The sequence below is a fragment of the Adiantum capillus-veneris genome, chromosome 8 (assembly GCF_014529385.1).
Source record: "Adiantum capillus-veneris isolate H3 chromosome 8, ASM1452938v2, whole genome shotgun sequence".
In the NCBI taxonomy this organism is placed as follows: domain Eukaryota; kingdom Viridiplantae; phylum Streptophyta; class Polypodiopsida; order Polypodiales; family Pteridaceae; genus Adiantum; species Adiantum capillus-veneris.
Window position 1 is genome coordinate 116,079,573 of NC_140938.1, and position 144,179 is coordinate 116,223,751.

The 144,179-nt window shown below is 43.8% G+C and overlaps 1 protein-coding gene across 4 annotated transcripts; it reads left to right on the forward strand.

Moving 5' to 3' along the window:
* The first annotated feature begins 47,186 nt into the window (after positions 1–47,186).
* On the forward strand, positions 47,187–117,985 carry LOC147452816 (transcription factor bHLH155-like). Of its 4 annotated transcripts, none has more exons than XM_086518409.1 (11): positions 47,189–47,530; positions 48,071–48,850; positions 48,925–49,116; positions 49,207–49,321; positions 79,293–79,334; positions 79,422–79,478; positions 113,664–115,484; positions 115,612–115,713; positions 116,793–116,900; positions 116,982–117,107; positions 117,192–117,985. In XM_086518409.1, exons 2-11 carry the CDS (start codon positions 48,750–48,752, stop codon positions 117,348–117,350), a joined length of 2,823 nt encoding a protein of 940 aa, XP_086374535.1. In that variant the 5' UTR covers positions 47,189–47,530; positions 48,071–48,749; the 3' UTR covers positions 117,351–117,985. The 4 variants fall into 4 exon arrangements, with proteins under 4 accessions (XP_086374537.1, XP_086374535.1, XP_086374536.1 ...); XM_086518410.1 differs by lacking the exon at positions 47,189–47,530 and adding an exon at positions 47,572–47,651; XM_086518411.1 differs by lacking the exons at positions 116,982–117,107; positions 117,192–117,985 and having other exon boundaries at positions 47,187–47,530; positions 115,617–115,713.
* Positions 117,986–144,179: the final 26,194 nt, after the last annotated feature.

Consider the following 144,179-nt stretch of genomic DNA (forward strand, 5'->3'; position numbering starts at 1 on the left):
TGTGTTGAACGAGGTTTAGCATTGGCATGATCATAGATTACCAATCGATCCTAAGATTCTAAAACAAAATTTCTTTTGTGTGGTATCTTGTGACAATAGGATGAGGTGCAATGATACACTAAGAGAGGACACCCTAGGTACCACCATAGCCAACATAATTGAGAAACATCCCCAAGCCTTCTTCTTAGAGACTCATAGGCTAGAAACTAGCAAATCATCACTCAATCATCCTTTAGATAGGGCCCATTCTATATATAGCCCCCTCATACCACCTCCCTTAATGTGGTGTCTCCCATAGGACCCATGTCCTAGCTAAGTGTGTATATCGATAACAAATATGGTAATTTTTACATTCAATAACTCCACCTAAACTTTAATTACCACAAGACATAAATCAATTATAGCATTCTTATCACAAGCACACAAATGATGTCAGATGATTAGCATGAAATATGCTAACAAGCATGTGCACACCTCTACTTGTCTCCACACACACATATACAAGGAACTAAATTTACCATAAATGCATAAGAAATCAAGCAAGCATGCTTACACCTTCACATGCAACATGCACACCTCAAGGTATAGAAAAGGACATGCCACCTGCCAATGATGAGTCTTAGAAAACCCCCTATTTATGACCACTATAAGGTAATTAAGACCCCTCTTCTTACATTTATGATTTGTATGGTTCTTTGGAAACACACTCTGAATTAAATCTATTGTGTAGAAAAATTCTCTTTTGTGTTTTAAACATTAGTTTATGTCAATATACCTTCATAGGTTTCTCCTTGTTCCTAAGCCTCAAATAACCCTAACACCATAATAGAGAACAAAAATACTCATTAGGTAGTCCTCGATGGCAGCATGTGAGTAGAGATAAACTTGAGGTGATTCATATGAAAAGACTCTAGGTTTTGTAATATCAAATACTTTCTTTAAGTGATATCAAATAACAATTACAAAAAACATGATAGCAATGTTAGCCTTTGATGTATTCATCAAAATCTCTATGCATATATACCGATGGTGATGTATATTATTGATAAATGTCATGGAGAGAAGACATGTTCCTCTCCTTTTAATAAATCTCTATCTCTTCTCTTTTCCCTTTTGCCCTCCCCTTTCGAGGAGGGAGACTTATATTTCCCCCACTTATAAGTCTAGGAAATGATTGGGGGCCTACCCCTAGCTTATACACTTATCTACTAAGGATCCATCAACTATTATGTAAGTTATACCATACGTGGTTGCTACTCCATTGAACTCATTGACTACGTTTGCAGTTTCCAACACCAATAGTCATTTACCTTTTCTCCATGAGCATAAAACCCTAGGTATCTAAGTGAATGGTAGGTGATGTGAAAGAGGAGATATCATTTTGTAAGAAAACCTAGAATAGAGAAGAAGGAGGAGGAGGCTATGGAGGTGGAGGCTTGGAGCCACATGTACTCTCTTCACAGACTACTTAAGCATGCAATTAAGTTGAGTCCTATTGCTTCTCTCTTTTCTTTTTCTTCAAGTTGTCTAATAATTTATTGATTTGTGTGTATAAGAACTAATCACCCTCCTCTAATTGCTTGATTTCCTATTTTGTGGTTGGTTATGGTGTTGTGTGCATGATTAGATTAGTGTGTAGATTAGGATTTATGCATACATTTCTCTAATTGTAACCCCACAAGCTTGGGTGAGCTCGTGTTTAGGATGTGCTTACAAGCATTAGTAGGGAATGCAACAAAGAGCAATACCTAATTAGTATAAGGTTTAGGGTGTTTGTGACACTAATCCCTTCCATTAGTTCTCTCTTCTTTCTAATCTAGATGGACTCTCATTATTTTCCCACTCTTTTCTTACTCAGTACTCTCACACACTCACCCATGTGTGACCCTAGCCAGGTTGCTACTATCCACGGATTGATAATTTTGTCGATTTGTTGGAGCTATGCTACAAGGGAGCCAACATTTGGCATCGTTGTTGTCGGGGACAACAACCTAAGCTAGAAGAGAATTGTTGAGAAGATTGAGTGTTTAGGTGTAAAAAACCCCTTCTTTTTCACTAATTGTCACTAATTACAAGTTCTATGCTAAAGATGTTTCTATGCCTAATGAGAGGCTTGGACATCACTCATTTGAAAAAAAATTGCAAAAAATTCATGTGGATTTGAGTGATACATGTGTGTAGCCATCATTGGAGTTAGAAAACAATGCAATTGAGAGTGCACTTACCCACTCATTCTTTTATTTATGTGCTAGTTTTAATTTGACCATGACTATTACCAACCCCCTAGAGTAGAGGTCAAACCCGAGGATTCAAGGATCAGCTTTCCTAGAGTGACTCCTACCACAACATTTGAGACACCCCAAGATGAGGTAGAGCCTACCTTAGAGGATGTTCACAGGAGTAGCAACACGTATTAGTGACCTAGGACATAACAAGTCTATAGCTCATCACAGAGAGCTTATTATAGGCCGACTAGACACATTTACATACCTTGCATGATTACACACAGACTGGACACTTTTACATACCTTGCATGATTACACCAGCTTATAAAACGCATGCTCAATATATCATAGTGGCCATAGTTATTTGATCAAAAGGATAGAAACCAAAGCGACGCAATAGAATGATGTCAAAGCAACAACACAGTTCTTGTATGAGAACATCTTCACTCAATATGGGCTTCCGATTGAGACAGTGATTGATCAAGGGACTCATTTCATAAACGATATGATTGATTATCCATTGCAAGAATTAATTGTTGGAATTAGGGTTGCAAGAAAACACACACAGCTTGGAGAAGACAAAGGAAGCTCTCAAGGCACACAACACAGAGTGTATTACTTAGTGTGCAATTGAAAGATATACATCCATAGAATGAATGGGTGTATATACAATGAAAGGGGAAAAAAACCTCCTAGTGAGGGAAAAAATGCCTCGGTGATCCTAAGTGTGTTCACACACATCACTACCACACGTATATGGTAACAAATACCCCCTAGAGTGATGCAGTGAACGAGAGCTGGCACATGAGTAAAGGGAGTGTTATGCTCTGAGGACATGATCATTCCACAAAGGGGAGTAAGCCCAAAGATTTGTGAAAATCTTTGAACTTCTCACGAGACAATGCCTTTGTGAAAATATCTGCAAGGTTGTCTTGTGTTGGCACAAACGCCAAGCTGATCCCTCCTATTGAGAGCCTCTCCCTGACATAGTGGTAATGTACCTCAACGTGCTTTGTGAAAGCATGAAAAAATGGGTTCCTTGTAACTGCCAATGCGCTCTGACACCATGGATTGCCAACATCCATTGTGTCAGATAGAGATCCTAGAATGACCAGCAATTTTTGGAAGGGTCTCTTTGAAAATCTAGGTACAAGGTTGAATTTCTCTTCGACCTATCACCCACAAACGAATGGCCAAAGTAAGATATCCAACCTTACAATTCTCTATCTACTAAAGACGTATGTTACAAAATTAGATCAATGCTCATAATGGGAGAAGTATCTACCACTTGTAGAGTATGCGTACAATAACACTGTCCATACTACTACAGGAAAGGCACCTTTTCAGATCATTGAGGGAAGACCTAAAAGTCCCTTGCTACTTAAGGTACATGGAAAGATCTTCACTGCCGATGACTATAGTCGAGACCTACAAGGATCTTTCCAAAAGATTAAGGAGGCTATATCCATCTCTCAACAAAGGCAAAAAGCTACTACTAATAAGTAGAGAAGGGCCTTACATTCAAAGAAAATGATTGGGTCTTACTCAAGTTTCCCAAGGCTTGATAAACTACGGGCAAAAAACCTACAAGATATCAAAAGTATTATGCTAAATTAGCAAAAAGATACTATGGTCCCTTTCAAATCTTGAAGCCAATCAATGAGATGGTGTAGAACCTCAAGTTTCCCAACCATTGGCTCATACACAATAGGCTTTGCATGTGAGCCTACTTAAGCTTTACAAAGAAGAGCCACCAAGAGAACCAATTATTGAAGACCCCATAGAGATCGAAGATCAAGAAGAGGTGCTACAACCCGAAGCAATTATTTGACATGAGGACAAGGTGCTAAAACATGGTAAGATTATCCAACGATATCTTATTAAGTTCAAAAATTATTCTTTTCAAGATGCTACATGGATGCAAGGAACATGGCTTAATGATAATATGAACCTTGTCAATGCTTACAATGCTACACTAGAGTAAGCAAATGTAAATGCTTTTTAAATGAACAATGTTTTTGTCTTATAAGATTGGTTCTCTTTTTATTGTACACAAATTTAAGTAGTATGCATGCTTAGAATCATGTTTGTGTTGACAAAGTATCTCAAACACCAAGTAGAATTTGTCACTCTACTTTGGAACTATGATATGGACTGAAGAGCACACATGGTTGCGGAAGCTAAGTATCCCAAGCACCAAATGGATTAGTCATCCATTCTGGAATGATGTCCTAGGGTAAAAAGGGATCCTCTACCCACTAAGAAACATGGACTAATGAATAAGACTTTATCTTCTCTACCTCATAGTCGAGGACGACTATGGTTTCAAGGGAGAGGTAATGTTATAAAATCTAATAACTAGCTTTACCCAAATGATTTCTCATGTTAAACTGCTCATTTAATATGGGAAGGTAACAGGGGAACAAGAGCTGGAAGATAGATATGTGTTGTTAGACCTAACTCAGCACAGGGCCAAAAGGAGATGGTCACATCTCGATAGAGGCTCAAAAGGAGATGGTCTACTAAAGAACAATGTGCTAATAATGGAGCTTAAAAGACCTTAGGGTTAGCTTCATCAAATACCTCCAAAGGTTGGTGTTAAAAGTCCTTAGACCTTAAGCAAGCTAGGCATGTGCTCAAGGTGTTCAAGTCAAAGATGAGCCCTAAAGGTAGGGGCATGAGAGAGAACATTCACACACACACACACACACACACACACACACACACACACACACACACACACTCAAGAAAAGCCCAAAAGGCATTAAGGCCACATGTCAGGTCCCTAGCAATATTGCCCTCATAATATGCTTGAATCCTATTGGATGCCCTATAGGAAGGTCCAATGAGAATTTAGATTCAATTAAATAATTAAAATTTTTCTCTTAAAAGGGGAAAAGGAGGACATTTGTCCAAATGCTACAATTAATAATTAAAGTCTTTCTCTTAAAAGGGAAAAAGGAGGACATTTGTCCAAATGCTACAATTAAGAAATTAAAGTCTTTCTCTTAAGGACGACATTTGTCCCAATTGCACAATTAAGAAATTAAAGTCTTTCTCTTAAAGGGGGAAAGGAGGACATTTGTTCAAATGATACAATTAAAGTAACTAAGGTATTTCTCTTTAAGGGGAAAAGGAGGGTGTCATGCCAAAGTAAAGAGGGTCCCTATGTTTAGCAGACCAATGGCATATATAGGGCATGTCTGGTGGAGATTAGCATGTTCTAGTCCCCTCTGCCTTATACAGGTATTAGAGCTCAAGGAAGGAGGCGCCATGGAGGAGGGGAAGGGCGTCTCTCTTTCTTTCCTCTAAGAGGCATGGCCTCTCAAGGGGGTCTCTCTCTCTTTCTCTCGCTCATCGATGTTCCATGGCAGCATGGCGTGCATGATTGTCTCAAAGGGCAGCAAGGCATGCATGATCTCCCTCTTTCTCCGCATAGTTAAACATGGAGGAGGAGGCATGGCCACAGGAAACGACTCCTGTTTATATTAGGCAGTGGAGAAGAGCAACGGAAACAACCACTTACAGCGAGGAAGAGATGGAGTTCGACCTGCATCATAGCTGATGAGGGTAGGCTAGATGGGATCGAAGGGCCAAGGGAGGAAATTCTCATTTCTAGCATGTCGCCCGGGAAGCACCACATACTACGCTCTCTCTTCTCTCTCGCACGCTTGTCATCGATGGCCTCTGTTGCTGTAGGAGCCATGAAGAAAGTTTCTTTTTTCTCAAGTTTGGGCGCCCAAGGGGTAGCCCTAAGGCCATCCCAAGAGCACCCTCCCGTCAAGATTAAGGTCCTCTTATGGCGATGCTCACCCGAAGGCTTCAAGCAAGGCCACATGCAACTCGCATGCATGGCATGCAGCCAACAAGGTATCCCTTCGGAGTTTGTAGGCAGCAAGGGCTTGCAACCAAGGACCCACAAGCGAGGTCAATTGTTTTGAAGGCGAGGGCACTGCATGCAAGGCATGCATGGCTGCACAGTGCATCAAAGGAGGCTATGCAAGTCATGACATGCAGGTAGTGGGGTACAAAAGATCAGCGTTGAGCTTCAATGCAAAAAGATTTTGTAACTCAAGGCTCGATGAACCTTGATAATCCCAAGTTCAACACATGATTGGAAAAGCACGGATTCGAGTACACCATATTCCAACTGATCTTGAAGTTTTCTACGAGAACGGAAACAAGGTAACCTCTTTAAGTTTTGTTTTTTATCAATTGATTACCCTCGTTGGTGATGCAGTGCAGCAAGGTTGCATAGCAGTAATGGCCAGTCAAAGTGTGCCTAGTATTGCAAGGAGCAAGGCTCCGTACAAGGGTGCTGATGAGCAAGGCTTGTGTAGTCCAATGTTGTGTTACTGCTTTCACAATATTTGTAGTTTTTGCCTACAACTCTATGAAAAAGCAAGGGTTTTTAGGACTAATGCTCTAGGGATGCAAGACCATTCAAAAGAATGTCTCGCTTGTTGGATTGCCAACAACCTGGATAATGGAAAGCAAATATGAGCTCAAGTCTGGCAAGGCCTATGATCTGTAAACTCAAGGTACTCGGCATTTTATAAGATGTTTCAAATGAAGTTTATTTAAAATATGGCATGACCATGTTTACCCCAACAAGATGAAGGTATCGTACATGCCATCAACTTAGCAACAATCCATTTATGAAAATTTATAGTCTACCACTTTGCCAAAGGCCCACCGAGCTTATATATTTCTATACAAGCCATTCCCTTCATCCTCTCTTCTTGCACAATGCCATAATTCACACAAATGCTTTTGCTCATCTAGGAAATTCTTATGCACATAGTGAGTAGTGTGAATTTGCAAGCATTGCTCCTAGTGAAACAAACATGAGCGCTATCTACCCTCCATAAAATTGTTGGGCCCATTGTTAAATATCGTGTGGATTGCTCTTCAATTTGCTTCTGCATCATCGGCCATGAATCCTCTAAAATCAGCTGAACGGTGTTCATTATCAAGCAACACGGCATTCTTCATTTCCCAAAACATGATCTATGCATACATGTATTCTCTTTTCAACTCACATATAGCAATGGTTTGCATTTCTTAAATTCTTCATAAGTACAAGGTTGGTCAATAGCTTAGATGAATGAAAAATGATTCATAGATTACTTAGAAAATACTTACACAAGATTGTACACATGTGCTGCCATTGTTCTCCAGCCCACAACCCTACATACATGGTCAAAGAAAATACAGCTTCTTCTCAAGTCTTCATTCCCATCTTGTTGCATTCCATTGACTACCTCAACACCTGACCCGGGACCGCTAGTTGATATTTTGAACACGTGACATCTTGTGTTTGGATCTGTGCACTACCCTAGAAACACCATGGAAATACATGTACCCATATGTATTCTTAAACCTAATCAATTAAGACTCCACTTCAACTCCAATCCTTGTAGCCATGGCATGGCTTCTTTCATCATGTGCTTAAATCCAAAAATGCAGCTACTATATTACTGTCAAGTTGTATGAATGTTGCCTCTCCTCTTACGAGAATTAAAAGATTACCTTTGTGTATGAATCAATGGTCTCATATCTTCCAAGATCAAGAGCAGTTCATTGCTATTTAATTGTTCTCCGTTTTCACAAACAATTGCTCCCACTAACATTTGTTTTGCAAGTTTAGTTGTGAATGCCTAGAGCCAGCCCCAGCCCCGTATTTATTTTGAAGACCACTGGGAAACAAGCTCTCTTTGTCCATCATTGGGTTGCAGATCGCAAAACACCTTTGGCAATTGGGTGACAGTGACTTTCAAGATGAATGAACAAATGGATCTAGTTGTTCTCAACAATGAGTAAGTAATAAAAAATGCAAGGGAATTCCCAAAGTAGAACTAGATTTTTCCTACAATTAAAGCACTTTAGAGTTTTGTTTATCGAGCTTAACACACCCATGGATGCAATTGACGTCATCAAATTTTTCGTCCATGATGTTTCATTTGGGTGTTTGTTTATTGCTTTGATGAGGCATGTATCGTTGTTGCAAATGAAGTGTCCACCACATTTACTTTGCTTGATGAATATTTCATTCTTGACTGTACAAGTTTCACCCAGCAATGGCCATCGTACATTTTCTCCATTCCAACCATTTTTGAAACACCATGTGGAACGGGATTTAACTTGTAGATGCAATAACCATTATATTCTTGCGGAACTTTAACCACCTTTTACCTAACTGAGAATCTTGAAATCATTCTGCCTAACTTGGGGTATTGGTGGCTGTGGAGCACTATGTGCTCCGGAGTACTCTGTATTTTTTGGCCCTTCTGTGAGTTTTCATAAAGTAATCTTTGTTTTCTTCTTTGATCCAAACCTCTTCCACATAAGTTTTGCATATCGAGATCGAATCTTGTGCTTTTTTTGGTTAAAAACACTAGCAAAACTATTTTTTTCTTCAAATAGCTCTACCATTTCTACGTTTGGAGTTGTGGAGATAGAATTCCCCACAATGCTAGTTGACCCCTTATTTAACACCAAGAGGAATCTCATAGATGGGGATGAGTCCAATATGAATTGGAAGTTGTCCCCAAATGGCACACCATCTTTCACTTGGGTTTGTATGTCTCCGTCATGGGTAGACATTTTGCTATTAATTGCAACCCCAAGAATCTCTACGGTTGACCATGACAAACCTTGCTAGACAATCAAGGAATATTGGCTCAACAATAATTGTATCAGAAAACAAACTAACCTTGCAGGTGTCTCTAGGAATGATGGCTAGTTGAAATTTGCTAACTATAAAGGTGTATTCATAGCTAACTACAGAACTCATATCTTCCATCCCATATACATCCATCTCCCTCTACATGCATACTCTCTCTCTCTCTCTCTCTCTCTCTCTCTCTCTCTCTCTCTCTCTCTCTCTCTCTCTCTCTCTCTCTCTCTCTCTCTCTCTCTCTCTGTGTGTGTGTGCAACACTCTTGTTCTCCCTCTTGCTCTCCCTATAATTATTTCTTTTTCTCTATCCTTCCCTCTCTCTTTTTATCGCTTTCTATGCTCCATCTTTCCCCAAAATTTCCAAAATTCTCTCTCTCTCTCTCTCTCTCTCTCTCTCTCTCTCTCTCTCTCTCTCTGTGTGTGTGTGTGTGTGTGTGTGTGTGTGTGTCTTTTTACCCATCTCTCTCTTTCTTTGCATCCCTATCATCCTTTCCTTAAATCTCTCTCTCTCTCTCTCTCTCTCTCTCTCTCTCTCTCTCTCTCTCTCTATATATATATATATATATATATATATATATATCTTCATCTTCTTTGTCTCTCTCTCTATCTCCCTATCTTATTCCCTCTCTCTCTCTCTCTCTCTCTCTCTCTCTCTCTCTCTCTCTCTCTCTCTCAAGCAAGGGTGAGAGAGGGAGAGATAGAGAGAAAGAGGTAGAGAGGTAAGGAGAGAGAAAAAGAGGGAGAGGGGGAAGGAGAGAGAGAAAAATAGAGAGGAAGAGATATACAGATAGAGAAAGAGATGGAAGAAGACAAAGAGGGAGAAAGATAGATAGAGAGAGAATTAAGTTTTACCTCTCTCTCTCTCTCTCTCTCTCTCTCTCTCTCTCTCTCTCTCTCTCTCTCTCCTTACCTCTCTACCAGACTACCGCAACTACCGGACTATAATGATTGGGTCTCTTATGGCAAAGTTGTTTGGGTGCATAATGGAGATGAAATTGAGTGATTGGACTGAAGAGAATGCAAGCGTGCAAAGGGACAAGCGGGTTTTCGTCGATGCCATAGCACCATTGATCATCTTGTCACTCTTCGTGTTCTCATGGAGGAAAGTCGGTTGAAAGGCAAGCGATGGTATTGTTGTTTTGTGGACTTTAAGAAAGCCTTTGATATGATTCCACGTAGCAATTTGTCGAGAAGGATGGAAGAACTCCAAGTGCCAAGTGAGTTTATGCTTGCGGTTTCTCGAATCTATGAGAAGGTGATTTGTCAATTGCGCATGGGAAGAGAAATTTCAGAAATTTTTATGAGCACTATTGGGGTTAAACAAGGATGTCCATTGTCACCAACTCTCTTTGGTCTATGCATCGATCAATTGCAACAAATGATACTTGACTTTATGCAAGAAGAAGGCATTGAAGAGGTCACTATTTGCAATGCGGTAATCATGCTTTTGTTGTATGCGAATGATGTAGTGCTTCTAGCACACACTTTAGAAGATGCACAAAAGCTTATGGTTGTCCTTGAGAACTTTTGCTTGCATAGTGGGCTGATTGTAAATGAATCCAAAACAAAGGTTATGCTTGTGAAAACCAACCATAAGGAGAAGCCATGCATTGTGTACAACAACGAGACACTTGAAGTTGTTGAGAGCTTTAAGTACCTTGGCCTTGAGGTTCCATCCAATCACAAGTGGCATCAATGTGCTATGCGTCGTTTGGAAGCGGGAAAGAGAGCATATTATGCATTTGAGAACATGTGTAATGCGGGAAACATCAAGTGTTGGGTTCTCAAGAAGTATCTTTTTGATGCATTGGTGACACCGGTTCTTCTTTATGGAGTTGAAGTGTGGGGCGGGAGCATCTCAAAGTCTACTTGGAAAGAGTTTGAGAATGTCCAAAAGCGTTTCCTTACAAACTTTCTCCAAGTTAAGACACAAACACCATATATGCTCCTACTTCTTGAGTCGGGATCTCTTCCAATTGAGGTTATGAGCATGGAAAGGGTTGTGGAGTACATGATAAAGATGTGTCAAAACCCCTCACATCGACTTCCTACAATTGCATGGGAAGCAAGCAAAAAAGTTCAAAGATGCATAAAAGCAAGATCTTGAGCACGGGATGGATGCAAGACATAAAGAAGTGGTTTGGGAGATGGGATGCATTACACTTGCTACATGATGCTTCAATTGACTCTCAAGTGAATGAAGCTTTTCTACAACGCCAATGTATTACGGCTTGGGAGAAATCCGGTGGGTCACGCTTCATACATTACACCACCTATATTGCCCCCAACTACAAAACCATGTTCTTCGCTGAGAGAGGAAACCGTACTCACACTTACATGCTTGAGCCTATTCCCTTGTCCGCGATACGCACTATCGCAGCAATTCGGCTTAGCTCCCATTTCCTTCGATGCGAGATAGGGCGTTGGGGCAATGGAGAAGAGTCAAATCGATTGTGCACATTATGCTCACTGCAAGTTTGAGAGTCTGAGTACCACACACTACTAGAGTGCTCAGCTTTTGATCACATCCGAACTTGCTTCTCTCACATTTTCAGCCATAACTTAGACCTACACACTTTCCTCCTCCAGCCAAAGTGTGGGCTCTCCATTGCGACTCTCATCACTACAATTTTGGAGCATCGAGAGTCACTCATCAGCCATACACATACTACATCACATGTAAATTTGGTCCCATAGGTCATATTTGACCTCCGAGGACGATAATAAAATCTATCTATCTATCTATCTATCTCTCTCTCTCTCATGCAAGGGTGGGAGAGGGAGAGATAGAGAGAGAAAGAGGTAGAGATGTAAGGAGAGAGAAAAAGAGGGAGAGAGAGAAAAATAGAGAGGAAGAGATATAGAGATAGAGAGAGAGAGATGGAAGAAGACAAAGAGGGAGAAAGATAGATAGAGAGAGAATTAAGTTTTACCTCTCTCTCTCTCTCTCTCCCCCCCTCTATCTTTCTCTCTCTCTATCTCTTACCCTCTCTCTCCTTCAATGTCTCCCTCTCTATTTCTCCCATTGAGTTCACTAGGCCAAATTTAAAACTTGTTTTGTGATCTGTCTCTCTCTCCCTCTCTCTCCTTCCACCTCTCTCTCTCTCTCTCTCTCTCTCTCTATATATATATTGTTAGGAAATATGACGTAGCTAAATAGATATTTGAGTAGATTACTTAATGGAGAGAGATAGATTTCACACACAAGAGATTATAGAGTAGAGAGAGAGAGAGAGTACACACGATATATGTGGTTCACCCAATGTGGGCTACGTCCACGGGAAAGCAGCCACTCAATGGCTTTAGTACTTCAAAACAAGGAGTAGTTTACAAAGGGATTATACCCTTAATAGAGCTCCCGTCTTGCTTCACTCTCACCACCTCACACCCACCTTGTTGCATCAACTTCACACACCATGAAATGTGTGTAGAAATGGCCTCCTTTTATAGGCCAAAAGGGCTGCCCTCTCTCTTGAGAGGCACCCATGTGTAGCCGCCCTTGTGTAGATAAGTCCAAATCGGGCCCTCCAATCCGCCATGTGTGGCCGCCCTTGAGAAGACAAGTCCGCTTTTGAATTCGGCCACCGGCCATTGACTTTTGACCACTGGCACCGACCAACCGACCGGTGGTTTACGACCACTTTCCGACCATCGTCCTGCCATAATATTCCGACGAAAAGAAATATTCCGACAAAAAATTTTGGTTTCCGGCGAGTTATTTTTCTTCACGCACGATGTGTTCTCCTCATAATGGGGACCTTACAAATGTGCGTTTTTACCACAAAAAATTACAAGGGGTAAATCAGTCTCCATACTTAACATACATATATATATCTCTGTATCTCCCTCTCTTAATTTGTTCTCTCTCTCTCTCTCTCTCTCTCTCAACATTTTTGAAGTGACTAGGTTCGAGGAAGTTGACTCTCATCTGTTATTTTACACACAATGTCTTCTCGCACTCGTAGCGGTTTTCAATAAGGTCCACAACCATTGTAGAAAATGATCCAAAATCTCCTAAGTATGGAGATAGCAGCACAAGCACTCAACCAATGACATCAAAAATCCCTTGGGAGGTCACCTAATAAAAATGTAACCTATCACGTGAGTTCAACAGAAGGGTATTTAAAGTTCTTGAAACTTACAGAAATATATATACAGAAGGGCATTATTTTTTCAAATTTGAAAAAAACTTACATATTTTAAAAGAGAAGGCTACATTGTATTCTTAACAAAATTCACAGATAAGGGGTTTTCCAAACATGCCTTGAACGCACGTGATATGGTAGTTTTACACATAGTGAACCCCCCGAGCAAAAATCACGATTATGGCATATTTGGTATCATTGCAAGAGATCGTAAACAACCAAGGTAATTACTTACGAGCACTTGCAATGGAAAATGGCACGCTCAGGGTTCTTGTTGTTGAGAATGAGAATCTCACGAGGACGCTTGAGATGCAAACAACATGTTTGATGCACTTGCAAGAGGAAGTCAAGGAATGTAAGCGCTTTTTTGTGGGCTTGATTGCTTTGAAAAAGCGCGTGAGAAAATGGGAGTATGACCATATAGTGAAAGAGGAGAAGTTTGACCATGAGCCGAAGTGTATGTGACATAAAAAATGTATGCACAAACAAGACTTAGGCTAATGTATGTGGTAAGAATGTGGTTTCTAATTCCTCTCTCATGCAAGCTATGTCCCAAATAAAGAATGTTGAGAATGTGGATGCAGAGGAGTTGAAGGAACACGTGTGCCGTTCCAAGAACATTGTTATTCATGGAATTCTCAAAGAGAAGTTAGAGACACCTCCTTCTCTTTCCATTGTTATCGAATATTTCTTCAAAACCCACTTTGACATGTCATTAGTTATGGTCTAAAGAGTACATAGAGTGGATAAAGCAAGGAGCTCCTCAGTGAGTAGGGATATCAAGTGAGCTTTTAGATCAAGCTTTAGAGGGAGGTTTTTATGGAGAATGGACCAGTTGGTAAAATTATTGAGAAAGCTCTCTCCATCAAGGATTCCCTAATCTTTTGCAAAAAGCTCGCTCCATCAAATGAGTTCTAGCCACTCATCATCGACTCCATGTCACTCCTCTTTCCCAAATTCTCCTCTCTCTCTCTCTCTCTCTCTCTCCAAAAAACGCAGCCGTTTTTTGACCTAGTAGACAACAGTTCACTCTTTTGACCATAATTTCTTCATCTGAACTCCGATTTGGGTGATCTATAGCCTCAATCAGAGAGCACAAAGCCCTCTACACATTAATGTAAAGACAATAAATTTCAGAGTTATGAAAAGTGTTTCTGTAACAACATTTCCAAAGTGAACAGGTTCAAGAAAATTGACTCTCATCTCTTATTTTACATACAATGTCTTCCGGCACTCGCAAGGGTTCTTCTTCTTCAACAAGTTCCACAACCATTGTGGAAAATGATCCAAAATCTCCTAAGTGTGGAGATAGCAACACAACCACCCAACCAACAACATCAAAAACCATGATCATGGCATACTTGGTATCATTGCAAGAGACCGTAAACAAACAAGGCAAAGACTTACGAGCACTTGCAATGGAGAATGACACACTAAGGGTACTTGTGTTTGAGAATGAGAATCTCAAGAGGACACTTGAGATGCAAACAACACATTTCATGCAACTTGAAGAGGAAGTCAAGGAATGTAAACGCTCTCTAGTGGACTTGAATGCTTTGAAGGAGCGGATGAGCAAAGTAGAGCATGACCCTGTATTGAAAGAGGAGAAATTTGACACCATGAGCTGGGATTATGCGACATTAAAAATGTATGCACAAACAAGTCTTGGGCTGATGTATGTGGTAGCAATGTGGTTTCTAATTCCTCACTCATGCAAGATATGGTTCAAACAAAGAATGTTGAGAATGTGGATGTGGAGGGGTTGAAGAAACGGCAGCAATGTTCCAAGAATATTGTTATTCGTGGAACTCCTGAAGAGAAGCTAGAGACACCTCCTTATCTTGCCATTGTTATCAAAGATTCCTTCAAAACCAACTTTGGCATGTCCGGAGTTATGGTCTATTGAGCACATAGAGTAGGGAAGCAAGGAGCTCCTCGCTCGAGAAAACGGCCAATTGTATGCACCATGCCGGATGAGACCAAGAAAAAGATTATCCTTGATAATAGTTGGATCTATTTAAGGGATACAAAATGTTTTGTATGTGAAGATCACACTATTAAGCAACAAAATATGCGTCGCAAGGCATATGAGAAAAAGAATAAGAAAAACAAGGAGATCTCTCATGAAGAAAATGTGCCCAAGAAGGAGGCAAGTCCCTTGAGAAAATAGGGACGCATGACCTATGAGACCGAGTTACAATTGAACATATGCTTTTGGAATTGTAATGGATACCCATGGAATGCGGGGGTTGGCATTGCTAAACTAACAAGCAAAGCCGATGTTGTACTTCTTGTTGAAACTTGCGAGCATGATACACAAAGGATTAATGTCTTGGAGAATTATAATGTACATTCATTGCTATGGTCAAAGAATCTTAAGCAACGAAGAGGACAAGGAGGGGTAGCATGTATGGTTAAGAAAGGATTGGAAGATTTTGTATCAATTGTGAAAGATGACAAGTGCAAATGTTCTGTATGGCTAAAAATTATAACACCAAAAAGAGCACCCATTTTTGTAGCTGGTTGCTACATTCCTCATCATGACTCCCCCTTTTATGCTTGTATGGATAGAGATCATCCATTTTTTTATTTAAAAGAGGACATTGCTTATTTCAAAGGTGAAGGTGATGTTATTGTATTTGGAGATATGAATGCTCGCACAAAAACATTGCAACATGATACTCAACAATTTGATATGCCATACATTTCAAGGGATTTGGAGGAATTTCACTTGTATGATCGTTCTTCAATGGATGAGAAAGAGCCGGATCACTATGGAAAGTTACTTTACACATGTGTAATAGTACGGGTATGCTCATTGCCAATGGTGTATCTTTGTGAAGTGGAACCAATGGATTTACATGTAGGAGACATAATGGAGATAGTGTGATTGACTATATGTTACTCTCCGCAGCCATCATGTATTGTATAAGGAGTTTTATGTTTGGCCAATGGACCCCGGAATCCGACCATCCCAGCTTATGTATTGACCTTTCATGTGGAGAAGCAACTAAGCACGATAATCTCAGTCAAAGGAAAGAGAAATTATCACTATGTATAGATTTCAAACGAGCACCAATGTACATTGAGATGGATGAGCAAAAATTATGGATGAAGAAGCTTCAATATGATGCACCATTGAAAACTAAATGGGAAGCTTTCAATAAAGTTATTTGTTCTTGTGCCGAAAAATGCTTTGCTATAAAGCATCTCCATGGTATCAACAAAGATAGATCACGCAAAAGGTGGTTTGATAAAGAATGTCAAGATGCTCGAAAGTCCTTGATAAAGCTTGATGCAACTATGGACAAAGACAACTATCAAAGTCATTTGCATACATACAAGGCATTGATTCAAAAGAAGAGAAGAAGATGGGAAGTAAAGCAATAACTTTTTCAAGTCCAAGAAAAGGCACATACATGTGGAAGATTTTGGAGAAACTTGAGGGGCAAGTGGGTTCAGAATTTTGGTAACTTGAGTCTTGTGGATATGTACACACATTGTAGGCAATTATATGAGCAAGCGAATGCTGAAAAAATACCATTTTATGGTTCACTCCCATGTATGCCCTCTTTTTTTACTATTGACGATGTATGCGGTGGGCTTGAAAAGTTGGCCACTCACAAAGCGGGAGATCTTTAAGGTATCAAGCCGGAGATTATCAAATGGACGGGAGATTTTACCCATGAGTTGATGTGTGATATGTTCAACCTTGCACTTAGACATGGTATGCCTTATGATTGGAGTACTAATTGGGTTAAGCCTTTGTATAAAGGAGGGGTTGTAACTTAATGTAAACAACTACCAGACTATAATGATTAGGTCTCTTATGGCAAAGTTGTTTGGGTGCATAATGGAGATGAAATTGAGTGGTTGGGCTAAAGATAATGACAAGCGTGCAAAGGGACAAGTGGGTTTTTGGTGATGCTATAGCACCATTGATCATCTTGTCACTCTTCGTGTTCTCATGGAGGAAAGTCGATTGAAAGGCAAGCAATTGTGTTGTTGTTTTGTAGACCTTAAGAAAGCCTTTGATATGATTCCACATAACAATTTGTGGAGAAGGATGGAAGAACTCCAAGTACCAAGTGAGTTTATGCTTGCAGTTTCTCGAATTTATGAGAAGGTGATTTGTCAATTGCGCATGGAAAGAGAATTTCAGAAATTCTTGTAAGCACTATTGGGGTTAAACAAGGATGTCCGTTGTCACCAACTCTCTTTGGTCTATGCATCGATCAATTGGAACAAATGGTACTTGACTTTATGCAAGAAGAAGGCATTGAAGAGGTCACTATTTGCAATGTGGTAATCATGCTTTTGTTGTATGCGGATGATGTAGTGCTTCTAGCACACACTTTAGAAGATGCACAAAAGCTTATGGTTGTCCTTGAGAACTTTTGTTTGCATAGTGGGCTGATTGTGAACGAATCCAAAACAAAGGTTATGCTTGTGAAAACCAACCACAAGGAGAAGCCATACATTGTGTAGAACAAGGAGACACTTGAAGTTGTTGAGAGCTTTAAGTACCTTGGCCTTGAGGTTCGGTCCAATCACAAGTGGCATCAATGTGCTATGCATCGTTTGGAAGCGGGAAAGAGAGCATATTATGCATTTGAGAACATGTGAAATGCGGGAAACATCAAGTGTTGGGTCTCAAGAAGTATCTTTTTGATGCATTGGTGACACCGGTTCTTCTTTATGGAGTTGAAGTGTGGGGCGGGAGCATCTCAAAGTCTACTTGGAAAGAGTTTGAGAATGTCCAAAAGCGTTTTCTTACAAACTTTCTCCAAGTGAAGACACAAACACCATACATGCTCCTACTCCTTGAGCCAGGATGTCTTCCAATTGAAGTTATGGGCATGGAAAGGGTTGTAGAGTACATGATAAAGACGCGTCAAAACCCCTCACATCGAATTCCTACAATTGCATGGGAAGCAAGCAAAAAAGTTCAAGATCTTGAGCACGGGATGGATGCAAGACATAAAGAAGTGGTTTGGGAGATGGGATGCATTACACTTGCTACATGATGCTTCAATTGACTCCCCCAAGTGAATGAAGCTTTTCTACAATGCCAATGTATTACGGCTTGGAAGAAATCCGGTGGGTCACGCTTCATACATTACACCACCCATATTGCCCTAAACTACAAAACCATGTTCTTTGCTGAAAGAGGAAACCGTACTCACACTTACATGCTTGAACCTATCCCCTTGTCTACGATACGCACTATCGCACCTTAGCTCCCATTTCCTTAGATGCGAGACAGGGCATTGGGGCAATGGAGAAAAGTCAAATTGACTGTGCACATTATGCTCACTGCAAGTTTGAGAGTCTGAGTACCACACACTACTAGAGTGCTCAGCTTTTGATCACATCCAAACTTGCTTCTCTCACATTTTCATCCATAACTTAGACCTACACACTTTCCTCTCGCAGCCAAAGTGTGGGCTCTCCATTGCGACTCTCATCACCACAATTTTGGAGCATCGAGTCACTCATCAGCCATACACATACTACATCACATATAACTTTGGTCCCATTGGTCATATTTGACCTCAGAGGACGATAATAAAATATATCTATCTCTCTCTCTCTCTCTCTCTCTCTCTCTCTCTCTCTCTCTCTCTCTCTCTCTCTCTCTCTCTCTCTCTTCGTAGGGGAATCAAGAGAGATTTTGGAGGGAGCTTTTTTAAGAAAACACACCTCCAGGTAAATCTTTTAAAAAAGCTTTCTCTTTTTGTTCTTTGAGTTGGATTTCTTAATATTAGAAAAAAATCTCCCTCCCCCATTTGTTGTGGTTGATGATGCAGATCAGTTCTCTATAAGTGTGCCACCATATTACGTGACACCACTATAGACTTGTGCTTGGGTGGTCATAAATTAGCCAATTATTAAAGACCTTGGGGGTTGTGGGAGAGACGTGCACAGCAAGTCAATAGAGAAAAACACAATTGAATTGTCATGTTGCTCAAATAGAGAGACAAGAGAACCTCTTTGACTGCAAGTTTATTGAGAAGACATTCACATTCACTTAAACACCAAAACAGACAAGTCCAACCCACCTCCACCATTCATCTCACAATGCAGGGTCAACAATTGCCAATGCATATCTTGTCATTTTTTTAGATTGTGCGTCTGCCTCAAAGAATGGTTTTTTGTATTGAACTTGAAACTTCAAAAGCACTGTATTTTTCTCTGCCACAATTTTCTTGAAGGCAAGCGTATATTTTTCATGCAGACATGACACTAATGATCAAACAAATCAATGATCCTAACATTTTATGTCAATCAACAATCAAACAGTCCAAAAACTCATACTGGATGAAGAAACTGAGACATCAGCGTGGTGGGCACACTGTACCACGACTTCTTTCCCACCCCTTTTGTCTCTGTCTGCCTGCATCCAATTGTACACCACACATGGCAATTCCTTCATAATTACTTCCTTCAAAGAAAGACCCATTGCCCATATCATGATTGTGTATGATGTGGATACGTATCTTGTCTCATTCAACCTGCAACAACTTGAAGCAATGTAACTCAAAAGACGAACTTACACTAATTCTAGCCAATTGCACACTCGAATATGTAAGAGAGATCTTACTTGTTTATACACATTACTATGCTCAACATAGCGGCCTCATTTGATACATCTACGTTCACTAGTTCCACTCGAACTCATGGATGTAGATCGGAATTCTTTTTGTAAGCAACACCTAACATCGAAAGAGAGGTCACACATTCATTGCATTTTAGAACATGCTAGCAAATCAACATCATTTAAGATGTAGCTTACTATACTTTAGAACTCCGATCGAAGCGGTGAGCCTATGGTTGCCATCCCAGATGTACAACATTTTCTTGCACATGTTGCTCCAACTAGTGCCTTGGATTTCAGCCTTGAACTCCTCGTTTATTGTTGGATCCCATGTCTTCTTGATGTCATTGTCCACTTTGATGGCAGGATGTCCCAGTGTGTTGAGAGAGCATATAAAGCTTTCTTTAGGCTCATAATACCCCTCCAAAAGAAAGTATTGGCAAATGGTTGCAACCGCTTTGTGTCCCAGCTTACTTGCCTTGCTTTCTCTAGCTTTACCAAACGGCAAAAAGGAACCCAAGGTAGTGGAGATTCATGCTCTACCTGCGGTGACCAAATTATCTCAAATATCATAACAGAATCCATAAACTCAAATGCTCTAACTCACCTTTAAATTTTCTAGATGCTTTGATAACATGTCTTGGCCTACAGTCACGTCCACGTTAATGGGGAATTCTCCCCTAGCATTTGCTCACGCAGTCATATAAGCCTCCATTTCTCTATCTTCGATTTCTTGTTGGAAATATATTTCTCCTACACAAATCTAGATGAAGCTCCTTCATGCACTTTTGCTTTTCCTTTTGCAATTTTTTGGATTTTTCGGATGTCGCAGGAGTAGATGGCAATGCACCACCTGGTATGCTTTTTGATAGAGTCACATTAGTAGATGTAGACATTTCTTCTTGTTATTTCCTTGAAGTTTTGGTGACATGGTAATAAAATTACAACACAATATTGATCAGTAATCAAGCAAACATTTGGATTTTTTTTGAAAGTTTATATCCATACACAAAAAACTACATTGTTTCTATAGAGAGGAACATAAAAATCACCGCTTTTTGGCCACGCAACCATGCTTTTCTTTGCTTTCTTAAGAGTAGTCATTTCATCGTTCATTGAAGGAACATGAGGCAAAGGGGCATCTTTGCCATCATATACTTCCAACAATGCAACAGAAAAGCAATCAGAAGGCAATCTGCTACCATGTAGTTTAGCTAGGTTGGAAGTCTTCTCAATTTGACCTATACTAAATTGCCATGGCATCCTCGTCACGTGAACAATCCTATCTCTTTGTAGACACAACACCATCGATTCTTCCTGTATCGGAAATTCTCTTGGCACCGTCTTCGGCGACTTTCACCGCTTCAATCCGCTTTAGCATCACTACGTCTGGCAAACTCTGCCTCGCCTACGGCTTCTTTAAAAGATTCCTAGTATGCCCTTTTGCTAGAGCCACCTCTTTGTCATATGACACAGGGCCATCAATCTCCACCTTATCTCACATCTCTTCATGCAAGCAATCCAAAAAAATTCTCATCTTTAGAATATCCACATTTTCAGTAGCATCTATCTTGATCAGCTTCACCCAAAGGGCTTTGAACTCCCATGTGAACGCTTGAAAATCTGCTCCCAAACTTTGCTTTAAGCCATCGAGCTTTCTCTTTATCTCTTCCAGCAACACATCTGCTATGAACTTGCTTCAAAAAGTCTCTTCCAATGCCTCATGATCGATCTTCACTTCATTAGGTTAGTTCATCGAACCACCACTTTGCTTTTCCCCGTACTAGGAGCGGGAAGACTCGCACCACACCATCTTCTCTCGACACGCCACTTTCAAGCAAAAACAATCCATAGTCTTGAAGCCATATCTTCGTGTCTTCAACCCCAGTGAAAACCAAGAATCTTGACCACGCCATGCTTAACAACACTTGCTCTTCAAATCTCGTACCTTCGACATCGGCAAAACCGTCGCTTCGACTTTAATTAGGAGCATCAGTTAGCTCCTCCATGGGGGCACCAGAAGATGGGAAGGGGGAAAGGGGAACACACCCGACACACAATCAACACACCTCTCTATACCCCAAGATATACATAGCACCCCTAACCACTAGAGTTCACCTTCAAAACTCACATGACTCATAGGCAAAACACCGTTTGCATACAACACCGTATGCACACACTCAATGTGTCAACACAAACAAAGCCCGATCACCCCATACATCATGATTTACTACCTTCACCACACACACAACCTCTCTTAATCCCTATGTGCACAACAGACCATCGGGGGGGCACAGCTGCTGACACACACCCAGAACACATGCATACAACAGAGAAAAGAGAAGGGGAAAGGGGGATCGACACAAAATACACAACAATGATGGTTTCTTTATCATCAACACGACCATTTACCAAGATGCTCCAAGCCGTCACACCCTCAGCAATATCAACATATAGCTTGACAGCCCTCCCGGCTCCACACATACTCCATAGCCGCACTTTGACAATACACCGCCTGGCTCCATGCTCAACGGTGGAGCGAAACGGTTCCAAAAGCCCAATTGTCCAAAAGCCCTTCAAACGGCGTGTGAAGCTCCTTTTATAGGGGCTTTATAAAGCTTTAAAAAACATTTTTTATATTTTTTGGGCTCGTGCAGGTGATTGAGCCCCATGATAGCATTTTTATTTCATTGCTTACACATGTCATAATTATTTTAGTATGTGATGCATGCTTGAGACACCTCGAATGGCTCCCAATTTCATTTGAAGGTGAATTGTCCCTTGGGCCTTGAGATCTCTCCTCCCCTTAGCACATAAACCATCTTTTTGAGGGGGCAAACGACGGTGCTGTCGTTGCTCCCAGCTCCCAGGGTACCCTTACAAAAGTTTTTGGCCCATAGGCACGGGAACCTGCCCTTTGCCATGTCATCCTCTGGCAATTATCGCCGTCAATTGATGCTCGCCACACGCCATTGTCACTGCCAAATATAGCATTGCACGCTGACAGACCGCCGCCCGCGTGTGCTCAAACAGAGCCACGCCATTGGGCGCCATCGCCACAAGCTCCCAAGGGAGGGCTCTCCCTCTTTGATGCCCAAGGGGAGCTCATGCTCTCATACCCCACCAAATTCTTTCAACTGCTTGCATGTGGGGCCATTTGTCCCTGCCACGTGTCAATTCCATGGGCCTTGCCCGCTATACCCCCCAAAAACTCCAGGTTCATAAAAACAATTTTTTTCCCCTGCTACTTCTTTTGCCTGCCAAGGATTGCCCACAGACCAATTTCCAAGCCGCAAATCCACACCGATGGCCCTTCTTGTCGACTTCAAACCCCACCATTTTGGCCACGTTTTGACTTCACCAAGCTCGTAAATAAACTGACCAAAAACTGGAAAAAACTCCAGGTGCCACACCGTCGTTCCTTTGCTCCTCTTTGAGTGTCAAGTTAATTATGGTGGGTGTGGAGGTTGTCTCCGTGCCTTTTCCTTTCTTTGCAATCTCAATCCATTTCTTGGCCTCATCTGCTTTTTTATTGAGTCTTTGTAATAGCATCCGCCAACAAAGTCGCCATTGCTTTGTGTTGCTTCTCCTCATCTTTGATGGCCTGAATTTCTTCTTTAATTGTGTTGAGTTTGTCAACTATCGAGGGTTGAAGCTCGCCTTCTTCAAGTGTGTGTCGTGATTGCATCTCAGCAAGCTCCTTCTTGAGTAACACTATGACCTCATCTTGGGCCATCACCGGACTGTCAAGTGTGTTTATAGTGCTTTCTTGGTCTGACACACATTCTTTGAGTATTTTTATTGTGCCTAGGAGGTTGCAATTGATCTTGTTAATGGTCTCGCCCATTTCTTCTTTGCATTTTTAAATGGCATCCTCCGAAGGGTCGTCTTTGCCATTTTGCTTCCTCGTGTTTGAGAGGGAGAGGGATAAAGTTTGTGAGAGGGGGTAATGCACACTACATAAATATGTGCTTCCACATTATGCATACATGGCATTTGTTTACACTCTCCACATCATCCGTACATGTGCACTTCGCATCTATCCACAGTCTCTGCACTTTCTGAAACTTTCGACTCGCAATTCTAAAATTTTTTACCTTTCCTATAGTTTCCACAGCTACCCAAAAAGCTGAACTTTTGAAACTTTTAAATTTTTTGACAATTGGTGAAAATTTGATTTTTTTTAAAGATTCTTGGAAATTTTCAAAAAAATTGGACCAGACAAAGAAAGGGAGGTATGGGAGGGGTTGGGAGTAAAGGGGAGGGGGGGGGTGAGGGCGGGGGGGAGGCACGAGTGGTAGAAAGGGATGGGAGGCATGGTAAAGGGAAGCACATGAGAGAGAGAGAGAGAGAGAGAGAGAGAGAGAGAGAGAGAGAGAGAGAGAGAGAGAGAGAGAGAGAGAGAGAGAGAGAGAGGATACGCAAGCGGGCAAGGCTACAGGCAGAGGCCTAGACCACTGAGATGGTAAAGAAGGCCATTGATAGGATGAGGACTGGGAGAGCATATGATCATGATGGCCTAGTGGTTAAGCATTTTATACATGCTAAGATTTATACATGCTAAGATTTGCTCCCAGAGCTTCTAGCAGTGATGTTCAATCGTGCCATGTGTGAGGATCTGCCTACTACTTGGATTTCATCTACTATTGTACCTATATTCAAGTCAGGAGACCCTATGGAGGTTGAGAAATGTCGCACTATCATGATTGGACACGCATTGGCACAGTTATACGCATCCATTCTTGAGCAGCAACTAAGTAGATGGGCAGAGAGGGAGAGTATACACATAGCTGGGCAAGCAGGGTTCAAGAGAGGTTTTTCTACTCCACAGACACTCAGAGCCGTTATTAAAGAGGGCAGATCACATGGGAGACAGATCTATTGTAGATTTGTGGACTTCCGCAAAGCATTTGACACACTGCCCATAGCAAGATTGACGCGTAGACTATAGGAGATGGGAGTACCCATAGAGATGATTTGGGGAGTCATGGAATTATATAGGTCCGTAGTGGGGCATATACACACTCTAGAGGGGCTATCTACTCCACTATTGGGGTGAAGCATGGCTGCCCCCTCTCTCCTACTTTCTTTTGTATGTATGTGGATGCATTTTCGGACTATATTGATAGAGGTGCACAGTTGGCAAGGACATGGACTCCACTATTGTTATATGTTGATGTTATTGTGTTGATCTTCGAATCTCCGGAGGGGAAGCACATCACTTGGATGCTTTGCATAGGGTTTCCCACGACGGTGGCTTGTCTATCACCTTGGTAAAACCAAGGTTATGGTGTTTAACACCACTCCATTGTGGATCAAGAGATCAGCACCCACATTCACATACAACCATGAGATAGTGGAGTACACAGATGCTTACACCTACCTTGGGGGTGTCTTTAGTAGATGAGCATTTACATTGAGGAGAGCATAATAGAATAGACTGACCAGAGCCTATGCAACATTGGGTGGATTGGAGAGGATGTGTTCACAGATTCAATTTTAGGAGCCTCGGATGAAGATCTGGATTTTTGACACTACGATGGCTTCCTCATTTCCCTATGGAGTTCATATTTGGGGGCCTTCATTGGACCACCATGGAAGGTCGTGTCACAGTGATGGATGGAGAGACATGGAGAAGCCTCTAGTCTCTATGCTCTTGCTGCTTATTAGAGCCAAGGCTTCAATACCACATGACATTATTCGAGCAGAGCTAGCTACCCCCCCACTAGTGGTTGAGGCACTCACCAGATCAATCTCCTTTGTGCACTGCTTATCGGACCTCCCCAGATATAGATATGCCCACTTAGCACTTGAGTCCTCTTGACAGTTAGCTATGCAGGGAGATACAACATGCTGGTATGGAGAGATGGCATCATGGTTTTAAGTACATGGGTTTAGCGTTGAAAAATTGCCCCCCTTCTAGTATTCATTGGATGCACCCTCTCTCACTCTTACAGAGTTCAAGATCACTAGGCTTATCTGCCTAGACATGACCCAGCTAGATACCAGGAGGACCTGGTATCTAGCTGGGTACATGGGTTTAAGTACATGGGTTCAACATTGACAAATTTCCACCCTTCTAGTATTCATTGGATGCACCCTCTCTAACTCTTACAGAGTTCGAGATCACCACGCTTATCTCCCAGGACCTGACCCAGCTAGATACTAGAAGGACCTGGGGTATAGCCAGCACAGGAGCTGGGAACGAAGATGTCTTTCTATAGAGAGCATCTTCTCTAGCTTATTGAGGATGGTTTTGTGAACAGGCCCAGATACATGGAAACCACCTATTTGATGGGATATGATGTGCTATTGGCTAGATACTTACATCTTCACACCAGCTTCGGGTCGAGATTGTTGGTAGATACAATGAAGTACCAGCAGAAGCCAGGACATGTCCCCAATGTCACATGGAGCGTGAGACCCAATTGCACTACACATGCCATTGCCCGGTTTACTATCAAATACGAGGTCTCTTCCACTGCCTATTCAGAGAGGGTTTTGGACCACTCTCTAGATTCATGAGGTATGAGGACCAGAGATGTTTGCCGCACATATCTGTGCAGCAGACCGTCTTGGGCAAGAAGAATGTCGGCAAGGAGAGAGGAGTATTGAAATTCGGCATCGGATCCACTGGTGGGAGAGATGTAAGTGGCAAAGCAAAGCTCGCCAAGTAGACGATCAAGGGGGATAGCTAGATAGGACACAACCGCGAAAAGGGCGGGACACATCAAAACTGATGCTTTAATTTTGCCAGGAAGAAAAGATGAGAGCACCACATAAAGTTTACCAAAATCATTGTACCCCTAATTTTTTAAATAAGGGAGGGTCCCACTAGGGATTTTTAAAGAGATTTTTAGAGAGGGTCTCGTACGTAAATGTGTGCCAATTAGGTGAAAAGTAGAGTGAGGCACTGACTTGAAATAAATCACAGTTAATGAGAATGCATTGAATCCCAAGGCATCAAAACCCAAGTTGAGGACAACAAGAAGATATACTTAGATGAATCTAGGATGCACCAAGTAGCAACCCCAAAAAAAATCAAGTATAGGTGTGAGTATAGCTGGATGAAGCAGTCATAGTCACATGAAGTGACCAAGTATGTGTGTGTGTGTGTGTGTGTGTGTGTGTGTGTGTGTGTGTGTGTGTGGACTCACACACACACCTTTGCTCTTCCTCTTCACTCCCACAATGTTACCAATGCTTGCTCAATTAGGCTCCATCCCTTGCTTTTGATTCTTCAAGCCCAAAAGAAAAAATGCACAATGTTGCTCAATTCCCCTTGTAGTGCTCAGTGCTATTCAATAGCAAACAAAAGCTTTTAGTGCTGCCAAGGTGAAGCTTCAAAACAAACTCTATTGCCTACATGCTCTATTTTCGAGTCTCTCCCTCTCAATATCTAAGTGCTTTTGGAATTAGGGTTGCAGGACAACACACATAGCCTGGAGAAGACGAAGGAAGCTCAAGGCACACAACAGAGAGCGTATTACTTAGTGTGCTATGGAAAGATAGATAGCCCTAGAATGGTGGGTGTATTTACAATGCACGGAGGAAAAAACCTCCTAGTGCGGGAAAAAATGCCCCGGCGGTCCTAAGTGTGTTCACACACATCACTACCACTTATATATGGTAACAAATCCCCCCTTGAGTGATGCGGTGAATGAGAGCAGGAACACATGTAAAGGGAAGTTCCATGCCCTGAGGACATGATCCATCCACAAAGGGGAGTAAGCCCAAAGCTTTGTGGAAAGCTTCTCACTTCTCACGAGACAATGCCTTTGTGGAAAGATCTGCAAGCTTGTCCTTTGTTGCCACATAAGCCAAGTTGATCTCTCCTGATGAGATCCTCTCCCTAACATAGTGGTAATGCACCTCAATGTGCTTTGTGCGAGCATGAAAAAGTGGGTTCCTCGCAGCTGCCAATGCGCTCTGACTGTCAATGTAGATAGTGTTGGTAGTGTCCAGTCCAACACCCAAATCAACCATAAGGGGTCTGAGCCATACACACTCAATTGTAGCTATGAAGACTGCCCTGTACTCACCCTCACAACTAGAAGTGGCCACAGTAGGTTGCTTCTTGCTCAACCATGATATACATGAACTGCCAAGCATGAAACAAAAACCACTTGTGGACACTCACGCGTCAAAACAACCAACCCAATCTGAGTCCGAAAAAGCATGTAAGTCTGGCGGCAATGATCCCCCCTTGGGATAAAACAAGCCAAGATGTAAAGTGCCACTCAAGTAGCGGAAGATCCTCTTGACAGCTTGATGCTTAGACCCTGGGCTACGCATAAATCTACTGACCTGTGAGACTGCAAAGTAAATATTGGGCCTCGTGTTGCATACATAAATGAGGCATCCAACAGCAGTTTGGTAAAGAGTGACATCTGTAATATCAACAGCATCATGAAGACTCAATTTCAAACCTGTTTCCATGGGAGTGGCAATAGCTTTGCAATCCTCAAGTCCAAACTTGCATAGCAATGTCTCTATGTAACTTTTCTGACACAAGGAAATACCACCATCACACTGCTTAAATTGTATACCCAAGTAATGATGCAACAACCCCAAATCTTTCATCTTGAAAGTAGCATATAAATCAGCCTTAAATTCAACAATATGTCTCTCATTTGGTCCAGTGATCAACAAATCATCTACATAAAGAACCATAATGATAAGTACATCACCTTCAAGATTTACATACAATGTGCTTTCTGTTGGACTCTTATGAAAGCCTGGTTTGACCAAATGAGTGCCATCCTTCTCATACCAAGGATGAGGAGATTGCTTCAACCCATACAAAGCTTTGTTACATTTGCACACCTTATCCTCTTGTCCTTTCTTGACAAAATCGTGAGGCTACGTTACATAAACTTCCTCAAATATGTCACCATTCAAGAAAGCAGTAACAATGTCTGACTGATGTACATCCCAACCAAATTGAGCGGCCAATGCACATAGAAAATGCACAATAGTCATACGATAAGTGGGAGCATAAGTCTCTTCATAATCTATGCATTTTTTATGTGCATAACCTTTTGCAACAAGTCGAGCCCTATAGCAATCAATCTCACCATCCGGCTTGCATTTCAACTTGTAAACCCACTTCGTACCAATGGCCTTTTTTCCAGGAGGCAAATCACATAAATTCCATGTGTCATTTTCTATAAGTACATCATATTTTGATTGCATGGCAGCCATCCAATTTTTTGAATTCTATGCTTCGTCAAAAGACAGAGGTTCCTCAACATTATGTAAGCTAGACACAACCAAAGCATAACCATCTGATGCATAAGATGCATGGTGAGAGTCTGAACGAGTACAACTAGACAAAGGTGCATCCAATTTCCTGTCACGCAATGTATGCACCAGCCATTTTGGCATACCTCTAGCCTACTCATTCTCAGGCCTTTCCTCATCAAGTACATCATGTACATCTACATCAGTAATAGGCTGATTTGTAACATTTTTAGAAACCCCTATAGGCTGTACATTTGCCTTATTGGAATTTATATTTGAACTTCCACCACTGAAAAGAGGCAACAAAGTGTCATAAATGTCCTCTGAGCTGACATTACTGTCTCTAGTACATTGTAGCAAGGGCTGAACAAAATCTTCCACAAACACAACATCCCGTGAGACCAAGATACGCTTTGTTTGCAGATGATACAACCTGTAACCTTTGCTTTCAGCACTATAACAAAAAAAAAACATTTGATAACCTTATCATCCAATTTTTTGGGTTGAGTTTGTGGCACCAAAGCCTATGCCAAACAACCAAAAACACGCATGTGCTCAATAGAAGGCTTTCTATCGTGCCATGCTTCATATGGAGTAATAGACTGCAAAGATTTCGTAAGACACTTGTTTAGTACATAAGTGGCACACATGATGGCCTCAAGCCAAAAAGAATGCGGCAAAGCCTGACTTTCGATCATACATCGTGTCATTTTCGTAAGTGACATGTTTTTCCTCTCAACAACACCATTTTGCTAAGGCGTATAAGGCACTTTACATTGGTGTTTTATCCCATGACTAGCCAGAAATGCATTAAATTCGTGAGACATATACTCCCTCGATCAGAATGGAGGGTGCCCATAATACATTTCAAGAAATTTTCAGCCATAGCCAAAAATTGTTTGAAGCACATAAAAACTTTGGACTTCTCATTAAGCGGAAATACCGATGCATGTCTGGAGTAATCATCAATGAAAGTCACGAAGTAAAGGTAATTTCCCAAGGACGGAATTTGCATGGATCCACAAACATCACTATGCACAAGCTGCAACCTGCATGTGGCCCTAACTGAACCATCCTTTGGAAACTTGGAACATTGCATCTTACCCAAAATATAGCCTTCACAAACATGTTTGATAGGTGCTTCAAGAGGCAGCAGAGAAGCAACAATATCAGATTTATGCAAACATAGCAAACTGGCAAAATTCAGATGACCAAAATGTGCATGCCAAAGTTTTGCATCTGAAATAGCCTTTGAGTCCACAAGTGCATTTGCAAAATTCTACCCACACTTGTCATACAAAGTGATCTTATACATCCCATGGTATAAAATGCCATATGCAACAATTCATGATCGAAACTGAGATCATGTACTGTACATTTGTCATCCATAAATTTTACTACAAGACCAAGTCTAGCAAGTGCAGATACAAACACAAGATTCTTCTTGATCCCAAGTACATAAAGTGCATCAACAAGTGTGAAAGAACTTGCCATTTGCAGCAGTAAGCACAATCTTTCCAGCTCCCTAAACTGGATAAGAGGCATTGTTGGCACAAGTAACTGAATTCCCGTGAGGGACAGACTCAAGAGAGGTTAACAAATCATGATGTGAGGTAATGTGCTTTGTAGCACCATTGTCAAAATACCACACATGTGAATCTGCAACAACTGACATGCATGCATCATGGACAATAGGATCATAGGTACACTCTGCACTAAAAGCCCATCTTGCATCAACATTATCATCATAGTCTCCTTTCACAGAAGTCTCAACAATAGTTGCATTTGTAGTGGAACCACCCTCTTTCTTCTTAGCCTCTTTGGCCTTCAACTTAGGACATTGCTTGATCAAGTGATCATTAGCTTTACAATAATGGCAATGCATCTTCTTTTTTCCCTCACCACCATAATTTCCAGACAAATTTCTGCCAGCAGAAGCATTAGGAACATGTGATTTTCCACTCGCAGAAGAACCATAAGAAGTGGTTGCATTGTTGTTACCACCCTTTCTTTAAGCAGCAATAAAAGCGTATTCAACTGAAGGCTGTCTAGTTTTGTTTATGCTGGAAAGTGACTCTTGCAAAATCAACGTGCATAATGCATCAAACTTGACAACTTCAGGATTTCCTTGGGTCATAAGTCTCAAAGAACTAGCAAAAGTCTGGTAAGAATCTAGCAAGGCATCAAGAACAGACTGCACAAGGGAACTGTTTGAAATGACTTCACCAGGAGAAATAAGTTGCTCATTGATATCCTTGACACCAACAAGGAAAGTGTCTATATCATCTTCCTCATGCATAATCTTTGATTCCATCTCTTTACACAGCAATGCAATTTTAGCCTCATTGTGACTTGCATAAAGACCAGCTAGAATATCCCAAGCCTATTTGGAAAATTTTATTGAACGAATGTGGGGATTAATAGTGTGCTTCATAGACAACACAATCAATGCATGAGCCTGCGCATCTTTTACATCCCAACGAGCTTGCTCAGTTGTAGGCAAAACAACTCTAATAGCAACAATACTTGCAACAAGACCTGCAACATCCTCAACATCGTCTACATTTTCAGAACCAAGACATACATCAATACCCTACACAATATTCCAAACGCCCTTCGACACAAGAACATGTTGCTTCATATAATCCCACATAGGGTCATTGTCCCCATCCAATCTGTCATCAGCAACAAACATCTTAAACACATCTGTGTTGTTGTCAGCCATGGTAAATGATGCACCTGATGTGAAAACTATCTGAAAAAAGGAGAAACGAAGCGGGAACAACACGTGCTATATAGCACAAACCGTAGAAGTCTGTAAGGCACTTGTTATGCAAAAAACGGCATTGACAAAAAAAAATTGCACAAAATGACAAAATATCATGTGCAAAACTACTTGTAGTGGAAACTGAGGCCGAAATGAACCCGAATCAGAAATCTGAGTAGACTTAGCTCTTTGAGCTTTCCCAAAAATTTTGTCGTCCTGCAAATGCTCACCAAATCTCACATAAATTGTGTTGGAGATGTTGGCGACTAAGCTCGGGAGGATGTAACTTGCTCTGATACCTATTGTTGGAATTAGGGGTTCAAGAAAACACACACAACTTGGAGAAGACGAAGGAAAATAAAGGCACACAACAAAGAGTGTATTACTTAGTGTGCTATGGAAAGATAGATAGCCCTAGAATGATGGGCATATATACAATGCACGGGGGGGAAAATCTCCTAGTGAGGGAAAAAATGCCCTAGCACTACCACATGTATATGGTAACAAGTGCTTCAAGCTGCAGTTTGCCAATTTAGCTGTTGAATTCCCCTTGCCTCAACACTACTATTGCCTTTTCTGTTCTATCTCCCACTCTTCTTGTACCTATTTCAAGCAACCAAAAATGCTGCTCCTTGCAAATCCAAGCTTCTGTGAGCAGCCTTCTAAGTGCTACCTTTGCACTCAAGCCCAATTCCTACTCGACTTTCTGATGAGCCCCCAAGGTCGATTATCTTGCAAACCCTTTAGTTTACTGACCACAGTGCTACTGGTTGAAGAGTGTGTGTACACTATTCACACACGCTCCCAAGCTTTACCCGAATGCTCTGCACTCGACCTGCTTTGTAAGGCTTCAAATGCTTCTCCAAGCTTACCTTCGCTCTGCAGATATAGATAACCTACCTGCAAAAAAATCCTTGCGGATGCCCAAACTCTCCTCAAGATTCCAAGCTTCCGCTTGTGAGGACCACACACACGACAGGTGTGGGGAGCCGAGCGCCCCCGATCTCGAGCCAATCCTTGCGGATCTCCACCCAATGCGGCCAATCCAGTTCTGTCGTACTAGATCTGTTGTTGCCAAGCGCAAGCCAAGCTTCGTGCTTTTGTGTCTTGTCAAAAAGTTGTTGCGTGTGCGCCGATCGCCGTCGTGGCTCGGAGTGCATGTGGACAGATGCATGTGTGTGCGATGCGGATGCGGTGTGGTGTGTGCGTGCAAGAAGGGGAGGGGAGAGAGTAGAGGTTGTGTGGGTGGAGTAGGGATCAGAGTGAGCTACTCCTTATTGTTGTATATATGTACACACGATAAGGTGAGCAATGGGCGGCCACCCACAGCTTCGACCATCGGGCAAAGCATAGACGCCTTTACCCTAACAATAAGTCTATGCATTACTCTTAGCTACTAATATAGCTTCATACTTGTTGACTGAGCCATTTGCATTGTGTTTCACCTTGTAAACTTTGTTATATCCACCAACAACATGCTTTAATTTTGGTCATGGAACCAAATCCATGTCTCATTAGCATCAAGGGCAGCCATCTCCTTGTCCATATCTTGATCCCACTTTGGAACTCCAACCTCACCCTCAAAGCAAGTAGGCTCTACACCATATATTCACAATGGCGAGCCACATGATTATCATAAAGAAATCTCAGTGCATGATTCCTTGGTACAAAATTATTGCCAAATACTCTAGTTTTTCCTACATCCTTTGTGCACTTAGTCTTCGTAGACGTATACCAAACTCCTCATTGAGAATTTTCTTCTACCCACTTAAATAGCCATCGTCATGACCTTCACTTAAATTCGGCATCCTTGTCCTTGGGCATTATCCACGTTTTCTTTCCCTTTCCTTGATTCATCTGATGAACTTGTAGGACTTACTCTCTCTTGCAGCTTGCCCATGTTGGGGTTAAAGGCGTTGTGCCTTTGCCTAGGGCCGCGGACATCTAGTGTCGCCGCCCATTGACCTTATTCTTGTACATATATACAGAATAAGGGGCAACTCACTTAGAGACTTGCTCCACCCGCACAACACCTTGCACTCACACACACACCGCACTACACGCACGCAATCCGCACACTGCACTCTTCAATCGGTATCAAAGTTACGGTGATGATCGACAGCTCCCTAAATGGCAACAGAGCTCTTTGCGACAACCATGAAAGCTTGAGCTTGGCAGATCCGATTTGGCATGCGTGCAAAGGCCTTCCGACGAGATCAATGGAAATGGTAAATCTTGGAGCTCGGTTTCCCCACCCCGCTTGAGTGCAAGCATCCTAGCTTCAATGGGAATTTTGAATCAAATTGGGGATCTCTGTAGGAATCAAGGCAAGAAGAGCTAGCAAAGAGCTGAACAATAGAGCTTTGCAAAGATAGATCTTGAGAATGGCAGAGATCACAATGTGTGTGTGGTTGTGTGCACACACATGCACATTGGACAAGCAGGGAATTGAAGGCTTGTAGCAGTGAATCTCAGCCAAGCAAGCCAATCTCTACTAGAATCGAGAGCTTGAAATCGAAAGGGGGGGGGGGGGGGGGGGGGGGGTGGTGTGGTGGTGGTAATTGAAAGCAAATTAAAATCCTTTTTTGCCATAGAGCTACAATAGGTGAAGGAGTACGAGCGGAAGTGCGACGCGAGAGAGAGTGCGAGAAGAAGAGCACGACGATATGGTGAACTCGCTCTACTGTAATGTGTAGAGCATAGTGAGTTCTTATTAGGTTTTTACAAAAGAATATGTGTACATACCTGGCGGCCCGCCCACTTACCTGGGCGACCACATTGGGCTTTATACCCCAACAACCTCCCACTTAAAGTCCAATGTGGTACTTTAAGTGTGAGAGAAGCTACTATACAAGCTAATATACAAGAGATGTAGAGAAGTGATGTACTACCCTACACCTAACTGCTTGCGAAAATGCGCAAAGCTCTCTGAGGGAAGTCCTTTTGTAAGTAGATCAGCAGGATTTTATGTGGTGTGAACTTTGACAAGCTGAAGTTGCTTATCCTCGAGCATTTCCCTGATGAAATGATACTTCACATCCACATGCTTTGTCTTTGAGTGATAAACTGGATTGCGAGCCAATTGTATAGCACTTTGACTATCACAATATAACACAGGCATCTCTTCTTTGATTCTCAAATCTGTTACTAGTCGATTAAGCCAAATTGATTCTTTGCATGCCTCTGATGCTGCAACATATTCAGCCTCTGTAGTAGACTGAGTAACACAATCTTGTAATCTAGAACGCCATGATACTGCTCCACCAACCAATGTAAAGACATACCCTGACATAGATCTTCGGTTGTCTAAGTCACCTGCATAATCTGAGTCTGTAAAACCCTTTACACTTAGCTCCTGACTCCCATAGCATATACGCATACTCTTTGTAGCTTTCAGGTATCTCAATATTCCTTTCACTACCTCCCAATGTTTCTTGCCTGGGTTTGACATGTATCGACTTACTACTCCCACTGCAAATGCAATGTCTGGGCGAGTAGCAATCATTGCATACATCAAACTACCCACTCCAGACGCATATGGAATCTTATCCATTTCAGCCTGTTCTTCCTCAGACACAGGACAATCTTGTTTGTTAAGTTTCACATATGGTGGCAATGGAACACTCAATGCCTTTCCCTTCTCCATATTGAAACGTTGCAAAACCTTGTCAATATACTCTATTTGAGATAACCAAATCAACTTCTTTGATCTGTCTCTCTCAATGCGCATACCAAGTATATGACTTGCCTCACCCATGTCTTTCATGTCAAATGATTTTGCCATCTTTGACTTCAAAGCTGAAATCTCTTCCAAGTGCTTGCCAGCAACCAACATGTCATCCACATACAAAATAAGGATCAGCCAACTGCCATCCTTAGCTTTCTTTGTATATAGACAGTGATCGAACTCACTACGTTTGTAGCCTTGAGAAAGCATAAACTTGTGGAATTTATGGTACCATGCCCTCGGTGATTGTTTTAAGCCATAAAGACTCTTTAACAACTGGCATACCCAATCTTCCTTGCCTTTCTCAACAAACCCTTCTGGCTGCTGCATGTAAATTTCCACATCTAAATCACCATGCAAGAATGTTGTCTTGACATCCATTTGGTGCAACACCAAATCTAATATGGCAACCAATGCAAGAAAGCATCTCAATGTAGTCATCTTGACCACCGGAGAGAAGACTTCATCAAAGTCAATGCCTTGTTCTTGCTTAAAGCCCTTGGCAACAAGCCTTGCTTTGTACTTTGGCTGACTATCATGAGCGGTGATCTTATACCTGTAAACCCATTTACAGGGTAGAGCCTTTTTGCCCCATGGTAATTTAACTAGCTTCCATGTCTGGTTTTTATGCAGAGCTGTCATCTCTGACTGCATGGCCAATTGCCAATTCCCGGAGTCCTTCATTTGCACTGCTTTCTTGTAACATGAAGGCTCATTGCAATCAGTCAACATGACATAATTCATAGATGGAACAAACCTATCAGGAGGTCGCGTGACACATCCAGATCTACGCACAATAGGTGGCTCAGGCTCAGCCACAACCTGTGGTTCCACTCTATCCTGTCCTTGCTCCTCTCGAGCCCTGACATTTTGTCTTGCACGTGCAGGTCCATCTTCTTGGAAGACAACTCTTCTAATCTCCTCAACCCTCTCTGGTTTAGAATGATATTTGGATTCATTAAAGTGAACATCATTGCTGCGGACAACCTTTTTGGATTTGGGATCCCAAAGTGTGTACCCCATCTCACCAGAATTACCATAGCCTAGAAAGATGCACTTTCTACTCTTTGGCTCAAGTTTGTTCCTAAATTCCTTTGGAACGTGAGTATATGCCTCACAGCCAAAGACTCTGAGATGCTTGTATGAGGGCATTTTGCCTGACCATACCATCTCTGGCACTGAATCCTTTTGCAAAACCTTGCTAGGAGATCTATTTACAAGATGAACAGCTGTTGATACAGCTTCAGCCCAAAACCCATTTGGCAGTTGTGCATTAGACAACATACTTCTGACCTTCTCTTGTATGGTCCTATTCATCCTCTCAGCAACACCATTTTGAGGAGGATTGTAAGGAGCAGTAAGTTCACGTTTTATACCTTTTGACTCACAAAAGTCCTGAAAGGCCTTTGAAACATACTCTCCACCATTGTCAGTGCGTAAGCATTTAAGCTTCTTGCCACTCTGATTCTCCACAAGTGTCACAAACATTTTGAAAACACTAAACGCTTCATCCTTGTGCTTGAGAAAGTAAACCCATACTTTCCTCAAGTAATCATCTATAAATGTCATAAAGTAAGAAGCTCCCCCTAGAGATAGGTTAGGCATAGGTCCACACAAATCACTATGAACAAGTGCCAACTGTGTATCTCTTCTACTGCTTCTATGCTTATGTGGCTGTTTTGTTTGCTTACCATACAGACAATGTTCACAGAATTCAAAATCATTAAATGAAAAGCCAGGCAAATAACCAGAACGAGACAAGATTTCCATTCCCTTCTTGGACATATGTCCTAACCGGCTATGCCACAAAGAAACGTTCGGCTGCTCGATTACATTGATTACATTGATTACATTTTTAGAGACATTTGATATATAAATCATGTAAAGTCCTCCAGACTTTACTCCATGTGCTACTGTCATAGAACCCTTGGATATCTTCCACATGTTCTGTCCAAAAATGGTGACATAGCCAGCATCATTAAGTAAACCTGTGTTGATCAAGCTCTTTGTAATTGCGGGAACATGTCTCACATTCTTCAGCGTGAAAGAAGAGCCATTCTGAAACTTCAATTGAACATCTTCAACACCTAAGATCTCACATGTCTGCCCATTGCCTAGCCGAACATGATCTTTAGTGGTCACATAAGAAGTAAACCACTCCTTGTTTGGAGACACATGAAGTGATGCCCCTGAGTTTATAATCCAGTCACTCAATGCATTTCCATCAGATGTTGTAAGAAGAGCTGAGTCCATTGTATTCTTCAAGAAGTAGATGTCTCCTGACACTAGACTGTCATCCTCTGCAACAGTGTTTGTCACATTTATTTCTTGAATCTTCACTGAGGACTTGTTCTTCTCACCATGGTCTTCAGCTTTCTCTTTGCCTTTTTTTGCTTTCCATTCTCTGCAGTCTCTTTTCATGTGACCCTTCTTGCCACAATGGTAGCATTCTATGTCACTCTTGCCTTTAGCACTGCGGGACTTGCTACGAGACTGATTCCTCTTTCCACCTTTGTACTTTTCTTTGGTCCTTCCCCTGACAACTAAGGCTGTTCCTTTGCCTTTGTCCATTGTCTTTCTATTGGTTTCTTCAGTAAGCAGACTTCCTTCTACACCTGCTATGTTCAAACCATCTGGAGGTGCAGAATTACTCAAATCTGTGCGAAAAGTGTTCCAACTTTCTGGCAATGTGATCAACAGGAACATAGCTCTAACAGGTTCATCAAACTTGACACCTTGAGCTAACAACTGACTATAGATTGTGTTGAATTCATTCAGATGATTGGACATAGGTGTCCCTTCTTTCATCTTCAAGTCAACAAGCTTCTTACGCCAGTATACCTGTAAGCTGTACCCTGCTTCTCATAAAGATCACTCAGCTTTAACCATGCTTGATAAGCCGACATCTCGTCTGCTACATTGAAGTAAACGCTTTCTGCCAAAGTCAGCATAATGGTAGAAAGTGCCAATTCATCCATTTCGCTCCATTCATCTTCGTCCATATCTTCTAGTTTTATCCCCTTGAGCTTTATAGGTTTTATCTGCTTCTTTTGTACCAACACGTGCCAAATCTGCTTCTTCCACAATGGGAAATTGGTTCCATCCAGCTTCTTGATATTGTAAAGAGCAGTGTCCTGTGATCCAGCCATAGCTACGCTTCACAGTAGTTTACTTTCCTGGGAAAAATTCGGCAGAGTTTCGCCTGTAAACTGACCTCTGAACCAATATCAGCCTGTCAAATGAACCAAGAAAGCTTCAGATTCTGCAGAAATTTTGGCAGAGTCTCCTTTGTAAAATGGATCTGGTGTACTAAAAACAGACCAAAAAAACAGCTCAAAAAACATTGTCTCTCTGACACTGTAAGCTGCGGGTAAACCTATCCTGCACCTGTACTATCTCTCACTGTCCTGTCACTGTCCTATAAGCATAGACCGCGACAATGCCTCAACGGTAGTAAAGCAAAGATGCAATCCCAACTGTCTAACTCACAGACAATACATCCTAGCTACCTATCTAAGGGTGCTCGAGGGATCGCTCCAAGACCTGTATCACCGAAAGGATCTCAACATTCGAGAATCCCCCAGCTCAATAAAACCTCACTCGACCCTCAACAAAGGCTGCAGTAAATCTGACAGTACATAGACTTCCCACAAAGTCATACATCCACAAATTTCCCACTGTATGCTGTAACCGCTGCGGCGGTTGTTTGCTGCGTGACTCACAGCCAGCAAACCCTCAACAGACATACATCATCTCTGACAATACATCCCATGTGGAAGTACCTGCATTGTCAGGATGAAATCTGGAATATCAAGCAGCAAACACAAGCTACCTGATGAACTAGTGGATGTCGCCTACAGTCTGTGTGTAGATGCGCCCGTGTCGTATGTGACACGCCTCCAAGAACTGTGAGCCGTCCTTCGATGTGTAGACAGCCACAAATCAACACTCTGGGAGTGTCGATATCCTCAGCACCTGCAGTCGTAGGCCGAAAACCCCAAATTTGCAGAATCGGATCTGCACCCGTTGAGACCACCTAGTCGAAAATGGCCTGCGCAGGCCTTTGTTGAAGCCGAACGGTGGCCGAGATGACCTTAGAATGAAATTCTGACAACACCGGGGCCGTGTCTTCGCCTGTCGAATTTCACTCCAATATGAGTTGGTGACTCTAGCCTCCTGCAGTGCTGCCCCGAGCCTCGATCTGAGCTCTGATACCAGTTGAAGGAGTACGAGCGGAAGTGCGACGCGAGAGAGAGTGTGAGAAGAAGAGCACGACGATATGGTGAACTCGCTCTACTGTAATGTGTAGAGCATAGTGAGTTCTTATTAGGTTTTTACAAAAGAATATGTGTACATACCTGGCGGCCCGCCCACTTACCTGGGCGACCACATTGGGCTTTATACCCCAACAATAGGTAGTAGTTTGTGAAGGCATTAATTGGGTAGCGGGTGGATCTGCAACAAAGGAGAGCAAATAGGGGGGAGTAGAAGCACCAAGAGATCTTCCCAATTGAGCTTGCATGGTGAGCATTGGAAAGAATGCGCGATGAGCAACCCACTCTGAGCAACTCAATATGCCAACTTGGAGGCAATTGAAATCGGCCAATAGAGAGAGTAATTGGGCAACGCTAGAATCTCCCTGTGTGTGGTCAAAACACTGAAACCTGAAAAATTCAGGTTCTTGTAGTGCTAAGCCAAAGCAACAGATGGCCAACAGATAGTGCAAGGTGTCTCTCTCTCTCTCTCTCTCTCTCTCTCTCTCTCTCTCTCTCTCTCTCTCTCTCTCTCTCTCTCTCTCTCTCTCACACACACACACACACACACACAGAGGAATTTGAGTGTGTTCACACACTCGTTAGCGAGAGAGAGAGACAGAGAACTCGCCATGCCACCAAAAGCTTTTGCCAATTCTCTTGGTTGCGACAAAACTTGAGTGGGCGTGCATGTTCTTGACGTGCACATGCACACACACGCTCACACACAAGCGTGTGTGAGCATAGCCGAGTTAGCCTGGGCATCTCTTGGCATCGGCTAGACACCCTTTGACGGCCATGACACTCAATTTCGACGTTCTTCTCTGTGATTTGCGGCAGCTACGACATTGGGAGCTCTTTTGTCCAATGGCGAAAGGCGGCATCAACTTATTTCTCTGCTTAGACTATGGGAGAGCGGTTGGCTCTCCTCCCGTGTAGCCTTGCCATCGGCTTTCCTCCCACATCCTCATCCGGAGTGGATTGGCTTTGACGGTCCCCCGATTTTGACATACCAAGAGATAGACGAGCGTGAGCAACATTGGCTCTCCTCTAGCTTGCATTCAGAGCCGTTCGGATTTGCATCATCTCCTTGGCGACAACCCCCCCCCCCCCCGATGGTGTTTTGGCTTTGATGGTTCCCCAGTTTCTAGCTTCGTGCGGCACATATTGATGCATAGCAGCTCCAACGGCCCATTCCAGAGCAATGTTTCCCGTGTACATGATTTTGAACGTCGATTTTGACCACAAGCAGTTGGTTGATTGTGCTATGTATTTGGTTTTTGGTTGACATATTTTCCAACCAAGTTTTACTCATGTTGTGCATTCTTTGCAGCACTGCAGATTGTGCAACAGAGATAGTGCTCATGTATGACTATGTGGGGCATTCCAGAGAGAGTTTTTAGCACGATTTTGTGCAGTTTCATGCTATGTATGCATTTGTGAATACAGCTTGAGCTAGATATAGCTCGTAGGTAGTAGCAGGTTCACAGGTTCAAAGGGTTTTTTGACACATGCAATGGTCCATGGAGCCGCTTGTTCGGGAGTGAGCTTGTTTGCCAGGGTTTTGGCATTTGAAGTATACCAGATAGTGGATTTTGTTACTGAAACACTGAGTGTCCATTCTCATGTGGTTTGGAGATATTTTTTGAGTTTTTACTCAGTTTTCAAGGGAAACTCTATGGGATTTTTTCCAGTTTCTTGCCATGTTTTATGTGTATCAATAATGTTGCTCTCTAATGGTTTAGTGGTCGAGTTTGACTCCCAATTTCATAGGTTTTCTTATCTTGGAAACAGTTTAGTGTTCTTGTATCCACTCTTGCAGGAGTGAGGATTGCATATGCTCGTGTGGCTACAGACAGATAGTCACAGGCTACTTTACAAGTTCTATAGGTTTGGGGTAGATCTTTGCATGCCTACTTGGGATGCGTTTTAAGACCTATTTGCTCACTATTTGTGCATGTGGTTATGCGCTTTATGCTTGGTTGAGCTGTTTGTCCCAGAGACTTGTCTCACTTGATTTAGTGATGATGTTTATGCTTGGAAATTGTCGACCTTTGTGGAGCTGCTTTACACAAGTGCAAGTATCGTCCCCAGTCTCAACATATCCACGAGTGTCCAAAGTTTGCAGGTGTGTAAATGTGAGACTAAGGGAGCTACCATGCCTTGATCCTCCACCCAACCTTCCTTTATAGGACTTGCCCCTAGGATCCCGTCTCCATTAGCAATTGGCCCTTCGCCCGATCCATGACCTCCCTTGGGTTTTCCCTTGGCATTACATTACTCCCCCCTTGGAGAATTGTTTTTGTCCTTGAAAATGAAAGTGACGATATCTTCATAAGAACACTAACGTTTTCTACAGTGGCATGATTTTCCACATTGTTGTCCCTTTGCAATCGTCTTGTGCAACCGGCTCATATACAACATAGTGTGTAGACTCCATTTAGAAATCACTTGAGTATGCTAAACGAGTTATCACAACTAAGATGCACCCAAAAGAGTACCTCTTTTCACTTTCCACGAACGTAAGTGGCTGACGTAACTTATCAACAAAATATATGTCTTTGACTTGTTATCACTTGTCATCAATAAACAACCCCACCATAACCAGTGTTCAAGGTTGAGAACGTGACTTAAACATGACGGGACTAAACCGAGTTACAAACATGCTTTACCTCATGGTAAACAAACTCCAACTAGAGCGATAAATGCTTGCTAATTGGATTGCTTAGTGCTTACGTACGCTCTTCACATATTCTTTAGCACAAGATTACACTTGTAATCTACATATCCTCTTTGGATAACTGACAATAATGAGGCGTGTTTCCCCACGGTTTACATACAGTCACCCAAAATGACTGATAAATGTGAATCATAATGTCGTACAACATTACTAAGGAATCAACAATGTTGTGAATAACCATCTTAGTTAACTTGAAAGATACAATGCCTATATGCAGAGAATGGCTTTGTGGTAGCTTATCCTATAAGCGTACAACAGTGTTCTTGTACAACGCTCTCTTAAAGAGAGGTATTATAAGTCACATCTTGACCGACCTTCCTTATATGTGATCGTGACTGTATCAAGGTGCATATGTATGACACTTTGCCTATGAATAAACATAAACACAAAATGTTTTAAAACATCAATAATTGAGCTCGTCCTTGACAGAGTAGTTAGTGAGATAGCAGAAGCGTATACATTGATGGGATGTCATCGTACGTCCATCGTACTGGTACACCATGTATACATATCAAAAAATAGAATAATGAGCACTTGGCTTCCAATGACAGTCTCAACCATGTGAGCTCCTAGTATACATTCCTTGCATGATTACACTGGCATGGATACATCACAGTGCACCATTGCATAAATTGTGAGCTTATATCCACGTAGTGCCAAAGATGTGTGCCATTATCGTTGATCTAAAATACTTTGGCATATAAGAGAAGCCTTGCTTTGCACGAGTCTTGAAAAGCACTTTGCTTTGCACATTTGAGAAATCTTATTCAAATAAAAAATAACATTACAAAAGAAACAAGTATAACTTGAAATTTACTAACCTTGTCGCCTACTTGTGGCCAGGTTTCTGGTAATTCACTCTACGTCCGACTTGTAGCCATATGTACTGCTCGAGTGAGTTAGCGTATATATTATATACACCCTCGTGTGACGTAAAAACCTGCAGACATCTTGGTAAGTTTCTCCAAGTTTGTATGCTAATAGCATATTCCAAACTGTGGAAACCACGATGTCAAATGCTGAAAGGGAAGCCTTGCTTCCCATAAGTACTGATCGAGTTCTGGTGCTCATAGCTATGAATACTCTTGCTCACAAACAAATGTCCTAGCAAAAGAAAGTCGACCTTGTCGAGCATTATGAGAAAATAGGCCTTGTCGAAGCATACATCTTATTGAAAATACATAGATTACCCAATACTGAAAGATAGCCGAAGAAGGGCAACTATCATATTTCATCAACCAAAGCAACCTCTGCTTGCCAAGTTGGCATGATAAAAATTGATGCAAGACTAGTTCAAAATTGTAAACTGTAACTTGCTTACCGATGTACTTGATCAACCTGTAAGAGAGCCATGCTCTTTGTCAACTGTGGCAAAAATGCCCAACTAGAATCCGTCTGACTCATAGCCATGGATTCCAACAAGCAATGAAACCCCTTGGCTTGATGCATACTAGCACTAATGGAAAGACCATCCATATACACTCACAAAGTGGTGCCTGCAATTCCGCATGCTTATGGCATATCACAAACTTGGAAAGCCACTATGGGAGATACATAAAACGGAAGTCTTGCTATTTTCCCCTCCGTGGGATAGCACAAAGAGGACATATCAAAAGGGATATGGACCAACGAAATCTATGGTCCAATCAACTTATGACCTTTCTGTAACTCAATTCAAGCCTTGCTTGTCTTAAATGTTGTGCAAACTGAAAAAGAACAATGCATCTTGGCATGTATAACCCCAATTTTGCCAACCGGTGCAAAGTCAAGCCTTGCTTGAACGTTGTCTGCACACCAAGTTTTAGTCGTTGCGAAGAGTTAAATTGCACAATCATGTAAGAAACTGCTATGCCAATACACATGCCTATTGCATGCTATAGCAAACAAGCACATGCTTAATAAGAAAGCAACTGCATTTCTCATTAAGTACTGTTGTCGAATGGCCTTGCCGTCATACTAATCGAATGAAAAAGAAAAACGAGAAATTTGTACCAGAAAGCCCTGCCTTCTGCTCACATGTTTTGCATGGTGTGGTATATATTCTACGGTTCATTTAAATTGTGCACGATGTTGACAAACACAAGTAGCTTTGCTTGGAAAAGAAGCACAAGACTTCGCTTCATCGTTGATGTAGAACTTGCTTGCCGAAAATAGGAGAGAGCACCAACACCCTTGATCAAGCTACGGTACTTACCAAAAACATGAGGAGGAAGAAGGTTGATTTTTAGCAAATGCAGAAATTGTAGCACCTTGCCTTGCTGATGCGTGTTCAACCCACGGGATCGATGTCCCTCCGATTTGCTTGTGCTTGACCGACTTCTAAGTGATGATGTCAAGCCAAAGAGGAAGAAGGGAAGGGGGGGGGGGGGGGGGGGGGACTGTGGGCACCCTTCTCTAGTACCTTAAAAATGCCCTAAGGTCAAAGGCCTCGGGTGCCCGTGAGTGAGAAAAAAAGGCATCCATGGCTAACTGCATCGCGGGCTAGAGACTGCACAGGGGAAGCAAGAGATAGGAAGCACGTTCTGATGCTCCTCAGCCTACGATGCTGAGTCAAAAAATGCTCCCTAGCCCCGAGCGAAACGCAGGATTCCTCTACGTTCGATTCGGTGAAGTTTGCCTGCGCAAGCTTTCTCTCCTAAGTCCCTCTGCACGCGGTGTTTCAGCCTCGCCCTCCCTGACTAAGCGCCCTTCCCCAACATTGCATGCAATTGCATGAGCAACTTGAGGACCACAAACAATTTTTCCTAGAATAGAACCATGCTCTGATACCAGTGTGAGACTGAGGGAACTGTCGTGCCTTGATCCTACGCCCAACCTCCCCTTAGGATCCTGTCTCCATTGGCAGCCGGCCCTTGGTCCGCCGGTCCTTGCCCTCCCCTGGGTTTGCCCTCGGTGATACAGTAAACCATTCACCATGGCTGGTCAAATATTTCAATGCACCCAAAACCATATACCATGAATTATCACCACGATACATTTAAAGACATAATGTTTATCATATGTTGCATAGCAAATAGTCTTTCCAGCTCAACTACAACCTTGCCAATACTTGCATATTATTTTGCTTCCTTCACAGGAATTGTCGATACTGAAGATTGTGAGAGGCATAGAATTCAGAGGCATAGAAACCCCTACCCTCAACTGCTACTAGCCGCTTATAATTCCTTAACAACACCAGGCTTTGATACCATGTGAAGAGACATAGAAGGAGGAAGCTTGAGCTCTTGCAAGCACATGCACACACAACCAAGGAGCACACAATGGCGATGAAGGCTGAAAGTTGCTTCTTCTTCTGCACTTTTGAAAATGATGATAAGGTCTACAATACCTAAGTAGGAAATATAACATAATAAGAGACAGCAATCAATGTGAAACTGCTAGTGAGTGAGCTAGCAAGATAAGTGGCCATCACTCTCAATAGGTACACCATGTCGACGAAGCCAACTGTAGTAATATTGACGATGATCCTCATGTCTACTACCCGTGTTAGTGATAACTAAGGTGAGAAGTCATCCATGCAAACCATGGGTTGAGAGGAGGAGGGGGGCAAACCATGGGTTGAGAGGAGGAGGGGGGTCCTCGCAATAGCCTAACCACCTTCGAAAGCAAAGGCGATGGTAATAAGAGGTAGATTCACCAAGATTTCTGATATATGTAGCCATAGATTCATGAGTAAATTGGAGTAGTCACGAGTCCTCAAAAAAGTTTGCTAACTTTTTGCTTGGTTTGTTAAACACACCACCTATGTCTGCCATTTTGTGCTCGTTGGAGAGAAAAAAAGAAATGAAAATGCTACATTAACATCTTCAGAAGGCCAAAAATGACCTATGAGACCACAAAGTTACAACATGATGGAATCTAGTACAATGTCTGGGTACCAAAGATAAAAAATGGGGTGCTGAAAAAAATATAAAAAATCCATACTTACTAGATGGTGTGTGTGTGTGTTGGGGGGGGGGTTCATACAATATCTGATACAGAGGCTGTTACAAGGCTGAGAGAGAAGTGATACAAGGGCAGATACAAGAGTGTCCATGTTATAAAATCCTCATCAGGATCGTAGGAAGTCATCGGTCGCACTGGTGGATCTCATCAATCTCCTCCATGGTCAATAGTATGATCGTGCGTCATGCATATCGGGCTAAGGTGACCTGAATCCGCGAATGTAGTCTCCGTTGATGCTGTGCAGTCCTCCTCAGCCTTGGGCGCCTGGATTTCTCGAGCTCAGTCGCTCCGTCGATCAGTGTGCCTCTGGACTCTGGGTATTGTGTCAAATGCTTTGCGGAAGTCCACAAAGCTGCAATAAATCCGTCTCCAATGTGCCCTGCCCTCCTCAATGATGGCTCTAAGTGTCACAATGTGATCAAGTGTAGAAAAATCTCTCTTGAACCCTGCCTGCCCTGCGAGAGAGAGAGAGAGAGAGAGAGAGAGAGAGAGAGAGAGAGAGAGAGAGAGAGAGAGAGAGAGAGAGACCACATCACACTTGACGTGTTTGCCCCATAGGCACACATATCGATTTTATGTAGCACATGGGTGCAATGAGGCATTCACTTAGTATCAGGTGACGGATGCACTCAAAGGAGGATGGATGGTTTGACCACGTGTGGCCTGCCATTTTTTGGCAGCTTGTTCCTCAAAGATATTGTGCATTGTGCAATGCAGACAATAGCGTTGACCCAGATCAAAATAGAGGAAACACGATCCTTTCTTTTGAACTTTTCTCTCGTTTCTATTGGTGAAAAATGGGTGACAAAGCAAAAAGTGACATTCCCCATTTACCCTTTTGCGCGCGCGCGCTCTCAAGAAGGGCGCGAGAGAGAGGATTAACCCCGCGCGCGCGAGCATGCGTGTGCGTATGTGTGTGTGTGTGAGAGAGAGAGAGAGAGAGAGAGAGACGAGTGTGTGTCCGCCGCGCAGTTAAGCTCATTGCCATCAAGAGATGCCACACTGTGGACTCGCCCCCATCTCTCCCCCGCCCACCCCCCGCCTTTGCAGCATTGACATTTCTCCACCTCTGATTTTGACCTCGCCAGCACCATAGCCAGTATCCAGCACAGAAGATCATTCCGCTTATCTTTTGGCATCTTTTGACATGTGGAGAATGGCGACGACCCAACAGCTGAGGATTCTGTTCTCAGAATTTTTATCCTGGTTAGCTATCAGCTCTTTTTGTCCCTTGTCAATTTCCAAGCATCTCTGATGGGTGCGAAGGCCTATGTACGCATGTCATGGTGCACATGTATGTATATGTGTGCATGTCATGTCCATGCAGGTATGAGCCTGTATGGTGTGTGCATGTGGATGTGTGTGTGTGTGCGTGTGTGTCTCAATATCTGTGTACACGAGCTATACAAATCCTTTGCTTGTTGCTGATTGATTTAGGGAAGCTCTGTTTTGTCGCGTTGCACAGATCAGGTTCAAGGTTCAATCTAGTTGAGGGTTTAGTCGCTCAGCTGCACAAGAGCTTGCTTTTTTGTGGCCAATTTTGCTGGTGGTGCTCATTTATTCTTAACTTTTTGTGCATTGCACAGAAAAGGGCTGATGGCAAACCACCTCTCAAGCTAACTGCAGAATCATTTAGATTGTCTGTGTTCCCCGCTATCGTTTTAAACTTGTCATGGCATGCCAGTCAATGAATGGACTGGTGATGAGAGCATGCTTCTTCCAAATAAAAGCCTTTGTTGTGTGCAGGTGGGTTGTACATATGAAATCTCAATATTTCTAGATCTGCCGCCAGCATACAGTTGCTATAGGCTTCAAGGCTCAACTTTCCACCAGTTTGACCCCTAATTGATGGGCTGGTTTTACGCTAGGGTTGTGTCCTGAGATTATTGTTTAGCTCTTTGTGTTCAATGCCATTTAGAAGCCAGGATTTTATCATAGAGGGTGATGACTAAGGATCTTCAAGTGACAGCTCAGTTGAACAGCTATATTGTTCACAATACGTTGTATCAAAGATGCTAGGACTTGCCATTTTCTGCGGAAATACAGCGTAGCTTAGAAAGTTGACCTTCAATTGGCACAAAGGTTATTCTTTAAATAAAGTCTTGCTCAACAGATGTGCTGCTATGGGTTGTCAGACTGGGGCTGATGATGACAGTTTTCTCCTTATGGCTACCGAGAAATTTCATCTCACATTGATTTGCAAAGACGTTCTTTGAACCATAATTAGACTGGTGACCACATTTTTCGAGCAAAACAACTCCAAGAGCATGGGAAGTCTAGTGTCTTTGCCCAATTGGAGGAAAAGGACAGGTTTAGGTCGCAGGCTTGCTGGACGGGGTTCATGCCGTGGAAGTTAGTGATAGAAGACACATATTGTAGAGTCACAGCGACTCAACAGCTTCGGCTTCAGGAACTACACAGTTGAATGGCAACAATGCCATCATTGCAGCAAGCTTTGAAGAGCCTTTGCTCAAAGACAGGATGGTGCTATGCTGTGTTTTGGAAACTGAAGCGTAGGAGTCGAATGTAAGCTCTATCTTTTTGCTGGATTTTACTAGCTTTATTCTGTCACAATCTGAGAGTGACTTTGCCATGCACAGGATGCTGACATGGGAGGATGGTTATTGTGATTATTCAAGATCATCTTCAGATGCTTGTAGTAGTAGTAGTAATAGTCTTCGCACTGACATAGGGGGAAACCCCCTTGATCAGGGAGGCTCAGGGGATCTGGAGGGGCAAATCGGTCTTGCTGTTGCTCGCATGTCGTACTACGTGTGTTCAATGGGAGAAGGGTAAGGTTTTTTGTTTTGACATGTTGACTTGAGCAAAGTCTGATCATGCGTTTATTTCAGGAGTTATATGTTATTTGTATGGTTTTTCAGGATCATTGGAAGAGTTGCTTTTACTGGCAAATATCAATGGGTTTTTCATGATGGGGAGAACCTTTTGGAGGCTGCTTCTGGAGGCAATCTGAACAATTATTCTTCATCTGAGAAGGTAACTTTTCTGCCTTCATGTTAATCTTGTTTGAAAGACTTTAAACACACTGTCCTCGTCACTCTTTGGTATCTCCCTGACCCTGACCCTGACCCTGACCCTGACCCTGACATGCTTGTTGGTCGGTGATATGTCTGAGAGGTTACTAAAGCTATATGGGTATTGCACATTTTCCAATAGCCAGGAGTCAAAAATCTGTTTTCAAGGACTGGAAGATGGACCTCTGATTGGGCATCCTTCTTATGACACAGGAAAACATGCATATCCCTGAATAAGGGAAGCAATCATTTACCTCCGTCTCATAATCACAAACATGGTGAGCCATCTGGATGCTGGCTCCCCCACAAATGCGCACATTAATCTCGATAATGAGCTCACTAGAAGGAGGTCGCAAAGATTAGCATGTACATGGCCTATGACGGACGATGCTTGACGAGCATGTCCTTTGCCCGGATACTTCGGCTGGATTGTGGAGCGGGAACTCTACAATGTCGAGTACAGTCAGTTGAACTCTCTTGAAGGGTTGACTAACTTGACTTGCACGATGCCGCTATCTAGGACGATCTCATTGTGGCTGGTGGAGCTATTTGAAACCGGCCAATGAGACCACCAAAGGGCGGCAAAACACAAGATTGAACCACTTATTATTGCCTGGATTTCCTTGTAGCTTTTTGACACAAAGCTCATGTGACCTATCACTTGTGAATGGAATCGAACGCTTCACCTTGTTAAAGTTATAGCATCTCAAGTGAATGGCCCAATATGATCCCAATATTTATTTTGGCTTTAGGTATTTATTTTACTTATTTGTCAAAGTTCTGGGCATGGCAATTTGCTGAGGAGTGTAGTTAAGGTCCCCAGGCTAGTGTATAAGAAACAACTAGTCCCCATTGTACTATCATCTATTTCATTGCCCAGTTGGTTGGATGATGACATATGGGAGTTCTCTAGAGATGGTGACATTATCATCCTAGGGGACTTCAATGCTAGGATTGCCCATCACCAGACAATATTTTATAATACTTTAGAGGAGATGCTGAGAGAGCTGGATGTTGCAGAGACGGGCCCGTCTAGACCATCACAGGATGTGGAGTACACTGGGTATGGACGGCACTTGATAGACATGGGGACTGCACATGGATTTGGCCATCTTGAATGGCCTACAAAGATTTCCCGCCGCGGGAGATTTTACATGCTTTCCACACAAACACGGAGCCCGCACAATGGATTATATTATGGCACAGCCGAGATTCATCTCTAGTATTGAGGATCTCACAGTTAGACCCAGACCTGTTGGTGTGGTAGTAGATCATGCCGTTGTGTGGATGACCATCTCTTTCCATTTTAGTGTAGCTCTCAGGTCACAGGTAGCAGCCCATACTTCTGATTGACTTCCGACGCCTGGTGCGGCGGAAGAAGAGGGCATTTTTGGCTCGATTAGAGCAGGATCTATGCCAGCTATTCTTGAGTCAGGACTCATGTGAGGCATGGAGACTCTTTCATGAGCACTCCCCCTGTAAGGTGCAGCGGAAGTGAATGTTGAACTTTGCTCAGATGAGTGCTCCGAACTGTGCTCAAGGGTTCCTTTTACTTGCGGAAGGGAGAGCCTTCCGTTCCTTTAGTGAGAGAGTGCAATGGACACCAACAAAGTGGTGAACACTGTGAATGAAGGTGCTGAGGCTGAGAGATAGAGAGAGAAGAATACGATACCAGAATGTTGTCAAAACCCTCCTCCGAAGGCCCCACTCTCTATGGTGAGAGTGGTCTACTATTGATTGCACAAATCTCTACAATGCTTGGACTTGCCGACGATGTCGATGACGATGAGGACGACGACGAGACTGGCTGAAATATGAAAATGCTAAGGGCTGAAATCTGCAAATCTTTATCTGCTGAATTCTAACTCTATGTCGGTGACGATGTCGATGGCGACGATGCAACGACGACGCGCTGAAAACGCAGATGCTGAAATCTGCGTTTTCTGGGCTGAATCTGCAAACTACGTTGGATCTGACCGTGCAACAAGGATCTGCTGCGGGAAGGTGAGATCTGCGAGGTTTGGGACTTCTTCTACGATGTCTTACTGCTGAAAACTGAAAACACTGGTGCTTATTGAGGTTTCGTCGCGATGAATCTGCAAAACGCCGAGGCTGATCTGCAAACCAAAAAACGCTAGGGCTGATCTGCTGTGTTGCTGTGGGAATCTGCTATCTTGCTGTTGCCGGGGCTGATCTGCAATGCAAACGCCAAGGCGGGTCTTCAAGGCAAAACGCTAGCTTCTTGCTGATGCAAAAACACTAGGTTTGCTGCTGGGAGGTCCTGCTGAGAAGTTACCTGTTGAACCGGAGTTCCTGCTGCCTCTTCTGCTAGAAAGTGCTAGCGCTAGGTTTCTATATGTACTTGCTTTCTAAAATTGCCCTACCTAGTTCCCAACAGAAGTCACTTCAAAATAATAAGTGAAAAATGGCTACAATAGGTCTATTGTAACTAAGTCAGACTTTGTAAATAATTAATTTATTTACGAGAAAAGAATTATCTAATTAGTTGTGTGCACATCAGAATAGATTTAGCAGTTCTGGGGCCTCAGGTGCGCCCAAGTTTGGGCCAGTGCACCTCAGGGAGACCCTAGCAGAAAATACCCTGAAGCCCTAGCGATTGGGAAATTGGGTCTTCAATGAAGGGGTAGATAGTAGCCTCAGATTTCAGGCTCAGAAAATTATGGGCGCTATGCAAGCACAGGAATGAGATGGGGTCCTTAGAATAATAACCCTAAGGCATGATTATTTTACGGCCTTAGGATAAGTTAGTTAAAGTATTCTTAAATGATTTGCGCTGGACCAAATGGCCGGACAAGTGCGAACAGGTAATGCCAGAGCAGTGTCGGTACGGCATTGCGCTGGGGAGCAGCTAACAATTTAATTGGTTGGATCTATGTGTGCAGTTGTGCACTTAATTGCACATTTCACTAACTAGAATAGGATTTTTAAAGTCAAAAGTTGAATGGTTTTTAAATTTTAAAGTAAGTGTGCCACTCGGCACACTTTCCCATGCAATCTCTCTCTCTCTCTCTCTCTCTCTCTCTCTTCATGCTAGCGCCCCCTCTTCTGGGAGGCAATAAGAGAGCAGCCCTTCCCCCTCTTGCCGGGTTGGCAGTGCACTACCCTCCCTAAGTTGAACGTCCTCTACGCAGTGACGCTCTCCATTGAAGCTTGAGAGTAGCACCTTGTGGTGTATGTGGAGCCTCTGTGCACCCATCACCTAGAACAAGGCCTCTCATGGTCATAGGCAGCTGTGGGAGAAGTTTCATCGCGTAAAGTAGTAGAAAACTCTTTTTCTCTCTCTACTAGCTGCTGCAAATTCTCTGTTTTCAGCCCCTAATCACCTGTATTAGGGTGAATTTCAGCAAAGCTTTAGTAGGAAACTATTCCTCTCTACCTACTATACACACACACAAAGTTTGGAAGATTTCCGTCGCGAAAAGGACATCCGTTTCGGCATTGGAACGCGCTCAGGTAACAATTTCTGGTTATGTACAGAAAATTACAGCAAGCGTGTGTGTGTGTGTTTTGCATGTTTCCTTCGTGGGTTGACTGCAGGAATGATCATGTCCGAAGAGACATAGTTAGCGGAAGATAGACTCTCGTTTTTGAGAGCTTCCGATGAGTTTGGTGGAAGATAGACTCTCATCTACGAGAGCTTCCCAAAATCTCACAGAAGAGGAAAGATCCTCTTAGTAGTCAGGAGAGCAGTTCTTCTACTCTCTCAGTCTGAAGAAGAAGGAGGACAAGAAAGAATAGAGGACGGGCTTTCGCCCCGTTCCTGTGCTTGTAAAGAATTCTCCCTTAGTAATAAAGATATTCTCTTTATGGGGGGGGGGGTAGCCCATCTTCTGGTCCCCAATGATGTGTCGAGCTTTCTCTCTTTCTCTCCAAAGTCTCTTGAGTATATAAATTGCATTTAACAGTCAGTTTTCGCTTCCGTATTTTTGTGATAGTGGTATCAGAGCAAGGTAATCTCTCTCTTCCTTAAGGGATTGACGACTCTTGGCAGACTGCAGAAATGGGAGGACGCGAGATAGAGTTCTCTCTCCTTCAACAGCAGGTGGAAGAGTTGCAAAAAGCTCTCTCCCATCCAGAAGTCCAAAAGATTCTCCATACTCTTGAGAAAGGGAAGGAGAAATGCCAATGGGATCGGGAGAAATTCCGCAGAACCCAAAGGCGCTAGAACCAAGGAAAGATCCTTTGATTGGAACCTCCCGCATGCACGAGAGGCACAGGAAACCTCCAGAATGTCATGTGCGGTTTAACCCAAAGGTTCAAGAGCAGGATCCCCTTGATTCCCCTCAGTTCTCTTTCATGAAGGATCTGGATGACATAGTTGCTCCGGAAGACATGTTCCTGGAAGATCCGTCGCAGCAAGAAGTGCATTCAAGGGAAAAGACTCCTGTCCATAAGGAGTCTAAGCATAGAAAGAAGGAGCATCATAAGAAGAAGCACCATAGGCAGAAAACATTCAAGTCGGGAGACAAAGATGTGAAATTTGACACCTACAATGGGCAGCGTGATAATGACAAAGCGTTGGCTTTCATCCGCCAATTCGAAGTTGCATTTGTTGAAGGGAATTTTAAAGAAAGATCCAAGCTTCGCCATGTCAGTATGTACCTGAAAGGCACCGCAAACAGTTGGTGGTTAACCCTTATCCTGGAAGATCGCAAACCCCAAGATTGGACTGCTTTCAAGGAGTTCTACGCACATTTCCTTCCTCCAGACTATGAGGAAGAGGTAAAGAAAGAATGGGATCGACTTTCACAGTCGGAGAACGAAACTGTTCCACGCTATGTGGATAGGTTTTGGGATGTTCTCTTGAAAGTCACTCCATTCAAGAAGATTGACGATTCGGAAAAGATGCGCAAGTTTGAAGCAGGATTGCATGAAGCCTTGCAAAAGGCTATGAAGCTTTACCCTCGAGGTAACTTGTAGATACTTATGGAATCAACCCGCATAGCTGATGGAATACATGACAAGGGTACTCCCAGGAAGATGGAGCAAAGCACTTACCATGCCAAGCAGAAGGCTTTCCATGAGCAGCCTACCTCTACTTCTTCTTCTCAAAAGAAGAAAAGAACCGCCTCCGAAGCAAAAGCAAAGCCAAATCAGCCCAAGAAAGGGAGATATCTCTCTCCTGCTGAGTTGCGAACTTACATTAGTGAAGGAAGATGCTTCAAGTGTGGACAAGTTGGTCATATGAAGGGTGATTGTCCTACCAAACCTCCACAACCACCCTCTTCCAATGCAGTCCCAGATGTATAGGGAAATACAACCAAGGATGGAAAAGAAAGAGCTCTTGTTAAAGCATGGGGTAGCATCAACAACCAACGGGCTCTTATTTTGTTTGACCTTGGCAGTACAGACAACTTCATCTCTACCAAGTTAGCTGATGACCTGAACTTACAGCCCAATTGTTTTGGAGTTTCTATTCAAGCACAATTTGCTTTCAAAGGGCAGAACTCAAACTCTACTCCAATCATAGGGAAGTTGAATCTAAAGGTCGACGACTACAAGGATCAAGAGTCTTTCTTACTAGCTTCACTTGAAAGATGCGATATTATCTTGGGAATGCCTTGGCACTACAAGATGCATCCCATTCCGGACTATGTTCAGAAAACCTTATCATTTGCTTATAAAGGAAAGGAGTATCTTGTACTTGCAGATGCAGGTGATTGGCGTATTCCTATCGCCAATCACATTGCCATCAAGAAAGAAATGAAAAAGTGTGTTTCAGCGTACTTGATTTTTGCAAGAGAGAGAGATGTGTCTGTTTCACAACTTTCTTCCTCTTTAGAGCAAAAAAGACTTAAGTTATTAGAAAGTTATAAAGATTGCTTTGCAGATGAACTTCCAAATGAACTCCCACCTTCGCGACCTGAGGATCATACAATTGATTTGATTCCAAGAAGTTCTCCTCCAAATCAGCCCCCTTATCGAGTTAGTCTAATGCAGCAAGAGGAAATTCTCAAGCAGGTTAACGAACTTTTGGAGAAGGGCTTAATAAGGCCTAGTACTTCATATTGTTCACCTGTCTTGCTAGTACAGAAAAAGGATGGCACATTCCGCATGTGCATAGATTATAGATCTCTAAACAAGATCACAATCAAGAATCGATTTCCAATCCCTCGGATTGATGACATTCTTGACAAGTTACAAGGAGCAAGTGTCTTTAGTCGTATAGACTTGAAGAGCGGTTATCATCAAATCCGCATAGCTCCTCAGGATGTACATAAGACTTCATTTAGAACAACCTTTGGGTTGTATGAATTCTTAGTGATGCCTTTTGGACTCACTAATGCACCAGCCACATTCAACAGAATGATGGATAGAATCTTCCACTCATATAGAAGCTTCACAGGCGTTTTCTTTGATGATGTCTTAATCTTCTCAGAGACGGAAGACGAACACTATAAGCATCTCGCCTTAGTGTTTGAAGAATTACGCAAACACAAATTATTTGTGAATGCTAAGAAGAGTGAGTTCTTTCTAAAAGAAATCCACTATTTGGGCCATATAGTATCTCACAATCAGGTGAGAATGGACCCTGATAAGATTCAAGCAGTTGTAGAATGGCCTACGCCAACTACAGTACATGATGTACGAAGTTTCCTTGGCCTCTGTTCCTATTATCGGGTTTCATTCGAGCTTTTGCCGCGATAGCAGGTCCCCTCCATGACCTGACAAAGAAGCGGATTCCATTCCATTGGGGGTCTGGACAAAAACAAGCTTTCGAAAAGCTTAAGTATCTACTCAGTCACGGACCTGTTCTCACCGTCTCTGATCTTCGCAAACCTTTCGAGGTATATTGCGATGCATCTGGAGATTGTGTAGGAGCAGTTTTGAACCAAGAGGGTCACGCGATAGCCTATGAAAGTCGGCGCCTTAAAGATGCAGAGTTACATGTCTCCATATGCGAGAAAGAGCTAATGGTAGTAATTCATGCTCTTTCCATTTGGAAACACTATCTATTAGGAGCTGATTTTATTGTCAAGACAGATCATCAAAGTCTTCGCTACTTTCTCACACAGAGAAAGTTATCAGAAAAGCAGATGAGATGGGCCAGCTTTCTTTCAATGTTCCATTTTCAGATTTTACATACTTCTGGAACGAAGAACGCAGTTGCATATGCTCTCTCCAGGCGTCCAAAGATCAATGCACTAACAACAATTTATCATGAGGAACTAGAATCTCTCAACGAGATGTATCCTCAAGATCCAGACTTCGCCACAATTTGGGCAGATCTTCAAGCTGGTCACTCAAAGCCACCTTATTCCATTAGGGATAATGCGCTCTATCGTCAACAAGCAATATGCATAGCTCAACCCTTACGACAGAAGGTGATGGATGAAGCCCATAATTCCCCTTATGCCGGGCATCGGGGAATTGCTTCCACCACCAGTGCCCTCGAAAGGTATTTCTTTTGGCCAACACTCCGTGTGGACATTGAAAAACATGTACGAGAGTGTTTAGTCTGCCAAAAAGTAAAATATGACAGACATAAAGTTTATGGCAAGCTTCAACCGCTCCCTGTGCCTAACACGTCATGGGAAAGTATTGCCATGGATTTTATTACGGATCTTCCTCGATCCAAGAATGGAAATGATGCAATCTGGACTATAGTAGACAGATTCAGTAAGCAAGCACATTTTCTTCCAGTAAAGAAGACGATCAAAGCTGATCACATGGCTAGAATATTTCTAGCTCAGATTTTTAAACACCATGGATTGCCAAAGAATATTGTCAGCGATAGAGATCCCCGCATGACTAGTCTATTTTGGCAGGCATTGTTTGAAAACTTGGGAACTAAGCTTGACTTTTCATCAGCTTATCATCCTCAAACAGATGGTCAAAGCGAAATCGCCAATGCCACTGTTTTAGATCTCCTCAAGTACTATGTTTCGGAACGACAATCCGAATGGGAACAGTACTTACCAATCGTTGAGTTTGCGTATAATAACATCATACATTCCTCAACTGGTAAAGCTCCCTTCGAAGTTATTTATGGGAAGCCACTCTTACTTCCTATTATGGTGACCAAAGAAAACATCTTCGTCGCAGATGAATTTGTGCGCAATATTGATATTGCCCATCAACAAGTAAAGCAAGCGATTCGTCGTACTCAAGAGCAACAGAAGAGAAAAGCAGACAAGCACAGAAGGAATCTCAATCTTAAAAAAGGACAATATGTCTTGCTTCGGTTTGAGAAAGCTAGATTGAAAAAGCGGGTCGGCTAAGGGAAAGTTGTCAAACTTTCCCATAGATTTTACAGCCCTTTCAAAATTACAGATAAAGTCAATGACGTGACTTTCAGATTGGATTTGCCTTCTCACTGGCGCATCCATAATGCTTTTCATATCAGTCTCCTCCGACCATATGTTGGACCTCCTCCAGTGGCGCCAGTACAAGAAGATTCTCCAGAAGTCGAAGAGACTGAGGAAATCCTTCAACCTGAACAGATAATCCACCACTTGGAGAGACAACTCAAGTCGGGGAGTCTACATCCAAAGTATTTAGTCAAGTTCAAGAATTACACTCCTTTAGATGCAAAGTGGATGACTGAGTCTGATCTTAAGGACAACCGAGACATCTTGCACAGTTATGTTGACGCTCTACAGTTGAGGTCAACTGTTTAGAACCAAGAGGGATGTAACTAAGTCAGACTTTGTAAATAATTAATTTATTTACGAGAAAAGAATTATCTAATTAGTTGTGTGTACATCAGAATAGATTTAGCAGTTCTGGGATCTCAGGTGCGTCCAAGTTTGGGCCAGTGCACCTCAGGGAGACCCTAACAGAAAATACCCTGAAGCCCTAGCGATTGGGAAATTGGGTCTTCAATGAAGGGGTAGATAGTAGCCTTAGATTTCAGGCTCAGAAAATTACGCGCGCTAGTGCAAGCACAGGAATGAGATGGGGTCCTTAGAATAATAACCCTAAGGCCTGATTATTTTACAGCCTTAGGATAAGTTAGTTAAAGTATTCTTAAATGATTTGCGCTGGACCAAATGGCCGGACAAGTGCGAACAGGTAATGCCAGAGCAGTGTCGGTACGGCATTGTGCTGGGGAGCAGCTAACAATTTAATTGGTTGCATCTATGTGTGCAGTTGTGCACTTAATTGCACATTTCACTAACTAGCATAGGATTTTTAAAGTCAAAAGTTGAATGGTTTTTAAATTTTAAAGTAAGTGTGCCACTCGGCACACTTTCCCATGCAATCTCTCTCTCTCTCTCTCTCTCTCTCTCTCTCTCTCTCTCTCTCTCTCTCTTCATGCTAGCGCCCCCTCTTCTGGGAGGCAATAAGAGAGCAGCCCTTCCCCCTCTTGCCGGGTTGGCAGTGCACTACCCTCCCTAAGTTGAACGTCCTCTACGCAGTGACGCTCTCCATTGAAGCTTGAGAGCAGCACCTTGTGGTGTATGTGGAGCCTCTGTGCACCCATCACCTAGAACAAGGCCTCTCATGGTCATAGGCAGCTGTGGGAGAAGTTTCATCGCGTAAAGTAGTAGAAAACTCTTTTTCTCTCTCTACTAGCTGCTGCAAATTCTCTGTTTTCAGCCCCTAATCACCTGTATTAGGGTGAATTTCAGCAAAGCTTTAGTAGGAAACTATTCCTCTCTACCTACTATACACACACACAAAGTTTGGAGTATTTCCGTCGCGAAAAGGACATCCGTTTCGGCATTGGAACGTGCTCAGGTAACAATTTCTGGTTATGTACAGAAAATTACAGCAAGCGTGTGTGTGTGTGTTTTGCATGTTTCCTTCGTGGGTTGACTGCAGGAATGATCATGTCCGAAGAGACATAGTTAGCGGAAGATAGACTCTCGTTTTTGAGAGCTTCCGATGAGTTTTGTGGAAGATAGACTCTCATCTACGAGAGCTTCCCAAAATCTCACAGAAGAGGAAAGATCCTCTTAGTAGTCAGGAGAGCAGTTCTACTCTCTCAGTCAGAAGAAGGAGGACAAGAAAGAATAGAGGACGGGCTTTCGCCCCGTTCCTGTGCTTGTAAAGAATTCTCCCTTAGTAATAAAGATATTCTCTTTATGGGGGGGGGGGGACTAGCCCATCTTCTGGTCCCCAATGATGTGTCAAGCTTTCTCTCTTTCTCTCCAAAGTCTCTTGAGTATATAAATTGCATTTAACAGTCAGTTTTTGCTTCTGTATTTTTGTGACATCTATGCACTGTGAAAATGCTCCCGATGGGTTCTGGTGGAAATGTGATGGTCATGCTGTATGCAACCAGAGGATATGCATCTACTCTAAGTGTTTGGACATGCACGGTTTGCGAACAGACTCACAAAAGTGCCAGAACACTTCCTAAGCTAGGCTGACTGAACTGAACTGAACTGAACCCTTGTCATGAAGTAGCTTGTCCACGTACACATAGGGTTAGATGTGCACGTGACCCCCCCCCCCCCCCCCCCCCCCCCCCCCCCCCCCCCACCCGGGCCCTTGCTCTTACCTCTACAGAGGCTTGGGGCTAGTACGCATCATCTTTGCACACACTTCTTGGACATCCGCCCCTTCTTGACCCCCCTGATCCATGCAAAGTGCAGCGGAATGAATGTTGAACTTTGCTCAAGATGAGTGCTCCGAATTGTGCTCAAGGTTCCTTTTTCTTATGGAAGGGAGAGCCTTTTGTTCTTAGTGAGAGAGTGCAATGGACACCAACCAAGTGAATGGACATTGTGAGTGTGAGTGCGAGTGCGAGTGCGAGTGCATGAGATTGAGAGATAGAGAGAGAAGAGAATACGACACCAGAGACGTTGTAAAACCCTCCTCCAAGGGCCCCACTCTCGATGGCGAGAGTGGTCTACTATTGATTGCACAATCTAGGACAATGGTTGAATGCAAATCTAATGGGCTATGTCGATGTCGACGGTGTGGACGACGAGGACGATGCTAAGGCTGAAAACTGAGTGCTTGAGGAATCTGCGAGCGGTTGAGAGTCGTCGGGCTGATCTGCTCTGTTGAATTTGCTGATGCAAACGCTGGTATGGCTGAGTGGAAAACGCCAAGTTCATGGGCTGTAATCTCTATGCAAAACGCTACTGAAAGCTGATATGACTCATGCAAAAACGCTGCATGCAATGCTTACCAAAAACGCTGGTCACGTGTCAAAAACGCTGGTCCATGCTGCTCTTTGACACGCTGATTTGCTGGATCTGAAAACGCTATGCTGCTGAATTCTGTTGATGCAAAAACGCCAAAGGGGAGGGCTGAATCTGCTGGCTTTTCTTGATGAAAACGCCCAAGGGCAGCACCACATTTGCTGATGAAAAACGCCAGCAAAGGGGGGTGGGGAGTCTTGCTGTGAGAGAGAGGGGGAACCTGTTGCGCTTTGGCCTGTGTTCTCCTTGCTCTTCTGCCCAATAGTGCTAGCCTAGGTTTGCTTATATATTATCTTACCCAAATTGCCCTACTCAGTTCCCAACAAAAGTCACTTAATAAATAAGTGAAAAATGTCAAAAATAGGAAAAATGGGTTTAGTGCACTGGAAAATTCCCCTAATGGATTCTGATGGGAATGCTTATGATCATGCTGTGTGCAACCGGAGGATATGCCTCTAATCTAAGTGACTGGTCATGCACGGGCTGCGAACAGACTCATAAAAGTGCCAGATCACTTCCTATTCTAGACTGACTTGACGGAATTGAACCCTGGTCATGCTGTAGCTTGTCCACGGACACATAGGGTTGGATGTGTCACGTGACATCCGCTCCTTTTCAAAGTGAGGTACTGATACCGAGTTGTATGGCGCAAAGGGAGATCGCCAATAGGGTCTGGAATCCTCGGAAGGACTCTTCGCCGGCCCACTCTGATGTGTGGCTCGTGCGGTACTTGAACTTCATAAAGGTATGCAATGCTTGCTTCTTGGGCCGTGCCGAAAGCGACAGAGTCTTTTGTGGCTCCTTCGATGCTTCAACTTCGTCTAGAGTCACGCTTCTTTCTTCTTCAAGAATCTCCATGGCTGAAAATTCCTGAAACCACTTTCAACACAAAAACATGAACATACCTATTCCATGTAAAGTGACTAGAAGAAATCTTGTCTTCCTCAAAGATTGTGCATGCAATGTAGATGAACAAAAGAGACGGAGTGCCAAACCATTCACCACACACATGCAAACAATGAGATCGAATCTTGTCGTACTGATGTAAATCAATCAACTGTGGCAAAACACAATGGAAATGCCCATGCTTGGTGCTCATTCTTTCTTATGCTCTTTCTACAACTATGTCGTGCCAAGGAAGAGACTGGGAATGTGACTTCCTTGAATGCATACTTTTCAGCTTTTCATGAACAATCCGCATACATTCGTGCTCATTCATGAGTGAAACGTGCTCAACGTACAATATGTCATCCCTAGGAAAAGGGATCACATAAAGATGCTGACTAAAATACAAGAAACATGCCATCTCGGGGGGGGGGGAGGTCTCTACCTAGGCAGAGGGCTTGAAGTGCTTTGCGGTGGAGCTTTCCCGCTAAGCCTTGACACTAAGGTGGCCTCCAATGTGTGCCACGAAGATCCAACAGCGATATCAGCTGTGGGCAATGCATCTACTAGTACTTAGTTAGCTGCCTTGACACTTAGGAGGTCCTCGAGGAAGATGTGGGTTTGTTTGTCTTAGGATTATGAAGCCAAAGGTTATTAGAACTTGGAAGAGCATAAAAGGGGTACAAAGGCAAAGGCAAGCTTGACAGGGATAGCGGTGATAAAGATTTGACTCAGGAAAGCGACAACGTGCACGTGGCGGCGGCCACTGTCATGAGGCTGTGGCAACCACTAACCTTAGTTGTTGGTTTCTTTCCCTTGATTTTTATTTAGTTTTTAGGACCCTCTTTTTGAAGTCACAAATGGCCGGAGATTGTGTGGCCAGTGTGAAACGGCTGACGGCTCAGAGTTTCACTTGTAGTCGGGAAGGGCAGGTCGCCAAGAGGTCTCTCCCAAGTTTATAAGAATAAAGAAATACCAAAAGGGGCGCCAGGCTTTGGGGCCCACAGGGCGTCGCTGTTTGCTTGGGAGCGTCACAAACTGCTGACGTGTCAAGTTAGTGAAGAGTAGAGCAAACCTTTAGATCACGGCCAAGGGGCCTAAACCCTAGAAGAAGCAGAAGCAACAATAGATTTTCGCAATTCACTTTGGCTTGCTGGCGTGGCAAATTGTACGGATTTTCGTAAATTACGTTGGCAGCTTTTGGGCATTGCTTTTGGACTTGAAGCTTTTGAGTTCGAAGGCTTTTCATGTAAACTGCTTTTGGGGCCTAGGGCCTTTAAATATGAGGCCATGAGACTCATTCTCTAGCATGCTTCATGCAGAGTCTAGAGTACCGGCTTGTACTGAGTTGATGCAATATAAAGAAATACCGAAAGGGGCGCCAAGGTTTGGGGCCAATACTCTCTGGGGTGGAATTCCGCCACTTCGTGTTGCGTGTCGTCTCTCTCTCTCTCTCTCTCTCTTTCAGTTCAGTTGTTATTGAAGAGCTAAAAGTCTGTTCAGTCTGTTCTTTTCTATTGGCACGTGGTGTCCGTGTTGTGACAGTGGTGTCAGAGCATCAGACGTTTGCTTTTCTGAAATCATACCGGTCCTACAAAAGAGCAGACAGAGTAGAGACTACTGGATTTTATTTGAAGTATCTTTGGGTCTCGACCCCGGACTTATTAGCCACTCCCACCCTTTATACAGCGCGCATTGGGCGCGCTCCCGTCTTCACCGATCATGTCTTACAGGGCATAAGCCAAAAAGATCACTTGCAAGAGAAGGATCCAAGATTTGTTTCAAGTCACTGTTTTTCTCAAAAGTAGTGCCATGCACATGTTGATGTCTATAGCTACCAAGGCGCACACTCCAAGGACTTGGCAAGCTTTCAAGATTTTTTTTTTGCCCGAAATTATATGGTTTCGGACATCTTCCTTGGGAGTGCAACTTGATGCAGAGTGGGGTATCCTGAAATGCTTGCCAGGGAAACCCTAGCAGATTATAACTTGAAATTTCTAGACATCTCTTAACAGGTGTCTCTTGTTGATAACCTCAGAGGTTCGGTGTGACTGCTATCTTGGGACTACCATCACCGCCACAGGAACATTGTTTGTCGAAGAGCTGATGAACCATGCTGTGGTTGGCTACGACCTTATGGAAGGAACCTAATCCTAATTTTTTTTTGGTGCAGGTTTCAGGATGGAAAGTCAGTTGACTTTTTTAGCTCGGCTGATGTCGAGATTGCTTTTTAAGTTTGAATTTTGTTTGAGAACTTGTTTGGTGATCCTGTTTGGAATTTGTTTGAAATGGATGGTATCTGTTTTGAACCTGTTTTGGTGCCGATTTGAATTGTTTGACTCTAGTTTTAAATATTGGTTTCAATGATTGGTGATTTTACTCCTGGGTGGAGAAGTGAGAAATACTGTTTTGGTATTGTTTGAATCTCGGAACGAAGCAGGCCGATGCTTGGGGAGCGTTTCGTTGTATGTTTGAAAACTTCGGCTTGCGTTGTTCGGAGGTTTTCCAGCATACGGAGGTTTTCAAGCATACAATGGAACGCTCCCTAGACATCCGTCTGCGTCGTTCCGATGCCTGGGGAGCGTTTGGTTTTATGCTTGAACCTCCAAGCGACGTAGATTGTGGTCTGGGGAGCGTTTGGTTGTACAGTCTTCTGAGCTCATGGTCCGGACCCTTTTAGGTTATTTGCGGGGGGAGTGACGACGTAGTCGTTGAGTAGCTTCATACCGCAGAGCGTTTGTCTCGAGAGAGTGCTCAACGGCACTGTTTGTTGTGTCTTTTAACACACATATGTAAGCATTGTGATGTGCCAACTACTGAATATTCTTAACTGGATTAGATTGCATGGGTATGTAATTTTAGTGCATCAAGACACCCGTGGAAGATCAGTGCGATCTGGGTATGATGACTAATTTTATTACACCGGATTATCAAGAGTTCTGATATGGACGAAAGGAGAAGCCAACTCCTTGATCAAAAGAGCCGAAAGGAAAAGCCAACTCCTTGATCAAAAGAGGAGGAAGGAGAAGCCAACTCCTTAACAAAAAAATAGCAAATTGATTGTCCCTCGGAAAATTTTTGAGCTAACTTGAGTTGTTTAGCAGATATGCTGTAATCGCGGACGATTACTTTCTGTCAAGAAGGAGGGATGTCACAAATTGTGAACGTGTCAAGTCAGTGAAGAGCAGAGCTAACCTTTAGATCACGGCCGAGGGTCCTAAACCCTAGAAGAAGTAGAAGCAACAGTAGGTTTCCGCAATTCACACTGGCCTGCTGACGTGGCAAATTGTACGGATTCCCGTAAATTATGCTGGCAGCTTTTGGGCATTGCTTTTGGACCAGAAGCTTTTGAGTTTGAAGGCTTTTCATGTAAACTGCTTTTGGGGCCTAGGGCCTTTAAATATGAGGCCATGGGCTTATTCTTTGGTATGCTGCCTCGAGAAGGTGCAGAGTCTGGAGTACCGGCTTGTACTGAGTTGATGCAATATAAAGAAATACCGAAAGGGGCGCCAAGGTTTGGGGCCAATACTCTCTGGGGTGGAATTCTGCCACTCCGTGTCGCGTGTCGTCTCTCTCTCTCTCTCTTTCAGTTCAATTGTTATTGAAGAGCTAAAAGTCTGTTCAGTCTTTTCTTTTCTATTGGCACATGGTGCCCGTCTAGTGACAAGCTACCAAGCCGTGTTTTGTTTTGAAGTGTTGAATTCTAGTCATAGGCTTATTGGTGAAGTTCCTTTGTGTCTTGAAGTTCAAGTAAAGTTTGTCAAGTAAATATTCGGGTGTGAGCTAAAGTCTACCGTCCTTCAGGCCGGTTTCATGGTTCCGTTGCCACAGTGCACTCGGCTTTAGTTTTGTAGCTAGGTGGTTGTTGCCGTCTCTTGCTTTAGCTAGAGAGAGGATTATGTGCGGCAGAGAGGGGCAAAAGGAGCTCCCTTTACATGATTTGGACCCATGTGTCGGAGTTCAAGTTATTGGTGTTTGAACCCGTGGGTCAAAGTTCAAGGCACATGCATTTGGCAAGGAACCAACACGACGTATGCAAAATTGTCATGTGTGCATTGCACTTGAGCCTCGTGGACAAGCTACTCTTACAAGTCAGCATCAATCTTAGTTAGCTAAGGATCTAGCTTGGCACCTTGTGAGCCTCTAGAGGAAAAGCATGATAAGGCAGGTCATAGTTGCATGCCCTCACTTGCACAGTACAATCACTTAAGCGTAGAGGAATATGAACAATTTCTTAAGTCATTTAATAATAAGTGACTTTGACATGACATTTATAAAAAGTGTGATCATTGGCGTTTGGTTGGCAATGTCACCAGGAGGTGTATTTTTCCTGTTGCCTTCTCTAAATATGTACTACATATTTTTATTTATTTTATTTTTACTTGTTTTCCCCGGAACCTTTGAAAAGGTGCAAGTGGACATTGCATGGCCAGTGTGAAATGGCTGTGGCCGAATGGGTTTCTCACATCGGGAGTCTAGGTCGGTCGGTCAGTTTGGGACCGGTCAGGCCAGTTACCACTGAATTCTGATAAGTATGGAAGCTTGTGTGCGCCAGATGGAATTTGGCCCACTTGGCAAGTCACTTATAACTTTATAAGTTAGTGGGAACTAGAGAATTAACTCAAAAGGGACAAACTGGACACATGGCGGCTCCAGGCAGATTTGCCACATCTAGCATGAAGAGGGGGCATCCATTTTGAGAGGAGGTTGATTTTTTCTCATTAAGTGAACTTACAGTGTGTGTGTGTGAGAGTAGTGGGTGCATGTTTAAAACTTAATGGAAAGCTTGCCTTCTCCTTTGCTCTATGTAGCACGACGATTTGCTCTCGTGGATCTCTCTCTCCCCTTTGCACATATCATAATGCTCCACTAGTTGGGCTATTCAGATGATCATGTACAGTTCGGTGGATTTTATGCGCGTTGGCTAAGGCAAGTTCCTTCTGAACAGGAACCGGATTAGCTAATTGCTAATCCCTTACAAGTACGCACAACCCCATCGCGAAGGAATGCGAATTTGGAGAGTTTTCTCGCGTGAAAACTCCTCCAAATCACAGGGCAACTGACCCATTGCGTGCGGGAGGTCTTGGGGAGCGTGTTGATGCGTTAGCTCCGTTCAAAAGGACCCAAAACAGAGAAATACAGCCTGCTGTGTAAAATTGCAGTTTTAGGGTTTTGCTCCTAAAGTGCACCAGAACTCCACAAAAGCTTCGGGGAAGCTAGAGTGTGGTTGTACATGAGTTTCGGAACTTTTTAGAGGCTGTAACAATGAAAAACAGCGCTCTGCGTTTTCTCGCTAGTCCATAGAAAAGCTTCAGAATTGCATGGGAAGTCACCCCTGACATGTACTTTTGGTCTTTTTACAGGTTATACAGTTGTTATGCTGTCGAAATTGGGCCAAATTCTGAAATTACAGCCCTAGACAGGTTTGAACAGTTTGTAAAGTTGCTTGGGGATTTCCCATCTCAATCAATTAAAGAAATAACGCAAGGGGCGCCAGTTTTTGGGGCCAACAGGGTGTCGGTCATCATTGCGCAAGGCATTCTAGCTGGTGGATGCAAGTGTTGAGTCTCTCTCTTTTCCATGAGTACTTTGTGTGTAATTATCAGGTTGTAGATTTGGTATTGCCCTTTACTGTGTATTGGCTGGTTATATGGTTCCATCGATAGGATAAGACACTTTTTCCTCAAAGAGTGCGCCGTGGATTGTTGTGGGTGAAAGGATACAGAGTTAACCACTATGGCAGAAAGGAGAGACGAGGTTTCTGAAAAGGAAGCATCCTCTTATAGTGGGCAGGAGAGCAAAAGGTTCTTGACAAAGGGAAGCGATCCATGGAGCCGGAGGATGAGGATCTTATGTTCAAAGCTCGGTTCTTGAAGATCATGGATATCTTCGAGCAAATGGCTCCGAATCCGGAGTTATAGAAGTACTTATAGGCTCTTAAACGGGATGTCTCTTTCCTACCACGTGAAAAAGAGGGTTCACATGGAGAGGGGTCTCATGACACTCATGGAAAGGCTCCTATGGAAGAGCAGCAGCAGGTGGTGAAGACACCCAATGTGTCTATAGGTCCAAAGGAACATGTGGTATCTGGACATGAGACTGTGAATGGTCAAGGCAGTAATGAACAAGCCGTTCGACAGACCATTCCACCGTTTACTTGATATCCTGGTTACTTTGGTGGTGGTTCAGTGTTTCAGGCTATGGCTGGACCATCCACAGATTTACAAGGGTACACACCAGGAAATGTGTTTGGGGCAATGCAACTAGGTGCGGTTAACCCTATGTACGGGTACATAAGTGTTCAACCAGGTTTTTAGGGTGCCTATGACAATTTTGGGATGCCTGGAACTCATTTTGGCATGGTTCGTTTCTCACAACAAAATGCTCAGAATGAGAATAACACTGGAAAAACAGGTGATATGAGTGCTGGAATGCTTAACCGAGAAGTACCACTTCTTAAAGCACCTGTTGATGATAATGTGGTTACTACGAGCGAGCCAAAGGAATACAAGGAAGGCGGGGCTATGCAGGTGGAAACTTCACAAAGCTTCCAAGATACGCAAGGCTACCACCTTTTTGAAGGGTAATGCGTTGAGATGGTAGACCACATTGTTAAATCAAGGCCAAGCACCTATAACATGGGTCCAGTTTAAATAGATATTTGCTCCTGTGTGGCTCACAAACACTTTCGAGATGGATGTGTCACGGCATGGTATGATTTGAATGTGTCAAATTGTGCAAATATGGAAGAGTATAATCAGAAATTTTGGGATGCCTTGTTACCCATAAGCTCTTACAGGTTTGTACCATTGACATAACAGATTGAAAAGGTACTGTTGTGGATTGCCAAAGGAAGTTAGGGACTACTGTACGAAGACCAATGTCATCAACATTATGCAGTTGATTGAGAATGCGACAATGTCCAATAACTTGTTGCAGGGTAAATCCAGTGGATTTAAAAGCAGCAACAAGGAGTCCCAGGGCAAGCAATTTTCAGCCAAGGGCAATCTCCCAACAAGTCTCACTGTACCACCTTTCAAGAAGAAGCCTTTCGGAGGACAGAGGCAATTTAAACCTTCTTCTAGGCAAAGCCAAGGGAAGAAAAGGCATTTTTCTAGCAAGACATTTGAGGAGAGGAAAGCTCTAAGAGAGGCCAAGAAATACTACATTTGTGAAGAGGAGGGACATTTTGCTAATGAATGCCCACAGAGGAAGTCACAGGATAAGTATGGCAAGTCAGACTATGAAGGGAAGAAGCCAAAGTCGAGTGTAGGACTTGTCCCAGATTTGTTCGGTGACCAGCCAAACATAGATGCCACGGAACTGTGCAGAGCTTGGGGCAAAGTTAGAGACCAGACAATGCTGGTTTTCTTTGATCTAGGAGCCTGTGCAAATTTTATATCACCAGAATTGGCATCAAAGTTGGGCATTCGTGCAGAGGAGATGGGTATGACACGTGAAGCAGGTTTGGCATGCCCAGGTTATTCAGAGCGTGTTACTCCCATTTTGGGGAAGCTTCGTCTGCACATTCAGAGTTATGTGGATGCAGAATAATTCTATATTATGCCACTCGAGGGCTGTGATGTGTTATTGGGTATCCCATGGTGTTACAGGCTGCATGCTATGGTGGATACTTACAACAAAAAGATTACCCTTGTACATAGAGGAAAGACTCATGTCCTTGATGTAAAGCTTAAAGGCGAGTCTGTTCCAGTTGTTTCTGCTTCTGCTATTTCATCTGTAATAAAGAATCATCTTTCTGCGTACTTGATCTTTGCAAAAGAAGTATTTGAAGTTGTATCTAATTTGTTTACTTTAGATAAAGACAGGTCAATTTTTTTGAGTGGTTTTAGTGATTGTTTTTCGGACTCTTTGCTAGGGGAGTTACCTCTTGAGAGACCTAAGGATCATACCATAGATCTTGTGCCAGGTTCTAGTCCACCGAATAGACCACCATACAGGGTTAGTGCAGCCCACTAGAAAGAGATAATGAGTCAGGTCAACGAGCTTTTATAGAAGGGGTTGATTCGGCCCAGTTCATCCCCTTTTTGTTCGCTTGTACTCCTAGTGCAGAAGAAGGATAATTCATGGAGCATGTGCATTGACTATCGCGCCTTGAATAAAAATACCATCAAGAATAGGTTCCCCATATCGAGGATAGATGACATTCTTGATCGGCTTGAGGGAGCGTCATTGTTTACAAGGATAGACCTAAAGAGTGGGTACCACTAGATACGCATTAGGCTAGAAGATGTCCATAAGACTGCGTTTAGGACAACATTTGGTCTCTATGAGTTTCTTGTCATGCCATTTGGTCTCACAAATGCTCCTGCCACATTCAATAGAATGATGGACAGAATATTTAGACCACATATGAACTATGTGGGTACCTTCTTTGACGACATGATTGTCTACTCAAAGTCTGTAGAGGAGCATAGGGATTATTTGACTGCAATTTTCAATGAGTTACGCATGGACAGGCTACTCATTAATGCAAAAAAGAGTGAATTCTTTCTGGAATAGATTCACTTCCTTGGACACATTGTTTCAAAGGATGGGGTACACATGGATCGTGCCAAAGTGGAAGCAATAAGGCCATGGCCAGACTTAAAGTCCATACATGACATTCGAAGCTTTCTAGGCTTATGTTCCTAGTACAAGAGGTTCATCTGAAATTTTGCTGAGATTGCTTCTCCACTCCATACACTGCAAGGGAAAGCAGTCACTTTCAAGTGGACAGCCAAGGACATTTTGGCCTTCAAACGCTTGAAAGAAAAGCTGACTTTAGATCCGGTAATCATTTTGCCAGATCTTACGAAACCTTTTGTGGTTCAGTGTGATGCATGCGGCTACAGTCTTGGTGCACTTCTAATGCAGAATGGCCGTGTAGCATATGAGAGCATAATACTTTTGAAGACCGAAAGGAACTTGCAAGTTTATGAAAAAGAATTGCTGGGCGTAATTCACGCTCTCACTAGTTGGAAACACTATCTTCTAGGGGCTGATTTTGTTGTCCAAACAGATCATCAAACCTTGCGATATTTTCTCACACAAACGAAGTTGTCTGAGAAACACGTGCCATGGGCAAACATCTTGTCAATGTTCCATTTTTAGATTGTGCATGTGCAAGGGAAAAAGAACGTGGTGGTTGATGCGTTGTTACAAAAGCCCCAAATTTCAGCAGTGTCAATTCCGTACCATTGTGAACTAGATGAAATGAAGACACAATATGTTGAAGATTCAGATTTTGCAAGGATCTATGATCAGCTTGTTGATGGGCACCATCATGAGCACTATATGCTTAAGCATGACTTTCTCATGATGCATGGAAAGCTATGCGTTACTAAACAGTTACAATCAAAGGTTTTGATGGAAAGTCATGCTCCATCTTATGCTGGACATCGTGGAATTGATGCGACAGTGAAAGGGCTTGAGGCATTCTTCTATTGGCCAGCTTTGCATCAAGATGTTGACACATTTGTAAGATCATGCTTAGTATGCCAAAAAGTCAAATTTGATAGGCAAAAGCAACCGGGATTGTTGTACCCATTGCCGATCCTTGATAGGCCATGGGAAAGCATAGCGATGGACTTTATCTTTGATCTTCCCAGAACGCAAACTGGCAATGATGGGATTTGGACTATTATCTGTAGGTCTAGTAAACATGCCCATTTCATTCCCGTTAGGAAGAAGATAAAGCCAGAACACATGGTCAAGATATTCATGAGCAATATCTTTTAAGTATCATGGGATACCTTAGTCAATTGTCAGTGATACGGATCCACGTATTACGAGTCTTTTTTAGAAGGCATTGTTTGAAAACGGGCACTACGCTAAAGTTGTCTTCTTCGCTTCATCCACAAACTGATGGACAGTCAGAAGAGGCAAATTCTACTGTCCTCAATCTGCTCAAATGTTATGTGTCAGAGCACAAGGCAACTTGGGAACACCATCTCCCACTGGTTGAATATGCTTACAATAACACTGTGCATACGTCAACAGGTAAGGCACCATTTGAGATAGTGAAGGAGGGAAGAAAGTCCCGCCCTTTTTGCAGACTAAGGACAAGATATTTGAGGCAGACAAGTATGTGCAAGATATGGATGAAACATACAAGAAGATAAAGATTGCTCTTGAGAAGACTCAAGCTAAGCAAAAGAAAGCTGCTGATCGTCACTGTCGTGAACTTGTATTTTCACTTTGTGATTGGGTGCTTTTGCGCTTTGAAAAGGCCAGGTTAAGGAAGAGGAAAGGCAAGGAACGATTGTTTCCTAAGCTTAGTATGCGATATTATGGTCCTTTTTAGATTTCAGAAAAGATCAGCGATGTAGCTTCAGGTTAAAGCTATCATAAGGTTGGAAAATACATAATGCTTTTCATGTCAGCCTTCTAAGGTCCTTTGTTGGTGATGTGCCTGAGAATATTCCTGATGAGGAACAACCCGAAGTCGAAGAATCGGATGAAATTCTTGTTCTTGAACAAATATTGGCACATAAGGAAAGGAAGGTTAGAGGAAAGGTTGCAAGACGCTACTTGGTGAAGTTCAAGAAGTATCCATCATTGGATGCTAAATGGATGGAAGAGTCTAAATTCGTTGATTCACCTAAACTATTGTAACTATATCTTGAAGCCTTTCAAATGGAACCCACAGTGACTTGATGTAGCTCTATGGCGCAATGTGAGAGCATGGTTCATGATGTTCAAAAGAGTAGTTAAGCAATTGTATCTACTCTTTCCATATAGAATTTGGCTAGAGAAGTTTGTGCTTGAGAGTAGATCAGAAGACTTCCATGCTTGATATATGTGTGGTAGCCAGGTTGGTGGGATTGTTTAATCATCCAACGCTACATTCCCGGAAGCATGTATATCTTGGATTCCCATCATGGAATATATGCGATATCAGGAGATATCAGCATGCATTATTGGCATGCAAGCGAGGTCGCTTGCAGTATTTCAAGGGTGGGGTGTGTCACCAGGAGGTGTATTTTTCCTGTTGCCTTCTCGAAATATGTACTACATATTTTTATTTATTTTATTTTTACTTGTTTTCCCTGGAACCTTTGAAAAGGTGCAAGTGGACATTGCATGGCCAGTATGAAACGGCTGTGGCCGAACTGGTTTCTCACATCGGGAGTCTAGGTCGGTCAGTCTGGGACTGGTCAGGCAAGTTAGCATTCTGATGAGTATGGAAGCTTGTGTGCGCCAGATGGAATTTGGGCCTCTCGGCAAGTCACCTATAACTTTATAAGTTAGTGGGAACTAGAGAATTAACTCAAAAGGGGCAAATTGGACACATGGCGGCTCTAGGCAGATTTGCCACATCCAACATGAAGAGGGGGCACCCATTTTGAGAGGAGGTTGAGTTTTTCTCATTAAGTGAACTTATAGTGTGTGTGTGTGAGTAGTGGGTGCAGGTTTACAGCTTTAATGGAAAGCTTGCCTTCTCCTTTGCTCTATGTAGCACGACGATTTGCTCTCGCGCATCTCTCTCCCCCCTCGTAATGCCCCACTAGTTGGGCTATTCAGATGATCATGTAGAGTTCTGTGGGTTTTATGCGCGTTTGCTAAGGCAAGAGCCTTCTGAACAGGAACCAGATTAGCTAATTGCTAATCCCCCACAAGTACAAACAGCCCCATCGCGAAGGAACGTGAATTTGGAGAGTTTTCTCGCGTGAAAACTCCTCCAAATCACAGGGCAACTGACCCATTGCGTGCGGGAGGTTTTGGGGAGCGTGTTGATGCGTTAGCTCCGTTCGAAATGACCCAAAACAGAGAAATGCAGCTTGCTGTGTAAAATTGCAGGTTTAGGGTTTTGCTCCTAAAGTGCACTAGAACGTCACAGAAGCTTGGGGGAAGCTAGAATGAGGTTGTACAGGAGTTTTGGAACTTTTTAGAGGCTGTAACAGTGAAAAACAGCGCTTTGCGTTTTCTTGCCAACCCACAAAAAAGCTTCAGAATTGCATGGGAAGTCGCCCCTGACTTGTACTTTTGGCCTTTACAAGTTATACCACCATTATGCCGTCGAAATTGGGCCAAATTCTGAAATTACAGCCCCAGACCGGTTTGAAACAGCTTGTAAAGTTGCTTGGGGGTTTCCCATCTCAATCAATTAAAGAAATATCGCAAAGGGCGCCAGTTTTTGGGGCCAACAGGGTATCGGTCATCATTGCGCAGGGCATTCTAGCTGCTGGATGCAAGTGTTGGGTCTCTCTCTTTTCCATCAGTATTCTGTGTGTGATTAACAGGTTTTAGATTTGGTACTGCCCTTTACTGTGTATTGGTTGGTTATAGGCAATCACAGACTCTCTCCCTAGAAAGGTGATTTATGCCAATCTTTTTGTTGGAGCTAGAATCCTCTATGCTGCGCACATATTTTCTCTCTTTTATGTCTGGTACTTGCATTTATAAGCATCTGTGTTGCATCATTATGGAATGAGAAACATTGATTGATTCTCGGAATGATTCTCGGGATGGACTCTCAGAACGACCCTCGGATATTTTTTTGGAGCTAACTTGATTGAGTTTTGAAGATCTTGGCTGAGGGGCCTAAACCCTTGTTACAAACTGCTGATGTGTCAAAGCCCTAAAGAAGGGAGCCAACTTGCAGATGTCGGCTGAGGGGCCTAAACCCTAAGAAGATCAAGTAATAGAAGAAGAAGTCCTACCAACTTATGGGGACCCCGTCCGATGGGGCCCCAAGTGACATAAAGGATTAAAATAAAGCAAGACCCGCACACACACACACACTAACTGATGACGTGGCAGACTTTCGAAAATTGCGTTGACATGATGACGTGGCAGGCTGTACGGAATTCCGCGCTTTGCGTTGACTGTTGTACGGATTTTCGTAAATTACGCTGGCAGTTTTTTGGCATTGCCTTTGTACCATATGCTTTTGAGTTTAAAGTTTTTTCACTGTAAACTGCTTGTAGGACCTAGGGCCTTTAAATATGTGCTAAGGGCTCATTCTCTGGTATGCTTCTTGGAGAAGGTGCAGAGTCTGGAGTACCGGCTTGTACTGTGTTGATGCAATATAAAGAGATACCGAAAGGGGCACCAAGGTTTGGGGCCAATACTCTCTGGGGTGGAATTCCGCCACTCCGTGTTGCGTGTCGTCTCTCACTTTCAATTCAGTTGTTATTGAAGTGCTAAAAGTTTGTTCAGTCTGTTCTTTTCTATTGGCACGTGGTGCCCCTTTTGTGACAGTGGTATCAGAGCATCAAGCGTGTGCTTTTCTGAAAGCATATCGGTCCCACAAAAGAGCAGACAGAGCAAACCAGAGACTATTGGAATTTTATTTGAGGTATCTTCGTGCTCCGAACCCGGACTTATTAGCCACTTCCACCCTTACTTCATCGCGCATCGGGCGCACTCCCGTCTTCACCGCTCATGTCTTACAGGCCATAAACCATTAAGATCACTTGCAAGAGAAGGATCCAAGATTTGTTTCGAGCTGTTGTTTTTCTCAGAGACAGTACCATGCAGATGTTGATAGCTACCAAGCAACATACTCCAAGTACTTGGCAAGCTAAAATTTTTGCCCGAAGTTACATGGTTTTTGACATCTTCCTTTGGAGTGCAACTTTTGGCAGAGTGGGGTATTCTGAAATGCTTGCCATGGAAACCCTAGTAGATTATAACTTGAAATTTCTCGACATCTCTCAGTAGATGTCTCTTCACGAGTAGATGACCTTGGAGGTTCGGTGTGATTGCTATCTCTTGGGACTACCATCGCCGCCAAAGGAACACTGTCTATCCAAGAGCTGATGGACCATACTGTGCTCGGCTACGACCTCATGGAAGGAACCTAACCCTAATTTTTGGTGCAGGTTTCAAGATGGAAAGTCAGTCGACTTTTGGAGCTCGATTGATGTCGAGATTGCTTTTTAAGTTTGAAATTTGTTTGAGAACTTGTTTGGGGATCCTATTTGGAATTTGTTTGAAATGGATGGTATCTGTACAAACCTATCTTGGTGCCGATTTGAAATGTTTGACTCTGGTTTTCATTTTGGTGTCAATGATTGGTGATTTTAGTCATGGCCTGGACCCTTGTGGTTATTTGTGGGGGGAGTATTGAATGATTGAAAAGTGTTGTTTTTACTCATGGCCCGGACTTGGATGGTTATGCGGGAGGAGTATTAAGAAGTTTGAGCGGTGGTTACTCTTAGCACCTCCAAACAATGCAGGCTGCGGTCTGGGGGGCATTCGGTTGTAAAAGGCCTCTATATCTCATGGCCCGGACCTTTTTAAGTTATTTGCGGGAGGAGTGATGAGGGAGTCGTTGAATAGCTCATGGCCCGGACCTGGATGGTTATTTGCGGGGGGAGTGTTCATTGGCGGCTGTATGTTTCTATGTCTTGTAACATGCATAAGTAAGCATTTGTGTTGCATTGTGATGTGCAAACCACTGAATATTCCTAATTGGATGAGATTGCTAGGGTACTACGGTCTGGGTGTGACAACTAATTTTACTACGCCGAAATATCAAGAGTTCCGATATGGAGGAAAGAAGAAGCTAACTCCTTGATCAATAGAGCCGAAAGGAGAAGCTAACTCCTTAACAAAAAGAGCAAACTGATTGTCCCTCGGAAAATTTTGAGCTAACTTGAGTTGTTTTGCAGATATGCTGTAATCGCGGACGATTACTCTCTTTCAAGAAGGGGAGATGTCACAAATTGTTGACGTGTCAAAGCCCTAAAGAAGGGAGCCAACTTGTAGATGTCGGTCGAGGGGCCTAAACCCTAAGAACATCAAGTAACAGAATAAGAAGTCCTACCAACTTATGGGGACCTCGTACGATCGGGCCCAAGTGACATAAAGGATTAAAATAAAGCAGGACCCGCACACACACAAACTGATGACGTGGCAGACTTTCGAAAATTGCCCTGACATGATGACGTGGTAGGCTGTACGGAATTCCGCGTTTTGTGCTGACTGCTGTATGGATTTCCGTAAATTACGTTGGCAGCTTTTTGGCATTACTTTTGCACCAGATGCTTTTTGAGTTTGAAGGCTTTTCACTGTAAACTGCTTTTAGGGCTTAGGGCCTTAAAATATGTGCTAAGGGCTCATTCTCTGGCATGCTTCCTGGAGAAGGTGGAGAGTCTGGAGTACCGACTTGTACTGTGTTGATGCAATATAAAGAGATACCGAAAGGGGCGCCAAGGTTTGGGGCCAATACTCTCTGGGGTGGAATTCCACCACCCCGTGTCGCGTGTCGTCTCTCACTTTCAATTCAGTTGTTATTGAAGTGCTAAAAGTTTGTTCAGTCTGTTCTTTTCTATTGGCACGTGGTGCCCGTTTTGTGACAACCCTAGCAGAAGGAGCAGCAAAAGACCTACCAACTTAGTGAAGACCGGACAAGTGGCCTAAATGACAAAGTTGGTTAGGATTAAAATCCTAACCCAACCAACTTACAAACATTGGCCGAGGGACATAAAAACATAAAATAAAGCAGGACACACACACACACACACAAATTGCATAGAGGATGATGATGTGGCAGCTTGCTTTTGGTAGGCCAAGGGCCTTCAAATTTGTATCCTTGGCTCTCTCTTGAGCATTCTATTGCGTGGAGAAGCAGAGCAGAAGCCGAGATTGGTACCTTGTTGAAGCAATACAAATGGAACACCGAAAGGGACGCCATAGTTTGGGGCCAATGCTGTCGGGGAGTGGAACTCTGCCACTCCGTGTCTTTCGCATGGACCCTCTCTCTCTCTCTCTCTGGTATTCAAGTTGTTTTGAAGCGGTAAACTGTTGTTAAATTTTGCAGATTGTAGTTATCTTTGTGCTTCCGTCCGATCCCTTGCCAAAAGTGAGTACAATGGGTATTACGAGCTGAAAACAGGGTTTTAGAGAGTTTGCAGCTGAATAAACAACTTGCTCCATAGAACAGGAGTGCGGGAGCGCAATCCAATGAGTGCAGACACCTGTAGTATGACTTGGAGGAGCTTCATAGCTGTGTAAACCTGCAAAGTCTGCAACAAGTCTGTGCATTCGCCTTCTAATGAGAGGCTATCTTTCTCACTTGGAAGCTTTTCCAGAGAGTTACCTATAGAGAAAACTGTACCAAACCTTTGAATAAAGGCAACACCTTATTAGTATTTCTGAATCCGGATGTGCATTATCATCGTCTTCAGGCTATTCGAAGTGCCCTTTGTATGTGCGAGGCATGGCTCTCCTCTTCCGTAGCCTCAAGATCTCTTCTTCCTCCTTTGAATTGTTAGAATCCTCCTCATCTAAGTCAACTACATCTTGATAGTGTTTTCCAAAAGCACCTCTACGGGCATGTTGAGAACCAAATGCATTAACATGAGCATTCTGGCCGCCATGCATGAAAAAGTAGGCTTTTTGCCCAAGAAGCCCGAAAGATTTCGACTCACATTTCTTGCAAGCCGGAACGTGCTCCACGCTAGCTAATTGCTCTTACACTTGGCATTGGATCTCCTTTGGCCGATAGAAGAGTTGGAACCTTTCTTGCTGGTAGATATTGTCAATTTTGGCTTTGCTTTGTCTTTGGTGAATCAACAGCTAACACACATTTAAACTGAAAACCTGCAAACACTCTTAACTTAAAGAGCATTGGAGACGAGACACGGTAGAGCAGCTCTCTACCTGGATGCACTTGCTCCTAAGTCAGGCGCCCCACACGGTACTTCTTTGTTTATAGAGAAGACAACTGTTCAGTAGTTGCTCTGCAATCCTTGCAACCATGCACTGATCTACAAAAGTGACTCCCAAGGCATACTTATAAAGGCATATAGGCCAGAAAGCAAGTGCTAAGAAAGTTGTTGCGTCAAAGCCTTGCGTCCTCAGAGAGTCAACACTTTCAATAGTTGTGCTAGAAAGCAGACCCCGTGTTACATTGCTACGTCAGCACCTGTATGACATGCCACACCACCATCGAATAAAACATGCTGTGTTTTATGTCGCAATTCCCGCCGCATTTTACGCATGCCCGCACTTAGGCCTGGGTCTGTTGATCCGGTCTGGCTCCGACTAGGCTCTTCCTCTCCTCATCTGGACTGGTACGGTCATGTCACATCATCACTTTGTGACACAAGGCACTCTTTTAAAGGCCCTCAGCCTACTTCTATATATTCGAAAAGCCTTCAGCTTTTAATTAATTAAAAGCTAACTGCTTTCCATATTTGACGCAAGCTTGAAGTCATCAAGTCGATATGGGTGCCAAATTAGCGAGCTTGGCAGATTGCCCCATTTCCTCAAAAAAAAAAAACTTAAAAAAAGTGCCCGAGGTGCAAACCCAGTGGAACAGGGCACTGGGATAAAATGCCCTAAGCCTGGGGCCACCAAGAGGCACACTATATGATAGTGCCAACAATACAGGGTGGGCAAAACAATGGCGAGAACAGGCCAACAATGACAAAACCACCTCAGGTAGGTCAAGCACAACCACAAAACAGTCCTCACTCCCTATGATCAGCCCCTAGGAAATACTGGAGCAATAACAGCTCTGTCAGGACCGGCTGGAGAGGTGACAAACTCTAACAACAACCAGGAATGGCATTCAAACATGGATTTTTCTTTTTGTTTTAGATTGTAATAATTATTATTTGTATGATAGATTCAATGCCTTCTATGTTGCTATACTTCTGAAGGCCCAGTACAATGATTTTGGTGGCCACCAGTTTTGTGAATTTCAAGCTGGTCCACTGTTAGTCTTGGTTATCACAAACGTATAGGCTGAGAACATGGACCATATAGGCTGAGAACAAGCAATGAAAGCTGCTATTGCTATACGGATGTATGAGATTGATGCGTGTAGATTCCAGGTTATTCAAGGTCATATGTTGTCTTGAGCATTTTCAAACTTGGCAAGCCAAATGTGTATAGATCCTGTATGTTTTGAGTAATGTTTAAGTTAGTAGGTCATCAGGGTCGTGTGATGGATTTTACATGCTGTTACAGAACCCAGATGGCTGGCAGAATCAATTTGCAGCAGGGATTAAGGTAGTTAAAGTTTTCTCTCATTTCAGTAGCAAGGATTAATGTAGTTAAAGTTTTTCAGAGATCTAATACTTCCACTTCTTTGAACAGACAATAGCTGTCATAGCAGTTCCCCAGGGTGTTGTGCAGCTTGGTTCTACAAAGCTGGTACTAGTAATTAAGTTTTATATTGTCGTTCATTTGTGGTGAGAAACTTTCCACATTTTATTTCTTTTGCGTTGTGTTTATGCTCAGTGATTATGTAAAATTGCAGATAGACTGACTGATCTAATTGACTGTGAATCATAAGCACAAGAGGATTCTGGTACCTTATCATCATTAAGTTTGCTACTAATTAGAACAGACATGCAAGTTTGTACTGAATGTCAATGATGGTGTTATTCTTGTTACAAGAGTGAGCCTCCAGCAGTTACCTAGGTACGGGCTTACTAATCATCCTTACTGACATCCAATGGGAATTTATTTCTAAAGAATATTCCCGAACTTATTGTATCTCATATCATGTTTATAATACTTCACAGGTAGTTTCTTAATTATGAGTAGAGATTCTAGCATTTTAACCATGAGTTAGGGGAAGAGAGGAATCAGTCTCAAAATGGGGACTGCGAAATGTTTCAGGTATTGATTGGGAGGGAGCTTATTGTGGGTTCTGTTTGCCCCTTATGTAATCAGCTTTCATCATGGTCTATTCCCCTCTTATAAACATAGTATAAAACATGCCTAAAATACCCTTTTAGGTTATACTTTCAAGAATAAATAGAGTTTAGAAACTCCAAACCATGAGATAATCAGGGGGAAAGCTATGATCTTTGGTAAAGAAGAGAGGTTACGAATTTTGTAGGACACAGGAAAAACATTTTCTTATGGATTTGATGTTGACGATCTTGTGGTTAATTAGTTTTTGAGGTGGATTTCGCATCTCCCTTTACCAAAACAAAGTAGAAGCAAGATTTGAATCGTCTGTGAACATACAATTCTTCATATTTTCAAGTCATGTTGTCACTTCAATATCTGAAAACACCTCTTCTCTACTATCCTGTAAGAATCTTGAGAGGCCATAAAACTTTACCTCACTGAGTCTCACCCTGGTGTCTGGCCTCACTTTGCCTATTGACTTCCCAGGATGACTGAGGAAACCTTATGCCCCCTATTGCTTGTTATTTGGCTCAAGTACCACTCAACCACACTCTCCTCACTTCAAACCAAAAAGTGGCATCACTATTGATGAACAATGACCACTAGCTCTTTATCTCATGTTTGGAATTGGGCCACATCTTTTCTTAAATAATGTATACACTTGAACGGAGTATATGCCATGCACTCTTAAGGCAAGAAGAGAAGGGAAGTATGTTTAATACCGTGACTGTAGAGTGTTGATGGCTGATTTCCAATTTGCTTGATGGTATGTGACCTATGAGACCTTAAAGATTACAATGTGATGGACTAGAATTAGGTTGCTTTAGGATACATTACGTTCCCGGCTCAGAATGCATATCAGGCTGCCTGATGTTCTTGGTATTATATGGAAGAGTAGGTATTGATTGCAGTAGCTCATGCATGACCTTGGAGCTCTAAGCTACTCTATGAAGCTAAATGTGTAAATGTGGATGGACTTGGTTACTGTTTTTTTTTTTTTTTTTTTCAACAAAAGATCCTTTCATGAGTTATGAGAAAAACTGCCCAAAGGGCTACAATGGACATCCTCCTATGTGTAGGAGTCTACAAATAGAGATAGCAGCAAGGGAGACTCTCCCTTGGTGCAAATGTGAAGCTGAGCGGATACAAGAACGGCTACATCATACAATAGGGGGGGGGGGGGGGAAGCCATACAGGTGGCCTATAGTGCCAATGGGGGTGTCCAGCACGCAGAGTGTAGAAAGGGCCCCTGCTCCAGGTAGAATGAAAGGCCTGCCGGCGCAGAATCGCGCGCTCAGAATCGCCCTGTATGCGATCATACTGACCGCGCAGGGTGTGGATAATCTCCTGCCAAATAGCTCGAACTGTCTCTGCTGGGGGCTCCTGACGTCCCTCGAAAGCTCTGAAGCACCTAGCTCTCCAGATGAACCATAAGGTAAGACTGCTCAGCAGCTCCCAGCATAAATCTCTCTCCTGTGTCCATGCGGCTGTCGTGAAGTCAGGTGGAGGGAACCTGCGAGGCTGTCCCCGCGTGAAATGGATGGCCTGGCTAGTGGGCTCCGTCTCGTAGCTCAGGGCAGGCCCCGTGGTGGTGGACCAAGCTGCTGCTCCCCAGGTGTATACCCCCTCCGGTGAGAGAGAGGACATGATGCGAAGAATCCTCAGCCAGATCTGCTGTGCTTGTGGACAGTCCCACAAGCAGTGTCGCTGTGTCTCTAGCTGATGTCCGCAGCCGCTGCAGGCCTACGGGGCAAACCACTGTAGATCAGCCAACTGCCCACTGCGAGGCTGTCCCCGCGTGAAATGGATGGCCTGGCTAGTGGGCTCCGTCTCGTAGCTCAGGGCAGGCCCCGTGGTGGTGGACCAAGCTGCTGCTCCCCAGGTGTATACCCCCTCCTGTGAGAGAGAGGACATGATGCGAAGAATCCTCAGCCAGATCTGCTGTGCTTGTGGACAGTCCCACAAGCAGTGTCGCTGTGTCTCTAGCTGATGTCCGCAGCCGCTGCAGGCCTATGGGGCAAACCACTGTAGATCAGCCAACTGCCCACTGCAGAGCCCCTGTGTGCAACTAGCCACTGAAATGTAGATATCCTGCGAGCCTGACGACTAGCCCAAAGGTGGGTCCAAAAATCTGCTGGGAACTCATGCGTCAACCCCTGCAATCGCCAGTGCTCGGCAGCTGTTGGGATAGTTGAATGCCTCGCTGTCAAGATGTGCCGGCCTAATTTGACAGTGTACTGGAAAAAAGAGTGTCCAGGGGTATCCGTCTCATAAGGATCATGCCATATCCACTCCCCCGGGTTCCGCTGAAGACGCGCTAAGGGCCGAGCTCCATAAACCCAAATGCGCCAGTCTGTGTCAATCTCTGCAGGGTCCGGGTCAATTGGCCACTTCCGCGAAGCAGCTGCCACGATCCGAACGCGCTGGAAAATACTGTTATGTCCATTGCTACAGAGTTGAATCCTAACTTTTATTTTTTTTAATGATGATTACTGAGGAAGTCGGGTCCTTTACTGTCCCGACAATTGCTCCTCTTATGAGTAGTATACTGATGGCACCTTTCACAATGCGAGTGTAACATGCAAGTCACCTTGACAAGGAGGTGTAAACACTGTAGGAATACTGAACTGAACCGAAACAGCAAATGCTTGAACTTGAAAAGAGAGTGACCACATGCGGAGTGGCGGAGCTCCATTCTTAGAAGCATTGGCCCCTCAAGTAGGCCCCCCTCGTAGTATTTCTTTATTCACATAAGACTGAAGTCGAAGTTACGACTCGGAGAGCCATGCTCTCCCTCTGAGTCTTCCATAAAGTGGCTTTCCATTGGGCTGATCTCATCTCTAATGGAACCTTTGGCCTCTCTTTTGTAGGCAGGGGTCCAAAAGTGATCCCCAAAAGCAATAAAAAAATTTCACAGTTATTTTTACAAGTGCCAAAATGCATTGCCATAAAAGCCTGGTGCCCAATAAGCTCAGAAAGTCAATGCTTTTAGCAATCGGCCGAAGAGCTCTAGCGTCCCAAATTCTATGTCAACGCCTGTATAGCTTGTATGTATTGCCGTATTGCCTATCCAAATCACGTTGGCTGCAGCTCTTTTGGTCGGGCTCTGTGTAACGAGATGGGCACCACATGCCTACTAAAAAGAACAGACTGAGACAGATGTTTATCACTTTAAACAACTGAACACAGAGAGAGAGAGACTTCACACGAGACACGGAGTGGCATACTTCCACCCTTAGAGTGCACTGGCCCCAAATTGTGGTGCCCCTTTTGGTATTTCTTTATATTGCTTCCACTTGCATCAAAAGCACATTCTGCTTAGTATATTTAGTGAATTCCATGCCCACTAAGACATTGACCTAATTATCCATAATTTGGCGACGAGGAATAAATCCATATTGTGCCTGATGTAGACCTGTGAAAAGGTAATCCTTGATTCTGTGGATTATCACCTTGGCCAAAATCTTATAAATGACAGGCATGAGAGTGATAGGCCGCCAATCAGAAAAGTGCTCACATAGTTTCCGCTTAGATAGCAACACTAGAAGACCTTCTTTCCAAGATGCTAGCTAATTCTGCATATCCCATGTTGCATTCATCATTAAAAGTAGAGGTTCTTGAAGAGAATCCCAAAAAGAAACGAAAAATTCAGATGTGATTCCATTCCAGCTAAGAGATCTCCCTCGACCAAGAGCAAGCAAGATTGAATGCAACACTTCCTCAGAGAATAATGCTTCAAGATTATGAGCATCCTTTGGTGAAAGAATTGGATGCATGCAAGATAAGAGCAACTGCCGTGCTTGACGAACCTCAACAGATGCAGAAGGAGCAGCAAAGATGTCACTGTAAGGAGAAACCATGGCATTAGCCAGTTCTTGTTTCATAGATGTCCAAGTGCAAGAGGGGAGCATAAACCGCTTTATACCTTCAGATTGTTTAGCATGATGCAAATGTTTAAAAAACTGTTTAGAAGCACAACCTTTATCTATGAATGCCAGTTTACGAGCACGAGTTTGCCATTTTTCAATTTTGCGTTGATCATTTTGACGTAAACGCACACATGCTGACAAAGCGCATCCTCTTTCGAGGCAGATAAGGGTCTTCTATCTACCAACTCTTGTAAATTTTGACAAACCAACTTTGCATTATAAACATCCTCGCATAGTTGGTGCATATAATGTCTGCCATAATCTTGAATAATATATTGGATACGCATGACAAAACGATACCAAGCAATATCTGGGTCATGATACATTTGATCACATAATAGAGGAGTAACCTCAAGGACCATATCAGGGAAGCGATCATGAGTAAGATAAGCATTATTTATATGCAAAAGACGCTTTTGAGGAAGGGGCTGAACACATGGTGGTTGACCAAAATGTAAAGTCAAGATAATCAGGGCACGATCAGATAGTACGAGAGTATGATCTATTCGCATTTCACAAACAAAATCATCATACTGTTGCAAATTGAGTAAGTACCAGCGATCCAATTGTGCATGGTAAGAAGAGTGCGCATTATGGCAAAAAGTGAATCCCGAGACATTGGGATGTAAACAAGTCCACATGTTTAGCATGTGCATATAAACAATAAGATTATCCTAGGCTTGCCTTTCAGCTTGTAGCATATGAGAATGACCAGAAGTGCTGTCAAGTATGTCTTGCGCATTATTAAAATCTCCACAAGCATTGCATTTGAAGTCCATGAATAAGAGCTGATATCTCGCCATAATGTAGCCCTATGGTCAACACGCTGTGTGCGCATAAAGACCACCCACTTCATAGACTTGGCCTTGTAGCATACATTGTACTACCATCCAACGGCCATTGGGATCATTATAAGCAAGGACCGCCGGCTGAAGTTCATGACGAACCAGCATGAGAACACCTGAAAAATCTGTCAAACCAGCATAGGCTATCCAATAACCCGCAAAATAAGAGCACTGACCAGCAAATTCATGCTGGTTGTGCTCTTGTAATACCACCACATTTGCCTTACATGTATGTACAAAGTGCCAAGTAAGCCGCCATTTATCTGGATTACATAACCCACGCACATTATATGAGATGCATACTATACTGCTATTCATCCTATCACATATGTACAGGATAGAGTAAAGACACTGGTAACTAAGTCGATGTGCCCATGGGCACATCTTCATCCATTCTGCAGGAAGGAGAATTTGTTGGTTGACTCGACCCAGAAGTGAGTCAGAACCAAAGTCCTCACCTGTAACCACATCCTTGTACGAAGGAACCACTTTATCTTATGTAGCTGCCAAAGATTTATTGTCATTACAAGGAAGTTTGCGTTGAACAATTATTTTGGGCGGAGGCACATAATTTTGAGAAGATGCCGGAGCTCTAGGTTTAACAGTTTTTTTAGCAACCACCCAGTTTTTTTAGCAACCACCCATGCATTGGTATTTGTGACCTTTTCTTTACCTTTCTCTTTTGACATTGTAGCATTGGTTGAAGCTTGTTTCCCCTTTGTTTTGTTTGTCGATAAAGGTGATGCAGAAGTCACTGCTCCTAGATTTTTGTGTTCAGACGACGATTTTCATGTGAAGAAGATTGAAGAGGCGGAACATCCGAAGGAGGGGGTTGTAAGTTTGGCTCAGGCCATTACGACTGCATATGCTCGAATTTACCACAACAGAAACAAGAATTAGCAAATTTACTCCATTTCAACTCGAAAGGTCGTTTACCCACCAGTGGATCACCGGAATTCACATAGATAGTTGAAGGCGTGGGGATATCTGTATCCCACAGGATGCAGAAACAATTTGTATTTGCATCAACTTAAGGGGACAAACAACCTTCCCTAGCTGAGACGCTAACAACAGAAGAAAATGACGCCAGGTTCGAGGAAAATCCTCCACCTCAACCCACACTCGACATTTATGACGAATCAAACTTTGATAATCCTTGGTTAGGGCCCAAGGAAAAACATGAGTCATTTAGGTATTGAAATATAAAGGGGACATTTCAAGAAGTGCATCCCTAGCCTCTGTGTTGACCAAGAGGACTTCATAAAAACCACGTGCCTCAAAATAAACACCTTTGACTGCTTCACGCTTGAGAAGGAAATCTACCCATTGTCCCACATCTTGGGCAGAAGGAAGAGGATTAATGCATTGAGAGCATACTGAGCTAATGGATCCATTAACCCCTGCACAGGAATAAGCACTTCTTTATCTGGAGTCTTACCATCCCAAGCTTTGCAAGCATATTCAAAATCCTCTCTCAAGCGTTCTTTAATAATAGACATCGCATCAGCTGATGATGACTCCATCTCTTTCCGACGCTCGTAGGTGAACGTGTCTTCCATGACGAAGGATCTCAGATTTACTACCCTGCTATCTTCTGACACACCACACACACACTCGCAGCCTCTCTCGCGCGCGCACACTTTTTTTTTTTTGTAATGCGAGATTGAATTACAAGTGGGAAACCTCAAAGCGAGGAAAACCCACAGAAAGTATTACAAGCTATAACTCAGAAACAGTCAAAGTAGAGCTGGTAATGGATAATAAGGAGCTCATCCAAGTCATAGGCAACTTGAAGAGACTATCTAAGAGATATCTTGAAGAAAGAAACATATTCCACTTGAATTTGTTGAAACATGAGGGAATTCTGTGCTTTCCACACTGTCCATAGTACCCAGAATCTAACCCAACCGAAAAAGTATGCATACGGCCGAAGCAAAGGCAGAAGCACTCCAAAGATCCATAAAAATTTACCAAATTGTGATCCAGGGAAATGCGAGCGAAGAGCTGAAGACATGCTATCCACAAACTGTCGCGTATGAGAACAGGACCACTGTAGATGTGATATATTCTCAATGCTTGCACCACAGTGAATGCATTGCGAAGAGGCCAACATCTCCTAGAGCGCAGTAATTTGCCAGTGGGGAGAACCTCGACAATACATCTCCACATAAACAATCTCTCCTTGAGAGGTAGCTTAGCATGCTACACTTTCATAACTTTACTCCGCCACCAAGTAACACTCTTATTTATATTCCATACCTTGTTACAATGTGCTTGGATCCAGGAAGACGACTGTAAATGATAGTACACTTTCTTTGCCAGTATCGAACCAATCGAAGAATTAGCATAGAGCCAATCACAAATTCGATTGTCTTCAACTAGCGGCGGGATGGGAGATACAGAATCGACCAACTCCTTAATAACGTTCCACATGCGTTTGTAGTGTAACCCAAATCCAAAGGTAGGTAGCCTGTCTGAACGAGGGCACCCGTCCTTCAACGTCTATGACGTCTGCTATCCTGTCAATACCTTTGTGGGAGAGAAAGTAAGCCTGTCTAGGAGAGCGTTGAACAAGAGTCTGAGCAAAAACTCTACTTCAATGCAAACTCTCTAATCGAAGTGAATTTCCATAGAACTCATCTCTACCATTCTACAACAATACTGTCGTGACCACCTTCCAATGTGCCACTAGACTGTAAGCAAAGGGACATCCCGGAATTGTAGCTTCAACTTTACCAAAAACCACATCCCAATATGACGGTTGCCAATGGTTGAGGGCTGGCGTAGAAACCGCATGAGAGCACAAAAACGCAAGCATCTGCGTCCAAGGCTGTTTTTGCTCGGCCAACACCAACAACAAAGTAGCCTTCCTTGCTGTAACATGAGAATACAAATGAAGGATATTCAGACCACCACAACGTTTTGGAGTACAGAGCTTATCCATTGCAAGCAATCGCAAGCCTTTTTTGTGAGAGGAAGTGGACCAAAAGTGCTCGAGAATCCGAGACATGAAATCCCGAAGACGACGGGGTGGCCAATGCAACAATGGTAGGAAAAATTGCATGTATGCCACCAAAATAGATTGGACTATTCTGAGTCTTACATAGAGCGGCCAGGTAGACAATTTCCAATACTACAATTTAGACCTCAGTTTATTCTCAACCATTTGCAACAATTTCGCATTGTTAACCGAGCAAGCCAACGGATAACCAAGATGTCTCACAATTTGATCAGGCTTCACTATCTCACTTGGCTATAACAGAGCATGCCAATCCATTTGATGCAATGGCAACAATTTAGATTTTCGGTCACTTGCAGACCTGCAGCCAACCCATAAATATGCAGTTCTTTCATAATACAACGAACATCCTTAGGATGATTTCTATGCCAGAACATGGAGTCATCCGCATACGCTTGTGCCACAAAATGATCATGAGCTGGCAGTTGCAGTCCATGTAGCCGACCAGATGCTGTCAAGGAGTCTAGATACAATAGCAGAGGATGTGTATTCAACATGGCACTCAAAGGGTATCCTTGCCTGACTGATCGACCAAGATCCCATAACCGAGTCAGCTCATCGTCAAGAATTTGGGCAGATTGATTGTTCTCGTAAAGAAAATAGACTACCTGGCGCATCCGGGGCCCGAAGCCCAAAGCCGTCATGATCCGAGCAATGTAGTCTTCAGTTTGGGGGGTCTTGCTTGAGAAGGTGCATTGTGGATGTCCGGTCCCTGCTGCCTCTTCTGCCCAAAAGTGCTAGCGTTAGATTTCTTTATCTACTTGCTTATCAAAATTGCCCTACCTAGTTCCCAACAGAAGTCACTTAAAAATAATAAGTGAAAAATATCAAAAATAGGGAAAATAGGTCTATGCACTATAAAAATGCTCCTGATGGGTTCTGATGGGAATGTGATGATCATGCTGTGTGCAGCCATAGGATATGCATCTATTTCAAGTGTCTGGACATGCACGGTTTGTGAATAGACTCACAAAAGTGCCAGATCACTTCCTAATCTAACTGAACTGAACCCATGTCATGAAGTACCTTGTCCACGTACACATAGGGTTAGATGTGTCACGTGACATCCCCTCCTTTTCAAAGTGAGGTGCTGGTACCGAACTGTATGGCGTCGAGGGAGATTACCAACAGCATCTGGAATCCTGGAAAGGACTCTTCGCCGGCCCACTCTGATGTGTGGGTCGTGCGATACTTGAACTTCAAGGGCTGCAACGCTTGCTTCTTTGGGCCGCGCCGAAAGCGACACAAAGTCATCTGAGTCTCCTTCAATGCTTCCACTTCTTCTATGAATGTAGCTCCACCTTCTTCAAGAATCTCTGAGGAGGAAAATTCATGAATCCACTTTTAACACAAAAACATGAACATACCCATTCCATGTAAAGTGAATGGAAAAAAACTATTCCTTCTAAAAAGGTGTGCATGCAATGCAGATAAACATATAGACGGAGTGCCAAACGGTTCATCAAACACACGCAAACAATGGAATCGAAGCTTGTCTTTCTGATCTAAATCAATCAACTGTGGCAAAATACCGATGCTTGATGCTCAATCCTTGTGCTCTTTCGGATACTGTGTCATGCCAAGGAAGAGACATGGAATGTGAATTTCTTCGGTGCAAACATTTCATCTTTTCATGAGTAATCATACATCCGTGCTCATTCATGAGTGAATCGTGTTCATCGTACCATATGTCATGCCTATGAAAAGGAATCACATAAGGACGGTGACTAAAATATAGGGAAGCATCACGAATGAAACACTCGAACAATGCGTGCTGACTAATCACTTGAGAGCCAAGATCTATTCTTCATGAGAGATCGAAACTTCCTGAGGGGTTCTTTGGACCTCGACTCGAGAGCCAAGATCGGTTCTTCGTGATCGATCGAATCTGCAATGAGGTTAGTTTGACTAGAAAAAGTGTCAACTAAACCATCATCCTTGTGAACAATCACATCATTATCATGCAAATCATCATGCTCGTGAATAATCACATCTTGATCATGCAAATCATCATGCTTATCATTATCATGCAAATCATCATGCTTATCATTATCATGCAAATCATGTAATTCTTGTGTGTCGTGCTTGGGAAAAGAAGAGACCAAGAGAGTCTCCTTTTCCGGATTCTTTGCAAACTTCACCTGAACAATCACATCATTATCATGCAAATCATCATGCTCGTGAATAATCACATCTTGATCATGCAAATCATCATGCTTATCATTATCATGCAAATCATGTAATTCTTGTGTGTCGTGCTTGGGAAAAGAAGAGACCAAGAGAGTCTCCTTTTCCGGATTCTTTGCAAACTTCACCTGTACATTAGAAATGAGAGACGAAGAATGAACAACTTGCTCTCCACGAATGACAAGGGGAGAGTCACTTTTGGCATTGAAAATGAACGTATTTTCCGTCCAATCAATAAGAGGGTTATGCTCACGAAACCATCGAATGCCCAAAAGCATATCACATCGTGAAAGAGGAGAGACTACAAATTTTCTGTGGAAGGACACTTGTTGAACAGTGAACAAAACATCAAGGCACTCTTGCGTGATGAGAGAGTCCATACCGGGAGAGAAGCCTGACACCTCAAAAGGAGATGTCTTGCGAACCTCCAGGCGGGCTCTTTCAACAAGAGAGTCACTAATCAAATCATGCATACTGCCCGGGTCAAACAATATGACAAAACGTTGACCCTTCACATGACTATAACACTTAATGAGAGACTCATCAATGGGAGGATCGTGAGATTGGGGTCACACTCGTGTTCTCATTTATTGCATTGACAGAGGAAGTGGGTTCTTTAGATTCATTAGATTTAAGCTTAGGACATGTTCTTTTTATGTGACCCTTGATGTGACAATGAAAACAATGACCTTCCTTAGAATAAATGCTTTGTTCTTCTGACGTGATGTATCCTCCTAAAATTCCTTGTTCTACCTTTTCATTTGGAGTGAGCTTAGGTTCAGCAATTGTGTTAGCTTTACCCTGAGGTTCATTGGGAGAGTTCTTTTTTGAGAGACTATTGGAAGATTGGTTAGAAGAGTTACCGTTCTTGCCGTTCTGAGGGTTCTGAGAGATACTTGTGGAAGTCTTGTTTTTCTTAGGCTTTCCCTTGTTGTGCTTCATCTCTTGTGCGAGAGCAATCGCTACAGCCTTGTTGAGATCCATTGGGTCGAGGACTTTGACATCAAACCTGATATAGTCGTTCAACCTGAAAATGAAAGCCTCCTTGCACTCATCATCCGATTTGCGTAATTGGGTGGCGAGCTGCAAAACACGATTAGAGAAAAACATAACTGGCATACCATTTTGCTTGAGACTGCGCCAATCGTCTTTCAACCGTGCTACGTATTGTGGGGGCATAAACCGCGCCTTGAGCTTGTCTTGGAAGTCGGCCCAATTGAAAGAAAGGGGCACGCCATCCTCGGCTTCCTCTAGGTGCACGGTCAACTGTGCCTCTTGCCATGCGTGGTACCAATTAATGGCATCACCGGCAAGGTACATAGCTGCCGTCAAAACCTTGCTATTTCCTGTCTTCTTAGTTGTCACAAAATAAGCATTAAATTGATGCAACCAAGAATGAATAATCGTAGCATCCATCTTACCATCATACTTACTAAACTCGATCTTCTCTGTGACGAGGTTGTTGGAGTCCGAATCTCGGCTTGCGCCACTTGAGGAACTACCAACATCTTTGGTTGGCTCCGACTTCGAGGTGAGAACATGTCGGATCAACTCTTGCGTGAGTAGTTCTCTCTGTGCCTCAGGCTCTGCTTGTCTTTCTTCGGCCGCCAAGCGCGCTTGCTCACGCTCACGCTCCATGGCTTCCTGTCGTTCGGCTTTTCTTTCTAGATGTGCCATCGCAACGCGATTCGCTTCTTGTTGTTGTGCCATCATCTACTTGACCAAAGCCTCCATAGGATTTTGTGCAAACCGTGGTGTAGATGGGGAAGGCGGAGGGTCAGAAAAACCTCCTGGTGGGGAAAATTCTTCTTCACCTTCTTCATGCTCATCACCTTCATGCAAAGAATCCATTCCGCTTCGGGTGATGACCATACATTGAGATCTTTGATTCTTAAGTTCACGAGGAACTTGGGTTCTTGTGGGTCTTGGGTTCTTGAGGTTCTTGAGGGTATTGAGGGTCTTGGGGTTCTTGAGGATCTTGAGGTTCTTGCAGTTCTTCTTTCGCTTGCAATCTGTGTTAGAGAAGGATCTTCTCTTCACCCGAGTTCTTCTCTTTTCCACGGGCGCATCCCTTGGCGGCCTTGCGCTCACACCAAGGTTGCTTTTTCCCACCTCACGTCAATTGGCCGGCCGCTAAGTGCACGGTCCGCTCTCAATGAGCGAAAAGAGGCACAAGGGGAGGCTGACAAGCCCTTCTTTCTTGGGTTTCCTGTCACTCTTTAAAAACACGATTAGGAATCGATACGTCCAAGAGGTCTTGGGTTACGTGTGACCACAAGCAAAAAAAATATTCTTGTGGTTCTTTCCTTGAGTGATACAAAACACTACCAAAGCTCTGATACCAATGTAAGGTGCAGCGGAAGTGAACGTTGAACTTTGCTCAAGATGAGTGCTTCGAACTGTGCTCAAGGGTTCCTTTTACTTACAGAAGGGAGAGCCTTCCGTTCCTTTAATGAGAGAATGCAATGGACACAAACAAAGTGGTGAACACTGTGAATGAAGGTATTGAGACTGAGAGATAGAGAGAGAAGAATACGACACCAGAATGTTGTCAAAACCCTCCTTCGAAGGCCCCACTCTCTATGGCGAAAGCGGTCTACTATTGATTGCACAAATCTTTACAATGCTTGGACTTGCCGACGATGTCGATGACGAAATCTGAAAACGCTAAGGGTTGAAATCTGCAAATCTTCTATCCGTTGAATTCTGACTCTATGTTGACGACGATGTCGATGGCGACAATGCGACGACGACGCGCTGAAAACGCAGATGCTGAAATCTGCGTTTTCTGGGCTGAAACTGCTAAGTGTGCTAGATCTGTCCGTGTTGCGAGGATCTGCTGTAGGAAGGTGAGATCTGCGAGGTTCGGGACTCTTCTGCGATGTCTGACTGCTGAAAACTGAAAACGCTGATGCTTCTTGGTGTTTCGTCGCGGGGAATCTGCAAAACGCTATGCTGATGCAAAAACGCTAGGGTTGAAAACTGTCTTGCGGTGGAAATGTGCTAAAGCTAGGGCTGATCTGTTGTCTTGCTGTTGCCGGGGCTGATTTGCTGTGCAAAAACGCGAGGTTGCTGTCTTGTTGAAAAACACTAGGCATGCATCTGCAAAAACGCTACGTCTTCGGTTTGGGGGGTCTTGCTTGAGAAGGTGCACCGTGGATGTCCGGTCCTGTTGAAAAACGCTAGGCATGCATCTGCAAAAACGCTACGTCTTCGTTTGGGGGTTTCCTTGCTTGAGAAGGTGCCCCGTGGATGTCTGGTCCCTGTTGCCTCTTTTGCCCAAAAGTGCTAGCGCTAGGTTTCTTTATCTACTTGCTTATCAAAATTTCCCTACCTAGTTCCCAACAAAAGTCACTTAAAAATAATAAGTGAAAAATGTTCAAAATAGGGAAAATAGGTCTATGCAATGTAAAAATGCTCCTGATGGGTTCTGATGGGAATCTGATGATCATGCTGTGTGCAACCATAGGATATGCATCTATTCTAAGTGTCTAAACATGCACGGTCTGTGTACAGACTCACAAAAGTGCCAGATCACTTCCTAATCTAACTGAACTGAACCATGTCCACGTACACATAGGTTTAGATGTGTCACGTGACAACTACCATCCAATGCCCTGCCGGATCATTATGGGCTAAAACCTGTTGCAGTTCATGACAGGCCATCATCAAAACACCCGAGAAAGAACCAGTACCAGCATAAACAATCCAAAATCCCGCATAATACGAAGATTGACCTACAAAATCATGTTGATTATGCTCTTGTAACACCACTATATCTGCTTTATTTGTATGCATATAATGCCAAAGTATCTTCTACTTGTCAATGGTTGCACAAACTGCGCACATTATACGTAAAGCATCTAAGAGGAGAATGCATCTGTATAGTATTTACAAGAGAAGCATGAGGCACTATCATCAAGTGGTATTGCCCATGGGCAGATCTGCCTTCATACTAACAGTCAATGAAGCGGACTCCATATGCGTTCCTTGGTGAGGATTCTGATGTAGAGGCAACGACCCAGATGCCGATCCAAGTAGAGCATCTTTATACGAGTGTACCACTCTGTTCCACACTTCAACGAGTGACTTATGATCATGTCATGTAGATGTAGAAGATCCACCACTTCTCGCATCCAAAGCAAGCACATAATTTCTTGAAACATGGGAAACATGAGGCTTAACTGGCTTCTTTGGATTTTGCCAACCATTAGTAGACTGTGTCATTTTGGCTTTACCTTTGGAATCTGTCTTTGCAGTAGGGTGCACATTAGGCATGCTTTTATTTTGATCTTTCCCTTGTTTGGCCTGCATGCTTCCATCAACATCCCCCATCTTTGGTCTCGCAAATGAAGAGGAGGGGGAGGCTACATGGGTTCCAGATGCCGGAACAACAAAGGGTGGTAGTTTCAACAAAGATTCCTAGCATTCAGACTGCATATGGCCAAATTTTCCACAACTGAAACATGCACCTGCAAATTTTTCCCATTTGAGTTTAAACAGCCTTTTGCCTACCATTGGATCACCAGAGTCGAGCGTTATTCCTGACAGCGTCGGCGTTTCCGTATCCCACAATACACAAATTCTATTAGAATTAGTATCCAAATTTGAGGGGCATATCACTTTGCCCAACTGAGTAGCTAGGAGAGGCAAAAAATACTTCCAAGTTCCAAGTTCGTGGAAATCCAACTATTTCCATCCAAACTGGGCATCTATGTCGTATCAAGCTGTGATAGTCTTTAGTAAGCGCCCAAGGCAATACACGTGTCATTTGCATATTGAAAATAAAGGGCGACATTTTCAATAATTGCGAGCGAGCTTCCATGTCTACCAATAACACCTCATAAAAACTGTACAATCGGTTGCTCGCTGCTGCTGTGCTCTCCCGTTGCGCCATCGCCTTCGCCTCCTCCCTCCCCCCCCTCGCGTGCTGCCCGCTTCCCTCCCTCGCTCTGCCCTCAGCCCCCGCTGCCCCCCGCTTGCCTGTCCCCTCCCGCTTGCCCTCTGCCCCCGCTGCCCCTCCCCTCGCGCTGCCCTGTTCCAGCCATTCTGCCCTTAGCCTCAGCCCCCTGCTGCCGCCGCACGCCCTTAGCCTCAGCCCCTGCTGCCGCCGCATGCCCTCAGCCCCCTGCTGCTGCCGCACGCCCTCAGCCCCCTGCTGTCGCCGCACGCCCTCAGCCTCAGCCCCTGCTGCCGCTGCACGCCCTCAGCCCTCAGCCCCAACCCACTTTATCCCCCCCCCCCCCCCCCCCCCCCCCCCCCCCCCCCCCCCCCCCGCCCCCCTGACTCGGCCCGTTCATCCATCAATTTGGGCCCTCCGCCTTGGTTGCTCCCTGCAGATTCGGCACTTTCGGCAGCTGTTCCAACTCCTTGGAGCAGTGTTGGCGCACCCTTTTGCAGCATCCTCCCATCGTCCTCTTCTTACGCCACAGCAGTAGACACAGATGGAGGCTCCAGCTTCGCCACAGAGGGACTCGCCAGAAGCCCCCTCGCCCGACCCCGCTTAGCCCACCATTCGACTTGCTCTCTCGCCTACAGAGCAAGCGAGCCTTGCCGCCGAGGTAGAGCGATTGCAGGCGACCTCGGTCATCTGCAAGATTCTCGGCACCCGACCTAGCAGAGTAGAGCTGCGAGACCTTCTCTAGGCTCGCCTTCTCGCAGAGGTGGGAAAGATTTTGGATGTCTAGATTCTCGGACAGGGCTACTATCAGATCGAGTTTGAGTCCTCCGAGATGGCGTCCAAGGTCATAGCTATGAGTCCACTGGCCATCCTAGCCTCACGTGCCCACTTTCGACAGTGGCGACATGGGTGTGACCCAGCTTCGGATGTTCTAGTAGAGGAGGCAGACATCCCCATCTCAGTCTGCTTTTCGGGTTTACGGAGGGAGTACCTACCACTTCTTTCCAGGATCGGTTCCGCCATTGGGATTGTCCTGGAGACACCTCGCACGGCAGTATCAGTAGCTGCCAAGGCGGCTGGCATTCCCTCAGCTCGAGTTTTGGTTAGAGATACCCACACACTCCCGAAGGTTATCCTTCTACCTCGGGTGAGTGGGGGTTGGTTTCGACAGAGTGTGGAGTACTCGGGCCTCCCGAACCAGTGCTTCATTTGCCGCCAGATGGACCATCCAGCGAAGGCCTGTCCATGGAGGAGACCGCGACCTGCACCACAGCCTCAGCCCCAGCCTGCCAGGGCTGGCCCGCAGCCACAGCCAGCGGCACAGCGTACAAATGCAGAGCCAACCTCCGAGCCTTGGGCCACAGTGACAGCCTCCACCTCCGCTTCTCCCTCGACAGCCGCACCCCCCCAGAGTTCCCTCCCTACCCTCTCTATGCCTCATCCTCCCCGCCTTCTGCTCCCGTCGCCTCTCCACCCTGCCCCTCTATCTCTGTCGCCCCATCCCGCCCCTCTTCTCCTCCTCTCGCCCCAGCTCCCTCTCCTCCTCCTGCTCCAGTTCCTCAGTCGGCTCAGGCGACTGGTCCCTCTCCGACGGCTAGGAGATCTCTTGGCAGCGCTTTTGCCACGAGTCGCCTAGCGCGAGAGGGTCAGCCCTTCTTGCGGCCCCCTCTGCAGATTCAGACATCCTCCCTTGCAGCCATCCCTCGTGGGCTGACGAGCATTGACATCAGATGTCGCTGGGACTTCTTTGACTACGGGTTCACTCGTTTTCTCGGCGACTCCGCAGCAGACCATGAGGCAGCCTGTTTCAGGGTCCATGTTTTGTTCCTCGCCACTAGGGGGACAGAGGCCTTGGACTCGGCAGTTGGTTTCTCCTCCCCCCTCTGTGGTAGGACCGAGACAGAGTGGTCCCTCGACTCAGTGGTGGGATGGTTGCATACACAGGTTTTAGAGTTCTCTCACCACATGGGAGAACTTGGAGTTACAGATATGCTGCAGACTTTGTGGCCATTGGCCAAGTTTGCGGTGACACCCCCAGACTCAGCAGGATGTAGGCACATTGTGGTGTACTTCTTTGCTGATACGCAGTGTTTGCCTTGCTATGTATACATTCATGAGGACTCCTGGACAGAGGAGGTTGCTTTACGCACGGCTCGCTCTGCCTGGGCTTGGGCTAGGCACTCACTGCAGTCTCGCCTATCTAGACGACGCTCGGATGCGGATTACTCCCCATCCAAGCCAGCCTCGAAGATAGCCTGTCTTGCTGCTGCGGCAGCATCTGTTCTCTCTCGCTCCTCATGAGGATCATCTCATGGAACGTGCAGGGACTAGGTGGGCCCAGTTTCAGCGACAACGGGGCCGATTGCGTCAGGAGCTTCAGCGTTGCCTTGTGGGAGGAGAGATTGATCTCCCTATGTTTAGGAGCACCATCTGTGTGAGAGCCGCATTTGGCGTTGTGGTCAGATTTTGCGTGGACAGTATGATACCTTTTGGTCAGTTGCTTTTGGACCTGGAGGCATCCAGGGAGGGGTATGTAGGACTATTGCGGACTCATTGCAGCATGCCATTGTAGGCAGAGGGATTATTGTGCCAGGCAGGGCTCAGTGGATTACTATGCAGGTTCAGGGTGGCCTTGTGGCCTTCCTGAACATCTATGCGCCCAATGTGGCGAGTGCTCGTGTAAAGTTTTGGTCACAGATTGTTGAGTCTTTGCTGCAGGCCGATCATTGGTGTATAGGAGGGGACTTCAACATGTTGGAGGACCCTTCTGACAGGATTGGTGGCAACCATGCTACTGTGCATGGAGTCGAGTTGGCTGCTTGGGAGAGGTTTTGTATGACTTTGAGGGTCTCGGATACATGGCAGCACTAAGGTTTTGTGAGGTCCCCACACAGTCTTGCCTTCTCTAGATCGGACCGCAGAGTGGGAGGAGTGAATCTATCGCGGATAGATCGATTCTACACTAGTGACCACTTCAGTGACTTGGGGGGTTCAGTGGGCATCTTGGCAGGGACTTCCTTCTCGGACCATGCACCAGGGATCCTCATAGTGGCAGACAGGCAGAGGAGTGGGAGCACGATGCTCCGCATCCCAGAGAGGGTCTTGTTGGACTCAGCACTCAGAGAGAGGGTAGAGGCTCTCTGGACAGAGGGTATGGACAGACAGGATTCACCTGCAGACAGAGTGGCCGTAGGCCTAGCTCAACTTAGCCACTTTTTTCTTCAGGAGTCTCTGGCTCGCCGGGCTGCAGCGAGAGAGGCGGAGCAGCGTCTCAGACGGGGCATTGCTTCACTGCAGAGGATGCAAGAGCAGCATCCAGACAGTCCATGGTTGGAGGAGCAGTTAGAGCAGGCTCGACAGGAGCTTGCTAGCACAGAGGAGAGGCGTCATGAGTTTGCCTTCCATCGACAGGCATCTCAGTGGACTCAGGTGGGTGATAGAGTGACCGGTGCTTTTTTTCAGATAGTGGGGCCTCGGCATTCGCATGCGAAGGTCAGTCAACTGAGGAGGCCCGATGGGTCAGTTGCTTGTAAGCCCGAGGATATGCGTGCAGTCGCTACTGACTTCTATCATGAGTTACTGTCGGCTGAGCCTCAGTCAGAGTGGCAGGATGCATGTAGGGAGCAGGTTTGGGCAGAGATGCCATGTCTTGTGACAAAGGAGATGCGCCAGAGGCTAGAGATGCCACTTCAGCTTGAGGAGCTGCACACAGCTCTGAGGCCCTTCCTCGTGGTAGCTGTCTAGGTGAGGATGGGTTGACTCCCAGCTTTTTCTTGGAGTACTGGGACCTGCTTGGCCCATATCTTTGTAGTTCTTTTCAATACATTTTGCACACAGGAGTGATGCCTGACAGCATGAGTGAGGGCCTGATCTACTTCATTCCCAAGGAGGGTGGCTCCTTGGATGAGATTCGTTAGTGGCGCCCCATCACCATTCTCAACTCAGCCTACAAAATTCTTGCCAAGGCTTTGAGTTTGAGGATTCAGCCACTTTTAGAGAGCCTTATACATGGGACTCAGACAGGTTTTGTCAAGGAGCGCAATATCCTTGACAACATCTTTACTTTCTGGGAGGCTTTTGCCTTGGCACGGCTTTGTGGTGAGGACCTTGTTATTCTTCTTCTCGATTTTGAGAAGGCCTACGACCGAGTTGACTGGGACTTTCTAGAGGGCACTCTTCGCAGGATGGGCTTCTCAGATGCTTGGATCAGAGGGGTGTCAGCTTTGTACAGACAGGCTCACAGTCAGGTGCTTTTGGTAGGGGGGAGAGGTGCGCGCTTCATGCTCACACGCTCGGTCAGACAGGGCTGCCCTCTTGCCCCCTTTCTCTTTCTGTTCTATGCGGAGGCGATGAGCAGATTTTTGGTGTCACAACAGGTTGGTCTTCGGGGCTTAGCACTTCCTATTCGGGGAGAGGAGTTACTGGACGCTGAGTTTGCCGATGACTCAGCCTTGTACTTAGAAGGCCAGGAGGCCAATCTTCACAGATGTGAGCAGGCTTTGGAGACCTTCTGTTGTGCATCGGGCGCACTGATCAACTGGAGAAAGACAGTGGCTTTCTCGGTTGGTAGTGCTCCTATGCCAGATTGGATGCCAGGAGAGGGTTTCAGGTGGATTCCCCCAGGGACTGCAGTTTGATACTTGGGTTGTCAGGTTGGTTTGGACTTGTCTCCCGAGCAGCAGATTGCTCCTCTTCTCCTGTCCATCAGGAGAAAGCTGTTACATTGGAGCTCAGCACGTCTGTCGCTGGCTGGTAGAGTAGTAGTTGCCAACCAGGTGCTGTTGGCGACTATATGGTACATCACCTCCTGTTGGATCTTCTCGAGTTCTTGTATCAGCCAGGTAGAGAGGCTGATCAGGTACTTCCTTTGGTTAGGACGTGACACTCAGATGGCCCGAGCCAAGGTGGCTTGGTCGGTCATCACGCTTCCTTGTTCTCAGGGAGGGCTTGGGATCATTGATCCAGCACAGTAGAGCAGAGCCCTTCTAGGGAAGTTCATAGTCAGAGGACTTCCTCCAGGTGAGGAGCCCTGGAAGGAGTTCTTGTTGCAGAGGCTTCGTGCCAGGGTGCCTCAGTCAGGAGGCCCTTGGCAACCTTCAACCAGATGGATCTTTACAAAGATGCGTCGAGTTGGTTTGAGCAGGAGATTGGAGGACCATTTCGCTGAGAGTTTGCTTTGTTCTTGGGAGCTCCTACGGCGTGGCCTCGAGCAGCGACAACCGATGTGCACGGAGGAGCGCCTACGGCAGCCCCTCGTCTGGAACCCCATGGTTAGCACTCAGAGAGGCCACTTGGTTGGTAGTCGACCTCATGTTTCCTGGGGTCCCATGGCAGCAGGTCCAGCGCGCTCTCTAGGTGACTGGCTAGAGTTCATAGGTTTGTCAAAGGAGGTACAGGGTCTCCAGCTGCAGGGCATGAGAGGGGTGCAGAGCATGTGTCAGGACATCTCAGAGTCAGTTCCAACTGAGTGGCTCACGCCTCTCGAGCCAGTAGCACCCCGGTGGATGGGAGCCTTCACATGACTAGAGGTTCTCATTTCAGACAGGGCCTGCTCAGAGACTGTCCCAGCCCTGTTCTTCGAGCTTCAGGGTGGGGGACGACTACAGCGAGTTGCAGTAGAGGCCCCGCAGGTAGCAGAGTGCTGTTTTTAGAGGATCCGAGTTGTGGGCATTTGTGGGAGGACTTGCGTCATAGACCCTGACCCAGCAGCTCTTGAGACTGGCCACTGGAGGCTTTGGGCTTGGGAGTGCTGTCCACTGGCACGAGTACATTGGGATCCTGGTGAGTGGCTATGGAGGGACCCCTTCTCTTCTGCAGACCACCCAAGAGTCCCCTTCTTTCAGTACACTGTTCGGCTTGGACGGCACATACTAGCAGCACAGAGAGAGGCCCTCCCCGCTGCAGCACGTCATTGGCAGGAGGAGGGTCTCACCGTCGAGTTCTTGGCAGACTTTTGGGAGAGGTTGTGCAACATCGATCGTGGAAAGATCCACCTGTTTCCTGCGCTTATATACAGCTTCTTCTGCCATATCTAATCAACGTTGCACTTTTTAGAGCACACACTGGACTAACACCCACTTAATATATTTATATACTTTTTTTTTCCAAGCTTTCTTAGCAAGGACTCTGCTGAACACACCGACAAAAAGAATCTCCTGCTAAAGTAAATACACAAACACACCCACTGTCACTCACACCAGAATCTGACAGAAGGGCCACGTGCAGGTGAAGATCATCTTCGACCACCAGCGTGCTGAAAAGGGCGTGCGCAGTGTAGGAGTTGCGCAAGGTAGCGTCGCACGGCAAACGAGTGGCAGAAGGATTCACTACACCTGAAACCAACCGTCACTGCTTTACACACCCACACACGCACACACATAGGAAGGAGGCGAAATCCACACACAACACACTCGAGCGCGCGCACACACACAGTGACAGACGCAGAGTCACCAAAGGCCGAGAGTCCCTACTGAGGTTCGCCCGTTGTAAAGCTTACATGCACGCGCAAATCTGTTGGCTGATGCTGAAGGCCCCTTCTGAATCTTGCCCGCTGGTGTAGCTCGCGTGAGCTCTGTAAGGCCGCGTGCAAGCGAGTGGAGTCTGCAGACAGCAGCACGTTGTGCAGGGATCACGCAGGGCAGAGTTCGAGCGGACAGATTTTGCGCAGGGCAGAGTTTGCGCAGATTCTTTTTCACACACACACCACACACACACACACACACACACACACACACACTCTCTCTCTCTCTCTCTCTCTCTCTCTCTCACACACACACACACACACACACTCTCTCAGACATTCACACTCGCACTCATACCCTCTCTCTCTCTCACACACACACAGACACACACACCCCCAAGCAGAACACTATCTGTACAGAGGGTTGAGAAAGGGTTGCGCAGGGGCAAACTGTCTCGTTGAGGGAGAATTGGCGCAAAGAGAGTGTGCAGAGCGCTCAACTCACGCAGGTCGTAAGGGCACGCATAGGCTAAAGCTCGTGCAGAGGGTCTGTGTAACAAACTTGGACACTCCATGTCAAGAATCTACGACGACACCACAAATAATCACTTGAAATAGTTCACAGTTCACAATTGATTCGACATTGGCCCGGGCGGAGTTCCGTGCCTAGAGATATTGGCCCCAAAGACTGGTGCTCCTTTCGGTATTTCTTTTTGTATTAATCTGTGTTCAAAGTACAAGAGTGCAGGCAGGCGCTCACACTCAGACTTTGCGTCCAGATGCTCTCAGTTGTGAGAGGCCTACCTGCTTATTTAAAGATTACAAGGGATGCTAAAAGTAGAGCCCCAAAAGCTTTAAAAACTGTCCCAAAAGCTTCAAGTTAAAAAGCTTTGAAAATAAAGCAAAAGAGGCTTTCCTCTCTCTCTCTGAACCTCTTGCGTAGAAATAAAGCAAAAGGCTCTCTCTCTCTTCTTGCGTAGAAAAAGCAGCAAAGTTGTCGCTGACCAATCCGCCAAACATGCCGCAAAAAGCGTCCCAATCTGCGGAAGTCCGTACAGCCTGCCACGTGTCTAGGGCTCCGCAATTTCCGAGACTGGGCAGCACGGTATAGTCAGCCATGTCAGCATTTGGTAATTCCATTTCCCCGGGGTGTGTGTATACACATGGGCAGCCAGCCACGTCACCAGTTTGTGACATACCCCCGTCTTGAAACCATTGTAATCGCCATCGCTTACGCCTGCAAAACAGCCACAAGCCATAAACTGCCTTAGCAGACACTGATTGTTAGTACCGCGCACTAGGAACACACATCTAGCACATGTACCAATCGAAAGTCACATCACATGACATCACTCGACATCACAGGACATCACATGACCGATCACATTCAACATTCATTCGGATCTTAGACCATGATTTATCGGCAATGCAGTTAGCCATCGCATCTGGATCCACTCAGGACCTCATAGATGTTTGATCGACTAACCCCTATTGCAACCATGTCTATTGGAGATCATTCAGACCAAAATGCTACATTCATTTCAGTTTTCAGTTTCTGCACTTAAAAAGAAGTCAAGAACAAATCAGTTTCATATTCCGGCATTCCATTTCATAAAGTCATACAGCAGAATACTGTCAGCTTTCAGTATCCCTGAAGCTCAAAGAGACATCAGTGACTAGTATTCAAAAACTCGAGGCATCTGTTGACAAAGGAGCGGAGTAACTTCCCTCTTGTGCAAACCGACTGCACTAGATCTCCGCCCAAGCTGAATTCGGGGTTCCATTTGGAATAGACTATGCTAAACCAAAAGCTTCAAGGTAAAGTTTCACAATTTGAGGAGTATCTGCTAGGTCCTCCTCCTCCATCCACTTCGCATCAATGCACGATAGTTCTTGAATTTAACCAAGAACCGCCTTCTGACTTTACCCTTATTCTTTCTGTCCTTATGTGCCAATATCTGTTCAGGAACAAGGATCTCCTCGTTTTCTTCCACTTTGGGTTGCTCATCAGGCTCCCCATCTTCGGGCACATCACCTTTAGAAGGTTTCAAGAGACTCACATGAAATGCATTGTGAATCCTCCAAGTGTCGGGCAGTTTCAGTCGGAAGGAGACATCATTGATCTTTTTGGAGATCTGGAAAGGTCCGTAGTATCTCATACGAAGCTTTGGAAAAAGCCTCTCCTTTCCCTTCTTCTTTCTCAAGCGTGCCTTCTCGAAACGTCCCAATCATCCTCCTTGAATTTCAAATCGCGACAATGGCGATGTGCTGCCTTTTTCTGTCTTTCTTGAGATTTCTCCAAAGCCTCGCGGACCTTGGCAAAAGCCGTGTCTAAGTCGTGCGTGTACTCATTAGCTTCAAAAATCTTATCTTTCGTGCTTAGGAAGGTTGGAACCTTCACAACACCTTCAATAATCTCAAATGGCGCCTTCCCTGTCGAAGAGTGCATCGTGTTGTTGTAGGCAAATTCCACCAAAGGCAGATACGTTTCCCATTGAGTCTTCTGATCCGAGATATAAGACTTCAATAAATCTAAAACCACTGAATTGGCAAATCTCAGATTGCCCGTTAGTCTGCGGGTGGAAAGATGACGAGAATTGCAACCGCGCGCCAATGTTCTCCCAAATTGCCTTCCAAAACAAACTCGTGAATTTGGGGCCCTCTCGGAGACAATCGTCTTGGTCATGCCATGTAATCTGAAAATCTGGGCCACAAACAGTCTCGCTAAGTGATTCGGCTTGACTGTTTTCTTCACTGGAATGAAATGAGCCTACTTGCTAAATCTATCAATAACAGTCCAGATACCATCGTGACCACTCTATGTTCTTGGGAGATCAAAAATGAAATCCATTGCAATACTTTCCCAGGGGCGGGTGGGTATGGGCAAAGTCTGTAACAATCCCTGTGCTTTATGCCTGTCAAACTTGACCTTCTGGCATACCAAGCAACTGCGCACAAACTCGTCCACAATGCACATCCTTCCCGAGTCTCTGCCAAAAGAAATATCTCTCTACCCCTTTCAAGGTGGTAGCAATGCCGCGATGACCCGTAAACGGTGGACAGTGGCATTCAGTCATAACCTTTTCCCTCAACGGCTGTGTAATGCCCAACATGGTTTTTCTCATCAAGTAGCCATCCCGAATGGAATATCCTGCTACTGTTTCCGCATCCCGTATCCGTGTGAAAATGTCTGCAAAATCTGTATCTGTGGCATATTGATCGACCATATCCTCAAAGCTCCTATGAAGAATTGCGGAAATAGCCAGAATCAACGGCTTTCGAGACAAAGCATCTGCCACCAAATTCTTTTGTCACTGCACATGGACAATCTGGAAGTGAAACTGTGACAAGATGTTCGCCCACCGCATCTGCTTTTTCGAAGCTGCATCTGTGACAAGAAGTAGCGTCAACTCTAACGGTCTGTAAAGACAGTAAAATCTGCTCCGAGTAGGTAGTGCCGCCACTGAGTAAGAGCATGGATAACCGCCAAAAGCTCTTTCTCATAAATGTGTGCTGTCAATTCCGGCCTTGAGAACAATCGGCTCTCGTAAGCAATGACATGGCCTTCTTGCATTAAGACTGCACCCAGTCTACGACCACAAGCATCACAATATACTTCAAATGACTTCTGCAAGTCTTTCAAAGTCAAAACTGGTCCGGCAGTCAAATTTCTCTTTCAATGTCTGAAAGGTAGTCACCTCTGTGGGTCCCCACGAGAAAGGGACTTCTTTCTGTGTCAAGATATGCAAAGGGGAAGCAACCTCTGCAAACTTCCTAATGAACTGCCTGTAGTACGAACACAATCCCAAGAAGCTTCTAACTTCATGGACATTCTTCAAATTGGGCCAATCACGGATAGTCTCTATCTTGGCTGGAGACATCTGCACTCTTGTTGCTGACACAATGTGTCCCAAAAAGTGTATCTCTGGTAGGAAAAATTCACTTTTCTTTGCATTAATCACTAACTTGTGATCTCGTAATGCTTGAAAGACTTGAAGCAAATGATCTCTATGTTCTGCCTCATTCTTGGAGAAATCAATGATGTCGTCAAAGAAAGTGCCAACAAATAGTCTGTACTCTCGAAAAATCCTGTCCATCATCCGATTAAATGTCGTAGGAGCATTGGTTAGGCCAGAAGACATCACCAAAAACTCAAATAACCCAAAAGTCGTTCGAAAGGCTGTCTTGTAGACGTCTCTCGACGCGATTTGGATATGATGATATCCACTCTTCAAATCAATCCTGCTAAAACACGAGGATCCCTGTAATCTGTGGAGTATATCATCGATCCTAGGAATCGGAAATTTGTTCTTGATGGTGATTTTGTTGAGAGCTCTAGCGTCTATAATCGATGCACATTCTCCAAGATCCGCCTTTCTTCAATACCAACAACATTGGAAAGCAATATGGTGAAGTACTAGGTTGGACAAGACCCTTTTCCAAGAGGTCTTTCACTTGGTTCATAATCTCTTCGTTTTGGGCTCGGCTCACACGGTAAGGTGGCCGGTTCGGTGGTGTGGTTCCAGGTATCATATCAATGGTATGATCTTCAGGATGAGCAGGTGGTAACTCGCCTGGCAGGCCCTTTGAGAAGCAATCGGCATGAGCCTGGAGAAAATCTTGGGGTTCTTTATCAAGTTCAGACATATTTGTCCTATCCTCATCACTCAACTCTTTCAAAAAGACCGAGTAAAGAAACAGACTGGATTTTATTAATTTAGAAATGGCCGAAGCCGATACAATAGGGATAGACTCGCCCTTAAGTTTTATATCGAGTACAATGGTTCTGCCCTTCTCTGTGGTCAATGCCACTTTCCTCGCTTGATAGTCAACCACGACGTTGTTCTTTTGGTACCAGGGAATTCCCAAGAGGACATCACAACCTTCCAAAGGCATTATGTAAAAGTCCTCATGCCCCAAATACCCCTGACAATGCAACCGAAGTTTGCCAATGACAGGTGTAATGGCTACGTCCCTGTCGGGTGCCGCTAAAACTGCCTCCGCTAGTGGTCCCATTCGATCGGGTGTGATCTCGAGCCGTGCCCCAATTCCGGTGAAATGAAGTTGGCCTTCGCTCCTCCATCGAAGAAGATTAGGGCTTCTTGGTCTTTCACTTTGTCCCAAGCTCGGCAAAGTTCTATACTCTCGTCTATCGTGCTGGGATCGTACCCACGCAATCTGGAACTAGTCCTTTTTTCATCTTGCCTTTTCTTCCACGGTCCTCAACTGCTTTCAAACTCTCAGGCCTTTTGTCGTCCATGTCGTTTTGTTCTTTCTGTGCCTTTTTAGGGCACTTTGCGGAGATATGCACAATTTCCCTGCATCCAAAACACTTCCCCTCCTTTATGTAGCGAGCCCTCTCTTGAGGAGTAGCTTGGGTCGTGCATCCTTGTGTTTCTGTTCTGGTTGCTCTTTCTCTTTCTACTTTTATTTTTCGAAGTTTGTTCGGCTCTTTGCGTCACGATCTCATATGTGGGGTAGGTTAGACTGCTAGAGTGAATGGCAAAAGCCCATTTCGCATGACTCATCAACTCCTGAATGGAAGCTGACTTTTGTTTGAAGCAGTGATCTCGGATCTCTATAGGAAGACCCAAGGTAAACCGCTCAATCTGTTCCTTGAACGAGATCTTCTTAAATGAAGAGGCGGGTAGAAAAGAGCTCCAGAATCTTTCGCAATAAGCGTCCACTGTATCTTTCTTGGTCATCCGAAGATGGTTCCAAGCAGTTCGTTTGTCACGTTCGTACTCTTGAGTCAACCAAGAAGAAATGAAAAGCCTTTTGAATTTTAGCCATTTAATTGGTGTTGTCTTGTTTAATAGAAGCATGGACCACCAAGTTCGAGCATTCCCCTTAAAGTAAGAGGCAGCTCTCCGAATCTTAGAGTGCTCTGAATAACGCCCTCCTGAGAAAGCTATGTCAAACTGCTGTATAAAGTCCAAAGCCTTCGAAGCATCTCTATAACCAAAAAATGTGTCAAATTTAATTGACTATCCACCTTCCTTAAACTCTTAGACTTTCTTGGTTTTGTCTTCTAGAAAGTCATACTGGTTGGCTTTGTAAAAATTCTTCTTCTTTGCGTAAAAGCTGTTGTCATCCGAGTCCGAATTGTCTGTAGATGAGTCCTCTGTAGAACTGTCAGTCACGGGGCGAGATTTAGACTTCTTTGCCTTTTTCTTGCCCTTTCCAAAGCGTTGCTTTTTGCTTCGCTTTTTGCCTTTTCTGTCTTGTTCGTTCGAGTTAGAGGAGCTAGAAGAAGAAGAAGAAGAAGAAGAACTCGGTATTCCTTCAATCGAACACGTTCTTCTGTTTCTTTGCCTTTCCAAAAGTAGACTGACGACCCAAATAACCCGGGAAGTCAGCGCCTTTCTTTTGCTTTTTGCCGTGCTTTTTAGCTTTTTTCTGCGCGTCAAACAGCTGAGCAATTCGTGCATCAACCACCTCTCCTAATTCTTGCTCTGTGTATATCCTGGGCGTAGGAGGTTTCTTGAGAGCCGGTTTGAGGGGTGGCTCTGTGGTCTTCTTCCACTGTGTATGCACCTCATCGAAAGAGGTATATTTTGCAAATTTTGGGTCCTTTGCAAAATTGAGCATCATCTTTGTTGCGTCGCCGATCAATCGTTGACGCTTCATCTCTTCGAGCTCCGCCCGAGTAGGCCGAGGCAGGCCGTACTCGCGTGAATCTTTGTTGTGATCTCTTCCCGCATCGCCGGATGTAGAGGAAGTCGATTGATCTTTGCTTGAAGCCAAAGGATCGGATTTTCCCGTAGGAGAGAAATCGGCCGCGCTCTGATACCACTGTAACAGACTTGGACACTCCAAGTCGAGAATCTACCACACACCATAAATAATCACTTCAAACAGTCTACAGTTCATAATGTATTTTGACATTGGCCCGGCGGGTTCCGTGCCTAGAGATATTGTCCCCAAAGATTGGCGCCCCTTTCGGTGTTTCTTTTTGTATTAATCTGTGTTCAAAGTACAAGAGTGTAGGCAGGTGCTCACACTCAGACTCTGCGTTCAGATGCTCTCAGTTGTGAGAGGCCTACCTACTTATTTAAAGATTACAAGGGATGCTAAAAGCAGAGCCTCAGAAGCTTTAAAAACTGTCCCAAAAGCTTCAAGTTAAAAGCTTTGAAAATAAAGCAAAAGAGGCTTCCCTCTCTCTCTTCTTGCGTAGGAAAAGCAGCAAAGCTCCCGCTGATCAGCCCGCCAAACACGCCGCAAAAAGCGCCACAATCTGCGGAAGTCCGTACAGCCTGCCACGTGTCTAGGGTTCCGCAATTTCAGGGACTGGGCAGCATGGTACAGCCTGCCACGTCAGCATTTGGTAATTCCATTTCCCCGGGGTGTGTGTATACACATGGGTAGCCAGCCATGTCACCAGTTTGTGACATTCTCAGAGCGCTCACACTTTTTTCCCCCCCTTCTCACACACACACACACACACACCCCCACTACTCTCTCTCTCTCTCTCACACACACACACACACACACACACACACACACACACACACACACACACACACACAATGTGGAGCACTTATGCAAAAATCAGCCTCTAGCCTCAATTTTGGGCGCCCCTTCTTGGGATGAGAGTCTCTTGAGTGTGAGTTGACCTGCAGATTGCTCTCCTACTGCCATGTGTCGAGTTTGCTCCTTTTGTTTAAGTCCTAGTACCCACCAACTTATAAAGTCGCATTGAGGGGCCTAAATGACTTTAACTGAGCCTAGCCACTTCTTTACTAGTTGGATTCCAGTGCCGATCGGTCCAACCATCTCGTGGGTGCCTGGCCTTGACTCCTGGGGGTGAAACTTGTGTGTGTGTGTGTGTGTGAGAGAGAGAGAGAGAGAGAGAGAGAGCACAAACGTAAGATACGGTGAAGAGGGGGCGATCAGCCCCCCATGACTACCATGAGCAGAAGACCCAATACAATGATCAGATGATGGAAGTGGGTACCCCCCTGCCCCCATAAACAGGTGCCCAAGGGGAGGTAGGGCAAAGCCTAGAAAAATCCCCCATGATCCAACATAAATGATATATGGAAATATATATGTGGGCGCCCGGACAAAGTGGGCGGCCAGCCCCAAACTCAGGCGGCCGGACCAGGTACAACCTAGACTATGAGTGGCCAGCCCGGAGACATACTAGCCATACATGTATGCCCTAGACCTGTGAAGCAACAGAGTGGTGTAAGTCTAACACCCCCTCTCAGCACCGGATGCTTAACAAACCGTGTGAAGCCGAAGATGTGAGGTAAATGATAAAGATGTCTGCTGCGATGCCCACTAAAGGACAATACTCCGGCAAACTCCGCAAGTGTAGCAGCAGTCTGGGGTGTCCCGACCGCCAAGAAATCTCCATGGTAAAGTGTCGTCACAAGCAGCTTAGCAAATTGTTGTACTCCGCCGATACAAGGTGAAGATATTGCGTGAAGGTCTCGAACTGAGTGTGAAAACAACTCCTTGTCGTAAAAGAAGTGCCAATAGACCTGCAATTGTCTTGCTCAATAGGATCTGTGGTGTCTGTAGTCAAACCGTCTGGAGAAAATGGAGAAGCCCAGAAATCGTCATAAGAATGACTCAATGTATGAACCTGCAACCGAGTGTGGCCAGGTGGCTAAGCTGTGTAAAACTCTAGGAAGGCCAGATGTAGCAACCTGTGTTGTAAACTCCTCCGAATCAAGGAAAGTTAGACTAAACAATCTGCATTGTAGAAGCTACCGTAAGCTGCAGCAGTCACAAAGAGACCGCACGGACCACCACCGGATGGTGTCTTGTCAGTAGGTAGGGTAATCCAAGATGAGGGGAAAGCCAGACTCAACAGTCTGCACTGTGAAGGGCCTCGGAGAAGAGGAAAGGCCAGACCAATCTATCTGCGTCGTCTTGCCTGTATCTCCCGTCTCTGATCCTCCGGTGTCAACCAAAACAAAATCCGTGCCAACAACGCCACCAAACCCCATTAGGGCCAATTTGGATGAAAAAAGGGCCGTGTAAGGATCTAAGAAGGGGCAACCTAAAAAAGACCATGAATATCTCACCAAAACGATTCAACATGGGTACTCATTGGATAGAGCTCACCAAGCGCCACCCACGGACCATTTGAGCACTAAATTTGGAGTTCATATGCAAAAGTTATGGCTAAAATAGTGCAAAATATTCCAAAAGCAAGCGAAGGAGATCTTGACACGTGTACAAAAGTGCCATACTTTTGGAAATGTGGCTCCTCCTTGACCCTTAGATCAAGAATACACAAACCCTAAACAACCCTTATTTCATCCAAATTGGCCCTAATAGCAACTTGGTGTGGCTCTCAATGTGAATGAGCTGGGAGTAACCTATTGCCCAGGTCGGGGGATAAGTCTGCTAATGTTACCGAGGGTGAGTGTAAGCAACCTTGAAGGTAGCAATCTAAATGATCAGGAGTGTAGAAGAGCAACTGCACTACCATCCAAGCCAAGCTCCGTGACTCTGGATGTAGTCGCATAATGATGCGTGATCTCCCGCATTGGTCAGAAAAACCGGCCATACCAAAAGCGGCGTGAGCACCCCAAACTGGCCCTTATTGCATTGAAACCTTGGCTGTAAGCCGATATTACCATACATGGGGTTTGGCATCATGCCTTGCATACCCCCAAAGATTGTTTCTGGCATGTATTGCTTGTTTCTAGGCGCATAATAAGCCATCCTTTGAAACACAGATCCACTCCCCAAACACCTAGGATGTACCATGGGTGGTGGAAAAACCTGATGCATAGCATGGAAATTAACTCCTTGTCCATTCATGCCGACATTTGGACTCTGAAAGATGACTGGCTGAGATGGTAAAGCCTTTGGAATCGGTGTCCTAACGACCTGTTCGTGGATAGAAGGAATTTTTCTTGGAGTGCCTTGCCTTGCTAAGATGCATAAGGGACCTGGGCTTGAGCTTCAACAGGCTCTCCTGCATGAGAAAGTTGCCTTGTCTGCTATGACACTCGTGGCGCTTGCAGAAATTCCATAAACCTAGGATTCTACACCAACTGAGAAAACACATCACAGCAGCAACCAACTATGTCCTAAACACATACTGGTTTAGGGTTTCCTAAACAAAGAATAGCTCCAGAGAAGACTGAGATGGATGAGTAGTGCAGATCACAAGGGGAGTGGCACAAAATTAGTAAGAGTTGAGTTTGAGAGGGAGTCATGCCAGACAGAAAAGTAGAGAAGCGAGCAGAGTTATGGGAACAATTTTAATTGCCAAGGTCTGATGTCCCTTGTGTTTTTTGTTGCCCCCATCATCTGCCTCGCCCTCTTTCCACTAGCTCTAGCTCTTGGGCTGTTTCCATCACGGGAAAACACTCCCATTCAATTCCATTTTTTGAGGCCTTGTTTTTTTGATTGAGGCCTTGTGTTTCTGTGGATGGGCTGCTAGGACAGGCATCCAGCCCCTCATCGGTATCAAATTACTCTTTTGCAACTGTTTTTTTGCAAGTTACTGCTGCTGTTTTCTGTGTGTTTCAGCCCCTTGGTGGTTGTTACTTTGAATCCCCACCCTCCTAGACTTGCATCTTCCCGATTGAGTTTGGGTGCAAAAGAGACTGCTGAATATCGCTTTCCAGACATTTCAGCCCCTCATAATGGCAGGTTGGGTGGACAGCTGCCTCTTAGACTTGGATTTTGTTCATTGGAGACAGCTACCTATTGACAGGACACCGTCCAGTGGTGCTTCATGCAATGTATTGGAGATTGCTGCAGCATACGGTCGCATCAATGCCAGTTTGATCTCTCTTGCGGACATGCGATCCTTGGTTCTATTCATTCCAGCCCGACATTGGCATTCATCGACTCCAACAAGAGTATGACTTGTGGATTGCTTTGGAGATACTTGTGCCACCTCCAGAGGAGATGGCATGTTCATCTACACAGGCCAACCTGCCTGTTTTTCGAGCTGCAGAGTATAAGACAAACTACTTTGTGAAGTTCCGGAAGTACCCAGCTTTAGATGCCAAGTGGTTGGAGGAGAGGGACTTGGCAGATCACACTCATTTGTGGATCTGTACCCTGAGGCTTTTGGTTTGGAGCTGAGTCCAATGCAATGTCTGCTGCATGTCAAGAGGCCAACTACATTATCTGGTAGTAATTTAGTAGCTTTTGAGCATGCCAAGAGGTATTGAGTTGTCAAGTAGTAAGTACTCTGCCTATGGGACTTCTATGTATGTACGTAAAGGATGTGTGACACTGTTAACTCTTCAGATTTTTGGTAATGATAGACTTTGCTAAATGGTTGAGTTTGTGAGATGAATGTCTGCAGATTGCAGCATTGCTTCTCTGATTGTACTAGTGCATCAGACATCTGGATGAGTCTAATGTGAAATGTTGGATTAGGATATGATGACTAGTAGACGCATCCAAGTCTAATGGTAAATGTTGGACATGGACGTAGACTATATGGCCGCTAGCCAAGTGTGGTCTCATGAAACTCTAGAATGTCAATTTGATTATATAAAGGAGGCTTGGAACAAACTCCTGGACTCCTCAGTTATAAAGCCGAGAGTTTGAATGCCAAAGAGTACCATTGGTGAATGCAAGTGAATCCCTCGTACTGAACCAAGTGGAATGAGTTTGACATTTCTTCAATAAGGACTATTTTATTTCTGTTTTGGAGCAAAGAAAAGCATAAGTGTGTTTAAAGATTGCTCACTGAGACAGATTGATTTTTTGCATACTCCACACATATTTGACCTCAGGCCATGAATCCTTTTAGGACAGTCTTTGTGAACTCTTTCTGCATACTCCACACATATTTGACCTCAGGCCATGAATCCTTTTAGGACTGTCTTCGTGAACTCGAGGCATGTCTTTTGCAATTAATGTCGTCGCATTAGTAACAAGGGCCTTTTGATTAAGAGATGGACTCTGATAATAGCTATCCATACAGCCTTGTTTGAATCATGCTGCTTTTGTCACAGAATATAATGACATAATGAGGCCAGAGAGTGGCTCTATTTGTTTAGATGAGAATTCATTTTACCCCTTCAAAATTTTTGAATTTTAGTTGTGCTTGAGGTGGTACTATCAGTTAGAGTGGCTTGTTGGCTCTTCATTTAGTGTTTTAACTATTTGTCATTCAGTTTCTTATTCAGATCCCTTTGTCCATTATCTGCTTGTGGTTGGTAATTAAATAATATCCAGTGAGGCTCACAAAGTTTAAGCGATTTTCCTTTTTAAAGATAAATTGTCATGTTTGGATAGCTTAATTTCAGTCTTTCAGAGTACATTCATCATAATTCTACATATAAGCACATTCCCATAAAGTTGTTATCGTCTCATATTGTCGCCAACGTGCGTAAACGTTTCTTTGGGAAATGTTTTGCCAGATAATGGAGGATCTGAAATGGATTGATCATGTCAAATCAGTCTTTAGTGCCTTGCAAACAGCACCATCAACACCTAAGCCTGAATTGGTTTTGGAAGGGCAAGGGGCCAGATCTGCATACACAAACAAGCCTCCCTTTTTTTATCCGCCAAACCCATCTACAATAACGAAGAAGCCTATAGCAGCAGAGCATAGTCATCCTTTACTAAGGAATATTGAGGATGCTGTCCATTGGCAGAAGCTTGGGACACATGCAACCCCTGTGGCGGCTGCTAAGTTACAGGGACTGCAGTCTATAGGTGGGCCTATGTCTGGAGCTGAAGAACTGCAGTTTCAGCAGTCAGTGAAGGTGGTGGCTGAGCCTCAATGTATCAAACACTCCTCAGCAGCATTAGGGCCTCAAACAAACCCAGTGGGCGCGAATGTTCCACATATTGACGTGGCATCAATTGTTAGTAAAAGCATGCTACCTTGTGACAATCTGAAGAGCCATGTTCTTGATGACAGAAGTTCAGGGAAACACAAAGATTCAACTTGGACGAGTTTGGCAGCTGAGGGTATATCTAGTGGTTTGCATACTGATCCTAAAAGAGACCATGCAGTAACAACTCGTGGGGGAAGTCTTGTAGATAAGTTTTGTGCACGTATGCAAGAAGATCATCCTTTCAAGAAGACGCTCACAATGTGCAGTACGCCTGACACAAAACAAGAGGAGGGCTTTCCCAACGGCTTTTTTAGTGCTGGTCTGCAACATCTTATTTGTTTAAACACTAGTGACACAGCCTTTAAATCTGCCGGCTTGTCATCTGTTGCTTCGAAGGTGGTCAATAAGGAGCATTTTGTTAACAAGGATTACCATACAGCAGCATTTAATGTGGCTTCTCAATTCCCTGCTAAGTTGTTTGTAGCACCAACTAAGGACCATGGTTATGGCAATACTGGATTTAATAGCAAACATGATGGTAGCAAACATGGAAGTCACTACAGTGAAAGAGAGGCCAACTTGCATAATAATGCTGGGCAAAGTGATGTTAATACCCTTGATGAGCTTGAAAATTTTCTAGCTTCATTTTGTAAAGAGGAAACGGGTACCTGGGATAGCTCTTTTGCTATTGGAGATGAGCTTTCTCAAGCTTTAGGTCCCGCCTTTTGGAAAGGGGGTGTAGCCGAGGTGCCGAATTTGGGTGGCGGGCAGAAAAGCGAGGAGCTTGCATTGAAACCTGCTGAAAATGCATCTATGCCGCCAAGCGAGATGGTCACAGACTGGGGAACAAAACTCGTTAGTGAAAACCCATATGAAAGGTTGGGTCCTCTGGAGAGCAAGCCAGAGCCTCTGCTGGATGCTATTGTTGGTGGTGCTTCAACCAATCGTTCCTCAAATACGGAGGCCAGCTTTACTGCTCATAATGCATTCTCCAATGTAACTTGTGGGCTGCCTTCCCTACACATCACTCAAGAGACAGAGCCGGCATCCAGCTCCTCTATCTCTGGGAAGATTATGCAAACTCTACCACAGCACGATATTAGATACCACGGCAATTCAAATGGTGTTTTAAGAAACCTACAGAGTCTTCAGAACTTGTGTGTTTCTAGTGACACACAAACAAATGTGTCTGTCCATAGCTGGACAGATGAAGGGCAAAGCTTCAAGTCAGATGATACTCAAAGGGTGCTTTCTCAGTCAAAGAGGTCAGAAGAACTCTCTAAATCTAGCAAAAAAAGGTCGAGGTCTGGGGAGAGTGCCAGACCACGACCCAAAGATAGACAACAGATACAAGATCGCGTTCGAGAGTTGAGAGACATTGTTCCAAATGGGTCTAAGGTAAGTGCATCCTTCGGGGTTTTCCTTTTCATATATCTTTTTAGGCCTTTTGCAGACTTAACATTTTGTTTTATTTCATTACATTGTATTTTATTTCATGTTTTTGTGGTATTTATTTGTCCTCCAGTGCAGCATAGATGCATTGCTGGAGAAGACCATCAAACATATGCTATTTCTGCATAGTGTTACTTTACATGCTGATCAATTGAAGAACACAGGGGAGCTCAAGGTAAGTACACATTGTGTTGGTATCAATATGATTTTTGTTGAACTCAAAAATGCCACGTATCACTGAATACAGCTATGATGGAGAACTGACAAGGTGCCTGTTTGTTACTGTTTTGCATAGACATACAAGGTCATTGTTGCAAGTATGACTGTACTTGTGCTTTGTGTACATACCTGCATGTTCGCTCATCACTGGATGGCTTAGGGCTTCAAGGATGTAAATACTAAGCATGGTAACATGGGACGACGCATCCCATGTTACCATGATAGTAAGTAACTCTTTGCTTACAGGGAGCTGTCTGGATTTCATGTGCAAGGGTGTTCAAACAAATCTCTGACTCGTTTAAGAAGGGGTTTTCTCAAGTAGCTTTCCTGGAAGTAAAACATGAAAAGAAACCCAAAAGAAAATTTCATTTAAGATCTGGATTACGAGACTTTCCCCCTTCACAAAGCCCCTTCAAAAAAAAAAAATCTCTCGAGGGATCTATATACATAAGCTTGCCACACGTGTACATTATTGACATAGATCATTAATAAAATTGGTCGACAACTGTTGTTCCACGGATTGATAAACATACTATTTAAGGCTAGATTGAACTCAAAGGAGTGCAATCTCCAGAAGTGGCCCCTGTTTTTTGCTAGATTGAACTCAAAGGAGTGCAGTCTCCAGAAGTGGCCCCTGTTTTTTTGCAGACTGAAGTCGTCTGACACCTAGGATGTACTAAAACGTTGTGGCGTTACAAGCAGGCGATGCCTACAAACTCAGCCTGCTAGAGCCTACTCCTCCTTATGCACCTCACTAAATTTGCTTCTTCAATGAAATATCACTTCCTGGTTTTTGCAATTCCAGAAACTGCAAAAGTTTGTTTTTGTACCATAACCTTTCTTCTGTTTTACCCCCGTTTTACGGTGTCCAGAGTACTAGGGAGGGGTCAAAACTTGGTGTGCGCAAGTAATTTATTAGACTAAACTTGGAATAGGGGCCGTGTGCACCAATGGCCTTCGTCAGTTCAGTTATATTTGGCTGACCATTACTTTACACCGTGACTTCATTTGAAATAGTTGCAATATATGGTGCAGGAGGATCCAGACAGTGGTGCAACCTGGGCTTTAGATTTAGGAAGCCAGGAGAAAAGATATCCCATTGTGGTTAAGGACCTGAGTCAACCTCGGCAGATGCTTGTAGAGGTGAGCATGTAAAAATTGCTCTACTTTGTTTGTGCGAAGAAATTGTGTATCAATGTTTCTCTCCTCTTGTATAATGTACAGATGATGTGTGAAGAAAGTGGCTTATTTCTGGAAATGGCAGACATCATCCGAAATTTAGGGCTGACAATCCTAAGAGGCTCTTTGGAGTCTCATGGAGACAAGTATTGGGCGAGGTTTATTGTTGAGGTGAGCTCTAGAGATGGTCATTGCTGTTAAAGCGACTTCAGAATGCCTTCTTGATATCATTAAAAGATCGATGTCTGGATGCAGGCAAATCGTGATATTCAACGAGTTGATGTCTTGGTTCCATTGATACAACGGCTGCACCTTGATAACAACAGCAGCTCCTCCTCGATGACCATGGCAAGTCAGTCGACAGCAGTGAAGCTTGATAGTAGCACTTCCTATGCAGCCTCTGGCAAAAAGTGACGAGGGAGGCTTGCCTTGATTGGGTTTGTTGTATAAGCAGGATGCCTTTTGTAGAGCAGCCTTTGCATGGCAAGTTTATGCCTCAACATTGGATCCAGCTATCAACATGCCCTTGGGAGTAGATTTGCTCTTTATCTGCTCTTCATCAACCTTATCGTTCACTGGCCCATGGTCATTAGTGGCTGGATGTATCCTTCATATCAGGCCAGCCTAAAAGTTTGGCCCATGGGTTATCCGGCTCATGCAGAGATGTACAAGGGGGCATTTCTACGAACTGGATCACAAGGGCATTTTGGGTGACAGCAAGCGAAGAGAAAGTGTTGGTGAAGGCTTTCATGAAGCTACAAGGTGAAACCAGTTGATACCTTAATCGAACTGCTTTAGGGGTGCTGGTTACTGAAGATTCTTCAGCAACCATTTGTTGACAGATTGCCAGAGGCTACAGCAATGACCTGTTTAAACAGTATGGAGGTTGTACTTGCTTGTTACATAGACACACTGTATAAAGGATGTAATATTATACTCAAATAGAGTGCATTTTTTTTGGCTCCCATCATGAAGCCAGTGTCTACATGGGCTGATTTGAGTGTTGGGAGTTGCAGGACTGGTTAATTTGTATTCGAGGTTGAGATGTACATGCTGCTCTCTCTCTCTCTCTCTCTCTCTCTCTCTCTCTCTCTCTACAATTAACACTGACATCCTTGAGGTCCTGTCCAAACTCTGCTTCCTTCATAGAAGTCTTCCTAAACTTAATCCTGTGAATCAATACTCTCTCTCTCTCTCTCTGCACAGGGCCCCGCAGCCCAGGTCGTGGGTGGACTCTCTGTACCCCAGGTCGCGCAGGGGACGACGCACAGCAGAGGTGAGGCCAGGGCAACTCAGGCGAACAGTTAGGCTGCGCGCACCTGCACCTGGACTGGTCGCGGGTGAGCTGGAGGAGGTAGCACACCTGCCTTGGGCAGCAAGGGCGAATGGGAGAGCAATACGCAGGTGGCCTGGAGGCACACGCAGTCAGCTCCTCTCTCTCTATCGCCTAAGGCTGTCTATCGTGAGCTTCATCGCGTAAGGCTGCCTATCGCCTATCGCCTACGGCTGCCTATCACGAGCTGTTGAGTTAGCCTATCGCCTAAGGCTGCCTATCGCGTGTTATTGACTTAGCCTATCGCCTAAGGCTTGCCCATCTCTCTATTGCCTAAGGCTGCCGGTTGTTGCTCCTTCACGCGTGAGAAATTCCCCAAAAGGCGCGTCAATTGTCGGAGTTTGGTTCACGCGCACGTCAGTTGCTGCTCCTTCACGGGCACGTCAGCTTGAAGAGTCTTAATACGATCTCCATTTTCCATCAACTTGTAACAGGGGTCGCCACATTTGCGGGTCGGGTTCGATGGATCCGCCTACTGAAGGGGAAGGGCCGGGTGTAGATAGCTACACCACCCCAAAAAAACAACAGCTACATTTAAGCGGAGAAACAGAGATATTGTACTATCACCAGGATCATTACGAGTGGGGAAAACGTCCAAGATACATGATGAACTAATGATGGAGAAGGTCCAAGTGATGCTCAAATCAGAGCTAAACTACATGAGAGATGACATCAGGAAGTGCACGTGAGCGTTGAGAGCTACAGGAACTCCATGTATGGAGACATGATGAGAGAACTAAGGAGAGAGATCCGCTAGAATGAGGAGATTCAGAGCTTGAAAACGGAATTACGAAACCTAACCAAGGCCAAAGTAAATGTAACAGAATGCGTTGTGCAAAAGAAACTCGATGAGGTAGTAGCAAGTTTTGAAGCATGGAGAACAAATATGGAAAAACACATGGGGGAAAAGGATGCAATAATCGAGGAGCTAAAAGGAGAACTTGCGGCTTGCAAATCTGCAACTAAGGAGAAGGGAGACGACCAACCTTCGGTGCTGAAGGAGCTCGAGGACATGAGGGATCAAATGAAAACTCTACGAGAAGGAGATGAACAAAAATCGAAAACGGCATCTTCATGGGTGGTGTCTTAAAGGTTGATGAAGCAGAGAAATGGATTGAGGATGTGAAGAAAGGGAAGGCCCAGATGCTTGAGACCACACCTACTTCTACGATTATTAATATGACCATTGAGGAAGAGCAGAAAAGGAAGACTCAGGCTCTGCATGTGCGGGTCACAGGAGTCAAAGACGAAGAGAATGTAGATGAAGAAGTGAAGGAAATGCTACAACACATGGGCATCACAGAGCCTACTCACACAAGTGCATGGAGAGTGGGCAAGAAAGGAATCGATGAGAAGGGAAACGTAAAGGATAGGGCACTTATTCTCCGATTCCCTAATATAGAAATAAGGTAAGAATTTCTAAAAAAGATGCCAACTCTTTAAGAAAACCGGTATTTTCTTGGGAGATGACCTTACATTGGCACAAATGACACACATGCAAGAGTTGATGCCAGAGATCAGGGCAGCAAGAGAAAAGGGGAAAATCACCTTCTATAGAGGAGGGAAAGTAGTGGTTCTGGAAAAGCGCTCAGCATGACGGTGCGAGACCTATGGGGCGACGCTCCGGATAGCGGCGTGGAATTGTAATGGATCATATAGGCTAGATGTAGGTGCCTTTGAAGACAGCTTTAGGAACAGAGACATAGTTTTCTACTCAAAGACACACCAGATACCGGGACAGCGTATGCCACATGTGAAGGGTTATTTATGGGAAACAGTTGGTCGACCAGACAAGAGACCTCTACAGGGTAGCCGGGGTTCAGGAGGAGTAGCAGTCTTATTTAAGGAGGAGCTGAAACCACTACTACAGATTATCAGGAAAGATGAGCAAGCAAGGTATATGTGGGTGAGAATGAGAGCCGAGACAAGTAGATTTCTATATATCGCTATATGCTACTTCCCTCCAAGTACCTTAGTCTACTACTCACCTAAAGGACAATCCCCTTTCTCCATATTGAATAATGATATATGGGAGTTCTCTAGAGATGGAGACATCGTTTTCTTAGGAGACTTTAATGCCAGAACGGCCAACTCTCAAGTAGTATTCTATGATACTTCTGAGGAAATGCTCAGAGAAGTGGATTTACCACAGAGGGGGCTTACTAGAAACTCACAGGATAAAGAACACACGGAATATGGGAGACATCTCATGGAGATAGCAACTATACATGGTTTGGCCATACTTAATGGTCTAGAGAATTTCCCATTATTTGGGGGATTCACATGCTTCCCGCAGAGGCATGGGGCCAGTACAGTGGATTATGTCATGACTTCACCAAGCTTTATTTCTAGTATCAAGGAATTTAAGGTGGGACCCAGACCAGTTGGGATTGCAGTGGATCATGCTCTATTGACCTTATCAATCTCCTTCCAATACAATGCCTCTCAAGTACAAAGGAAGAAGACACACACAAGATATACTTTCACGCCAGAAACTGATTCAGTCTATGTGGAAAAGATCTATAATAGGATGTGGACAGCCAAGCCAGTATATACTGTGGAGGAGATTACTTCTCAATTAACAGAGATACTACATGGAGCAGCACAAGAGGCATACCCACATACTCAACCTGATCAGAAGAGAGGATCTGGGAACATGCCTCAAAACAGTTGGTATGACGAGGAATGCAGAGAGACGAGAACCCAGGTCCAGAAAGAGCTTACACTTGGGATCATCACATATAAGCAGTCTCGGATTTCTCTTCGGCGTATAGTACGTCGTAAGAAAAGGGCATTTTTAGCCAAACTCGAGAAGGATTTATATCAGCTCTTCTTGAGTCAGGACTCACATGAGGCCTGGCGCTTATTTCACGAGCACTCACCGCCTCCGACGATTACTTCTTCTGAGATCTAGGGTCAATATGTAACATCATTATATATGGTATCTGGACAGCCTCCATTACCAGATCCGCTAGAGCCATGCCCTGCTACTAGTATTTTCTTTACTACGGAAATGGTGGAAAAAGCCATTGATAAGATGAAGACAAGAAGAGCATATGATCATGATGGTTTAGTAGCAGAACATCTGATCCATGCCAGGGATCTACTTTCAGAAGTCCTTGCTCGTCTGTTTAATCGGGTCATGTGTGAAGGATTACCTGAATCTTGGAAATTATCTACTATCGTACCTATTTTCAAGTCAGGGGATCCTATGATACCCGGGAACTACCGTACCATTATGGTAGGTCACACTTTGACCCGACTGTACGCATCCATTCTTGAACAAAAATTGAGTAGATGGGCAGAGAATGAGGGCATAAGGGCAACGGGACAAGCTAGATTCAGAAGGGGTTATTCCACTTTAGATCATATTCTTACGCTCAGAGCCATTATTGAGGAAGGAAGAGCAAACGGGAGAAGGATATATTGTTGCTTTGTGGATTTTCGGAAAGCTTTTGATACAGTACCAAGGGCCAGATTGATGCGCAGGATGCAAGAGTTAGGGGTCCCCAAAGAGATTATTTGGGGGATCATGGCCTTATACGGGTCAGTAACTGGTTATGTACGTACTCCAGAAGGGGATTCCGACATTGTTCACTCCACCGTTGGAGTAAAGCAGGGATGCCCACTGTCCCCTACTTTATTTGGTATGTACATAGATGAGGTATCAGATTACATTGATAGAGAAGGTGACAAAGGTGCTCAACTTGCAGGGTCATGGATCCCTTTGTTGTTTTATGCAGATGATATTGTATTGATAGCAGAATCACCAGATGGAATGCAGAGGCAGCTAGATGCATTACATGAATTCGCGGAGGACAGTGGACTGTCGGTAAACTTGGGTAAAACCAAAGTTATGGTGTTTAACACCACACCGCAGAGGGTTAGGAGATCGGCACCTACATTTGCATATGGCCAGGATACAGTAGAGTACACAGATGCATACACATACCATTGGGGTGGTATTTGCAGGACCGAAGTTTACTTTTAAGAAAGCAGTGGATGCTAGATTGTCCAGAGCCTCTGCAGCCCTGGGAGGGTTGGAGAGGATGTGTTCACAAGTGCAGTTTCAGGAACCACGAACAAAACTTTGGCTCTTTGATACTGTGGTGGCTTCGGCTATGCTTTATGGGGTCCAGATTTGGGGACCATCTGTGGATCAGGATAATTGGAAGTCAATGGAGAGACCTTTGGTATCTATGATTTCCCGAATGATTAGAGCCAAGGCCTCCATACCACACGCGATTACCCGAGCGGAACTAGCGGCCCCTCCGATAGAAATTGAAGCTCTTACCAGATCAGTGTCCTTTATACATGGTTTGTGGGATACAAATAATGGCCGATATACTAGACTGGCCCTCGAATCCTCTCGACAATTGGCAATGAAAGGGGATACATCATGCTGGTATGCGCAACTGTCCTCGTGGTTTCAGAGACACGGGTTCAATATGGAAAGATTACCCCCCTTCCAATACTCTCTCGAGGCTCTATCACTGGCAATTACACGAACGGAGATTAATAAAATCATCCGACAAGATCTTATACAGTTGGATACTAAGAGGACATGGGTAGACCCTACACAAGAATTGGGCACGAAGATGGCCGACTACAAAGAAAACTTCCTACAACTATCTGAAGATGGATTTGTGATTCGCCCGAGTTACATGGATACCCACATGTCTCATGGTTTGAGATGTGCTATTGGTCATATTCGTACATCCTCACACCAGTTGGAAATTGAATTTGGCAGATTTAGGGGAATCCCACCTGAGAGCAGAATTTGCAAGTTATGCGGAATGGAGCTGGAGACAGAATTACACTATATATGACACTGCACAGTATACTATGAGATACGTGGGCGTTTTCATTGCCTCTTTAAAGAAGGCTTTGGACCTCTAGATAGAATCATGAAATACCAAGATCAAAGATGCTTAGGCTTGTACCTAATGGAACTCCATTGGCACAGGGATAATCTAATGAGAAGACAAAGAGCACTACGGCCTCAGAGGCAGATCACAGACTTCTTCGGATTGAGAGAAGCAGGAGTGGAAGGGGAAGCAAGAGGCTAGCGGCCATCACAAAGGAGTATCCACATCCATACCAAAGGCACCCTAATTGACAGAGCGATTGAGCTTAGGAAATCGAGACGACCACGACCAAGATGCAGAAGCACACTTCACCGGAGGAGACTACAACAAAGGATTAGAAGCATTCTAGCCAGACACCCATAATGCTCCTAAGAAGTTTATTTAATACTTTGTATTTAGTTTTTTCACATTTACTGTCACACTTTTCACACTTAGTACTTTAGTACTAAGGTACCCAGACATTGTAACAGATTCACCACTTTTGTATCAATTTGGTCTCATAGGTCATTCTTGCCTTTTGAAGACGTTAATATAACATTTCATTTCATTTCATTTCATTTCTCTCTCTCTCTCTCTCTCTCTCTCTCTCTCTCTCTCTCTCTCTCTCTCTCTCTCTCTCTCTCTCTCTCTCCAGAATACTCCTAAGAAGTTTATCTAATAATTTGTATTTAGTTTTTTCGCATTTATTTTCACACTTTCACACTTTTCACACTTAGTAGTTTAGTACTAAGGTACCCAGACATTGTAACAGATTCACCACTTTTGTATCAGTTTGGTCTCATAGGTCACTCTGGCCTTTTGAAGACGTTAATATAACATTTCATTTCATTTCATTTCTCTTTGTGATCTCTTGGATGATTCGGGCTGAGGCCTCAATGCCCATGAGATTATTCGGGCTGAGCTAGCTGCCCCTCCTCTCGTGGTTGAGCCCCTTACTAAATCAATCTCCTATATGCATAATTTATGGGACCTTCCCAGAGACGGATATGCTCGACTAGCACTTGAGTCATCCCGATAGCTAGTGCTACAAGGAGACGCAGCATGTTGGTATGGGCAGATGACATCATGGTTTCAGTCACACGGTTTCAACATGGATAGTTTGTCTTCATTCGAGTACTCTTTGGATGCACCCTCCCTTTCTCTCACATGGATGGAGACCACTAGACTTATACGTCAGGATTTGATTCAACTAGATACCGGAAGCACATCGATACAACCGGTACAAGAGTTGGGGATGAAGATGGCTTTCTATAGAGAGCATCTCCTTCGACTAAGAAAGGATGGATACGTGATCAGGTCGGCTTATATGGAAACTCATTTATCCTATGGGATATGATGTGCTATTGGTCAAATGCGCACATCATCGAATCAGCTAGAGATTGAGGCTGTCAGATTTAGGAGAGTACCAGCAGAAGCCAGGATATGCCAATTATGTCATATAGAGCGCCAAAGACATAGTTACATCACATTTTTCATTCTCCAGTATACTACGAGATAAGAGGCCGCTTTCACTGTCTATTCAGAGAGGGCTTTGGACTGTTGGCTAGAGTCATGAGATTTTAGGATCAGAAATGTCTCGGGGTTTTTTTGCTAGAGTTGCGTAGACACAAGGAAAGTCTCTTGAGGAGACCGAGTAGTGGGAGATCACTAACTTCTTTGGAGCAGGGACTGAGCAGCCGGATGAGCATGCTTCGAAGCAGACTTTAGAGCCCACTTCTACTAGAGGTATATTAGTGGACAGAGCCACTGAGCTCGGGAGAGGTAGGCTAATATAATGTGTTGATCTCTGACTCACCAGAGGGTATGCAATGACATTTGGATGCATTACATAGCTTTGCGGAGGATAGTGGATTGTCTGTAAACGTTGGTTATGGTGTTTAACACCACATCGCAATGGATGAGGAGATCAACACCTACATTCACTTACGGTCAAGAGATTGTGGAGTACGCAGATGCATACACTTATCTTGGGGCAGTTTTCAATGGGCCAAGGTTTTCTTTGAAGAGAGCAATAGAGACTAGATTGACCAGAGCGTATGTGGCCTTGGGAGAATTGGAGAGGATGCGTTTTGCGGGTTTGATTCAAGGAACTCCGAACAAAGCTCTGGCTCTTTGATACCTTGGTAGCTTCAGCTATGCTCTATGGGGTTCAGGTTTGGGGACCCTCTATGGGTCAGGATCGGTGGAGAGATATGGAGAGGCCCTTGGTATCTATGATTCCTCGACTCATTAGACCTCAAGAAGTTACTAATGAATACCTTTGGCATAGCGCATGAAGATGCAATCCTTGTTGCCAAAACGAGTTGACTATCGGTCAGAACTTTTTTTCCTGTTAAATAAATGGAAATGCATTAACTTTCTTTTTAGAAAGTGGAAGAAGTTTTGCGATGCTCTCTTGAGCACTTTTTTACGCGCAAAGATATCGAACACAAGAATCTCTACACGCAATGATATTTGAACACAAGAATCTCTAGGTCAAATGTAAGTTACTAATGAACACCTTCGGATACATAGCGCATGAAGATGCAGACCTCGTTGCCAGAGTGAATTGGCTAATAAATCTCTTGTTTTTTCTGTTAAAGAGATGAAAATGCTCTCAAGCGAACATAGATCTGACAAAGGGTGATGTTGTAGTGTTATTTAATTTGCTCAATTGAAGTCTTTAGAACTCTGAGTCTAGAGTTCTCCATCTTCAAATCGACTTGGAGCTATTTGACAAAGCATATTATCTCTTTGAGTGCGGTGCTCATCAGAGTCCTATTCTACCAATGTGTTATCTTACATCCAACTCTTAACTCATATTCTTTTATACCTTGACTTAGTTGATTGAAACTTTTTATTGAGATAGAATCTTTCTTTGTGCCAATCATAGAGCTACCAAAATATCAATTATGTAAGGTAAATAAAGGATACTAAGCATATCAGGATATATAAAAAATATCAATGATAGCTGTTCTTAATCCTATCCAAGGGGTCCTCAAGAATATAAATGATATATGTTCTTAATCCTATCCAAGGGATCCTCAAGCATGTGAAGACACCCCCCCCCCCCCCCCCCCAACAACATTTCTTTGCATGAAGCAAGAACGTGAGTCCTTGATGCTTGTGCTGAGATTTAAACCAAGCTTTCAAATTTGCCTCACCTGAATTGAGCTCAAAAGAAACTCCAAACCAATAAGTACGGTTTCGCGCACAAAGGCGCTCAAGAGAGTATCGCAAGCTCCCCTCTTGAAAAAAAAAAGCTGGTTCATTTTCATCTGTTTAATAAATTTTTTTGGCTGATAGTCGACACACTTTGGCAACAAGGCTTGCATCTTTACGTGCTATGTATCCGAAGGTGCTCATCATCATTAGTAATTTACATTTCAAAGTTACATAAAAACTTACCTTAGTAACTTTATTTCAAAGTTACATAACGACCTACATTTCAAAGTGACATAAATAAGACCTCTTTAGTCCACCAATAATGTTGGACCTTCTTATGTCGTAGCATGCACTCCAAGAGTGCACCTATCTGCCACTTAATATTTGTCACTTACCATCGATAAGAGTGGGTTCCCACAAAAAATATTTAGATATTAAGTGACACATTTTAAGTGCCTACTCTACGTCTCTCGCTCTTCTATGTTGCTATTTGAAATCTCTTCAACTTCTGCACGGAAACACAAGAGGTCTCGTCGCGAACTGGAGGAGCTTATCTCTTCTATGGAACTTGCCTAAAAAATCACCTCAAAGGATAGGAACTTTGCTAAAAAACTAGTGTGACTCTTTGAGATAACTAAGCACATAAAAATCTACAAGCTGAGTTGAGAATAACTTGGTATTGTCAGTGATTGAGTTTTTTTTCATACAATGAGAGAGAGAGAGAGAGATTGATAGATTTTATTATCGTCCTCGGAGGTCAAATATGACCTATGGGACCAAAGTTACATGTGATGCAGTATGTGTATGGCTGATGAGTGACTCGATGCTCCAAAATTGTGGTGATGAGCGTCGCAATGGAGAGCCCACACTTTGGCTAGGAGAGGACAGTGTGTAGGTCTAAGTTGTGGCTGAAAATGTGAGAGAAGCAAGTTCGGATGCGACCAAAAGCTGATCACTCTAGTAGCCTTGTGGTACTCATCAATCAATGCAAAAGGCTCCGTTTCTGAGTGGCTTGTTATGATTGACGTAACAGCGTCTGGTGTCAGCACACACAAAGTGGTTTTTTTGTGGGGTTGCTCTGCCATAGTCTTATACATATTTGATAACTAGATTATGGAGTAAGTTGTAGGCCAAAATGTCTGATAAGTGTGAGGACGCGAGCTGCTTTGACAGTTGCTGTAGATTTGCCGCTTTTGTCTAGCAGATCAGAGGATCATCAAGCAAGGATCTTTTTTCAAGTATGCCGGATGCTACAGTGTTCGCAGAGCTTATGACATTTAAAGAAATGCCAATTATACTGAGGGGTTGAGTTTGAAGCTGGTTGGATTCCAAGATACGTCGGACATAGTCTGGTAGCAGTACTACTACGTTTTTGGTCCTGACGTCTCTGTCGTAGTTGGAGCAACGTGACTAATGTATCAATACTCCTTCCTTCTCGCCAGCGTTTAGGAATGTCATGCTACCTAGACTAACACGGGCATTGTCTAGTATTTTCTTTCCGAGGTGAGTTTTTGAGAATGTGGAAGTTCCGCAACCGGCACAAATTGTAATGTTTTTGGATGCAACGATGCACTGATCTTGCCAAGGTCGTGATAGAATGTCGATTCCAAACCACGAACTTGCAGCTGCACTCAGACTCTCTTTCCTCTTTTTTCTTGCTCGTTGTTTTACTACTTGCCTCTTTCTTTTCTGAGTGAGTTTGTCCATCACCATGTTTGGGATCTGAAAGCATTAATTACAATATGAAACATCCTATCCATTAGAGTTTCTTAATTGTGGTTTGGTTTTTCAATGATGCAGGAAATGCAGTACGTGCTCGCATGCCAGTGCTCATTAAAAAAAAAAAAAACCATACGCAAGTATGGTGGGGAGGTGGCACCATCCTCACCCAAGTTTTATAAACCATAGGGAACGTGCCATTCCCCGATCACCTTTTTTCACCTCCAGTGTTGGAGGGACACCAATTCTTCTCCTCCAATGTTGGAGGGATACCTCTCCATCATTTGGAATTTGTATATTTATGTGTGTTGCATTAGTTTTTCTATAAAATAAAGTAGATAGTATTAGGACTTCCATTTTAGTCTCATATACAATGACTTCTACATTTATCACTCGATTGTTCTTGCTTCTTAGACTGGGGATGGAGTTGCTCTCCTCATGTTTTTATGAGACTTGGGTGTGTGAGTAGATATTAAAGTATATCCTCTTATCGAATCCAAAAAAAACTACCGTTGACGGAAGATTAACAAGACATTAGGTTTTTAAAAATAAATAGCATGCAAAATTTCATTTCAATGTTATATTCAATAATTTCTACATTTATCAGTTGACTCTTCTTGCTACTTGACATATGATGGAGCAGCCCTGTAATGTTTTTATGAGGCTAGGGTGTGTTAGTACATGCTATACTATATCTTGTTATCGAATCCAATTTGTGTCACATATGCACGGCCTCTTATGCTACATTGGAGACATGGGTAGGTATGTGTGGGATACTAAGTCTCTATTTATATTGTGGGGCCTAAGCCGGTTTCATAGAAAAACACTATAGTAAAAAAGAAGTTTTGCTTAGGCAGCTAATTGGAAGATGATATGAAACCGTTCAGTGCTATCGGCTTGATTTGAAGGTTTGGCTAGCGCTGCACACAACAGCAGGTCCTGTTTGCAGAGATATTCAAGCAGTCGACCGGCTTCTTGAACTCGACGTCGGCTTGATTTAACGCTTTCTTGAACCAGTATAAGCTCTTGCCGGACAGACTCTCTAGCTCGTTTAAACCGCCTATCATCAAAGGTTTATATATGCTTTAGAGAACGGAGCGCCTTCATATGAAGCTCCACTAGGTTTGGGATTCCTATCCAGTCCCCTATCTCTTCAAGGTGGTGGATATCCTCTAGCCTCAAAATCCAAAGATTCTTGTAGCCACAACCAGACAAAAGAGTCTGACCCACCTGCCAACTCCAACTTGCACCATGATCATGAGTACTCTCGCCGCAAGGAAGCGTGTCACGTATTTCTATATCTAGTGAGCCACAAAACTTGCAGTTCTAATTGATCCCTAGCCTCCTCCTGACGTCGGAGTGCTAATTGATGTTCATGCACTACTAGCAGCATGGAGGCGAAGAAGACGTGATGGGTCCAAAGAAGAGGGGCAATGCAAGAAGCAGGAAGGGAACTTCCAGCAGCAGCACTAGTCGTTCCCTTCGAAGAGTGTGGCACAGGTACAACTCTCGGTTGAGAACCAACATCGCTTGCGTCGCCTATTTCAAAACACCAACAATCTCAATACCAGTAGCAGTGCAAGAGAGTCCATTGCCTTAAAGGAGTTGCTTGGTGTAAATCAGCTCTTCTCTCTCTCTCTCTCTCTCTCTCTCTCTCTCACACACACACACACACACACATACATCAACTCTCTCTCTCTCTCTCTCTCTCTCTCTCAGTATATTACCTACTCAGGTGGAGATATTAGCTGGACGTTGTAGAGTCAACGTAGTTAAAATCATTATAAGCAACATCGCTCTCTCTCTCTCTCCTCTCTGTGTCTCTCTCAATCCTCAGGCGCCCAACACTGATGAACGTGTTTTCTCTTTCTCTCTCTCTCTCTCTCTCTCTCTCTCTCTCTCTCACACACACACACACAAAGGCACGTGTAACTACCTGGCTTCTTTGAATCGAGTAGCTTCAAACCCTTACGGCTGCGAGTGCTGGTTACGGCTGATCGCATGCGTTTTTTAAATTTATTACCGTGATCACTGCGTTTTGAGGCTGCTTTTGCATTCAATTGCTTAAATTAGCACGGTTTAGGTTGTGCCACGTGGGTAGCTTCTCCTTCTAGTTTGGACTGTGAGCATCTTACACTGAAAAGTCTCTCTCTCTCTCTCTCTCTCTCTCAATCCTCAGGCGCCCAACACTGATGAACGCGTTTTCTCTCTCTCTCTCTCTCTCTCTCTCTCACACACACACACACACACACACACACACACAAAGGCATGTGTAACTACCTTGCTGCCTTGAATCGAGGAGCTTCAAACCCTTACGGTTGCTTGCTGGCGTCCTGCGTTTACGGCTACGAGTGGAGTGATGGTGAGAGAGTAGAGTCAAAAATAGAGAGAGAAGAGAGAACATGCAATCATGCAATACTTTAGTACTTTGTATTGTTATCAAAGTTATGCTAGTTTTTTAATTCTCTATTATCTTCATTTATTGTTGCACTCATGTACACGGGTACAATAACAAAAAACGCATCACAAAAACTAGTGTGCCCTCATATTATTATAATTTGCTTCTCTCTCTCTCTCTCTCTCTCTCTCTCTCATGCAGCTCGTCGATGCTGTGTAATTTGCTGCGGAGGACTACACAACATCGACGGAGGCTGCATCAGAGGATTCAGATCACTTTGGTTCGACATGCACGATGCCCGGTTAGATTACTGAACATGGAGAAGATTGATGAGATCCGCTAGCGACCGATGCTGGATCTTTTGTGATCTAGCTATCCTAGCTAGCTGCTTAGCTGCTTAGTTCACACCTAGCAGTTTAGGATTCCATAGTATTTTATTTTATTTTGTCAATTTGTCATCTTGTTACTCTGACTTTGTATCAGATCCACCACATTGTAACTTTCTGATCTCATAGGTCACTTTGGCCTTTTGAAGACGTTAATATAACATTTCATTTCTCTCTCTCTCTCTCTCGCTCTCTCTCTCTCTCTCTTTGTGTGTGTGTGCAAGGAAAATTGCTCCGTCGTCTCCCCTCTTTGTTATACATCAATGCTCAAATTGACCATAAATAATTGCTATTATTGCTTTCGTATAATATCAAGAAGTGCATCCCCTACTATTATTTAAACAAAACAAATACTTGTGAACAATCTATGCTCTTGATGATGCTGTGCACGGCTATAGACTACTTTGTAAATTACAAATGCCTCCATATGATTTTGATTAGTTTTTTTGCCCCTTAAGAAGTTCGATACATCCTATATCTATTGATACTTCGCTTTGCTTTGATCCCCTCAAATAACACATTGTTAGAATAGTTGTTCTTTTCTAGATATCCTCGTTTCATATCTTTTTCATAACATTGCAAAAGTTTGGACCACTTCTTAAAGTATTGCTCTAATTATCTTAGAAATTGATGAGAACTACACTCAAGCAAAAAAAAAAAACATGAAGCAAAGGTGATGTTTTGAGAACATCTTTTAGAATTTTCATGGAATCCGTAGATCTTCAAGGGGTAAGTAACAAGCATTACATGGGTGTTTCACCATGTCAAATACTTGACCCAAAATACTTGACCATGTCAAATACTTGACCCAAAGTAGTGGAAGACAAAAACAATTTGAGTTGTGATGTTGCTATTGACTCAGTAAAATGTGGCCTTTTTACTCTTCTAAAATGTAAAGTCAAGGACAAACCTTCTTGAGTGTCTTCTCAGCATCAAATGCCTCATAATATGTGTTCTCATTTTTGCATGCTATTTTTATTCGAATGTCCCACATTGCAAGATGATTTATACTTGTGCGTAATAAGGGCAAACAAGCCAATTGTTTGCTGCCCGACAACTCTACACTCCTCACATTCACATCCAAGACATCATGCTTACTCTCCAAAAAAGCTTATAGACTTTGTCTTACTTGCTTGGATTTCGTGGCAACACAACCATTTGTGATGGTCTCTCGGTCTTGCTTGTGATGGTCTCTCGGTCTGACTTAGCAGTTTTGTATGTACCCAAAAGTAACTTACATTTCAAAGTAAGTTATCTGAATACCTGAATGTTTATTTCACCATGTCAAATAGTTGACACACTGAACAATGGAAGACTCAAAAACTTTGACTTCTGCTGTTGCAATTGAGTCAACAAAATGTACTATTTTGACTCTTCTCCAATTCAAAGTCAAGGTCAAAACCCTTTGAAGTGTCTTCCCAACATTAAGTGCCTCATAATGGATGTCTACAAGTCTAAGGCATTTTTGCATGAGATTTTCATGTGAATGTCTCACATTGCGAGATGATACATACTTGTCCATAAGGGAAAGACAATTTTTTGTTGCCTGACCTTTTATGAAACTCACCATCATGAAATTTTCAGTAACTAAACTGAATCTTACAAAAAAATTAAACCCCATACATGTGACAAATGTCATTACATTTAGATTATGGATATTTAAGCTCATAGAATGCATCCATGCAAAATTAAGAGTATTTAGGCTCCTAGAATGCATCCATGAAAAAATTGATCTTCTCAAGTTCATAATCTTCTGGCTTAGATGGTGCAATGTTGGATTTTGCTGCTACTGTCTTGCTCTCCTATGGTACCACATATGGTGGACTAACTTATAGCCCCTTGATTCTTATAGATCGAGAACTCATCACCATCCACGTCAAGAGACTCCAAAACAATAAGCACGTTTTGTGACCACACTATATTGGTTTGGAACCCCAATCTATTGACCCCATGATTTCTCTTTTTAGCTTCTAGAAAGGGCTATATTGACCGGTTTACTAAATTCTATGCTTCCATCACCTAACCATGCAGATAAAGACATTCTAATCAACAAATTGCAAATTTAGATAAACTTGCTTAAGAAAGAAGAGGGTGTAGGTGATTAAGAGTGCATGTGAAAATGAGAGTGAAGAGCAAGAAGCTACCTCTTCTAAAGAGGAGGATGCATTGAGAATGGAAGAAAATGTTACTCTATGTGGGCTAATGCACTTAATTTGCATACACTAAGAACATTTCAGGGCACTTTCCTAGTGCCATTATTGAGCGAATCCAAAAAATAGAACAGAATACACGACAACATTTCCAACAGGAACCTCCTCAAGCAATTGTTTTCCTTTAGCAAATGCACCGTAGTTGGTGCCTTTTGTTGGCCCAAACAACCTGTGTCATACAACACACCTTGTCCACATGCAACTCTTACTGAGTCGACACATTTCTTGAAGTTCCTCTCTACTTGCACATAAGCATACTCTGATGCCACACTCATTGGCATTCCTTTAGAGTGACAAATGACTCTTTCTTGCACAAAGACTTCGTCATCTTCACATATATTAGAAAGAGATGTAGTTATTACCCTATCGAATTCAACCTAATCCCCAATCCGAAGAATTTGTAAAGCTTCTTTAACCTTCGAATAGGCATATATCCAAGTCTTGGATGAATTTGTCGGCCTAAAAAATCTTGTCCTTTGTGAGTAGAATCGGTGGGACTTTACGAGTTCCCTCCATGATCTCAAAGGGTGTCTTTGCGGTTGAGGAATGAGTGGTGTTTATTGTAGACACATGATCTCGAAGGGTGTCTTTGCGGTTGAGGAATGAGGTGTTTATTGTAGACAAATTCCATAATCGGTAAGTATTTCTCTAGACAATTCTTATGATCCGAGACATAAGTCTTGAGAAGGTCAAGTATTGTGAAGTTTGCATTTTCTGATTGGCCACCATCAGTCTGCGGATGAAAAGATGACAAGAACTTCAATGTACCGTTGATGTTGTCAAAGTGTGCTCTTCAAAAGAGACTTTGTCATTTGTGGATCTCGACCAGTGACTATAGATTGAGGCATCCCATATAGTCAAAAGATATGCTGTAAGAACAAAGTTCCCATCCTATCTGCTTTGATGGTTTTCCTCTCCGGAATGAAATGAGCTTGTTTGCTAAAGTGGTCAATGCTGGCTCAAATTCCATTACATTGGAATGCTTTCCCAAGGTCAAGTAGGGATAGAAAGAAGCTGTAACAACTCGGATGTTTTCAAATGGTTGTACTTCACTTTCTGGCGGTGATGCATTTGGAAACATACTTCTTGACATCTTTACAAAGAGTAGGACAACATAAATCCAGAAGAACCAAACCGAGATTAGTGGAAAGTTTCTGCTTCAGAGTGTCAAAAGCTATGATTTTTGTACAGATCCATCTAAAGATAGCTCCCTTCTTGGTTAAATCATTCAATGGAGTGGAAATAGATGCAAAGTGTGCAAGAAATCGTCAGTAACAAAAGGCAAGGCCCAAGAAACTGCGAACCTATCAAGTGCAATGGAATTAAAATTCTTGACAAGATCTAGACTTTACACTTCCACGTATCCTTACTTCTTTCCTTGCCTGATTGATGGTTTCTTTTAAAGAGAGAATGAGAGATAGGTAGAGATGTGTAGAGAGAGAGAGAGAGAGAGAGAGAGAGAGAGAGAGAGAGAGAGAGAGAGAGAGAGAGAGAGAGAGAGAGAGAGAGAGAATGACACCCGATAGGTCCCAACCAACCCTTTCAAGAGCCCTCCCCCCCCCCCCCCCCCCACCCCACCCCACACACACACACACACACACACACACACACACACACACACACACACACACACCCTTGGCGATGTGGTATTTGCTTTTGATTGCGTAAATGAATGTACGATGCAATACCTAAAATGCAGACTCTATTGACTCAAATGGGGAATGTGTGCGTGGTAACTCTTCAAAATGAAGAACCTATGGGTTGATTTGATGCACCTTTGGATGCGTCCCAATGTGGGATTGTTAATGGCCACCAAGGGGAAGATATGGGGATGAATTTGGCTCCCGATGTGAGAGGAGGAATGAAGGACTGAAAACGAAGATCTCGATGATGCCGATGATGGGTAGCGGGAGCACTTCATGCAGCAAGGGAATGGCTGAGGAGAGGCTCAATGAACTCTCGAAGTACCGGATTGCAGGCTTGCAGGCAGGCGATGACGGGTCTGAGCCTATTTTCCTGACGAGAGAAATGCTGAAATCTGAAAACAATGGGCTGATCCACTGATTTTGCAATATATTGGACTGATCTACCACTGTGGAGTAGTTTCATCTTGCACCACTCTTGGATAGGCCGGCAAATCGATGGCCTTGCTGACAAGAATGTCTGCCAGGTGAGACCGACTCGTGTGATCTACCTTGAACTCGAACTCGAACTCGAACTCGAACTCCTGTAGCTCTAACACTCACTTCATAATTCTCCTTCCTGGCTTCAAATGTAGCACTACCTCAGGCAATAGATTGTTAGCTGTCAACACAAAAAACTTTTGCACAATCAAATGCACCTTGAACTTCCTGCAAGCGAAGACCAAAGCCATCACCCATTGCTCTTCTTCGGTGTAGGTAGCCTCTCCTGGGCTAATCACCTTGCTCTCAAAGTATATCAGCTTGTAGCTTCTCCCTACCTTTTGCAATAAAATCGCTCCAATAGCAACTGTGCCCACTGTCATAGACACATAGAAGTCATCCTCTCGATTGGGAGGAAACACCGCTAGCAGCTGACACAAAATCTCCTTGACTCTATCAAAAGCCTCCTAAGCTTCCCCATCCCACTCATAACCATGCACCTGTTGAGACCTCTTTTGAAGAGGATGCACATATAACATCATTTTAGATGAAATGGGAAAATCCCACAACTTTGGGACTAATTTCAACGCCTATGGATTCCTATTTCCCATTAAATTTGGAAAATTTCATTTAATTTGGAAATGTGACAAAGAGATAGATTCTCAAGAAAATGGTGGTGTTGAGAAACACCTTTTAAATTTTTTATTTTTATGTGGGTGTTTCAAAAAACTTCATAAAAGAGATAGATTCTCAAGAAAATGGTGGTGTTGAGAAACACCTTTTAAAATTTTTATTTTTATGTGGGTGTTTCAAAACACTTCATAAAAGAGATAGATTCCCAAGAAAATGGTGGTGTTGAGAAACACCTTTTATAATTTTTATTTTTATGTGGGTGTTTAAAAATACTTCATAAAATCATACATAAGCTGGGGAAATAAAACAATGAGCAAGATATGAAATGCTATTCAATTTCTCCTATTAAGCTAGCCTGTGCCTTCTCCATGACATTTGATGGGATCTTGATTGTTTCCGCAATTCTTCCACCCCTTGGAGTCCATGACCATACAATTGTATCAACACACTCCCAGTGCTTTGGGTCAGCAAGATTGCAACACCAACTCTTTTTCCAACAATCCTCATACTGTTCTTGGATTGTGGGATTTCATTTTCGATGTTTTGGTGCCCAATACTGAATCAAAACTTTCTTGTAGTTAGGAGATGATTTGTCTACATCAACGTTTGACTCTGCCACTCCTAGCCATATCGGATATTCAGGATCTGCGGGTCTCACAAGAACAAGATCCCCTTTTCTTACATCAATTTGAGGCCTAAAGGCCTCTTGTGGCCTTGCACTTTGAGGAACAACATAGTGATCATTCAATTCTTCATATCCTTGAAACTCATCTTTGTCTTCCTCTATCTCTTGCATTCTATGACTCTCTACAGTCTTGGCCAAAATGTTGTATATTCACCAATGTGTTTATTGGTTGGTTGTTCAAGCTCATTGATTATGTTTTGCCAATAAGTGATAACAGGCTCCATGTATTTTGTGGAGTCATGGTCCTTTCCCTTTAATAGAGAACATCTTTTCCAAAATTCAAGATATGACTTAATCCCTTGAATAACAAGCGGACTATCTCTCACATAGTCTGCTATAGGTACCACATTTGGACAGCCTGTTGGTAATTTTGGTTTTCCCTGGTCATCTTTTTTCCACAACTCAATTCCCGACTCCTTTGGCATCCAATCGGGTGATTTGGGATGAATTTTGTACTGCATTACTGGGACTTCACCTTGCATATAGAAACGAAATTGAAGTGGCTTAGAGTGTCCGACTAGAGCATCTTGTCCGTCACACATGTACCCTTGCACAAAGGATTTAAAGTCGGGAACTTGTGTCATAAAAAATGGTGCTAGAGCTGAGCTTTCACATTTTTGAAAATGTTCCATCAGATGTGGAAAAGTGAATGTCATTCCTGTTCGCAATCTTTCTGAGAACCTACTAAACATTGCATCTATGTCCTCATGTGTATGACCCACCATTAAGAATCCCAAATGCACGGTTTTGAAAACTCCTTTTGCTACTAGCAAGGATAAGTATGCAAACAAATATCGATTTTTATTCTCTCCTGCACAATTATCTAGCTGTAGCAAAAGATTCTCAGGAAATTTTTGAAATACAGGAGTGGATATGGTATCCACAACACATTGAGAGGAAGTTGATTGTATGTGTACAATCTCTTCATTACATCCCTGGATGGCCAACGGTGGTGTCATTGTTGATGCATTCCTCTCACGCTCTTGCTTCATTTTGTTTTGGAGGTCTAGAGCTCTCCTTGAGTTCAATGCATTGAATAACGTTACATTGCTGCGTGGCATACCGTCATGGCATAAATCTCCTTGTCCATGGTTTTCTGTTCTTTCCAGATTCTGTAAGCATAATGCAAGGGAGCCAATTGTAGCATTGGGATCTGAAGGCCATATACCATTAAGTGAGAAGTGACCATACATTCCATGACCATGTCCATGTGTTATCATACCTGTTAATGATACTTGCAATTGATATGCATTCACATAATCTTTTGAGTTCACACGCAACCTAGGTATTGCTGTCTTTTTTTGATCCATTTTATCATGTATAATGCATAAATACTTATCCTTTTGCAACTGGGAGAACTTGCACCAGGTGTAGTACACATTCCTACAACTTTGTTGTTGCAACATGTGAATTCGACGTTCATCCTTCAAACGTGCAATCATCTCGTCATCCTTTGTTGACTCTAGTTGAGACTTTATCCGACTACACACAACACATTTGGAGAACTCACTTGTTTTTGACAATGTCACATTAGCAAACTCTGTATTCCAAATCCTATTGAATGTTGTGCTAGACATTGGCTTGAGACTCATACTGTCAAGTGTTTTATTGACATCATGTAAAATGTCTACTTGCTTGTACATGTTTGGTATTGCAAGCAAAGTTTCCCTAGTACCATCTTCCATGGTTCTACTCTTATGTGGCATTCTCTCCGAGTTTTCATCAACAAAAGAGCGCATCAATGCCCTTCCCATTTCTGTATGATCTCTTCCGTTTCTCATGACACCATCATTACCATGCACTGAGCATCTAACCCCATTCTCAAAATGTTCACGGTAACGATAAAATGAAGTTTTTGGAATGCCATGAATTTCGTACCAAGATCTACTGCAAACCTCACTGCCTTTAAAAGAAAACACATAGCATGTCTTTGTAGTTGTTTTGTTCTCACGCCATGCAGTCAACATTGTATCATACACATAGTTTGTTCTATTTTGCAAACTCTGTCCCCAAAATTCATTGCGCATAGCCATGACCTTATCTCGATTGGCATATTGACAACACCTTTTGGAACAACAATCTATGGTCGAAACAAGCTGGAGAGATGCTAGAGATGCTTGATTGGATCTCTTAGAAGCTTTCACTGACATTTTTGGCGTCCTATTTACAAAGCAATATTTCTGCTTTTTTGAAATAGGCTCTACCAAATAAGTTGATTCAATGCATATGTCTTGTAACACATGCATAGCATGTAGATTCTCATAGCATAACAATTCTTTTCCATCCATAGTTGTCACTCTCTTGATAGGCCAACAAACTAGATTAATGCTGCATACACTAGCTTCTGCAGAAATAGTAGCCTCATCTGCATAGGATGTTTCGATACCAACACCAATGTTATCTTCACCTAGCTCACAAAAGTTTACAGAGTCAAACGGACACACGTACATGACAACCCCTTCGGCTACTACATGTGTTTTGCTTTCATCCCAAAGTTGAACCCTCTTATCCTTCCAAACCTCTCTGTAGCTCATTCCATTACATTGTGCATCCAATGCTCCTTTTGCTTTGTCAACCTCATGCACAGAAGCCCCTTTGTACTGCATCTCATTTATATGCTGCAACAACCCACTACTCCATTTCACAATACTATGAAAAGAATCTCCCACTGTCAATGCATCCATTGTTGGAAAAGGGATGAGTGCTTTCTTTTTAAAACACAAATCAACTGACACCGATATATTGCCTTCCCCAATAAGCATTCCAGAACAATATGCACTTGGATTTATTTCAAATACAGTCCCAATGGCAATCTTTTGTGTCGCTACAAACATGCACACTCTATCACCATGATTGAAATTAGCCATACCTGCAAGAAGATTACAAGAATAATTGTTAAACAAACCTCTTGGAGAGTATATTGATTTACGTAGCATAAAGCATAACAAGTATGCATGTGGGTGTTTCATGAGAAGCACCTTGTGGCCTGAAGGTCATTTGGTTCCCTCTATGCTACTAAGAATCTCTTTGTGCTCTATGCTCTATCGTCTATGCTCTGTGATCTATATTGACTTCCTATGGCCCCTAGACCACAAGGTGCCCTCATTGTTTCCAAAAAACCCTCATTGTTTTGCTATGGCCCCAGGGCCATAGCTCTCTATGCCAGTATAAAGCATATTTGCTCTATATTAGCTCCCTAAGGCCTGAAGACCATAGGGTTGTCCTCAAGATCACCTCACGGAGTTTCATGTCAAGTATATATACATTCTATGGCCTTAGGGCCATAGGGAGTTTCATGTCAAGTATATATACATCCTATGGCACCCCATGACCCTAGAGCCATAAGATCTCCAAATGAAACATACGACAATGTATGGCCCTTGAGGTTATACATTGCAACCCCATGACCCTAGGGCCATAGGATTGGCATATGAAACATACGACAATGTATGGCCCTTGAGCTTATACATTGCAACCCCATGACCCTAGGGCTATAGGATTTCCAAATGGAACATAGGGCAACGTATGGCCCTTGAGCTTATAAATTGACACCCTATGGCCCTAGGGCCACAAGACTTCAAAACATACAAAAAGACAACCTATGGCCCTAAGCCCAAGGGTGTGAGCATTGACACCCTATGGATCTAGGGCCACAAGACTTCAAAACATACAAAAAGACAACCTATGGCCCTAAGCCCAAGGGTGTGAGCATTGACACCCTATGGCCCTAGGGCCACAAGACTTCAAAACATACAAAAAGACAACCTATGGCCACGATGTCAAAGGTGGCCAAGATATCAATGCAGCCCCATGGCACTAGGGCCATAGGATCTCTATATGGAACATGTGGCACCCTATGGCCCTTGAGCTTATACATTGCCACCCCATGACCCCAGGGCCATAGGATTTCCAAATGGAACATAGGCAATGTATGGCTCTTGAGCTTATACATTGCCACCCTATGGCCCTAGGGCCACAAGATCTCACAACATACAATAAGAGAACCTAAGGCCCCTAAGCTCAAAGGTGTGGGTTCAGGGGTGGCCAAGATATCAATGCATCCCCATGGCCCTAGGGACATAGGATCTCTATATGGGACATGTGGCACCCCATGACCCTAGGGCCATAGGATTTCCAAATGGAACATAGGCAATGTATGGCCCTTGAGCTTATACATTGCCACCCTATGGCCCTAGGGCCACAAGATCTCACAACATACAATAAGAGAACCTAAGGCCCCTAAGCTCAAGGGTGTGGTTTTAAGGGTGGCCAAGATATCAATGCATCCCCATTGCCCTAGGGCCATAGGATCTCTATATGGGACATGTGGCACCCCATGACCCTAGGGCCATAGGATTTCCAAATGGAACATAGGAAATGTATGGCCCTTTAGCTTATACATTGCCACCCTATGGACCTAGGGCCACAAGATCTCACAACATACAATAAGAGAACCTAAGGCCCTTAAACTCAAGGGTGTGGGTTTAAGGGTGGCTAAGATATCAATGCATCCCCATGGCCCTAGGGCCATAGGATCTCTATATGGGACATGTGGCACCCCATGACCCTAGGGCCATAGGATTTCCAAATGGAACATAGGCAATGTATGGCCCTTGAGCTTATACATTGCCACCCCATTACCCTAGGGCCATAGGATTTCCGAATGGAACATAGGCAATGTATGGCCATTGAGCTTATACATTGCCACCCCATGGCCCTAGGGCAGTAGAATCTCCATATGGGACATGTGGCACCCTATGGCCCTTGAGATTACATATTGCCACCCCATGACCCTAGGGCCATAGTATCTCCAACTACAAAGTAGGGCAACATATGGCTCTTGAGCTTATACATTGTCGTGGACCTAGGGCCATAGGATCTCCAACTGGAACATAGGGCTATGTATTGGAGCTTATCTATTGTCGCCCCTAAACCCTAGGGCCATAGGATTTCCAAATGGAATATAGGGCAACTTATGGCTCTTGAGCTTATACATTGCCACCCTATGGCCCTAGGTCCACAAGATTTCACATTGCCACCGTAGGGCCACAAGGATCTCACAAGATAGAAGAAGAAAACCCTAGGACATAGGATTTTCAAATGGAACTGAGTGCACGCTTTGATCCTTGACCTCCAACATTGCTGTCCTATGGTGTGAGCCCAGGGGTGGCTGAGGTGTCTTCATAACAATTTCGGCCATTCAAGGGATATCCGTAAGTGGCATAAATTTAAATAATAATAATAATTATTTTTTAACGCTACGACAAACTTTGTCATAATGGGTTTTCAAATACACTTATTGATATCGGACAAAAAAATAGCGCACAATTTTTGGGATAATTTTTTAAAAATTTAGCTATTTTTAGTGTATTTTTTACTATGCAGATTTTGATTCTGAAGTCAAATTTTTCTTCATGGGTGTCGTTCCACTCGTACTACAAAGATATGGACATTGAAAAAGCCTTGCACCAACTTTTTTTTTTTCCATACTCTTTGTTTTTTGAAATTTTTATAAAGCTCTTTCAATTTCAGAGCCGACGAGCTATGTCTCATTTTCGCACAAAGCTTAGAAACTCTAGTAATCTGGACTGCAAACCCGTGAGAACAACCCCTACATTCAAAATTCAAATTTTGAATTTCTAACCTAACCTAACTAACCTTATCTCTCTCTTTCTCTCTCTACCACAATTTTTTCCGTGCTATCGCTCTCTTTCTCTCTCTCATTTCTTGCTCGAAACCTACACAGAGCTTGTCTTTCTCTCTCTCTCTCTCTCTCTCTCTCTCTCTCTCTCTCTCTCTCTCTCTCTCTCTCTCTCTCTCTCTCTCTCTCTCCCCCCCCCCCCCCCCCCCCTACGCATACAGTTCTACGCCATTGTTGCGATGCGCACACAGATCTATGCGAAGCCATCGCCACAACCTTCAACAGAAGGATTTCTGTTGCGACCTTCCAAACACAGATCTGTTACCATCATCGTCGCGGCCTCAACACACCTAAGTTACTGCTTGCTACTACTGCAGCCGGTTTTCATCAAACATAGATTTACTCAGAGGTAACGTGTAGAAACCCTAATCTTTTTTCTTAATTCGGTTTTAACTGTTCTTAATCTAATTACGTTTTAGCTAAGTTGTGAATCACCTCTCTCTAGAACAATAAACAAAAACCATTAATTACATCTCTAAAACTGTAAAATTGTAGACTGTAGAACTATAAAACAAAAAAATCTCTAATTAGAGATATAAAACTGTAATATAGAATACTCTAATTAGAGACCTAAAAATATAAAACAGAAGACACTAATTAGGGACCTAAATTTGTAAAACCAAAAACTCTTATTAGGGACCTAAATCTGTAAAACAGAAAACTCCTCATAAGTGACCTAATGCTGTAAAATTGTAAAACTCTAACTGCAAACATCTCTAATTACAACAAAAAATTATAAACCTGCAAATGCAAAAGACAAAAACTACAGAAAATGCTGAAACTATGGATACCTGTAATTAGGTTGTGGGAGTTGGGCACACGTTGTAAGAGGACGAGTAGAGCACGCTGTTGTATGAGGATGGATTAGGGTTTAGTTGCAGGAGGATGGGAAAAAAAAAGAGGCAAGAAGGTGGGAAAGAAAGTGTACACTATATGTGCTTGTAAGATATGGTGTAATATAGTTTCTTTAAATTCATTTGTAGTCACTAAAATAAAACTAGACATTGAATCTTTAGAAGGGCAGACAGGGTGTGGCTACATAGGGTTTCACCTCATACTAAAGAGTAACATATGGCCCTAAGGCACCCTATGACCATAAGGCCATAGGGTGGTCTCACATCGTACTACAGGGTGACCAATGTCCCATCTGGCCATAGGGTGCCAATGTACAATCTCAAGGGTCATAGGGTTCCCTATGTTCCTATTGAAGATCCTATGGCCATAGGGCCATAGGATCTCCAAAACATATATATGGCACTATGGCCATAGGATCACATGGTGCTCTATGTCCGATCTAGAGACCTTGTGGCCCAAGGGCCTTAGGGTGGCAATGTACAATCTCAAGGGCCATAGGGTTCCCTATGTTCCTTTTGGAGATAGGGTGGCACTAGGGCCATAGAATCTCCAAAAGAAACATAAAGAACCTAGGGCCATAGGATCAAAGGGTGACCTATTGGAGACCTTGTGGCCCAAGGGCCATAGTGTGGGAATGTACAATCTCAAGGGCCATAGGGTTCCCTATGTTCCTTTTGGAGATCCTATTGTCCTCGAGCCATAGGATCTCCAAAATGAACATATGGCCCTACGGACATAGGATCAGAGGGTTCCCTATGTTTCTTTTGGAGATCCTATGGTCCTCGGGCCATAGGATCTCCAAAAGGAACATAGGGCCCTACGGACATAGGATCACAGGGTGCCCTATGTCCCATCAAGATACAGTGTGGCCCAAGGGCCATAGGATGGCAATGTACAATCTCAAGGGACATATGGTTCCCTCTATGCTACTTCTGAAGATCCTATGGCCCTAGCGCCATAAAATCTCCAAAAGGAACATAAGGAACCTATGGCCATAGGATCAAAAGGTGCCTTATGTTCCATCTTCAGACCTTGTGGCCCAAGGGCCATAGGGTGTATTTGTACAATCTCAAGGGCCATAGGGTTCCATATGTTTTTTTTGGAGATCCTATTGCCCTATATCCATAGGATCACAGGGTGCCCTACGTCCCATCTAGAGACCTTGTGGCCCAAGGGCCATAGGGTGAC

What these genes read in the sequence shown, in the direction of transcription:
- LOC147452816 (XM_086518409.1), top strand. Translation starts at nt 48,750, where the DNA reads ATGGCAACAATGCCATCATTGCAGCAAGCTTTGAAGAGCCTTTGCTCA. An exon ending in ATTATTCTTCATCTGAGAAG is followed by an intron (nt 49,322 to 79,292) that starts GTAACTTTTCTG and finishes ATGCTGTTACAG; the next exon opens with AACCCAGATGGCTGGCAGAA. An exon ending in AATTTGCAGCAGGGATTAAG is followed by an intron (nt 79,335 to 79,421) that starts GTAGTTAAAGTT and finishes TTCTTTGAACAG; the next exon opens with ACAATAGCTGTCATAGCAGT.